At 43.0% G+C, this 143,809-nt stretch overlaps 4 protein-coding genes across 13 annotated transcripts in view; 3 read left to right on the plus strand and 1 right to left on the minus strand.

Annotated features, from left to right (window-relative positions):
- Nucleotides 1-823: 823 nt before the first annotated feature.
- On the plus strand, nucleotides 824-26,422 carry VPS36 (vacuolar protein sorting 36 homolog). 3 transcript variants are annotated; one of them, XM_054015211.1, is made up of 14 exons: nucleotides 824-1,124; nucleotides 2,028-2,096; nucleotides 7,672-7,742; nucleotides 9,524-9,638; nucleotides 10,581-10,670; nucleotides 12,538-12,624; nucleotides 17,042-17,074; nucleotides 17,192-17,269; nucleotides 17,821-17,955; nucleotides 19,043-19,108; nucleotides 19,757-19,821; nucleotides 20,771-20,837; nucleotides 23,826-23,902; nucleotides 23,985-26,422. In XM_054015211.1, exons 1-14 carry the CDS (start codon nucleotides 1,029-1,031, stop codon nucleotides 24,076-24,078), a joined length of 1,143 nt encoding a protein of 380 aa, XP_053871186.1. In that variant the 5' UTR covers nucleotides 824-1,028; the 3' UTR covers nucleotides 24,079-26,422. The 3 variants fall into 3 exon arrangements, with proteins under 3 accessions (XP_053871186.1, XP_053871185.1, XP_053871187.1); XM_054015210.1 differs by having other exon boundaries at nucleotides 825-1,124; nucleotides 20,753-20,837; XM_054015212.1 differs by lacking the exon at nucleotides 824-1,124 and adding an exon at nucleotides 1,319-1,409 and having other exon boundaries at nucleotides 20,753-20,837.
- Nucleotides 26,423-32,427: 6,005 nt separating this feature from the next.
- On the plus strand, nucleotides 32,428-68,870 carry THSD1 (thrombospondin type 1 domain containing 1). Of its 2 annotated transcripts, none has more exons than XM_054015213.1 (6): nucleotides 32,428-32,618; nucleotides 36,608-36,923; nucleotides 41,817-41,955; nucleotides 52,357-53,319; nucleotides 61,294-61,452; nucleotides 65,831-68,870. In XM_054015213.1, the coding sequence occupies exons 3-6, from the start codon at nucleotides 41,898-41,900 to the stop codon at nucleotides 67,225-67,227; spliced, it is 2,577 nt and encodes an 858-aa protein (XP_053871188.1). In that variant the 5' UTR covers nucleotides 32,428-32,618; nucleotides 36,608-36,923; nucleotides 41,817-41,897; the 3' UTR covers nucleotides 67,228-68,870. The 2 variants fall into 2 exon arrangements, with proteins under 2 accessions (XP_053871188.1, XP_053871189.1); XM_054015214.1 differs by having other exon boundaries at nucleotides 52,440-53,319.
- A 17,696-nt stretch (nucleotides 68,871-86,566) lies between these two features.
- LOC128827126 (fibrinogen-like protein 1) lies at nucleotides 86,567-110,172 on the minus strand. 2 transcript variants are annotated; one of them, XM_054010994.1, is made up of 9 exons: nucleotides 110,076-110,116; nucleotides 103,403-103,446; nucleotides 101,119-101,203; nucleotides 97,566-97,776; nucleotides 96,211-96,370; nucleotides 92,952-93,049; nucleotides 92,779-92,867; nucleotides 88,623-88,813; nucleotides 86,567-88,005 (listed from the first exon to the last, which is right to left on the minus strand). In XM_054010994.1, the coding sequence occupies exons 3-9, from the start codon at nucleotides 101,191-101,193 to the stop codon at nucleotides 87,825-87,827; spliced, it is 1,005 nt and encodes a 334-aa protein (XP_053866969.1). In that variant the 5' UTR covers nucleotides 101,194-101,203; nucleotides 103,403-103,446; nucleotides 110,076-110,116; the 3' UTR covers nucleotides 86,567-87,824. The 2 variants fall into 2 exon arrangements, with proteins under 2 accessions (XP_053866969.1, XP_053866885.1); XM_054010910.1 differs by lacking the exon at nucleotides 103,403-103,446 and having other exon boundaries at nucleotides 110,076-110,172.
- Nucleotides 110,173-112,743: 2,571 nt separating this feature from the next.
- Nucleotides 112,744-143,809, plus strand: part of LOC128829835 (phosphatidylinositol 3,4,5-trisphosphate 3-phosphatase TPTE2-like) — a 42,654-nt gene continuing 11,588 nt past the window's right edge. The window contains exons 1-9 of one of the 6 annotated variants that reach the window (XM_054015217.1): nucleotides 112,744-112,819; nucleotides 116,796-116,888; nucleotides 131,023-131,100; nucleotides 132,568-132,615; nucleotides 134,378-134,539; nucleotides 135,494-135,613; nucleotides 140,301-140,400; nucleotides 142,600-142,663; nucleotides 143,643-143,707. In XM_054015217.1, coding sequence (XP_053871192.1) covers nucleotides 116,836-116,888; nucleotides 131,023-131,100; nucleotides 132,568-132,615; nucleotides 134,378-134,539; nucleotides 135,494-135,613; nucleotides 140,301-140,400; nucleotides 142,600-142,663; nucleotides 143,643-143,707 — 690 coding nt within the window. In that variant the 5' untranslated portion in view covers nucleotides 112,744-112,819; nucleotides 116,796-116,835. Of the gene's footprint in view, nucleotides 112,820-112,901; nucleotides 113,097-116,795; nucleotides 116,889-126,157; nucleotides 126,415-131,022; nucleotides 131,101-132,567; nucleotides 132,616-134,377; nucleotides 134,540-135,493; nucleotides 135,614-137,463; nucleotides 137,859-140,300; nucleotides 140,401-142,599; nucleotides 142,664-143,642; nucleotides 143,708-143,809 lie in introns of those variants that run through there. The other 5 variants (XM_054015219.1, XM_054015216.1, XM_054015218.1 and 2 more) reach the window with 5 other exon arrangements.

Genomic DNA, 143,809 nt, shown 5'->3' on the forward strand with positions numbered 1-143,809 from the left:
TGTGTGTGGCTCTGTCTCTGTCTGCCCTGCTGTCTCCCCTCCCTCCATTCGTGCTGCCTTGTAGAGTGTGAGGCTACATTAACAACGTGTTAACCCTGGAGGGCTCAGCTGAGTGCTAATTCATCATTTAGCAGTGAGGCATTCCCTGGGAAATCTTCCACCCTCTGACTCCACCACCTCAACTAAGCTACACAATCATCATTGCTGTGTACAGTATTAAATTGTTTAAAACGTATATGTGTTTAAAACATATATGTTTAAAACTGTGTGTGTGTATATATATGTATAGAGTCTTTTGTCTGGTGAAAAAAATGTCCCTGGAACCTAACCCTCGCTATTTACATTAACTCTTATGGGGCAATTGGATTTGCTTAACATCGTTTTGCTTAAAGTAGCATTTTTCAGGAACATAACTACAACGTTAAGCAAGGAGTTACTGTATGTTGATTTCTACACAGTTGAGGGAGTGTGATGGAGAATATGCCCCCAGCTGAATAATTTGGATCTGGGTCTGAACTTCTTTAGGGTATCAGATTCTGACTCCAAGTGGCTGGTTTGGCCCAATCTCCAATTAATATCTACAGCTCTTGGACTAGAAATTGAGCCAGGACCCTGGAGCCCAAGTGCCTGAATTTTGGGCACATTCAGACCCAGAGAGGCACTGTGGCATCCAGCCTCTCTCCAGAGTGTGTGTGGGGATGACCCCCCCCCCCCCCCCCCGCATTAGGGAAGTGCCTATCCAGCTGCGGGGCCCGGCTTGGCTCCCGGGCCCATCTCTCCCGCGGTCGCCTCGCTGCCCGGCGCTCTCGGGGGCGGCTCTGACAGTCACACCCGCACTGGGCCGCGGGGGCGACAGGGTGGTTTGGGGCCCCACACGCCGAGGCCTGGCGGGGCAGAGGGCGGCCAGCAGAGGGCGCAGCGCGCTGGGTTAGGACTCCGGAGGAAGCTGCAGCCGGACTAGAGGGCGGGGAGGCGGCGGCTGTGGCCTGGTGGTGGCGGGGGGTCCCCGGCCGCTGTGAGGCGCCGCCATGGACCGGTTCGCGTGGGCCAGCGGCCTGCTGGAGATGAACGAGACCCTGGTGATCCAGCAGCGCGGGGTGCGGCTCTACGACGGGGAGGAGAAGGTAAAGGGAGCGCCCGGCTCGGGCCTAACGGCGGCGGCAGGATCCTGACCTCCTCCCCCCGGCCCAGCGATCACCACCGGTACCCCGGGGAGGGGCAGCCGGGGCACCCCGCCCAGGAGCCCCCGCCGCTCAGCTGGGCGCCGCTCTGGCGCTGGCTGCGCAGGGCCTCTGGGATGGGCCGAGTCCCCCAGCTGTGTGCCCCGGAGCCAGTGCGTCTCTCTGCCGGTCGGGCTGTCAGCGCCTGCCCCCCTTCCAGCCCCAGCGGCTCAGTGGATGGAGCTGGCGGTACCTGCCCCGCTTTTACGGGCAGGAAGCTAGGTCCTGCCGGGTGTTTTTGATGCGAGGGTTGCTTTGTGGTAGACCAGGAACAAACCCCCTCTTCCTTTAGCCTGTAAAGTGCCTAGACGAAATGGAACCACCTGGTGGGTCAGGGAGGGGTTCGGACTGGACACCCAACGTGCTACTTCAGTTTTTAACTCCTTTCCCTAATCACAGAAATGTAGGGCAGGAAGGGACCCCACGTTAGTCCTCTGTCGCATGCTGCATGTCTGCACTCCCAGCGGGGCAAAAAACCCTGAAACTCCAATAACCTTGTTAGAAACGTAATGATATTCTAGGGCGTTGGTACCATAGGGAAGGGAGGATCCTGCCGGGTTTCCTGGGGGAGAGTTTATACAGCTGAAAAGGAAGTTTGTCCATATCTGTGTTAACCTTTTGTAATAATTCTTTTTGTTGCTTCATCAACTTGGCTCGCTGTGCTACCAGCAAAAACAGGGTGTTCTCAAAATATTTGATTAATCAGGGTGATATATTATGACAATGTGTAATGCTTCAAACATCAATGTTTACCCAGCTTGTTTGTTAAATTTGTTGTTAATTTAGTATCTGTTTTTTCTGGTCTAGGTAAAGTTTGATACTGGGGTATTGCTACTTAGCACACACCGACTGATCTGGAGAGATCTGAAAAATCATGTAAGTACCCAATCTGTTCTTGTACATGGGTTGGCTATAAATTCCATAATAAACCATAGGTAACTTTTAGTGATGCGACTGTGCAAGAAAGAACTAATTTTTCCGAGACTAAACTTTTTTCCTCCCTGTGTAAGCGCCTTATGCTCCCAACATGGAGAGGCAATATAATACAGGGGAGTCGCATCTTACGCGGGGGTTAGGTTCTAAAGTCAGCGCGTAAGCCGAAAATCATGTATAGTCAAAATTACCCTTGAAAATCCCTTAAATTGCCCATAAAGTACAGTATACTGTACATGGTTTTGTGTATACAACCCTGTACAGTAATATGTATAAATGTATACAGTAATGTACAGCATATAATAAAGAGTACATATGCAAAATATAATTTTACAGTATTTTTAATTACATAAAAGAGAGAGAAACGGAAAAAATGAAAGAATAAAAAAGAAAAACAGTAAACCTAACCATTCACCATTCATCCTGGATATTCTTGCTAGTCTACGACGACAATGATCATGGTGATATGACGACTATGACAATGGTGATGCGATGACGATGAATGATAACGATGATGATTAGTACAGCGCCTGTATAATGAACGATGAGACGATGAAGATGGGCACTGTACACACTCCAATGACTAGTCTTCCTTTTCCCCTGACAACACTATGGGGGGGGGTCATCAGGGCTTGATGTTGATCCAGGAGATGGAGGTGATGGAGAGCTTGGATGATGGAGAGTGAGTCGTAGACGAAGTGGTTGGCTCTGGTTCAGCTCGAGAAGTTGATTGTGTAGGCTCATCTGCTGTTGGTTGTTTTTTCTTGAAAAACATAGTGATCGGCAACTGTCGCTGTTGTCTCTTGACCTGCTCAAACATTTCTTGTTATGGTCTCAAATTGTTCATAATACTGTGTGTAATTTTGAGGCTTCGTTCCATAGAGGAATCGTATTCAGAAATTAAATCATTCAAGAGTTTCGCTGCTTGGAACACTTCAGCAAATTTATGAAGCTTCCAACTTGCTGGCTCTTCCTGTTCGTCGTCATCATCTTTGTCTTCTGTAGACAATTTTATCAGTTCCTCTAACTCTTCGTTAGTCAATGTTTCTCTATGGCCCTCAATTAATTCTTCAATTTCTTCCTCAAGGATGTCGACGAAGCCATCACCGCCCACTTGCCTAGCCACCAGAACAACGCGTGTCACTTCTTTGTCAATGGTCAGGAAACCCTTAAAATCATTCACACATTCTTTCCATAGGTTTTGCCAACATGCATTGTCTGTTTCAGGCTTGATTGCATCCATTGCCTGTTTAATATAAGTGATGCAATCGGCAATGTTAAAGGACTTCCAACACTCCATCACATTAAGATTGGGATCAGCATCCATAGTGCTACGTATCCATGAGAATGTAAGCCTCGTGTATGTGGCCTTGAAACAGCGAATCACGACTTGGTTGAGAGGTTGGAGGATGGAGGTAGTATTGCGAGGAAGAAAGACGACTTCAACATTGTTATGCACAAACCAGAGTGCCTCAGGGTGGCAAGGAGCATTGTTTACGATCAGCAACGCTTTAAAGTCAATTCCTTTCTCTTCTAGGTACCGCTTGACCTTCGGAATGAAACACTTGTGGAACCAATCCAGAAATAAGGCTGTCGTCACCCAAGCCTTTTTATTTGATTGGTGGAACACAGGCAGGAGATTTTTGTTCTTGCCTTTTAGGGCACGGGGATTTGCAGCCCTGTAGAGCAAGCCTGGCTTTATAAATGCCCAGCAGCGTTGCCACAAAACAACACAATCACATGGTCTTTAGCTGCTTTGAAGCCAGGGGCTTGTCTTTCTGGTTTCGAAGTGTAACTGCGGTTGGGCATTTTTTTCCAGAAGAGCCCAGTCTCGTCAGCATTAAAAACTTGTTCCGGAAGATAGCCCTTTTCTTCTGTGATTTTCTTTAATTGTTCGGGGTAGGCTTTTGCTGCCTCTTCATTGGCAGATGCAGCTTCACCAGTAGTCTGCATGTTTTTGAGGTTGAAGCGGTTCCTAAAACCGTTAAGCCAACCTTGGCTGGCTTTGAATTCCTTCTCATCATCAGGCTGTCCCTCTTCAACAGGAGGTTTGAACAGCGCGTAGGCTAAGAGCCTTTTCTCGCAACGTGTTGCCATTGTCTTCTAGCCATAAGTTTAATGCCTTTTCAGTCTTCACTAAAGTCTTATCACGCACCTGGCTCGTCACCTTAGCAGTTATTGGAGCAATTGATGCCATGGCTTGACGAATTTCTCTCTCTCGAATCTTGATGGCATGGATGCTAGATTCATTGCGGCCATATTTACGCGCCACGTTGGAGACCGATATACCATCTCTCAATAAATCCAACATAGCCAGTTTTTTCTCCAGCACTGGAACAGATTGCTGTTTCTTCAGTTGAGCACCAGATGAAGTAGTTGGCTTGCGTATAGGGGCCATGTTGTACGAAAAATACGTATCTTTAAACACTAGAATCACACTCAGCGCGGCGAGATGCTCACACTATGAGAGGCATGCAGGAACTGAGAGTGACTGAGGGAACAGCAGATTCACGTCTCCCATCTCATGCTCATTCCGGGGCATAGGCTCATTGAGTGGAATGGTGGGTGGAATCACCTGCACTACTGTATTTAAGTTGTTATTTTTCTTTTCTTTTTTTGCCGAGTGCGTATAGTTGAATTCGTGTAAGATAAATGCACGTATGATGCGACTCCACTGTATGATTAACTGGGGTTGGAAATTTTAAGATAATTTACCAACATGTTCATAGCCCACTTAGTAACTTAGCTATCTGCTCTTCAAATTCTTTCTTGGCCTGTTTTATTATACTTTTATACTTGAGTTGCCATAGTTTATGCTCCTTTCTATTTTCCTCATTAGGATTTGACTTCCAGTTGTTAAAGGACTCCTTTTTGCCTCTAACCACCTTTTTTTACTCTGATGTTTAGCCATGGTGGCATTTTTTGGTCTCTCTATTTTATTGATTTGCTGTGTACATTTAGTTTGAGCCTCTATTATGGTGTTTTTAATAGTCTCCATGCTGGTTGCAGGCATTTCCCTCTTGTGACTGTTCCTTTTCATTTCTGTTTGACTAGCTTCCTCATTTTTGTGTAGTTCCCCTTTTAGAAGTTGGGTTTCTTTGGCATTTTCCCCCCTACAAAAATGTTAAATTCAATTACGTTTTGGTCGCTATTACTGAGCGGTTCAGCTGTCTTCACCTCTTAGACCAAATCCTGCATTCCAACTTAGGACTAAATCAAGAATTTCCTCTTCCCTTGTGGGTTTCAGGACAAGCTACTCCAAGATGCAGTCATTTAATGTTTCTAGCAATTTTATATCTGTATCATTTTCTGAGGTGCCATATACCCACCCAGTCAGTATGGGGATAGTTGAAATCTCTCATTATTATTGTGTTTTCTCCCTGAGCATTTCACAATCACCATCCTGGTCGGTGGTATATACCAACTGCTTTACTCTTATTGTTCAAGCACATTCTGCTTTTCTACTATCAACACTCACGGCTGAAAAGGGCAAGGATGGGTAGTAAGATTTATTCTCTTCCCCAGCATACAAAGCAAGAGAGAATCTGAGGCTGTGTACTAGAAACTGTTATCCTTGAGACTGATCCCCAATTGTTCAAGTTAGTAGAAATCCACAACTCCTGAAGATCAAAATCAAACAGAAACATCATGATGGAAGTCCCTGTCCCAAAAGCCCATTGTCACTGCAAGCATCTTCTTTAACAAAGCCCTAGAAGACAGGATAACAAGAAGTTTTGAGGCCACCAAAAAAAAAATCCTTATTTTGGAGTTGTGACTAGAATTCTGTTGTAAACCATACAAGTTTGCAAGGCTTTGGGTCACAGCCTTGAAATGTCCCTGAGAACAGGGTATTACCAAGGAAGGGGATCTTATGCCATAAATTCCTTTCCCATTTCCTTTTTCTCACCTTAAAAAGCATGAGAACAATGGGGGATGGAGCAACAAAACTCCCTAAAACTAGTCAAAATGCTGACAGAAATGAAAGTTAAACAGAGCTGATGAAGTCCTGAGTTCTGTTCATACCCTATCTCTGTTGTTTCTTTTTCACATGGTATCAAAGTAATGTTACTTGTAAAATTTATACAAGTATTACCCACAAAAATAACTGTCAAAAGAACATTATTAAGGTTACAAAGTCAAGCACTCAGTTAGGAAAGCCAGAATTAAGGTTTTCTGTGCAATCTTAATTTGACCCCCTTGTGGGTATGCATTATGATAGTCTTTAAATACATGATGACATACTATTTTTTCCACAGTCTCTACTAAGCATCTGCAAACTGCGATTCTTCAAAAGCTTGTAACTTAACTAAGTATGGGTGGATTTTCACAAGGATGGCAAACGGCATATCTCTGACCCAAATTTCAAGTCCCTGTTCCAAAAGATAGGGGTCCTAGAGCTGTTTAAAGGAAAGGTTCCAGAATTTTTTAACATGGGCAAAACAATATATTTTTTCCATAACCTTGTTTTAAGAAACAGCTAAACTGTTTTGGCTGAAATTTTCCAAAGTAATTCAACCTGAGTGAGACAGCACAGAACATTTCAGCCCAAATGGTTAAAGTTTGTCAAAGTTATAAGCAGAAAACAGGGTCTCATAATGGGAAATGTCAGGCTACTTTAGTAATATCCCCACTGATCATTATTTTTAGATACTGCATCTTCTGTGAAAACAAAACTGTGACAAACAGCAGCAGCGTTTTATAGCTGCTATATGGTCACGTACCATATGTATTTGGTCAGTACAGGAAAACGCTGTGATTTCCAAAATACTAAATACTGAATTCTTCCTAGTTTGGTGCATAGCTGTGTTGTTCTAAGCTGGTGTTAATGAGAATGTTGGGCATTAGAAAATAAGTACAAATAAATTCTGTGATCTCAGACTCCCACTGCATGCTTAACCCAGCTGTCTGTCTGTATCGCCTCCTTTTGCTTCTTTATCAGAATATCTTATCAGTGGGGTGTAACCTGCAAGGAGACCTTTACACTTCTAGTCAGTTCAACTGTTTTTGGATTTAGGAAGTTAAAAAATGGGTTATCTACAAGAAGCAATTGTTACCTTTTGTCATTGTCTTTGTCTGCATGATGCCAGTGTGTAAGATCTTTGTAGTTGGGTCCTTGACTTACCTGTATGTGAAGCATCTAATTCTTTCTGACCACTCTACAAATAATAATCAATTTGTATACTACCTAAAATGCCTAGAAACCCAGTGGCTAAGATAAGGACATTGTGTCAGTCCTAAGTCCCTTTCTTGTCTGATTATTTAACAATTATAACTTCATGTTCACTTTTTAGTTTTCAGTTTAAATTCCTTTTTAAATAGTAGTGTAAGGATAATTTTCTATTGCAACCAGCATCATCTTCTATATGAAATGGCTTTTGGGAGAACCTCCTACAAAAATTAGCACTGTTGACTTTTGTTATTTATTAAGAGGACAAAAATGTGTTTTTGGTTTGTTTTTTAACAAACCATTCAAGAAAATAGCTTTTAATTTCCAGTTATTTTGTGTTGCTTATTCTAGGAATGCTGCATTGCTATCCCTCTTTCGCAGATTGTCTTCATTGAAGAGCAAGCAGCTGGGATAGGAAAAAGGTAAGGTGTGTGTCTCTATCACTTTGGAAGCTTAGGCACATAGGTTATGTGCCGTTCTCAAGATCACACAAGAAGTCTGTGGTAGAGCCCAGGAATGTAACATAGATGTCCTGATTCACAATCCATGAGACCATTCTTCCTCTCTTACAATAAGATACAAGGATCAAATAGGGCAGTGTTTCCCAAACTTGGGACGCCGCTTGTGTAGGGAAAGCCCCTGGCAGGCCGGGCCGGTTTCTTTACCTGCCGCCTCCGCAGGGCCGGCCGACCGCGGCTCCTACTGGGCGCGGTTCGCTGCTCCAGGCCAATGGGAGCTGCTGGAAGCGGCGTGGGCCGAGGGACATACTGGCTGCCGCTTTCAGCAGCTCCCATTGGCCTGGAGCAGCGAACTGCGGCCAGTGGGAGCCGCGATCGGCTGGACCTGCGGACGCGGCAGGTAAACAAACAGGCCTGGCCTGCCAGGGGCTTTCCCTACACGAACGGCATCCCAAGTTTGGGAAACATTGAAATAGGGGAGAGGGTCATTATGAAATCAGTGATTAAGTTTGTGATTCAGTCTTCTGCTTCGTAGCAATGAATAATTGGTTTTATCTCACTTAATCAGCAGTGCCGTGGTGACAGGCTAATGTTCAAACTTAGGTCTCAGACAGGTCTCGTGCTCTGCAAGGCTGGTTGGGGGTAGGAACCCAGCAGAGGACCATCCTGCTCAGTTCTCAGCAGATGTAACTTACACCACCATCTAATTGATTCTGAAGGAAAGACCAATAACTGGGGCCCTCTCACTTGACAGCTAATTAGAGCTGTATGATACTGATGCAATAAGAGAGAAGTTAACACCGAAGGAAAAATAAAGCTTTTATGAAGAAGTTTGTCTGGTCTACATCTGCTTATGTCTGTGTCCTGGATGTTATAAGCAGATCAAATTGCTGCAGCCTGCGGGGAGACATTATCCCAGTAGAACCATACACTGGGGCTTGCGAGATCTCGTGCTAGAGGATGTGACTAAATAAGAGTATTGACAAAATAGATATATTATTAAAGCTGGACAAGAATAATAGCATTATTGTGATGAAGTGAGATGGGCTATTATATTTGCCGAAACTGTGCTTGTTCATGAGTTGTTTTGCTGTTGGGCTTCATTCTAAACCATGTTGCTTTCATGCATATGTTAGCCTAGTATGTTGGTTTTGGATGAATTCATATGCAAATTCTTCTGCTGACACACATGTTTAGATAGGTTAAACATAATATCGAGACCTTTTTATTTCCATGAGAAAGATAGTGTGTTTGGGCAGCAGCTATGAATCACTGTAAAGCCTTTGGGGGTTATGTTGCAGGTTGGAAGCCTTAATCAAAGGTACCACTTGACAGTTTGTAGTTCAATTTATTTTTCAGAAATCTTTGTTTGAACTGCTAATATTTATGCTAAATCACCTTTCTGAGAGTTGATTGTACCTGTGTTTTATTATTAGTGTGGTTTTACATTTTTTTTTATGGGTTACAGTATTTTTAATATGAAAATTCTAGTATAGAGATAAAATATTCTCTTTTATATTATTCTATTATTAACGTTATTTAACGTACTTGACTTTTATGAAAATCCTGAAGGATTATCTGAGATGTTCTGAATGTAAAATAACCATTAGTTTTCTGGGGGCTTAGGTAATATAGAACTAGGTTAAGCTTTTAAATCTGACTTGCACAATTAAGAAATATTATTTTATAAATAAGGGATATATCTTTTTTTCTCCTCCTTGCTCTCTCCCTACACCTTTCCTTAGTGCCAAAATAGTGGTTCATCTTCATCCAGCTCCTTCAAACAAAGAGCCTGGCCCGTTCCAGAGCAGCAAATATTCCTACATCAAACTTTCTTTCAAAGAACATGGTCAGATTGAGGTATGTGTACATACAGTGCAACCATATAGGTGGGATGTTTTGTCACAAATATTTCTGCTCTCCCTGTATTAGTGATACTATTAAACTTGCAGTATTTGCTGTGGAACTGTGTGTGTAGGAGGCCCTGTTGTCAATTTATAAACCAAGAGTTGGCAACCTTTTAGAAGCAGTGTGCTGAGTCTTCATTTATTCACTCTAATTTAAGGTTTCGCGTGCCAATAATACATTTTAATGTTTTTAGAAGGTCTCTTTCTATAAATCTATAATATATAACTAAACTATTATTGTATGTAAAGTAAATAAGGTTTTTAAAATGTTTAAGAAGCTTCATTTAAAATTAAATTAAAATGCAGAGCCCCCCGGACCGGTGGCCAGGACCCGGGCAGTGTGAGTGCCACTGAAAATCAGCTCGCGTGCCACCTTCGGCACCTGTGCCATAGGTTGCCTACCCCTGTAATAAACCATCACAACCAGCTAGCATTAACCTAAACTAAATGAATGGAATTACTCCATTGCAATTCCATCCACATGGCTGGATTAACAAAATCTTATGATAACAGTAAATAACTGTTATCATGAGATTATCTATAATAACTGGATTGCTCAAATTTATTTTTAAAAAGCACCTTTGGACAGATACTGAGCCTGGAAATTTCAGCCTCATTAAGTGAAAGTTTTGGAACATTCTGAATGTCTGGAAATGTGTTTAGAATGGAAATAAGTAATCATGCACGTTTAACTAACAATTGTTACAGCTATCATTGAAATGTATATGATTGCATGGTTTGTAACATTTTTTATCCTAAAAAATGAAAAGTCCAGCATAAATGTGACGTTACGGCATTTGATATTCAGTGGAATTTGTTTTGTTGATCACTGATGTTAAAAATACTCAAAAATATTCTACAAAACTTAGATTGACTTTTTTTTAAACATATGCAGTTTTATAGACGGTTGTCGGAAGAAATGACACAGAGGAGATGGGAGAACATGCCTGTGTCTCAGACCATTCAAATTAACAGAGGTCCACAGGTACTTATTAAATCCTTGATACTCTCTTCTGTATGTTAGACTTAGGTTCAGATCTCCAGACTATTGTGTCCATTTTGTGCTGTCAACATAGCCATCACCTACATCAGCTCCCCCCCCTCACCTCTGGCATTCTGAGGTCAGAAAGGGGGCATGGCAGAGTGGAACTCCACCATGGCTGCTTTTCCACTGGCATAAACTGGAGCTGTTCTCTTGCAGTTCTCCCTTGTGCTGGGGCTGAGTAGCTGGGTGTCCTCACTGCATCTGAGAAGAGCTCCAACACAATTGGGAACCTGCCCCTTAGATTATGTAGTTAAATGCATTCAAAATAGAGTTAATGGTATTCTTGGAATGGCACAGAAGCGAGGAAATTCTAATTTATGAGTGAGTATGGTGTTTGGTTTGATGTGCCATTTGTAGTCTTTTAATTATGCCTAGGTATTGAAACTCATGATGTAAAATAAGCACATTCTGTGTAGAAACTTCTACAATATGAGACACACAAGGAAGATGAAGGATGGAGTTTCAGCCTTAATTTTACCCTTTCTTGGTTTTGTGGGTTCTAGACTCTTGACATTGCTTTAATATAGTTGTTTGGCGCCTGTGTGCGTCATATGTGTGAGTAGCTATGATTTAAATGGACAGTTTTGATTGTTGGGAATATCTTCAGGATGTGTGCCTATTAGATTGCTTTCCTTCATCTGTTTCTGTATTTTGAAATTATAAACTCTTTGGGAATATCTGTATTTGGAAACTGCTGGTGACATTTTGGGTACAGCCATCATATAAATAAGTTACAGCAGGGAGGATGGTGCTGTTGTCAAAGGTGACAGAGAATAGGAGGGGACGGAGAGAGTTGAATTTGGCAATGTTAAGTTTAAGTTGCCCATGAGACATTTACGAGAAGATGTTGAGACTGGCTGAAATACAGATTGGATGGAAATAGGTCAGGAATGGAAAGGTAGATTTGCACATATCTATTTAAAGGTGGTAGTTGAAGCCACGTGTGCAGCTGAGATTGCCCAAAGAAAAGATGTAGACCAAGAAAAGGAGGGGATCAAGGACTGAGACTTTTGGGACACAGAGAGTTGGAGAATCTAAAAGAATGAGCAGAGAGATGGTGAGAGAACCAGGAGAGGATGGAAACTCAAGGGTTTGCAAGGTTTTAAGGAAAGTACTATTGAGTGTCAAAATCAATGGGGAGGACAAGGAGAATGAGGGTGGAGTTAGAGACCTGGAGGCTAGGCCAGGAAGAGGCTGATAAATTTCATATGACTCTCCAATTTAGTAAAAGGATATCACCCCATATGTTGCATGTATGTGTCACATACTATTTGTATGACGCACTATCAATAAATGCGGTGAATGTCCAACCTCGTACCCTTCTAAATCTCCCCTCAGGGAAACCTATTCAGACTGTGATGGAGCAATGGGGAGAACAACTTCCTAAGTCCAGGATCCTAACTGAAAATGCTCTACCTCTAGGCTTGCTCCAGTTAGACTAGGGAAGCGTCAGTTTGAGCATACCAGCTTATCTCTACTGTCTGTCTATCATACAAGAGATGCTATGTTCTATATCATTATACTAACAGTTTAAATAGCGTGTTTGTCATGTAGTATTCTGTAGCAAATCTATATTCAGTGTATTTTTATTATTTATAAAAAGTTGTTATAGATAAACTATGACCTTGATTTAAGGAATGTTATTCAGGAAATTAGATGTATTGTAGATCATTAACGATCATTACATTTTACTTAGTTCTTTGTGGGACATTTTCCTCTGTTGTAAATATAAACTCTTTCACAGGGAGGTGAGAGAACTCTTAATATTTCCTTCCTTTTCTTTTCTTTAAACTATTTTCTTTTGCAGGCAGGAAGAATAAGGGCTGTAGGAATTGTAGGTATTGAGAGGAAATTAGAAGAGAAGAGAAAAGAGACTGACAAAAACATTTCTGAGGTAAATACTGCTCAAGTTTCAAGGTCAGCCACCTGCATTCTCTCAGATTTTTTCTTCTAGATGCAGCGGGGTACTGTTTCATTGTAGAGAACTTTAAAACTCTGAACCAATTACACGTGTGTAACTTACAGTTATGTCTGTTTAACTGGCTTATCCCAGGTGTTTAAGAATATTTCATTTAAATGCTCCCTTTCAAGGCGGCCATTCATTGGCACCAAATGCTTTCTGGGTTTATGAATTTCAATACAGTTGAAAGGCAAAGTTCAATGGGGGAAGCAGAACAAAGAGCCTTCTACAGAAAGGGACCAGTCCAATAAGACTATTCTCTTAGCAGGTCTAATTATGGATCAGTTGAAGATTAGATATTCATTTACCAGGTGTATTGTTCAAAGGGGTTTTATATATGTAAATAATTATTACACAGTAAATGTATCTAACAGAAATTCATATTTTTAAATTTTAATTTGAGTTTATAATTATGCATGGCAAAGTGTTCAATAATCAGATGTCACAGTAATTTCTGCAAAAATATTGGCCAAAGAGAAAACAACCACTTCTCCCAAAAACAGTTCCATAGTTGAATTTGAGATATTACATGTACTACAGAAGCTTATTCCTCCCCTCCCCACCTCATTCTCTTCCTCTTCTTAAAATCCTTTCAACCAGTGTTTCTCAACCTTTTTGATACAGGGACTGGCTTGCTGCCTTCCTCAACTGTGTCAGGGAGATCTCAGGGACTGGCACTGGTCCACAGACCAGTAGCTGAGAAACACTGCTTTCGACACTATATCTAATGGAGCAATCCCGAGATTGCAAATAAAGAGAAGATTATACTGGTTTTGTCACAGTAATAGAGATGGATTTGAAACATCAAGAAGTCCTCATAAATTAACTATAACAGATTCATTCAGATGGCAACTGTTTGTATCACAACATTGCAAAATAAAAAAAAGACCTCACAGATCCAGTTTACAGGAAATTTGTACCTGCTTTCTGAACACTTTTACTGTGATCTTTCAGTTATTATTAGCATTAAAGGTTTTATTGTTTGCTCTGTTTTTCTGCCTATTTATGAAGCAGGTAATGAATGAAGTTACTTGTGTATATAATTCAAAAGGTATTGTCTGGTTATTTTTTCCTCACTGACTTTGTCAGAGAGTAAAAGAAATCCATTTGTGTGAGTTGTATGAGCAAAGGAAAAACGTGATTTGTGAAATCCTGCCTTCCTCCAGCTTTAAATGTTATAAATGACTTAATTTCAAAAGTGGTGCCCTGGGTTCCACGAAAAGGTTTCCTGCATCTGCTGTTCACTGCTGATAAGAATCCAGTTCTTTAGCCTTTTGTTTATCTGAGGAAGTTCCTGTTAGGTGTGTGCACATTCCCCTTTGTTTCCAGGCCTGCCCTGAGTGAATCGGTCAGAGGAGGAACTATACACAACATGCTGTTTATTTAGCTAAGTCAAGGATTTTTTTTTTAATGGGTGATGTTTTCATGCATGTTGTTGAGATTGGAGTTAAACCAGTAAAAGCCTGGATATAAAAGCTTTTTGTTTGTTGATATTAAAATTCAATATGGTAGAAGCTCCTTAATTCATGCTAGTGCCTGAGAGACACATTACAAATTTACTGAATTTGGCAAATTATCAAGTATGTCAACAAATACTTTTAAAAGAAAAGACAGTGTATCACAAATATCTGTGCTCTGACAATGGTAATTCATTATTCTATGGGAATATATTATAATTGCTTTAACACTCCATATTAAATTTTTGCCAAGATGTATGGGGAGTGATTGTCATTTGACTACAGTAACTCCCCACTTAACGTCCTCTCGCTTAACATTGTTTCGATCTTATGTCCCTGCTCAATTACAGAACATGCTCCATTTAAAGTTGTGCAATGCTTTGCTATAACGTTGTTTGGCTGCCTGCTTTATCCACAGCTGGCAGCCCCCCATCAGCTCCCCTACGCCCCCCGCACAGCGCCTCCCGCCTACCGGCAGACCCCGCAGATCAGCACCTTCCCCCGCCTCCTGCCTGCGGCAATCAGCTGGCTTGCAGCATTCAGGAGGGAGAGGGGAGGAGCGAGGACTCGGCACGCAGGCTCCCCCTCCCTCACCTGCCCCCTGAATGTCACAAGCCAGCTGATTGCCACGGGCAGGAGGGACGGGGGAGGAGCGAGGATGCGGTGCACCTCCCCCCTCCCTCCTCTGCCTCCTGCCTGTGGCAATCAGCTGGCTTGCAGTGTTCAGGAGGTAGGGGAAAGAGGGGGAACCTGCGCGCCATGATTGCCGCGGGCAGGAGGCAGGGGAGGGAGGAGGAGGAGCGAGGACGCGGCATGCGGAGTAAAGGGGGGGAGGGAAAAAGAGGCAGGTTAAGGGTGGGGGCTTGGGGGAAAGGGTGGCATGGGTGGGCCGAGGATTGAGCCCCCCGCCCCTGGTGCTTGCAGAGTAGGGGAAGCTGCCGCTGGTGCTGCGCAACGTGCTTCTCCTAGCCTACAGCACCTTCAGCCTCCTTGCCTTCCTCATTGTCTCCAGTGCCAGTGGGCTGTGCCTGTGTGGGGTAAGGCGGGGGCACCTCCCAACTATAGTACTGTACTGTATGGCAAAAAAAAAATGTCCCTGAAACCTAACCCCCCCATTTACAGTCATTCTGATGGGGAAACTAGTTTGACTTAAAGTCGCATTTTTCAGGAACATAACTACAACGTTAAGTGAGGAATTATTGTATGTGGACTAGGAAGAGACAAGCTGGGTGAGGTAATATCTTTTATTGGACCAACTTCTGTTGGTGAAAAAGACAAGCTTTTGAGTTACACACAGAACTCTTCTTCAGGATTATCAAGAGTCTACTGCGTAGATCTTTAAATTAAATAGAAGCCATGCTTTTGTTACCTTCAGATTAGACTATTAAATCGTTGATAGCTTGGGACCATAGGCTGGCTACGTTTGCGGTCTGTAGAGGTGTTCTAGCTGGGTTGCCCTCTTTATAAAAGGGAGGTGCTGCCCTCACGGATCTAGCTGTGATGGTTCTAGGGTTCTGGGACTCCCCACATGCATTCACACACACACTTGGTCCAAAATAATCTAAATTAGTGACCACCTGGACACATTGCAAAAGCCATTTATTAAAGAGATTTTGAAGGAGGGTTGAAGGTATGTCCCTGAGAGGGTAAAAGTGCCTTTCTGTGGCATTGATATATTGACAGGCTAAATTCACTTTTTCATGTGTATGTTATGCTGCTGGGTGGTCATTGTTATGTAATTGTAAGTCTGCTTACTTGTTAACACACTGAGAGCATTTGTTTGTTTTTTATTGTTGAAATAAAATATGAAAAAAGTGAAAGGCTTATCTGGTGTTATGTGCTCCATATAGCAATTTTTATATTTGAGAACGTCACAGCTTTATTAAAGTAACTTGTATTTTAAAAATCCTGAAATAAATCATTGTCCTGTGATGGAAATCCAAAATTTTACATGGTTTTTGTGGAAAAGTTCCATAAAAGTTCATTGTAGTAAAAATCTGATACTTTATAGAAATATTTTAATTTCTCCTTGCTTTTATCAGATCTAGCAAGTACAGCTTATATCACAGGTACCTTTTATCTAATAATCCATCTCATAAGCCTGATTTCAAACAAGCCTTAATTGGGATCTTGTTTTGTGTCAGCATAATTTAGCTCAGTTAGACATCTATGTACCTAATTGCTTCTGAGAATCAAGTATTTAGATGCATAAATTTTCCCCACAAATAATTTTCAAAGCTTTATGTCTCGTCAATTCAGAGTGGTGAGAAACGAACCTAGCAATCCATCTCCCTTGTTATTTCCAAATAAACTGTGATCTTGCCTGCTATCTTAGCAACGCCTACTGATAAAGGCAGAATTGTGATGTCACTATGAGCATTTCCACAGCTGTACTGTGGGCTCTCCACTGGCCAAAATTAGATTATTGGGGGGTGTGTGTGTGTGTATGTATATAAGTATGAATAAAAAAATACACCTCACGTTTTTAGGAAGAAGGGGCAAACTTGATTAATTTAATTTATTTCAACTCTCAGTACTTTATCTCCCAGCTCTGTTATTTACATTTTGTAAATCAGAATTAAGTAGAAATTAGTATGTGTGTTCCATGCAGGAAACCATAGAATTGTTTTACTTTCCTGTATACTTTCTGTTGTCCTTGTCTTGTCTGATTTTCATTATAAGCTCTCTGGGAAGGAAAAGTGCCTGTTTGTAAATCAGAGCATGAATTTCAAACTCTAAACAGTTTGAAATGAAAACGTGCTGGTCTAAAGCATTAGGTGCCCTAATATTGTTCAGAATTCTTGGAGTTTGGGAAGATCATTGGAAAAATTACTTCTTTAAATCATTTAATTTATTTAGGCAGACTATATTATAATGTCAATTTTTCATTTTAGGCTTTTGAAGATCTCAACAAGTTAATGGAAAAGGTATGGGATGTGACATTTACCAGCACATCTATCTACATTTATACCAGTTATCTAACTTTTAACCAACGTGTCTGAATACACTGCTGAAATCTGACATATTTGTGTGTGTTTTGGTAGGCTAAGGAAATGGTGGAGTTATCCAAATCAATAGCTAACAAAATTAAAGAAAAACAAGGTGACATCACGGAAGATGAGGTAAATATGCTTTCTTTCTAGATTTGACAAAAAGGTATTTTGTGAAATATCACTGTGTAAACTAAACAGCTATTGTGGTGATATTCATAATGTAAGTAAATAATATTTTACTAATGTCCCGTTGTTTCTTAACTTTTATTTAATGAAAAGATTTCTTTATACAATATATCCGAGCAGTGGGGAGAGAAGACAGTCCGTCCGTCTGAGACCTTGTTTCAAAAATAACTAGTATGAAATGATTACAGGATGTGCATGTCTCTTCCCCACTTAGTTTACTTTAAAAGGGGTCAGAAATGCTGGCTCTATTAACTAGAAGACGACAATTTTCTGGTTTTCTTTTGGAGATTTCAGTGTCCCTTATAAATTTCTGAAGACTTGTGTTCAGCTTGCCACCATTTTGATAAATTTATATTCTGCCCAATAGTTGGCATTGTATTTTTTCAAATCTCCCAAAAGGCATTGAAGTCTACTATAAAAATAAAAGTGTAAAAGATTTTTTTAAAAATAGAACTGTGAAATGACTGATGCAACTTACTTTTCTTTTTATGTAGACTATCAGGTTTAAGTCTTATCTGTTGAGTATGGGTATAGCTAACCCAGTTACCAGGGAAACGCATGGATCTGGCACACATTACCATATGCAACTGGCAAAACAACTAGCTGGAATACTACAGGCACCACTAGAGGTAAAGCACCTGAGATGCTCTTTTTGTGCATGTAGATGAGTTTTTAATGCAATGCATTTCAGTATCATGGACCTTGACAATGTCTCTTTTCAAGATCTAAGACTTCAGTAATGCAACCTCCAATTCAGCTTTTAGAGGAGTCATCATTTTGCCTTTTAAGAACATTTATTCTCTTTCTCAGCAGAAATATCTAAAAGGAATTATGGGAATTTATATTTGCAGTAATGATTTCTCATCTTCCACATAACAGAGTTTGTGTGATAGTTCTTCATAGGTCTGAATTAGCAGTCTCTTTTCCTGGCGACTGTGGCTACAGAATTTACCCCTTGCCACAGAATAGTGCTTCTGAATCTAAGCTATTATTTTAAAAAATATGTTTCTGATCTATATGGTTGCAATGCTAACTTTGAATAAATGAATAATCCATAAACCAATAAAAGTTGCCTTCCTTGACTCAAAAGTATGAGCAGCTCCATTAAGCACAATGGATTCCAACTCTGAAACCTACAAATAACAGTTTCAATGTAAACTTCATATATATCACTGCTATAATGCTGGCTACTATACAGATTTTATTATCAATTTTTCTATTTAATTCAATAAAATTTCAGTTTTTAATGTATCTGAAGCTTGCCTCTTTGAAAAAGAATGTGCACATTCAATATGTATGTGAAACTCACATACTATCTCTTTAGATTTTTTTACCTTACATTATGACCCTGTAAGTTCAAAAAACAGAAGCTTGATAAATTGGTTAATAGATTTAATATAATGAAATTCCATGTACTTTTACTCTAACGTGTATTTTAACCTTGAAATAATTCATAATTCTTGAATTTTAGAATTAGTATTCTGCTGTTTGAAATTATTAAAGAAAATTACAGTTTGAACACTGACCTATATTTTAGATAGCATTGGTCTTGTCTGTGTAGGTTTTTAAATCAAGCTCATAGTTTATCTTCTCTGCTTTAATATGTCACGTGTTGCTTAAAACTTTCATCCATCCAAATGTTTTATTATATGCAAAATAGTGTGCTCTGTGTTCTAGGTTAATACTATTTCACTTATTGGCCTCATGTTTCCACAGGAACGAGGGGGAATAATGTCACTTACAGAGGTGTATTGTCTGGTAAACCGGGCTCGGGGATTGGAGGTAAGGGACTGATTCTGTGGTATTCTTTGACAAAATCTGCTTGAGAAGGTACTTTAAAGAAAGAAGTGTCAAACAAATCTTTAACTGTCCACCACATGCAGTCCAACTCCTTAAAATGATGGATGAATTGCTGTTCTTGTAATGGAAAATGGAGCTTTGGGGGGGGGGGGCAGGGGAGGTTCTCCCTTCCCTTCTCCCTCCCCCCGCTAATATTTAATCTTTGGCCATCTTCCATAGTATGTCATTCTGATGTGCCACTCCTGTAGTACCAATAAAGGAGGATGAGAGCTAGCATAAGAAAATGAAACATACAAAAACAGGCAAAATAACAGGAGGGACAGACACAGAAATAATAAAAGGGGGTGGGAGGACCAGTAATCAAATAAATTACCTGAAGAGAGAAGTCATGAACAGAGTAATGTAGAGAAGAATAAGAAGAGAACAGAAAATGGAGTGTAAGGGTGAGAGAAGGCTGTAGGACGTGGGGTGGGGGGGGAGGGAAAGATGAAAGGCGAAAATGCAGTCATGCACTACATCGTTGCTTGTTCTGTTATTTTTTTCATCTGTAGTTGTCTGTTTTGCTTCTGTGTATGATACTGTGTATTTAACATGTAAAATGTGAGTAAATATGTTCTTGTTTTTAAATAGTTGCTCTCTCCAGAAGATTTAGTAAATGCTTGTAAGATGCTAGTGGCACTGAAATTACCCCTAAGGTAAGAGTCCTTCATGTGCATTTCTAAATAAATTGTCAACTGTGGACCCTTGAGTCCCTTGCACAGACCAGTCTTGTGAAATGCCTTACCTTCCAAAATCCATTTTAGTGTAAAATGTGAACCTATTTCTGTGTGTTACTTAATCTTCTAAGAGGTCAGTCAGTATTCATTCAATTTCCTATGTAATTTCCTTTAAGTTCATAAATATCACTTGTCTGTTGATCCAACTTACAAGGACCCTTTTGCTGTACTTTGTGAGCACCTTGTACTCTTTAATATATGTTTATCCTCATAACACCCCTGTGAGATAGGTAAGGATTGCCTCCATTTTAGGAATGAGGAACTGAGGCACTGAGAAACTAAGTTATTTGCCCAAGGTCACACAGATAATGAGGAGGGAATTGAACCCAGATTTCTAATGTCCCAGGGTTGCACCCTACCTATTGGACCATCCTTCCTTTCCAGAGATGTGACCTTCAGAAATAGTTTCACAGGGTCTTTCTTCAGGTGCAGTTAATAACACTAACACATACATATGTCCACCATTGTTTTACAGCATGAACAAAACTTACGTTTCATGCAAAACTAAATTATGTGATCCCTAAAAAATACAATTTAAGTTCCTGGGGTTTTATCTGCCAAACGTATATTTTCAGGATGTGAAAATAAAACCACTCTGGTGCATCGCTAATATCTTTGTTCACTTTGTTCAGTTAATTATTCTTCTGTTTTCATTTGTGAAGATTCAGCAGTTGATTTTTATGTTGTTCAGTTTCGTTTTTTCAATTTTTTTCTTTTAGTTATTACAATAGATTGGTTGACATGTTATCACGTTAGATGTATGAAACTAAGAGACTGCTAAAATACACACGTTTTTCCGTTGTTGATTTGCAGATTTGGGTTTTTTTGGTCTTTTCCCTTTGATTTTTAGGCTTCGTCTATTTGACAGCGGTGTAATGGTGATTGAGCTCCAGTCCCACAATGAAGAGGAAATGGTGGCTTCTGCTTTAGAGACAGTATGTGAACTTCATTTCCTCCAGTAATCTGTCTGTAGGGAAACTTAGACACATTAGGTATAAAACTTGAGGTACAGGATTTCCTTTTGAGCTTTTGAAACACAAAATTTTCCACTTCCAAAATCCTAAAACAATATTTTGTACTTAGCATTTTTCATCTTCAGAGAGCTGTACACACATTCATCTTAGGGCAGGTCTACACTACCACTTAAGTCACTCTAACTTACATCGCTTAGGGATGTGAAAAACCCTGCATGTCCATCCCGTCCTGTCCTCTTTCACACCCCCCGCCAACACACACACACACACACACACACTCTCTCTCTCTCTCTCTCTCTCTCTCTCTCCGCCACCCACCCCCGGCCAGGCAGAGAAGTCTTGTGCTGTCCACACCAGCGCTAGCAGGAGATGCTCTACCACTAATATAGCTTCCGCTTCTCGCCAAGGTGGAGTAATTATGTCGACAGAAGAGTGCTCTCCTGTTGGCAGAGCATGTCTACACCAGACATGCTGCGCTGATGTAGTGCTGTAGTATAGACCTGCTCTAGATAACTGTTCACTCCTCAAGGAATAAATCTCTCTTAGAGCTCTTGTCAGACTTCATTACCTTAAAGTCCTTCCCCAATTCTTTTGCATAGTAGGAAGAGTTTATTTGATGGCATGGTATTTGGCCCATACATTAACTAACTAAATTGGGCTTCTGACTGTGTTTAGTTTGATTGAAAGCAGATATTAAATGTAGGTATGGAATGTGTGCTTATTTTTGCTTTTATACGGTAACAGAACATAGTATGTGCAATATATATTTTACATTGAGTTTGTTACTTTGAGGAGACTGCCTGTGTTAGAGGGTACTGCATAGAGGTAGCTTTGATTCATTAAAAAGGAGTAGTAGAGCACAATATAGTTAGCCGATACTGGTTCTGATCCATTTTGATACCTGAAATGCTGTTACTGCCACATCATCTGCTGTGTTTCCCTTGCATGTTATAGAACACTCTTAATTTTCACAAGCTCAGAAGGCTACATGTCGGTGTTTCCAAAAGAAAATAGTCCTGTCAAATTAGAAAATTTAGTACTACCAGATGCACCTTTGCTCTTGAGACTTGACATGGACTCCTCAGAAAATGTATATAAAACCAAATGTGCAGAACTATGTTCCTTCATTAAAAGGGACACTTTTAAACATCAAATACTTTCTCAAAACAAATGCCATAGCTGTAATGCAAATAACACCTTTGATTATCAAGACTGAAATATTTAAATTCTGATTTCTTTTAGGACATTTAATGCATTTTTGTTAATTTTCTGCATTTCTTTCAAGAAAATAGACTCATTGGTTCTCCTTTTGTTTTTAGTCAATTTTATGGTGATGATGTATTAATTTGTTGTCTTCAGCAAGTGTGCTCAGCATTGTAAAAAAAACACAGTCCCTTCTTCAGGCAGCTTTAAGCAGACACATGGACATTATAAATAAGGTCAGACACACAGTGGAGAAAATGGATTTATCACAAAGTGGTGTCGTTTTTTGACATAACACTAGGCTTCATAGACAAATGTGCTGTGAGGAACGGACTTGAATTAAGAAAGATGGATGTCTTCCAAGAAAAGGAATCCTCAGGGATATAGGCGTTGAAGAAGAGACAAGTGGGATAAGGTTGCAAAAGGAACAAGAGTGAGGTGTGAGTGGGGCGGGGGAAGGTGATAAGGGGGAAAGGAGGTAGAAACGATATTGGAAATTAGTTAGGAGCACACTTGTGTATAGCTTTCCAAGTGCAGTAAGATACAGTAAGATTGGTTTTTGAGGGAAGATGAGAGGAAGCCAGTGTGGGGTTTGAAATGGGCATGGAATGGTTTGAGTGTCAGGTGAGGTAGGAGAATCAAAGGGATCAACAACATAGAAGCTGAAGTCATTTGGGATAGGTGGTTGGGAAGGAAAATTATAATGACCCAGGGGTCATAGTAAGTTGTGCAATCTACTCAGTATGCTCTGTGTTTCACCCCTAAGTTTCAATGGTTTAGCTTTACCACATCTAAATATAGGGCCTACTTTGATATGAGAGTCTGTAAAGGATAACCAACATAATTAGAAATTGCAATGGATAATGCAGAATAAATCCCTCAAATGATGAGGGTCGCAGGAGGAAGGCATGGATGTGTGGGTGTGGAAGGCTGCTTGAACCTACAATAATGGAGAAATATAAGGACAATTCATTCGCATGAAAACCTGGCTTCTCTTGGGCCTGCCAAAGTCCTGGGACCTAATGGAATGCTGGTTTTCACAAGTTAGTACCAGCAGTGGGCTTTTTGAATTAATTAATCCCAATTCCCCACCTCCTTCTGGGTGACTTCAGCTTCTAAACTGAAGACCCTCCAACTTTGATGCCTTTCATTTCCTTTTCCAAACTTCATTGTTTACAAAATCACTTAGGGAAGACTTAGTGTGACTGTGCTTTATAACTATTGATTGCACAAGTATATTGCTATTTATGGGCTATTTTTTCCCTACCCACTTCTCCCATGTTATCTTTACACGTACATGTGTACACACACACACACACACGGTTTCATTTTTCAGAGTAGCAGCCGAGTTAGTCTGTATCTGCAAAAAGAACAGGAGTACTTGTAGCACCTTAGAGACTAACAAATTTATTAGAGCATAAGCTTTCGTGGACTACAGCCCACTTCTTCGGATGCATATAGGTTTCATTTGTTTGACTAGTTCCTATCCTTTTCTGCGTTCTTCTTTTTTCATACTTAGCACACTTCCGGAACGCTAGATAGTGTATTGGACGAAAATTGCTTATTTTTTGTCTTTAAACAAAAATGCAGATAAAGCAGTAGTCTTCACTAGGTATTTGTTACCAATTTGTAACAGTTAACCCTCTGAACAGAGACTGAACTAAAATAATGGAGAAAATTCTTTCATTCTGTAGTAGAAAGGAAAAGATCAACACTATTTTAATGCCATGTTTTTCTCTCTGATAGGTATCTGAAAAGGGTTCTCTTACAGCCGAAGAGTTTGCCAAGCTTGTGGGGATGTCTGTTCTTTTAGCCAAAGAGAGGTAACTATGATAATTTTTAATAACTCCTTGATTATCATTTTGCCCTTACCAAATATTACAAATGTTCTTTCTCTTTCTTCAGGCTGCTTCTAGCTGAAAAGATGGGCCATCTTTGCAGAGATGATTCAGTGGAAGGCTTGAGATTCTATCCAAACTTATTTATGACACAAAGTTAACGATATTGTATTTCATGCATGTTTATCATGTAATGGTTGAACACAAGAGAGCAGAAGGGGAAGCCCTTCAAATGACAGATTTTAAGATTTTGCTTTGTTAATCAAGACAGTGGTGAATATTGTGATGAAAAAGCTTTTTCAGCTATTTCAAATGCTGAGTGGTCCTATTTGGAATGGAGAGGAATGTTACAGAAAGTAACAGGAATCATGGAGTCAAAATCATCTGATCTCAAATTGGCAAGCTAACATACACGTACTCAGCGTAAGTTTTACGCTATAGTCCATTTATCTTTTTACTTCAGGAGAAGTGAGATGATTTCACAAGAGTTAAAGTGGAGGAAATATCCTTTTGTGGTCTGTTTGCAAAGGCAGACAGAACATAGAACACTGTCATTTACTGCATACAGATGATAGCAAGGAAATAGAAGTGTGTACATGCCAAAGCAAGCTTCCTCTCCGTACTCTCCAACTTCAGTATATTTTGTGTGTCTGTGAGTTCAGATCAGAGACATATATCCATAGGGATGAGAAATGTGACATGGTTTATGAATGTTGAGGTCTGAGGAACAAATCAATATTGAATGCTCCCTTTTCCCAGGAACTATAAAAAATTTTCCTAGCAAGGATCCCAAATTTTGAGAGTCGAAGCCCAGGGAATTCTTTATAGATATAAATGACCTGCCTTAATAGAGACTAACCTATGTTATGAAAATCTGGAAAACATAGTGTTTAATGTGTCATGTCTAATGCTAAATAGACAAGAAGTATTGTGAGTGCAGAGTTCCTCCTTTCTTTGCTCTCCCTCCCCAAAAAAGCTTCATTATGTTGCTGTTTGTGTGTGCTTTTGCCAGCTCCTTTAGATAGTGTTGAGGGAAATCAATTATTCTGTCACTGCATCCTGTCCAGCAGCATAATGACCTGTTTTTCCTTTTGCACTTCTAAAGAAAAGTCATTGATCAAAGCTGCCTACCGTGTGTCTGTCTTGGAGAGACTGTTTGTTAACTTGCATATCCTTAGTCTGCAGAAACCAGTGTTTTAATATTAAAAGGAGGAACAGAAAACCCTCATGTTTAACAGTCAAGAGGTATAAATCCTTTGGTTTTACCTATGCTGTGGATTTACAGAATTCAGTTACACAGCCCTAACTTTCTGTAACCCCTGTGGATTTGTATATTAGTTATATGTTTTAGAAGAGCTAAAGTTACATAGACGATGGTAAGTGGTGTCAGAGGCCCACATGACTTAAGCTTCCCACATAACGAGTTATGATATATTATTGCAGAATTCAGTTCAGAGTTTGGATGAACACCACATTGATGTAGCTTTGAATTAAAGATATGGCAGTAATAATCAGATGGAAGTTAAAAGAAAGGACAGAGAGAGGTTCTTTTAATTGTCTGAAAATATTTCTAGAAATCTTACAATATCACCACAGCTTGGTCAAGGTTGAAGGGCTGCTCAGGCTCATGTTTTTGATAGAGGTATGAAAAGTTACTGTTTACCTGTTTGTTTTCCCATGTACCTCTGCTGTAAATTTGCCTTGGTTCCTCTCCCACACCTTCATTGCAGGCTCTTGTAGGATGCTCGTTTGGAGCGAAGACATGCTGTCCCCTAGTACATTTCCCTAGTTAGCTGTCATGCCGTGCTCTCTTAGGGCACTGTTCTCCTTGCATTTCCTCAAGTGGAGGGGAGCCAAAACTCATTGATCAGGCAGGGAAAGGAATTACACGGGGAAGAACTGGTATCAGGGCATTCTCAATGCTCTGTACTCTCTCTGCAGCAGCTTTGTAGGGATCCAGATTTATGGGTGGGGAAGAAGGGACCAGTTGAACTCCACGACATTCTCTTTTATCACCTCCCCCCAGTAAACAGGACAGATCAGTACAAGTTACTCCGGACAATGTACTCTCAAAGAGTTGAAGAACTGAGAGGCAGAGAAGACACCTGAAGTGGATGTTCTTGCTGTCAGTGTTTCGCTGGAGAGCCACGAATGTTAGGAAAAGATCCACTGGTTTAGGTGGCTGAAACCTTCTTCATAAGGGGGCAGCTTTTCCTCTCCACAGCCATGATGAAAGTACCAAATTTACACTCCTAGCATCCATTCCCCTACTCAGGAATAACCCATATAGAGCCCTTAGTTTGTCTCAGTTGAGCAATAATGGTACAACATACATCTTAGCTTTAGCCTTATGGTACTTCCTTGGCCTTTTTTCAAGATAGGTCCTTTTTCTTTGTATAGGGAGAGAAAACTCCATGGGTTAAATTATGTTGCTTATTTAGAATTTAATTGTATATATTAGAAAATTGTTGCCACAAAGTAATAAAAATAAAATGATTTTCTTAATTTGTCTATTTCTGTTTTCTAAATGCTTTGGGGGAACTTTGAAGCCACAAGTCAGAGGCCTGGCAGTTTGGTAGGATACGTTTTTAAATGTTCACTGTCTCAGATTGTATCCTTAAGGATAAGATACTATGTATCTTTTGCTGGAATGTAGTGGTTAGACACATCTCAGCAGAAGTGCCTTATCACACTTCCATCAGGAAGTGTATACTTCCGCAGAGCTCTAAACATTTATTGTTTAGTCCCTGAGTAGCCACTCTTCCCACTAGTACATAGTTTAGGGTTCAGAACATGGAACCTCGGGTCTGATTTTGGCCATAATTGTTATTACAAATAAAGGATTCTTTCTAAAAAAAAAAGGGGGGGGGGGTTGGAAATATCTCTTGAGTGACAACAGCAGGATACAAATGATCATCTGCAAATTCCCCAACAGTTAGCTCTTCTAATAGTTAAAGGAACTCTGTCCAATAGCCTGAGTCTGCACAGGGTCTGCTGCTTTTGATTGCCTGGGTAGACTTACACCCCAATAATATAAAAGAGCACACATACTCAAAAACATATTCTAGAGTTGTGGGTACCAGCATTTTCAGAGCCTAGGGCCAAGACTTCCTAGGTCTTTGATTTATAAATCCAGATACCCACAGGAAAAGGGACTGATTCCAAGATAGGACTTAAAATTTTCTTTTAAAAGATTGCAGGAGGAAACTGTTTCAAGCTGACATTTTTGGTTCTCTTATTTCCATGAGAACTCTTAAAGTAAACAGGGACTATTTGCAATGAAAAATCAGGGCATAACTAATTGTTACATATATAAGAATATATTCAGTTTGGTTTTATATTGTAGGTGTTTAGTGATTATCTTTATGTAGGTAGAGTTCTTTTCAGATGCTTGTTTAAATATGACAACTTTAGATTTTTTTTCCCGCCTTCATGATAAATGTTTTTTATTAGACCAATTAAGACAATGTCAGTTCTGCCAAGTGAGGACTGCAGAATTAGAAATTAGAATCCTGCAAGCCTAAAACAGGCTTGATCCACCACTTGTTGAAGCTTCTGGCAAAACTCCCATTCACCCCAGTGGTGCTGGATTAGTCCTATTGTCTAGTATAATAGGCCCCAGTGAGTTAATCACTTAAAAAAGAGGAATATATTGAGTAGTTGTGATACCATAGAAATAAAGGATTGTTTAAAGGACGTGGTGAAATAACAACACAAAATGTTTTGGCCTGTGCAATATAGACAAAGGGTTACTTGAGAGTTAGGGGAAACTGGAGCCAATATGAATAAAAGATGAAGTGGTGGGAAGGGATATATAATTATGGTTCTGTAATATTTCCACTTTCCTTTTCACTTTAGCTAGCCTCCCTTCACCTATTATTACCAACCCTGTGCTTTTGTATTTTGAGAGCTTCTTACTATTTGCTAGACCAGGGGTAGGCAACCTATGGCACGCGAGCTGATTTTCAGTAGCACTCACACTGCCTGGATCCTGGCCACCGGTCCGGGGGGCTCTGCATTTTAATTTAATTTTAAATGAAGCTTCTTAAACATTTTGAAACCTTATTTACTTTACATACAGCAATAGTTTAGTTATATATTATAGACTTATAGAAAGAGACCTTCTAAAAGGTTAAAATGTATTACTGGCACGCGAAACCTTAAATTAGAGTGAATAAATGAAGACTTGGCACACCACTTCTGAAAGGTTGCCGTCCCCTGTGCTAGACCATTCCTTATTCTTTCATAAATGTAGGCTTGGATATGCTAGAAATTTCATCAACTTGAATCTTGCCATATGTCACCAGAAGTAATGCTTGAACAATTACTATACTTTCTACAGTCCTGTTTTTTGTTTTGTTTTTCAGGAATATTTTGGGAAAGCGATTATCTTTCTCTTGGGCTAACTTCCAGCAGGGACCATAAACTATTTAAGGGCAACCAGCTTTAATGATAATGAACTAGACATTTTGTCTGCTGCTAGCCAGCTGCCTCAAAAATCAGTGCTGGTCAAATAAGTTCTCTGAAAAAATTGTTCCTGCTGAAATTTAGTGCTTTAACAAAATTAGACATCAATTCATAGCATGACAATATGTTTGTTATGTGCAGACCTAAGCAAGGTGCTATGAACGGAATAATAATCTTATCTAGGTTTTCATACTGTGCTCATCACTCTATTATCTGAGTACCTTACAATTTCAACCAAATGATCACAAAGGGAGAATTTTGTTTCCTTATTGCAGACTTTTGGATTATATTGCTTTTGGCAGAGGAGATGATAAGCAGAGAGATTGGTATGAAGGAAGCATGAGCAGGGACTTGGGGGGGGGGGGATAGAAGAGTTGGTTTCTATTCTTGTTTCTGTCTGTAACTTCAGCTAAATCTCTCAGTGAATCAGTTTACCCAGCCATAAAATGAGTATAAAACCTCTGTCATGGGGTGCCTTGAAGATTACTTACTGTTTTTAAAGCATTTTTATATCACTGGATGAATGGCACTATAGAAGTACGCAGTATTATGAGTAAAGTATATTGCCAGATCTTCCAGACCCTTTGAATAACTATGAAAGAACTAGATTATGTTTTCTTAGGTACTTGTGACTAAATTAGAAAAAAAGTCTTATTCATAGAGGAAAAACTTGGTGAAACATTCACTAATATAAGGTTTTTCAGATGTTAAACATAGGCAGCATGAGTGAGGCGTTGATTTGAATGCTGGGAATTCAACAGAGCCTCCAGTGGAGAAAGACTTTTTACAACATAATTCCTCTAGTCTCAACTGCTCAGTCATTATTAAAATTATTTTACAACTTCTTTACTGAAAGGGAAAAGGGGTAACTGAGTGTGGCTTATCACCCATTTCACACAAAGTGCTCTGATATTACGTTACATCTGTTCTCGGCTGCAGAGTAGTCGGCATCTTAAGAGACCTATGTGGAATGAGCTGGTGGCCTTAGTCCTTTTCCTAGTGCACATGACCACATCAGCCACCCCTTGCTGGCATGAACTGGGATTGTTGTTACCAGAGTGATCAGACAGGCCAAGGGCTGAGTTGGCAAGAAAGACTGAGTTATTTTCTAACCCCTCTAGATTAGGGTTGAGGCATCTCACCCGAGTCTTGTCCCTGGAGAAGTGTGAGACCGCTTGAATGGCTGCTGCTTGTGCTTTGCCATTTAGTGTTGTTAGAACTCCATAACGTCAAGTGAGATTTGAGAACTAGACCCCAAAACAAACAAACAAACAAAAAAACTTTTACAAGTACTAAAACGTGGGTGGTCATCATGGCTGCATAAAGAAACCACATGTCCATCAGTTTCCAGGGGGAAAGAAATGACCAATGTTAGTAGCATATATCTATGCTTGGGTTGTCTAAGTCAGGATGATGAACATGGGTTTGAAAGGTCTTGCTTTATTACTGTAACACTTCACTCTATGCTTTCCAGAAAATTGTCCAAATTACTAGGCAAGTGTTTATCTAGCTTTCTGAATGTTTCTGACAGCACTCCAGATGGCAGTCTGCCTTTGAAGCTTAAAACACCCTGGACCAAGACTAGCATGTGGAAAAGATTTTAACTTATGTTGATCAAAATAGAGAGGCTTTCACAATGAGTGAACCTGGGAAAGGGGGGAACTCAGAGGAATTGCTGGATAGTTAGATGAAAGTTACCAATTGCATGATTTCAGTATTTGGGTGAGGCAAGAAATACTCAATGTTTTTGGATGCTTTATCTTCCTAATCATTTGAATAATATAACTGTTAAAGCCCAAAACTTTTTTTTTGCATATTTTCAGACAAAAATACAAAATAATGTTCATGTTCTTATAACATGCCCATCACCATAGTATCTGAGTGCCTGAAAGCAGAAATATTCTTTACATATAACAAATATTGATAGATTTAAGCAGATTGAGAGAGAGATGTAACCCAGGCAATAAGGACACTAGTTTTAGCAGTGACCTTAGGTACATGGGGTCAGTTCATTGCATAAAACAGAAGGAAGAATTTGTTTTACTCTGCAATGTCTTTCTGCAAGAAGGTAATTTTATTAAGTATCCATTTCTTAAGTGCCCTTCATAATAGTATCTAAGTGCTCTCTGTAAATCTTGAGTATGAGGAATATTCATAAATGCAGTAGCTTCAGCTTCATATCTACACTGCAAATGTTAGAGGCTGCTGCTCTGGCTTAATTGAAGCATTTTATTGCTATGTCTTCAATTTTACACCTCCGCTCTAAGACGGTTTTCGAAGATTCTTCCCCTGCTACCTTCCCACTCTTAAACAACAATAAAAACAACATCTGCATTAGTCAAGCATGGGGCTTACACTTAAGTAAATAAATCAATGTTTATAAGCACCTAATAGAAGTGGCCTGATTTTTCAGAGGTGCTGAAACTCATGGATCTCAGTGCTTTTAATGGGAGCTGTGGTATGGTGCCTCTGAAAATCAGGCCACTGATGTAGGCACCAAAATGTGGTTTTCGGTGCTTAACTTTTGGCAAGCGGGTTTGAAAATTTTGGCCATCATGCTTTGAAGAGTCAGTTTAAATGGTCATTGTGTTCTGGTTCTAACGTGTATCCCATCTGACTTATTCTCCACACCCACACACCCAGCATAAGGCACAAAACCAGAGGAGTTCAGGAGAAGACAGGGCCAGGCCATTTGGCTGAGGACTGGTGGAGTTTGCATGGTATTGGCACTTGGCATTGAGATCCCAGACCCCCTGCCAGCTGTCCTTTTCTGTGTGTTTGTTTTTCCCCTAGGAGAGGAGCGTTTAACTGTAGCATTTACTTTGAAGTAGATGCTGGAGACACACATTTAGTCCTTGGACCACCTGGATCATGTGGACTAAAAATAATTCTCAAACAGTTTATCCAGGCTGACTTCATTTGGAGTAGGGGTTGCTCTCAAGGTGGGAGGCTCGGACTGAGGAAGACTCAATACTGAGTTTGTACTGAGAAGGTTGGTTGCAAATGTAAATGTCTGAAACACAGGGATAAAGCCTCCATAAGAACGGCCCCACTAGGACAGACCAAAGGTCCATCTAACCCAGTATCCTGTCCACCGACAGTGGCCAATGCCAGGTGCCCCAGAGGGAGTGGACCTAACAGGCAATGATCAAGTGATCTTTCTCCTGCCATCCATCTCCATCCTCTGGCAAACAGAGGCTAGGTACACCATTCCTTACCCATCCTGGCTAATAGCCATTAATGGACTTAACCACCATGAATTTATCCAGTTCTCTTTTAAACACTGTTATAGTCCTAGCCTTCACAACCTCCTCAGGCAAGGAGTTCCACAGGTTGACTGTGCGCTGCGTGAAGAAGAACTTCCTTGTATTTGTTTTAAACCTGCTGCCTATTAATTTCATTTGGTGACCCCTAGTTCTTGTATTATGGGAATAAGTAAATAACTTTTCCTTATTCACTTTCTCCACATCACTCATGATTTTATTTACCTCTATCATAGCCCCCCTTAGTCTCCTCTTTTCCAAGCTGAAGAGTCCTACCCTCTTTAATCTCTCCTCATTTGCCGGCCACTGCCAGCTTCTGGCAGGCAAAGGCTGAGGACACCATCCTGGCTAATAGCCATTGCTGGACCTATCCTCCAAGAATGTATCTAGTTCCTTTTTGAACCCTGTTATAGTCAATAAGGAGTGAGAAAGTTAAACTACTTTGTCTCTGCTTGAATCCAGCTTCTGCCCCTGAGGTTCTGAGCCCCGCCTGGCCCAGTTGTGCTGAAATAGGCAGCGTCGGGCTAATAAGCTGCCCGGCCGCTTAGGGGCTGGGTGTGGGATCCAGCTTGTCCTAAGGGGGTCGGTGCACGGGCCAGCAAACTCTTCGGGGCTCGCTCTGTTCGCCGAGCTCGCGCTTCCTGCCCGCTGTCCCGCTGCAGAGGCGTGAACCTCCCTTCCCCGCCCCGGCAGATCCCGGGCAGGGCGCCCCCGCTTGGGCTTCCCGTCTCCGTCCCGCGCCCCACGGCGTTTCCCGCTGCTTCGCCCGGCCAGGGGAGCGCCGCGTAGCGCCGCGCTGCGGGGGCGTTGACAGGGCGATGCCAGTCAGCCACGGGGAGGCGCGCCCTGAGCCCGGGCGCGGGACTAGCTCCCCTCGGCCTGGGCGCGTCCCACAGGGCGGCTGCTGCTGAGCCAGGCTCCGCGGGAGAGACGCGCAGATGTCTGGCCACGAGAGGTGTCCTTCCCTTCAGGTAAGGGCTTCCCCAGGGGCCAGGCCCACAGCCCGGCCCCCTCCTCGCCCCTGGACTTGGGCTCCTGGCGGGCGCCTGGCGGGGTTTGCAGACCATTGCTCTTGACAGGGCAGTGGGTGGCGGGGATGCGTCTGCTCCCCTTCGCTTGGACCCTGCGCTGAGCGCTGGAAACGGGCGTCTGCTCCTGCCCTTCGGCTGTGGTGTGGATGGCAGCAGCTCCGGCAGGATCTGTGTCCTGCCGGTCAGCAGCCCCCGGTCTTGCGACAGTGTTGTGGGCTGGCTGGCTCGGTGCATGCTCCTAACAGGGACGTGCCATTCCTGCAGCAGTTTCCCCAGGCAGAAGGGACCCGGTTCCTGCACACAACTACCTAAACGCTGGTTGTTTCTTCTCGGTTCTCTTCCCTGGGGCTCCAGGCTGCCTTTTTCAGCCAATGGGACAGATCCTGCCTTCAGCGGCACCGGTGCAACCTCATTCATTTCTGTGGGATTGTAGCAGTGTCACTGTCAAGAGAATTGTCAATAATGCACACTTCTACAGACCTTTACTTCTTCATAGTAATGAATTTTAATTAAACCAATACTTTTAGTCATCTTTTAAAAATTTCACATGAAAATATTTCCAATATCTTGATGCAAACAATCATATTGACTTTTTTTTTTTGTATTCCCTTGGCTAATGTTTGTGCTAGTTAAAAATATAACACACTGCATTTCTCTAACACCTTTTTTCCCAACCTCAGTTAGCCTTTCCACCACTCCCTACCTTAAAAAAAAAAAAAAAAACCCAAAAACAAAACACTTCTTTTTCACACATATACAGCTGTGCTCTCAAGTACAAAAGTTCCTTACAGCAATGGGACCTGCAGAAAAATGTGAGAATGCAGCTATTTGTGGTTAAAATATTTTAATGTTACAGCATAGAAAAGATAATCAGGAAATTTAGTGTTAGCCCAGCTAGTCCTAACTTCTGCTGACCAACAAATCTCAATGCACACAATATTTGTACCACTCTTTATCCTTCATCCTTTAGCCATTGGATCTTCTTTGAAAATGTGTTATGAGAAGTGCTCTGATATGTACCTGTTTAGTCACTGAGAAGCTTCGATAACCCTGCTAGTTGAAAATTTATTACCAGCCTACATGGAAATGCACCAAAGGCAAAACAAGATTTCCTCTACAGTTGGACTCTTGTTTTTACTGAGCATCGCCTCTCATTTAAACCTCTCATTTAAACCTCCCGAGACTCAGGAGATTTGTGTTCAAGTTCTGTCAGAGGCTTCTTATGAAACCTTGGGCAACTCACTTAGGTCTAGATCCTCAAAAATACTTAGGCTCCTAACTTCCATTGGAATTAATAGAAATTAGGAGCCTAAACACCTTTGAGGATTTGATCTGAATCTCTGTACTTTAAATCTCCATCTGTGAAACTGACATACTTCCCAAAGTGTTGTGAAGATCTTCATTAATGTCTGTGAGATGACCAGATACTTCCATGAAGGGAATCATAGAAGTACCTAGATTGATAAATATGTACATTTTAACACACAGCACTAGTTAACCTGTCCTCACATGACATTATAGACATATTGCCTGTCTACATTTACTGGCAATTCTGGGTCTCTGTTTTCCTCCATCTCCAGAGTCTCAGACTGCCTGCTTACAGGGTCACTCTGAAGGTCAGTAAGCCCCAAATTTGATCTGATTGTTTTTTCTTATCCATTTGCAAAGTCCACATATTAGGGTGACCAGATGTCCTGATTTTATAGGGACAGTCCTGATATTTGGGGCTTTGTCTTATATAGGCACCTATTACCCCCCACCCCGTCCCGATTTGTCACATTTGCTGTCTGGTCACCCTACCACATAGTGTTATGTTTACAGAATACATGATGGTGTATAGTAGCACAAAGGCTCTATTGGCATGGATTTGGGCTAAGTTATGGGGGTTGTCCAGAAACAGAACTCATCAGAACTCTATACCCCCACATGTGTTGTTTGTTTTTAAAAATGTCCTTTTTAGTTCAACATTAATTTTATTGGTACTACTTTTTTCTTATTCTTTTGCCTAAAATTTGTCAATGTTTCCTTATGCTCCCCCATGGCCAGCTCCAGGCACCAGCTAAGGAAGCAGGTGCTTGGGGCGGCCAATACAAAGGGGCGGCACCTCCTGGTCTTCGGCGAGAATTCGGCAGCGGGTCCCTCAGTCCCTCTCTTCTTCTTTGAGCTGCTGCTGAAGTGCTGCCGAAGAGGAAGAGAGGGAGCGAAGAACCTGCCACCAAATTGCTGCTGAAGAATCAAGTGGTGCGATTATCAAGTGGCGCGATAGAGCTCCGCCGATCAGTTTTGTTTTTTTTTTTTGGCTGCTTGGAGCGGCAGAAAAGCTGGAGCTGGCCCTGTGTTAGTGTTATATTCCAAGCTGTTTAGATACCATCTTTTTTGTTACATGGCCAGAACAGTGGGGCCCCAATCCATGACTGGAATCCTTAGGCGCTACTGTAATACAAGTAATAAAAATAATTCATATAAATTCCAATATCCTTAGTTACAATGTACCAGCCTTGGAATAAAAAAGGGGGAAAAAGAATAATACATTTTAGAAACCTCAAAAACTATTGAAAATACTGTCCTGTACAGTTCAATATAACTAAAAATTCACATAAAAAATAAAATCACTAGAAAGCCTAGAAATCATGGATCCATAGATTCTAAGTGATCACTGTGATCATCTAGTCTGACCTTCTGTGTAATACAAGCCATAGAACTTCCCCACGATAATTCCTACAGCATATCTTGTAGAAAAACATCTTATCTTGATTGAAATCATTTTTCCATTTTCCTCTACGTGTTTCTAATGTTTGTGGTTTGTGATTGTTCAGACTCTGGACCAGATTCTCAGTTGGTATAAATCAGTGTAGCTCAACTGATTTCAGAAAAGCATCACTAATGAGTGGAGTCCAGGAAGAATTAAATAGCACAGAAAAGATTTTAAAAGGGAAAGAAAAGAAATCCATAAGGGTAAACGCTTGGATGCTTGAATTCCAACTTTGATGCCACCAAAGGCAATACAGTATATTTAATTTTTGACATTCATTATTTATTCTTGCTTGGAAGTTCTTCCAAATCCCTTGATAATTCATTCCTCACAGCAGTCCTTCAAAGGAAATCTCATCCATCCATGTGATCTCTAAACTAGTTAGAGACGTCCTGAGGCTGAAGGTTGCTGGCTACTTGCTATACGGTGCTGAGCACCCTAGCCATACTGATGTCAATAAGAGCTCAGCACTTAGTGAGATTAGGCCCCAAATGGTGGAAGCAGATTTTACCATCTTTGTAGTAATATCTTTCTTACACATGGCATTTCTAGTGTCATCAATGTCTTTCAACTGAAGATAAGACTTCTAATTTGAATAAAACCACATACAATAACAGTGCAAAATTGTCTTGCTCATACGTCCAACACTGATCAGCTTTTGATAAAATATGATGCCACCTAGACTACTCTGTTTATAATAATGAGTTGGGGGATTATATTAGAAGATCTGAAATTCACAGCAGGTGTTAACCCTTAGGAAATCAGCTAATCCTAAAGGCAGTTAAAGAAATAGTGGTTAAAAATGATTAATCACCTTTCCTGAAGTACAGATAATACAGATAAGTAGAACTAAGAGACTTTAAAAACTATTATTTTATTTTCACTATTTATACTGTTTGCATTCTTTTCATGTTGGGCAATATAAAGGAACTTGCCAGCCAGTTTCATACTTGTGCTGATATAGAGTTTCTGGCTGATTTCACTCACAAGTTCTCAAGCACTAGTAAGATGCTTCAATGTTTAGGTTGCAAAGACGGCTGAAGAAAGTTTATTAACGAACAAACATTAAGGACACTGTTTTTCACCGGATTTAAAAAAAATCCTGGCAACATTTCTGTGGGTTTTAGATTTTGTAAAACTTTATTTTCCCTGACCATTTTTATTTTTTTCCTGACAGTGTCCCTGTAAAAACTGGCCAGTTTCCTGATGAGTTGCTAGGGGGCACTATTGTGTGGATGAAAGAGCTGCTGCGGAGGAGAGGCCTAATCATGAGTCTTGAGAGGAGCCAGTCCAGACTTGACTCTATTCACTTGCCTGTCTCCGGAACCCCTCACATCCTCCAAGCCTGTCTGCCCAACGTGCCACTCCTCTGCCCGCTTCTTGGTCCCACCCTACTCCTGAGGCCAAGAAGTTGCTGAGGACAGGGAGGCACTGGCATAGTGTCAGCATCACATCTGAGCAGAGAAGCAGGAGGGAAGTGGCTGATAGCTCAGGTGAGATGAATGGATCTCTTTGTCTATTGCAGAGGAGGGGTGGGGTTTCAAAGCTTCTCAGGGTGAGTAGAGGGGAGCAAGAGAAGATTGGGGATCTGAGAGGGAGGAGGAGGGTGAGCACTTGCTGTTGGGAGAAGTGTGGGAGCCACCAATACTGCTGCTCCCCCCCTTACCACTGTAGTGGGTCAGAATTGTGAGAGTGGAAAGCTGTTGCTTTAAGTCAAGTTCATTTTATAACCTTATTGAACTAAATCGTCAAGTAGTGTTCATTAAGTATCTGGTTAATTATTAAAGGCCCTTTATTAAGGGAAGTGTAGTATATAATCTGCTTTATGTGAAGCCTTATGTTCCTTTACAAAGAGGGAATATTTGCTGCATAATATAATGATTCACCTACAGAAGCTTGTAATGAACAGGTATTTGTGCCATCACACTGGCTCTTGGATCTTTGGCAGTTGCTGTAAAAACAGATCTGGAAATTAAAGGAATCCACTGGGTGGTACAGAGTTTTCTATCTGTTTTGTATAAAATCAGTAGAGTCAGCAGCATTACTGTGAAACAAGAGTCCTGTAATTTTAAGTGTGTGGGAAAACTCATTTGAATAGGTGCAAACAGTCTATGTACATTTAGCAGGCTGTGTCCCATAAGTCCACTTGACTTAAATATACTAGTCTGTCAATATTTGCACCAGGCTGAGAGGGGAGAAAAAGATGCAGTGAGCAATAAGGGGAGAGGATTGAGGAATGCGTATGGAGCCAGAGAGGGAACAGGAAGAAATGAGAGCAGAGATGTAAATAGGTGTAGGATTGAAACTGAAACTCAGAACTTGAAATGTGAGACTGCAAGCTCTTCACTACATTGAGTTTTTAGCAGTTTTCTCAGTTGGTCACCAACTACTGATGCTCCAGCAGTGTTAGCAAAGGTGAGAACGCTAGTATAGACCGCATGCAAACATTTAAATCACTATATTGAAGCCTTCTCTGAGCAGATCTGGACAAATCAGTGTAAGCACGCTGGCACTTGATCTACACTAGTGCTTCCACCAGTTGAGCAGCATTGGTACTAGGCCAATGGTGGGAGAATTTCTAAAATTCTCCATGTAGGTACAGCTTAAAACAGTAGCTCTGAACCTTTCCAGACTACTGTACCCCTTTCAGGAGTCTGATTTGTCTTCCATACCCCCAAGTTTCACCTAACTGAAAAACTACTTGCTTACAAAAGTTAGACATAAAAATACAAGTGTAAGAGCACACTATTACTGAAAAATTGCTTACTTTCTCATTTTTACCATATAATTATAAAATAAATCCACTGGAATATAAATGTTGTACTTACATTTCAGTGTATAGTATGTAGAGAAATATAAACAAGTCATTGTCTGTATGAAATTTTAGTTTGTACTGACTTCGCTGGTGCTTTTTATGTAGCCTGTGTAAAGCTAGGGAAATATGTAGATGAGTTGCCATATCCCCTGGAAAACTTCTGCGTACCCCCAGGGGTACACGTACTCCTATTGAGAATCACTGTCCTAAAAGACTGGAAAGGATTTAAGGAGATGATTTTATCGGGGAATGTTGAATAGATGAAAAGGGGAAAGGCTTGCAGCGGGAAGGCCAGAGAAGAGAAGGTTGCAATTATTATTTATTATTTGCATTACAGTAGCACCTAAAGTCCCCAACTAACTTTGGGACACTCATTGTGCTAGGTGCTGTGCATATGCTTAGTAAGACAGAATCTTTGCCCTGATAGGTTTATAAGCTAAATAGACAAGACAGCCAAAGGGTGGGACAGGAAACAGAGGCATAGAAAGATGATGATAATAATAATACCTACCTCTTATCTAATGATTTTCATCATTAGATCTCAAAGCGCTTTGCACAAGAGGTCAGTATCCACATTTTACAGATGGGGAAACTAAGGCACTCATCACCACCACCCCTATCCCCAAGACAGACACACACACACACTGGAGTCACTCACAGCCACTCCTCACCTCCGATGCACATCTTCCCCCCCCCAATACACTGGAGTCACTCACAGCCACTTGTCCTGTTCTGTTCATTCCCTCTGAAGTATATGGCATTGGCCATTGTCAGAAGACAAGATACTGGGCTAGACGGACCTTTGGTCTAACCCAGTATGGCCATCCTTATGTTCTTATGATAGGAAAGGAGGAATTGCCATACAGGACCTATAGTCCACCTCATCTGGTATCTTGTCCCTGATGATGGCCAGTACCACATGTTGCAAAGGGAAGTGCAAGAATACCCATAATAGGCAGTTATGGAATAATCTGCCCATAGGAGAAGTTGTTTCCTAACCTCTGTCAGTTAGCAGTGGATTTATGCCTTGAGGCATAAGGCTTAATTATCACTGTATAATCTGCCTGCTCTCTAATATAACTGTGGATGTTCTCACTACCTATATCAATGTCTAATCCTTTTTAGAATCTTAAGGCCTTGACTCGGTGATGATTACATTCTTCAGACATGTGTGGCTTTATTATCATATTACCTTTTACTTATTGCTTTGCCAAGCTGTGCATGCTACTATTAATCAGTCTCTCTGCTGGGTAAGAGAATGTGGAGGAATGATGGACATGGGCAGGGCCGGCTCCAGCATTTCTGCCGCCCCAAGCAAAAAAAAAAAGCCGCGATTGGCGGCGGCAGTTCAGCGGCAGGTCCTTTGCTCCTAGAAGGAGTGAGGGACCTGCTGTCCCCAAATTGCCGCAGGTGCTGCCCCTCTCCCTTGGCCGCCCCAAGCACCTGCTTGTTAAGCTGGTGCCTGGAGCCGGCCCTGGACATGGGGAACACAAGAGACAAAACTCCTCTTTGTTAAAGTCATTGATCTAGAACATATCTTGTCGATGTTAAATGAACTCACCGTTTTTATGATTACTGACAAATTGAATGGTCTGCATTGTGACAGAGAGACTTAAAACTGTCATCTTTGTGCTCTTCCCCCATCTATTGGTTGTATCTACCTGTTTTCATAGAATCACAGAATTATATTATAAACTCTATTGAGCCAGAAATCATTCTTCATTGTGTTTGTACAGTATCTAGCATAGTGGGGAAGACACCATTATAATGCAAATAATAATAATTGCCTTGCTTTGATAATAGTGCCTTTTGGGAAGGTCTTATCTTTTGGATTGATTGTAACATCCTTTTCAAACAAATTGTTGCTGCTGCTATCATAGTCCTCCTCTACTTATTTTTACTATAAGCTTCATGGAGATTTACTTGATGCACTTTAAAACAAAATTGTGATTACTCTGATCTATATAAGTGGAACGAAAATAAAAAATATGCATTGTAGGATGAATTTTCAAAAATGGCATCTATAATTGTGGCAAAATCAACTGCAGGTGAAACTGACAAAATTTAGACTTAAAATATCTGATATCACCAATAAAATAGATGGGGAAAATGCCAAACCTTAGCACCTTCCCCCTGTGATCAATATCAAAGATCTGCAAACAAATTGTAGATCTAACAGTGATTATTAAATATATTGATAAACCTGAACCAAAAGGGCAGTTTGAGAATCAATGACAGATTTGTATTGATTCATTTTTGTGCTAATGAGGATTCTCTTAAACACAAACAAAACAGTTAACAGAAAGTGAAGTTACTGATGGTTTTATATATGCAAGCACTGGAATAAATTGCCTAGGGAGGTTGTGGAATCTCCATTATTGGAGATTTTTAAGAGCAGGTTAGACAAACACCTGTCAGGGATGGTCTAGATCGGGGATCGGCAACCTTTGGCATGCAGCCCGTCAGGAAAATCCGCTGGCGGGCCGGGACATTTTGTTTACCTGCAGCGTCTGCAGGTTCGGCCGATTGCAGCTCCCACTGGCCGTGGGGGCTGCGGGAAGTGGCGTGGGCCGAGGGATGTGCTGGCTGCCGCTTCCCGCAGCCCCTATTGGCCTGGAACGGCGAACCGCGGCCAGTGGGAGCTGCAATCGGCCGAACCTGCAGATGCTGCTGGTAAACAAACCGTCCCGGCCCTCTAGTGGATTTCCCTGACCGGCCGCATGCCAAAGGTTGCCAATTCCTGGTCTAGATAATACTTACTCCTGCCATGACTGCAGGGAACTGGAGTAGATGACCTCTCGAGGTCCCTTCCAGTCCTATGATCCAATGAACACTAGCAATAATCCCTCAATACCTATGTGTGCAGAGGTCAGAATCCATGTTGTATTCTCAATTTTAACCAATTTGTATTTTATGTTAATTATGTTGCTTTAGCACAGCGGTTCTCAAACTGTGGGTTGGGACCCCAAAGTGGGTCGGGACCCTATTTTAATGGGGTTGTCAGGGCTGATGTTAGACTTGCTGAGCCCCAATGCCCAGGGCCTAAGAGCAAGGGCTTCGGCCCAGGGAGGCGGGACTTGGGAATTTGGCCCCCACCCTCACCCGAGGCAGCAGGGCTCGGGCAGGCTCAGGCTTTGGTTTCCCCTCTTGGGGTCATGCAGTAATTTTTTTTGTCAGAAGGAGGGTCACGGTGCAATGAAGTTTGAGAACCCCTGCTTTAGTGCATCCAGATCCTTATGTAAAAGCTGACTACAGCAGTCATTGCAATGGGATTGCTATCCAGGCCTTAACAGGTTGGTTGAAAGGGTAAAGCGAAAAGAGAATCTCATTGTTCTGATACAGGAACTGACATTTGGGAGGTGAACTTTGTTATATTCTGAATTGTAGCCATGCATGTCTAGGTGCACTGGAGAGATGTAGCTGATTGTAAGGTGGATAGAAGAGGAAATGGAGATATTGTTAAATAATAATGCATTAATTATTTGTCAAAAGTTTTTCAACTAATGCTCAGGTTTTTCTTTTGTGAAGCAAATTCAACAGGGTTCTAATTTTTTTAAGTTTTAATTTTCAGGTGTTCTTGAAAAAAGTGCGTGTGCTTTGGGGGTGGAAAAGGACATGAGGAATAAAAGGACCTGGGAGCCCACTGATCAGAATGAAACAGATGTTGAAAGATTTTTCAAATCTATTGTTAGTTGTGCTCTGTGATTATGGTGAGTATTGTAACTCTAAAAGGAGTATTGTAGATATTTAACTAAAGTCATTTAAAAACGTTAATGTGTAGTGGTGTTAACAGATGATCTGGTGCATTGGGAACATACATAGAATCCATCTCAGGAGTGCCGAGAAATATAGTCTTGGACTTGTGAAAAATTTAAATGACTTAAATAAAGGTTGTATTTGTATCAGAACAGAAAGAGGACCTTTTCCAGCTGTGGATTTGTTCAGAATAAGAAACAGAATATACTGATCATATTTCCGTGGGTATCAGCAAGCAATCCTGGCTGCCATCAGTAACTAACTGAGCAATGTTATATGGCAAACCTTCTAGATCACTGTATTTCATATAATTCAAAGGAAGTGGGGGAATGTAGAGCAATGAAATTTTTTTCCAATGCACCTAAGTGATGTAGGAGCCTAAATGCCAGTTTTCAAAAGTAACAGGCACCTAGGTGCTTAAAAAACATTGACTTTTCAGAGAGACATGACTTACTAAGTGTCTAACTCACTTTGAAAATGGGGTTTAAGCTCCTAAATCACTTAGATGTTTTGAAAATGTTATCCCTAACATTTAAATTAAGTGAAGTTGGTATTTTGACTCAGTAAGTTTTCAAGCTCAAGCAAGAAAATTAAGCCATGCATTGCCCAACCTTCATGTACAGCCTTGAAAAGTTTGGAGTCTTGATTTAGTTTGCTTCTATGTATGTGGTGTGGTAACAAGCTTCACACTGGCCAAAAAGATAAAGACCAGGTATAAATGGTGCAACATTCACAGCTATTTGTTCTCAAAATATGTGCGAAAAAAACTGAATTACAAACAGTTATTAAATACTGCACCTGCCCCGTTACAGAAACCCACATCTTTGCTCCCAGCACTATGACAAAAGATCAGTTCTACATTTAACAGGCCTTTCAATTGTAATAGTTTGGGATGTAATCTAGCTCACAGTAGAAATGGGGATGTTTGTTTTTTGTGATGGCATGTAGCTGTCAACTCCCTGTCATTTTAATCAGACAAGTTTAACTCGAAATACAAACTTAACAATACAGTATTGAATGAGAGACACAGTGAAGGTAAATGATTAATCCACATATGTCTGGGTGAAATGAAATATTACAATGTCTACAACTTTTGAGGGGACAACCATGCATACAAACATTACCTAGTTAACCCACAAACGTAAAAGCCATGATTCCCACACTAAATGGAATTTTGTTCAATCAGTCTAATTACAAGGGGAGGCTAGGGATGCTAAATCCTCATGATAACATTTTTATCATTTTAGCTCTTGTAGTGACAATATTTCTAATATAAAGAGTACTCCATGGTCCAGAAAATAACTGCCAAACAATTTTGTATATACACTCATTTGATTTATGGTCACACACATCTGCTTTTACCCATCTTTTCACCCATCTGTTTCCTTCCCATCTCTGTACGTCAGAAGTACATACTAAAAATACCTGTATAATCTGGAAAATTACCTTGCAGTAAAATAAAATATTCTTCTTAAACCTTATCATCATTACTAAGATATACACTTTTTAAAAATCTGACTGCCAGTAAAATACTGATAGCTGAGAAGCCTAGTTGGATTTAACCATAATTAAAAAAAAAATAGAATAATGCCCAGAAATACAAAATTATTTTCACTTTTAGGAGAAAAAGCTCTGATTGCAATAGCAGCCAATTCTTGCAGTAACCACACTGGCAGGTCACTGGCATCACAACCAGGACCCACAAAAGGCTGAAAACAACCCAAGGCAGGCTATCCATACTCTTGGGACCAATTTCTGGCTAGTGATGCACCCACATTCATACCAGAAAGCAGCAGCAGTATGCAATGGAAGTTGGCCGCCCATATTCTGACCCTTCCGAAAGTCATAAGAACGTAGGAACGGCCGTACCGGGTCAGAACAAAGGTCCATCTAGCCCAGTATCCTGTCTACCGACAGTGGCCAATGCCAGGTGCTCCAGAGGGAGTGGACCAACAGGCAATGATCAAGTGATCTCTCTCCTGCCATCCATCTCCATCCTCTGACAAACAGAGGCTAGGGACACCATTCCTTACCCATCCTGGCTAATATCCATTAATGGACTTAACCACCATGAATTTATCCAATTCTCTTTTAAATACTGTTATGGTCCTAGCCTTCACAACCTCCTCAGGTAAGGAGTTCCACAAGTTGACTGTGCGCTGCGTGAAGAAGAACTTCCTTGTATTTGTTTTAAACCTGCTGCCTATTAATTTCATTTGGTGACCCCTAGTTCTTGTATTATGGGAATAAGTAAATAACTTTTCCTTATCCACTTTCTCCACATCACTCATGATTTTATATACCTCTATCATATCCCCCCTTAGTCTCCTAGCTGAAGAGTCCTAGCCTCTTTAATCTCTCCTCATATGGGACCCGTTCCAAACCCCTAATCATTTTAGTTGCCCTTTTCTGAACCTTTTCTAGTGCCAGTATATCTTTTTTGAGATGAGGAGACCACATCTGTACGCAGTATTCGAGATGTGGGCGTACCATCAATTTATATAAGGACAATAATATATTCTCAGTCTTATTCTCTATCCCCTTTTTAATGATCCCTAACATCCTGTTTGCTTTTTTGACCGCCTCTGCACACTGCACAGACATCTTCAAAGAACTATCCACGATGACTCCAAGATCTTTTTCCTGACTTGTTGTAGCTAAATTAGCCCCCATCATATTGTATGTATAGTTGGGGTTATTTTTTCCAATGTGCATTATTTTACATTTATCCACATTAAATTTCATTTGCCATTTTGTTGCCCAATCACTTAGCTTTGTGAGATCTTGTTGAAATTCATCACAGTCTGCTTTGGTCTTAACTATCTTGAGCAGTTTAGTATCATCTGCGAACTTTGCCACCTCACTGTTTACCCCTTTCTACAGATCATTTATAAATAAATTGAATAGGATTGGTCCGAGGACTGACCCTTGGGGAACACCACTAGTTACCCCTCTCCATTCTGAGAATTTACCATTAATTCCTACCCTTTGTTCCCAGTCTTTTAACCAGTTCTCAATCCATGAAAGGACCTTCCCTTTTATCCCATGACAACTTACTTTACTTAAGAGCCTTTGGTGAGCAACCTTGTCAAAGACTTTCTGGAAATCTAAGTACTCTATGTCCACTGGATCCCCCTTGTCCACATGTTTGTTGACCCCTTCAAAGAACTCTAATAGATTAGTAAGACACGATTTCCCTTTACAGAAACCATGTTGACTATTGCTCAACAGTTTATGTTTTTCTATGTGTCTGACAATTTTATTCTTAACTATTGTTTCGACTAATTTGCCCGGTACCGACGTTAGACTTACCGGTCTGTAATTGCCGGGATCACCTCTAGAGCCCTTTTTAAATATTGGCGTTACATTAGGTAACTTCCAGTCATTGGGTACAGAAGCCGATTTAAAGGACAGGTTACAAACCTTAGTTAATAGTTCCACAACTTCACATTTGAGTTCTTTCAGAACTCTTGGGTGAATGCCATCTGGTCCCGGTGACTTGTTACTGTTAAGTTTATCAATTAATTCCAAAACCTCCTCTAGTGACACCTCAATCTGTGACAGTTCCTCAGATTTGTCACCTACAAAAGTCGACTCAGGTTTGGGAATCTCTCTAACATCCTCAGCCATGAAGACGGAAGCAAAGAATCCATTTAGTTTCTCCGCAATGACTTTATCGTCTTTAAGCGCTCCTTTTGTATCTCGATCATCAAGGGTCCCACTGGTTGTTTAGCAGGCTTCCTGCTTCTGATATACTTAAAAAAAATTTGTTATTACCTTTGGAGTTTTTGGCTAGCCGTTCTTCAAACTCCTCTTTGGCTTTTCTTATTACATTTTTGCACTTAATTTGGCAGTGTTTATGCTCCTTTCTATTTGCCTCATTAGGATTTGACTTCCACTTTTTAAAGGAAGTCTTTTTATCTCTCATTGCTTCTTTTACATGGTTGTTAAGCCACAGTGGCTCTTTTTTAGTTCTTCTACTGTGTTTCTTAATTTGGGGTATACATTGAAGTTGGGCCTCTATTATGGTGTCTTTAAAAAGCACCCATGCAGCTTGCAGGGATTTCACTTTAGTCACTGTACTTTTTAACTTCTGTTTAACTAACCCCCTCATTTTTGCATAGTTCCCCCTTTTAAAATTAAATACCACAGTGTTGGGCTGTTGAGATGTTCTTCCCACCACAGGGATGTTGAAAGCTATTGTATTATGGTCACTATTTCCAAGCGGTCCTGTTATAGTTACCTCTTGGACCAGCTCCTGCGCTCCACTCAGGACTAAATCTAGAGTTGCCTCTCCCCTTGTGGGTTCCCGTACCAGCTGCTCCATGAAGCAGTCATTTAAAGTATTGAGAAATTTTATCTCTGCATTTCGTCCTGAACTGAAATGTTCCCAGTCAATATGGGGATAATTGAAATTATTATTGGGTTAGTGAGGGCTCTGTCAGTGTATGACCAGAATATTCCTATTCTTATACAAAGATAGGGAAAGGACACTGTGGGCTAGTCTCGGTCAAAGTGACCAACCCAATGACAGCTGCCCCCAGTAAAAGCAGAGTGGGTGCCAAGCTCTGAAGGCAGCAGCATCGCCAGCAGCAGCATAGAAGTGTGGGTGGCATGGTATGCCACTCTTACTTCTCTGCTGCTGCTGGCGGCGGCACTGCCTTCAAAGCTGGGTGCTCAGGCAGCAGCCACTGCTCTCCTGCCATCCAGCTTCAGGCAGTGCCGCCACCAGCAGCAGCGGAGAAGTAAGGATGGCAATACCATGGCAATACCCCCTAATATGCTTGTGATCCCCTTTTGGGCTGGGGCCCCAAATTTGAGAAATGCTGTGGAGAAATCACACACTTTTTGTGGGTTGGTCATGGCATGAATAACAAATTTCACGGATGTGTAACACATTCACAAAATTTGCTATTTATGCTGTGATCAACTCACAAAAAATGTGTCATTTCTCCACAATTTAAGTAGCCCCCTAATTATGATACAGTCTTTAATTATATGATCACATACCTTTTTTTCCACCGGACCCCTGACTTATTCAGTGCACAAGTTGGACCTACGCTGGGAATGAATCAGGGTTGTGTAGTGAATGAGGCTATTTTCTGTAGGACCCCTTCCTCATTGTTTCAGAAGTTTCCAGGTGTGTAGTGAATGAGGCAGGGAATTCCAGGAAGAGAAAGGGTAGAGAGTTTCATGGATAAGGCAGTTGAATGTTGCCCTGGAGAAGTGGAGTCTATCCCTGTTTCTTCCACAGAGTTTCTTTGTGATGCTGGGCAAGTCATGTAAGCAAAAATTCTCACAGGTGGCCAGTGTCTGTTCCTCACTTTCGGAGTGCCTGATTTGCCAAAGTGCTGAGTGCTCACAACTGCAACTGAGTCAATGGGAGCTCTGCTCTGGACATATAAAGGGCTATCAAATGCTAATTATTCTGAAACATCAGACAGTAACCTTCTGAAATTGGACATCAACATTTAGCTGACACCTTTGACAATATTTGCCTTTAAATCTGTGCCTTGGTTCCTTCTGTGTAAAATGGAGATAATACCACCTCACTTCACTAGAGTATTGTGAAGATAAATTCATTCATGTTTGTAAAGCACTAAGATACTATGATGAGAGCACCATAGAAAAGCCCATGAGGAAATGAATAATTCTGTATGATCAGTGTAGGGTTTGGATGCTATGCAGTAAATAAGGCCTGGGACTACACATTGAATGATGGGGATAAAAGGAAATATTCAATAATTACCCATTCAGTGAGCACCATCCATCCAGGGCACAGAGTGAAACACGGTCATGTGGAGAAAATAGTATATAATCATATAATTCAAGACTGTATCAAAATGCATATGCTCAATGGAGCTGAAGGGAGGTTGCACAGGCAATCTTATTTCAGACATATCCTAACTTTTGAATGCTTAACTTTGCAACCTTAGTGTTCTTCCAACATTGTTTTTTAATGTAATTATAAATAAGGCTAAGATTTTGTCACGGATATTTTTAGTAAAAGTCAGACTGGTCACGAGCAAAACAGAAGCCATGACCTGTCCCTAACTTTTACTAAAAATATCCCTGACAAAATGGGGATCTGCAGATCATAAGAACAGTCATACTGGGTCAGACCAAAGGTCCATCTAGCCAGAGGTGAAAGTAAGCCCGTCTGGTCCGGCATGGCGTACCGGCAAGAGCCAGTACACCGTGTTGGACCGCACCGGCTTCCGCGGCCGGGATTAAAAGGGGTCTGGGCTCCCCGCAGCGGCGGGGAGCTCTGAGCCCTTTAAATCCCGCCTGCAGCTCCGGTGGCAGGGCTGGGTCTGGGATTTAAAGGGCTCAGGGCTCCCCGCAGCCGCTGGAGCCCCGAGCCCTTTAAATCCCAGCTGGAGCTGCGGTGGGGATTTTAAGGCGCCCGGAGCTCTGCGGCATCCAGAGCCCCAGGCCCTTTAATTTGCCCATGAGCCCCAGGGGCTCCCCCCAGCCACCTCTGCAGCTGGGAGCCCCGGGTTGATTTAAAGGCCCTGGGGCTCCCAGCCACAGTCAGTGCCACAGGGCCTTTAAATCTTGAGAGCCCCGGCCTCTTCCGGTTGAGGCCACACCTCTTCCGGTTGAGGCCACGCCCCCTCAGGACTCTGGCAGTACCGGGAAGTCCTGTAAGTTACTTTCACCCCTGCATCTAGCCCAGTATCCTGTCTTCTGACAGTGGCCAGTGCCAGGTGCCCCAGAGGGAATGAACAGAACAGGTAATCATCAAGTGATCCATCCATTGTCGCTCATTCCCAGCTTCTGGCAAACAGGAGCTGGGGGGGTCCCTCGCTGTCCCAGGCAGCAGAGAGCTCAGGGGGTTCCCCTGTGCTGCCCAGCAGAGGAGCCCTGAGCTCCCAGTGGCAGGGAGCGGCAGGGTGCCCCTGCGGCAGCTGGAAGCTGCAGGGGCTGCCAGAGATGGCAGAGGTACCCCACAGCTTCCTACCCCAGTGGGCGGCAGGGGACCCTGCAGCTCCCAACCACTGCAGGCTGAAGTCACAGAGCCCACTGGAAGTCACAGATTTTGTGACTTCCACAACCTCCAGGACTAAATTACAGCCTTAATTACAAACACATACTGCAGATTTTAAAAGTGTGAAGTATTATTCATTTATAATTAATACTTTGCACTTCTATAGCACCCTCCATCCAAAGATCTCAAAGCATTTTACAGATATTAGCGAAATAAGTCTCACAGCACAGCACCCCTGGGAGGCAGATAAGTATCATTCTCATTTTTCAGATAACTTCTCTGTGCCTCAGATTCCTCAGTGAATTGCCTGCGGTCTCACAGGAGAATTATAACAGAACTGGGATTAGAACTGTGATCTCTCTAGGTCCTGTGCGTTAGATACTGTCTTTCCCTGCTAGTCAAAGCATGTTTCAGAATAATTTGGGAACTTGCACAAGCATGGTCATGCCACAATTAGATGTAAAGTAAAACCACTCAGTTTATAATGAAATGACGTCATTTCGACATGCTGCACCGCATCTTAGACAGGAAAAAATGCTGCAGTTACCATTGCTATTATTTTCAGCTCTTTCACTCCTCAAGCACCTCTGTGATGCAAATGAGTAAAATAAAATGAATTTTTCAAAGAGACCTTATTAAGGGAACAAGAGCAAACCACTGCATAGGAAAGATGGGAAGTACGGCAAGAGACCACTCCGGCTTAATCAGGAGATCTTCAATGATTTGAAACTGAAAAGAGAGTCCTACGGAAAGTGGAAACTAGGTCAAATAACAAAGGCTGAATGTAAACAAATAACACAAGTATGTAGGGACAGAATTAGAAAGACCAAGGCACAAAATGAGATTAAACTAGTTATAGACATAAAGGGTAACAAGAAAACGTTCTACAAATACATTAGAAGCAAGAGGGAGACCAAGGACAGGGTAGGCCTGTTACTCAACGAGGGGGGTGTGGGGTGGGGAAATAATAACAGAAAATGTGGAAATGGCAGAAGTGCTAACAGACTTTTTTGTTTCAGTTTTCATCAAAAAGGTTGGTGGTGATTGGACGTCTAACATACTGAATGCCAATGAAAATGAGTTAGGATCTGAGGCTAAAATAGAGAAAGAACAAGTTAAAAATTACATAGACAAGTTAGATGTCTTAATGTCACCAGGGCCTGATGAAATACATCCTAGAATACTCAAGGAGCTGATTGAGGAAATATCTGAGCCATTAGCAATTATCTTTGAAAACTCAGGGAAGACAGGAGAGATTCCAGAGGATGGGGAAAGGGCAAATATAGTGCCAGTCTATAAAAAGGGAAATAAGGAGAACCCGGGGAATTATAGACCAGTCGGTTTAACTTCAGTAACTAGAAAGATAATGGAGCAAATAATCAAGCAATCAATTTTCAAACACCTAGAAGATAATAAGGTGATAAGTAACAGCATGGATTTGTCAAGAACAAATAACGTCAAACCAACCTAATAGCTTTCTTTGACAGAGTAACAAGCCTTGTGGATGCGGGGGGGAAAAGCGGTAGATGTGATATATCTTGAGTTTAGTAAGGCTTTTGATACTGTCTCACATTGACTTTCTCATAAACAAACTAGGGAAATACAACCTAGATGGGGCTACTATAAGGTGGGTGCATAACTGGTTGGAAAACCATAGTTATCAGTGGTTCACAGTCAAGCTGGAAGGGTATATTGAATGGGATCCTGCAGGAATCAGTCCTGGGTCTGATTCTGCTCAATATTTTCATCGATATAGATAATGGCATAGAGCATATACTTATAAAGTTTGCTGACAATACCAAGCTGGGAGGGGTTGCAGGAGCTTTGGTGGATAGGAATAAAATTCAAAATGATCTGGACAAACTGGAGAAATGGTCTGAAGTAAATAGGATGAAATTCAATAAGGACAAATGCAAAGTACTCCACTTAGGAAGGAACAATCAATTGCACACATACAAAATGACAGCCTAGGAAGGAGTACTACGGAAAGGGATCTGGGGGTTATAGTGGATCACAAGCTAAATATGAGTTAAGACTGTAACGCTGTTGAAAAAAAAGCAAACATTATTCTGGGATGCAGTAGCAGGAGTGTTGAAAGCAAGACACAAGAAGTAATTCGTCCACTCTTCTCTCCACTGATAAGGACTCAACTGGAGTATTGTGTCCATTTCTGGGTGCCACATTTCAGGGAAGATGTGGACAAATTAGAGAAAATCCAGAGGAGAGAAACACAAATGATTAAAGGTCTAGAAAACATGACCTATGAGGGAGGATTGAAAAAACTGGGTTTGTTTAGTCTGGAGAAGATTGAGGGGGGCCATGATAACAGTTTTCAAATACATGAAAGGTTTTTCACAAGGAGCAGGGAGAAAAATTATTCTTCTTAACCTCTGAGGATAGGACAAGAAGTGAGAGGCTTAAAATGCAAAAAGGGAGGTTTAGGCTGGAATAAATTTCCTAAAACTAAAAACTTCCTAAATGTCAGGGTAGTTAAGCACTGGAATAAATTGCCTACGGCAGTTGTGAAATCTCCGTCATTGGAGGTTTTTAAGAGCAGGTTAGATGAACACCTGTCAGGGATGGTCTAGATAATTCTTAGTCCTGCCTTGAGTGGAGGGGACTGGACTAGAAGACCTCTTGAGGTCCCTTCCAATGCTACACTTCTATGATTCTATGAAAGATTTGTAAACTAGCAGTATGAAAGGTGGCTTCAAAAAGCATCATATAGTATTGTTAATTTGTATAACCTGAGTGGTATTTTCTACACTTCTGCTTTAAGAAATTCCAATTCTATTGTTTTCATTATAGTAAAAGTAAGTGGAACAGCAGCAGGACATTGTGAAGCTGGGGGAGATTTTGATTTTGAGTAAAAGATAAAGAAGGATAATTCAGAATCAGGACCTCAAATTACTTTTGCTTGATAGATTTTAAAGTTGAGAACTACATAAGTCCTTCATACCTAAGATATGAATTTTTAAGGGATCTTTTCTGTAAGGTTGTCCTGTAAGTAAGCTTTATAAATAAAATGGTTATTAATTATAAAGCAGTGGTTTCCAATTGCTGCTAGATATCACCTGCACTGATACTTCAGGCTTGTGTGACTGATGTTCTCTGCTCTTCCCGTTGTGCACACTGTAATCCGTGATGGAGCTTGACTTGCTCCAAACCCCAGCTCTGCATGAATGAAAAGAGGTAAGCGCCAGTTTGTATAGCCAAGGTCTTACTCAACTAAATTGATTCATTTGCTTTGAAAGGGTTGGACACCACTTCTTAAAGCAGCCGATTGTCCATAATATCCATGAAATGGGTATTATTCACTTTTCTTTTTGCTTATTAACAATTTTGTGAAACTGTTTTCTTTCAGTTCTTGGTGAAGTGGAATATCTCCTCTTGGAGCGACCAGGTCATGTAGCCTTAAGTAACGACACGGTGTCTGTTGATTTTCAGTACTTTGTCAGTGGTAATGTGACAGCAAAGAATGTATCCATCCTACTGCTGGATGCCAGCACCAACCAGACCATTGCAAAAAAACAGCTTCCATCAAGCCAGTCACGGGGGATAGTAGGGTTTGAATGTTTCTCTTTCAAGACTGCTGGAGACTATTGGTTCAGAATGATCTCTGAGATTGATAATGGCACTGAATTTCACTGGAGGGGTGGGAGCACCCTCCTAAGTGTGGAATGGCCTGTATTTCACATTGACTTGAACAGGACCTCTGAGGTGCTCAGGAGTTCCCTTCAGGTTGGACTTTTCACTAATAAACAATTGTGTGCTATGAATGAGACAGTGGTTTCATTGGACGTGATATTCACCAACAGCCTGTATGAACTAGGAAGATTAAGCTCTAATGAGGCATTGGGAATGCGAATGAGCAAAGGAATCTTTCTCTCTAGATCCCAGTGGGTGGAATTTGACTGCCCACCTGTTGACCAAGAAGTGTATGTCACTGTGTTACTGAAATCATTAGAGACCAACTCAGTCATCGCCTCAACAGGGCCCATAGACCTTATCCACAAATTTGGATACAAACTAGTAGTGGCACCAGAAGTGATGTGCAAGTCGTCCATTCTGGTGTTTATTGTCTCCCCTCCATGCATTGCCATCAATGGGAAGGTTGCTGTGTACAAGGAAGCTCTCAAACGTCCTGGTGAAAGAACGACATGGCTAGATGAAAACTTCCTACGCCCAGGGAGCAACAGAACAGAATTTAACTGCACTTTATTTGACGTGGGAAAAAATAAATATTGCTTTGAATTTTTTGACATTTCAAGCCAAAGCCAATCGCCCCCAAGAGTTAAGGAATGTATGGTGATCCGAAGGAATATAGGTTTGTATTGACATTTTCTATCTTTAATTAGAAACTCTGTAGGAAAATGACCATCCTTCTATATTGTCAATAAGGATGATAACTTGGATTGATGAAGTTGTAGTTTTTGAGTCTCATAGCACCAGACAAAATAAGTCATGATTAACTGCCGATGGAATAAAGTTTAGTTTGTGTGTGAACAGATACACCAGGATGGTTGATAAAGGTGGTACTGCAGTGGTTTAATGTCACCACTACATTAGTGGTACTTTAACCACAAGTCCAAACCTGCCATGACTAGTGGATTATCTGGATATCTAGTCCCAATAGGAACTGAAATCTGGTAATCACAAAGAATTACACGAGAAACTGCTATCCCGGCTAGGGGCCAATTTCTCGCCCATTTGAAATTACTGGGAGTTTTGCTTATGTGATCAGGATTTGGCCATAATGGAAGAATTCTCTCCTGTGTGCATAGCTCATATGTTTCTTTGGCAGTCTTTCAGCTGGGAATGGCAGATGGGAATCCCAGGTTTGGTAGTGGTCACAGTAGCGGTCACAGTAGCAGAGATTATCTGCTCTGTCTATCATGGAGGGAGAGAGAGGAGAGATGAGTGTCAAAATCACTACTGATTCATGGAGGGCAGTTGTAACTAGAGACTGGCTAAGGAGCTGGTGTTTAGATGGGGATTGGGTTTTGAGTGGGATTTGTGTTCAAGGATAACCCAGGGATAGACGTCACTCCATTCTCATGAGCTATTCTGCAGTTTCTGATGACCCTAATCCACAATGTGAAAATGAGCTCTTTCTAGTTTTGGACCTAACCTAGAACCAAATTCATAGGTCAGATTCAAATCCAGGGGTATGACACCAACCATCACTCCCCACAAAATTCAAAGTGTTTTGGATTAGAGCTTCCGATTCTGGCCCAACCCTAATTGTAACAGTCTCCTGAAAGAATGTTTCCTCTGTCTTCTCTTGTGCATGGAAGTGACAGAACTGGAATTTTAGAGCTCCTCATAGATTATAAGTCTCTAAAATTAACACAAGCTTTATATTTTCAGTCCTTCGTAAAATGTTTGTCACATAAGGAAATGCTATAATGTGTGTGGCTTAATTATACTTGTGATGCTATGCTGTTTTACTTCATTCTGTTTTGTAGGTTTTAAAACAACTAACTTTTCAGTTACCAATGTATAGCCTGAAAATTACTTCTAGTCTCACTGCATGGCATCTCATCAACTTCACTTTCCCTCACTACTCTCTTCACATTCTTTCTGACACACACACAAAAAAAATTTACAAATTCAGAAATTCATACATTAATCAAGGCAATTCTTCTATAGCTGGAAGAAGGAGAAAGATTATTGATATTTCTTTCCCCTACCTAGGTGCTTGGATGCTACAGTGCTGTGGTCCGTAAAGTATCTAGTCAGACAGATACTTACAATATGACACAGATACATTCCAGTGCCCATGATTTCTGTTTTATTTTGTGGGATTCACTTTAAGTTATGACTCCCTGCAATTTGCTTTGTATCCTTTGCTTTCACTATTTACGAGCTCCAGCAGAAAGAATCAGGCTACAAATGTGAAGAAAGGATTTATGTAAGTGACTGACAAGTTACTTGTACAGAGCAGATGAAAGCAACCCTACACAGTGTAACTGTAAATAAAATGTCAACTTCAAATTAATTAGACTGCAGCACATCTGACTTTGTGGCAGGGTCTGCAGGACTTCAAAGACCCATGGCAGCATTCTAGATGCACAAGGTATTCTGCAAAGGGTGCAGCTGTCTGAAGACAGCACAAAGATGGAAATCTTCGCTGCCTGTGCATGAGCTGGAATGGCATTCCAAGTCAGAACTCTGTCATGAAGCCCCGCTCCTGAATGATCTGGCTGTGCTTCAGCCCGGCTTGGGATTGTGTTGTGTCCAGGGCCGGCTCCAGGGTTTTGGCCGCCCCAAGCAGCCAAAAAAAAACAAACAAAAAAAGCCACGATCGCAATCTCCGGTGGCAATTCGGCGGGAGGTCCTTTGCTCCCAGCGGGAGTAAGGGACCATCCGCCGAATTGCTGCCAAATACCTGGACATGCCACCCCTCTCCAGAGCGGCTGCCCCAAGCACCTGCTTGCCAGGCTGGTGCCTGGAGCCGGCCCTGGTTGTGTCTAAAGACCTAGATTCCATGGCAGACTGCATTTGTGAAATAAAGACAGATGTGTTACTCCATTTCTTCTTCTACATCTTACAAAAGAAAAATATTAACCTATTATCCTTTTGTAATTCTGGCCTAATGGGCAGTTTGAGCTCAGAGTTGGCTTTGAGATCCTGGGCCCCATACCAAGGAGATTAGGTCACCTTGTGCTGCATTGTGGGTGGAAGGGCACAGGATGCATTTCTTATGCTGTGGCACCCAAGAGCATTAGTGATGCCTGTGAAGAGGGAGTGCCTCACACGTCCTCTGAGTAGTAAATACAGGTCTCTAGGTAACCCTGAACACACCAAAATACCATTCCAGTATTCCCATCTCAGGCTTGGCCTACACTAAACCCCCAAATCGAACTAAGGTACGCAACTTCAGCTACGTGAATAACGTAGCTGAAGTTCGAAGTACCTTAGTTCGAACTTACCTCGGTCCACAGGCGGCAGGCAGGCTCCCCTGTCGACTCCGCGGTACTCCTCTCGTCTAGCTGGAGTACCCCTTTCGACGGTGAGCACTTCCTGGTTCGACTTATTGCGTCCAGACAAGACGTAATAAGTCAAACCCAGAACTTCGATTGCCAGCCGCCGAATTAGCGGCTGGGTGTAGACATACCCTCAGACCCATCCATTTTTAAACAATGTCAGCTTTTGTTGTTGTTGTTGTTGTTTTTTAAAGTCTATCCCTTCTAAGGTTGTGAAATAAACCTTTTAAATGTGAACCAATGCTGTGCAGTTTTTCTAAGCCTGCAGATAGAGGGCCAGTGAGACACTAGCTCAGATCGGTGTGGCCACTCTGACCATTCATCTCAATGGGGTGCTAATGCTGAAGCTTAATGATAGCAGCTTTAATGTAAAAGTTAACTGCTTCTCTGCTGATTTTAGTAAAATCATCCAGCTAATATATGTATCTAGTGTGGCTCTATAACATAGAAGTGTGAGATACAAAATTCCTGTTAGGCCATTGTATGCATCACCTGGGTCGCCGCAAGTTTGTTCTCTTCACCATGTTCTCCTGTATTTTGTCCAGTATTCTTTTAAATGTCCCAAGCAACAAGGCTTGCACCAATTTGCTGGAGAAAATATTCCATGTTCTAGTCCTGATCCCATTTAAAGTCTCTTGGCTTTACTCTAATAAAAATAATCAAAAATAGTATCAATAGCACTCATAATTGGGAAGGTTTTCTTGACTTTTCTGGTCTTAATTTCACCCCATTACACTTAGTTATACCTGAGGATGAAATTCAGCCTGCATGCAATTCCCTTTGACCCCAATGAGAGTTGTACTTTCTTACATCAGGGCTGAATTTTGATCCCTAGTGTTCTTAGTGAGCAATAAAAAGGGGTAAGGAGAAGGTGATTAGTAGCACCTTGAGAGTACAGCTGCTACCAAAGAAGGGTGAAAGGGAACAGGGGGAGAGCCACCATAAGAAGGGGCAGTAGTTACCAAGGGAAGGGAGCAGAAGAGCAGTATCTAGGGAAAGGATGAGACAGATAAAGTTCCATCCAAATTTGTTCCACCAGATCACTGTGTAAATAAGGTTATATTACTCAGACCCCCTTATTCTGTGAGCGTTCTAATCCCTAGGAAGATCTGAGAACCAACTAGTTTTATACCTGAATCCATATCTGACACATTTATCGGATGTGGTTTTAATTGGGATAAAAATAGAATTTGCAGATGGATTCAAAGTAACCAGATATGACAGCATTAGAAAAGTGATCATCTTATGTGCAAGACTGCTCCCTTATTACAAAACTATGCCTGCTTTACAAGTCTCTTAGGGCCCAATCCTACTCCCATTTACATCAATAAGAGAAGGAGCAGGTCCTTAATCTCCATATTCCAGTTAAGTTTTTTATACCTCTGATGCGATGTACTAATATGGACAGCCCTTAACTTCTTGCAATAACTTTGCAAGAGCACTGGATGTGGAATTTTTAGAGGGGTCCTTCTGGGGGAAAAAATTAATCTGAGTTGACTGTTTTGTTGGATAACATGCTATATTAAGGTGTCCCATTGCATAGTGAGAATGAAACACACACAATTGGAGAGAGATGCTACACAAATCAACAATTAACACAGTCACTCACTTGTGTTTGTTTTTCATGAGTCCCGAATTGCCAATGTTTCAAATTGTCTAACTCATCAGTTAAATACCTGCATGTTGATAGGCAGGGCCGGCTCCAGGCACCAGCTTACCAAGCAGGTGCTTGGGGCGGCCACTTCGGAGAGGGGCGGCACGTCCAGCTGTTCGGCGGCAATTCGGCGGACGGTCCCTCACTCCTGCTCGGTGCGAAGGCCCTCCCGCTGAATTGCCCCCGCAGATCGCGATCGCGGCTTTTTTTTTGTTTGTTTGGCTGCTTGGGGCGGCCAAAACCCTGGACCGGGCCCTGTTGATAGGCTCCCCAATTTTACATTAAAAATTCACATTTAACAGTTAGTTTACAGTCTGTGCCTTCTACATTGTAGTAAAGATTTTCACCTGGCTCTTTAGATCCATTTGTCTTTAATGATTTTGTGTCCATGGAGAAAAATGAGCTGTACTTTTTTTTTTTTTTTTTTTTTTTTTTTTTTTTAATTCTAGTAGATTGCAGAGAAAGATTCAGAAGCTTAAACTGTTATCTTTCACAGAAGCTGGGTAATTTCCTCCCATGAGAGACTTTTTGATTATTGTGAGCTCCAAACCTGCAAGGTGTTTAGGCCCAGAGCCACAAAGGTACTTAGGAGCCTGAACCCCAGACTTTGGTGCCTAAGCCCTGGTTTTAGGCTTCATTGTGATTCACGAAAATCCCACTAGGCTGCTACCTAACCTGTAGGTGTCTAACTCACTTGATTCCTAAATTTCTGCTGTAAAAGTTCCCTACCACCTAAGTTTCTACCTCTGGTCATGTGTACAGCTGCCCCACTCTAGGTGTGTGTACAGATATCTCATGTCTAAGCCCCAGAGCGATTCATAAATTGGGGGAAAGATAGGTGTTCCTCCAACTCTCTCACTCATAGGGCCCAATCTGGTAGACAGGTCCCATTCAAAATCTGGCTGGAGAAGATGGTGATGCCAGTGCCTCCCCACCTTGTAACTTTTAGCCCACTGGTTAGAGCACTCAGCCTGGCTAGGGGAGATACAATTTCAATTCCTCCCTCTGCCTATGGGGGAGAAATGATTTGCACAGAGGTCTCCCACGAGAGTGCTTTAACCACAGAGCTATGGGACAGTCCTATGGGGGGACTCCCTCAATCTCTCCTGTTGAAGCTGTTCCACTTTGGATAAATGATTTAGTCATTGGGGGAGGGTGGTTGTTGGGGGTTCCCCCCTCCCAGGTGAGTGCCCTATCCACAAGACTCTAGACTCATTCTGTCTCTGGCCCAATGCCTGTTTAAGCATTTACATACAATGGAAGAGCTTCAATAGGAGAGACTGAGGGGACCTGACATCAAAATAACCCCTAGCTCAGTGGTTAGACTAGGTTCCCAAGAGATGGAGGAAGACCTCTGTTCAAAAGTGTTCTCCTCAGACAGAGGGAGAATTGAACCTGCGTCTTCCACATCCCAGGTGAGTGTGCTCACCATGGGGCTAAAGGCAGCAAGGTAGGTAGCACCAGTACCACCACCTCCTCAAGCATCTTGTGTGGCATGAGGCAGGCAGCAAACTCATTCTGGCAAGCAGCAGCTTAGACACCAAACCCACCTGACTCCAGGAGAGGGGTTCCTGGTTGGGAACGCCAGCAGAAATAGGTGCCTGGAATTAGGCATTTAACTCCATGAGAGGGGAGGGGTTTAGGATACCCCCATCTTGTCAGCATTTCCCATTAGCTACCATAGGCAGCTCCTTGCCTCACATGCTGGCTTTTGTGGATTGTATTCCAAGGTGTCTGTCTCTCCCAGTTCATTGTACAGGGAACCTGGGCACCTAACTCAGGTTTTTCAGATTACGTTATGGTTCCTGTGATTTTCTAGGTGCCTAAAAGTAGAGTGTTGTGAAGTGCAGTATTGCAATACCCCAATCCTTTTGTAGATTCATACCCAAGTATCTTCTGTAAGGAGTTGTGCGCTCTCAGCTCCTACTGAAGTCATTGCAGAGATGAGGCGAATTGGTACCTCACAGGACAGGGCCTGAGATTAGAAAATATCTTTGATTTAAATTGTGTGTATTTTATTTAGTCTCTGAGCCTGATCATGTGATCTACCCAGCACCCTCATCTCCTACTAAAGTGAACAACAATTGGGGAGCTCAGCACCTTTCAGTATCTGGTCCTATATCTGAATGAGATTAACAGGGGTAAAACCAAGGTGTATCTAACACACATGCGTGACACACTTGTCACAGAGGCATATAAAAGAGAGTAAACTGATAACCTAAGGCTCCAATCCTGCAATCATTTATGCATGAAAGTAACTTCAAGCATGTAAGTAATCAGATGAGTTCAACAGGACTACTCACCTGTGTAAATTTACTGATGTTGGCATGTTTGCAAGTATTTGCAGGATTGGGGCCCAAAGCAGTTAAAATCCTCATATTTAAACACAGTTTCATTTTTTCCCTTTGGTCCTTTGCAAGTAATAACACAGCATGAACAATACCACACCTAATGTACCATAACCTCCATCTCTGTTATACAACCACATTCTTTAATTCTTTAGATTTGTGTAAATAGTTCATGAGTCAGGGGTTAAAGCAAAAGTCATGGGACACTATGAGGTTAAGAATGATGTAATTAAAAACAGATTTCATGACCTGTATAAGTAATAGCAACACCATAATTATTAAAGAGAGAGAAAAAAAAAAACAATTTACTTTTCCATCATTCATGTGGTTTTACTTTTTGCATTTTACCCCTCCTAGATAATGAAAATAGTCAGTTTAGTGGTTTTGTTTCTGGTCCATTTCAAATCAGTTCCTATAAGCCAACTAATAATATTTAATGGGGACAATCCCAAGATATCTATCACACATTGTTCTGTCTCTCCAAAAAAATCGCACCAGGTCTAATGAATTTTATTGGAGTTTAAGGGTGTGGTTCTATTTTTCTTTCAAAATGTTATTTATAGCATTCAAAAGTTGGCAGGCATGGTCACTTTCAGCTTCTGGATTCTCAGTGCTGTAAAGTTTCAGTTATGAACACAGCAAGAGGCTGTTGAAATTCAACCAAAAACTGCTTTTGTTGCATTTAAAATAACAAAAATGCATTATGCCTTGAACCCTGCCCCGTTAAAAAAAACTTAAATTTTCATCCTAATACTCCTCATTGAGAGCCCCCTCAAACAATAAAAGATTAGGACCTCTAAAACACTGTTAAACTAGTGGTTCAATAACATTATTTGTGTGCTATGAAGATAATAGGAGAGAAACCAACTCTGCTTTTTCAATAGTCCCTTTGGGCCTCAGCCTCCTCTCCCAGCAGTATAAATCGGGGTAACCCCACTGAAATCAATAGTGATGCTAATGTAAAACCAGCGTACACAAGATAGGAATCGGGCCCTATACATGCCTAAACTGATAAGACATTAGAAAGACTTGTGGATTCATTTCTATTTGCTATTGTACAAGGCATATCCTGCTGGCCTTAGTTAACAGACTAGGAGTGCAATCCTGCTGCCATTGGAGGCAATGGAATCATTGCCCCTGACTCCGATGGGAGCAGGCATAGGCCCCAGTAGCTGTTTGCTTTGCAGTGTTACAATTGCAGAGTTGGGATTGATTAGTTTTTATATAAAGGAGGGATAGTTGAAAGCTTTGCTGTAAGATGAAATGAGTCTGGCTGCATTCCTCATTGCTCTGATTTCATGTATCCACAGAAACATGGAGCCTGTGGCAGCCCTGGAGTTCTTGCAGCGTGACCTGTGGGGATGGAGTCCGTGAGCGACACAGAGAATGTCTCACATCGCTGCCAGCAAAACCAGGCTGTGTTGGGACACCGAAAGAGACTTCGCTGTGCTCTCTAGAGGAATGTTCTAGTATGTGGTCCTGCTTTCTTTAAAGCTTTTCTCCTTGACATGTGTCTGCTTTCTCTGGAGAAAACAAAATGCATGTTATTATAATAGGTTTGAGAAACTAAAGCATTTAAACCAGTCTTTGTGACTTCTTATTCACTGCGGATGAGATCCTGGCCACATTCAGGTCAATGGAAAACTCCCACTGACTACATTGTGGCCAGGATCCCTGGAGTAAATTCCACCAACTGGCTGATGGAAACCCATGCAATACTTTCCGTCTGTGTGTTTGCCGGGGATAGAGAGATATAGGCAGCATGGCTGGTCCAGTGACACTCATACCATGGAGGTGGATTCCACGTTGGCATCACATCTGCCAGCAAGGAAGGGAGTACTGGGGATGGGCTAGGGGAGAGGTCACTGGTCACAATAGGGATGAATCTGGGCTGGCTCAGTCTGTCACAGTTGCTCACGCAAAGGAAGTCAGTAAAGAGTCACACAGACAGTCCAGCTTTATCGCTAGCTTCTGAACAGAGGAGAGAGATTTTTAATGTATTTCAAAATATATATGAAAAATAATGCCAATAATGAAAATGTATTTCAAATACGATAAAACCGGAAGTTTGTGTGGAACAGATTGAGAATATATTAACCATATGTATAGCCATATGGAGTCTGGTGCTGTTGGGTGCTGAGTACTTCCTGTCCATCAGCCCTTAGCATTTTTATCTGGGCCTGCAAACCCACATTATTGACTCCCACTCTCCCAAGTGTAACAGTCTTCTGCTACACTTCCTTTAGAACATAATACTGGGTCTGACCAAAGGTCTATCTAGCCCAGTATCCTGTCTTCCAACAGTGGCCAATGCCAGATGCCCCAGAGAGAATGAACAGAACAGATAATCATCAAGTGATCCATCCCCAGTTGCCCATTCCCAGCTTCTGCCAAACAGAGGCTAGGAACACAATCCCTGTCCATCCTGGCTAATAGCCATTGATGGACCTATCCTCCATGAACTTATCTAGTTCTTTTTTGAACCCTGTTATAGTCTTGGCCTTCACAACATCCTCTGGCAAGGAGTTCCACAGGTTGACTATGCGTTGTGTGAAAAAATACGTCCTTTTGTTTGTTTTAAACCTGCTGCCTATTAATTTCATTTGGTGACCCCTCGTTCTTGTGTTATGAGAAGGAGTAAATAACACTTCCTTATTTACTTTCTCCACACCAGTCATGATTTTGAAGACCTCTATCATATCCCCTCCTCAGTCATCTCTTTTCCAAGCTGAAAAGTCCCAGTCGTATTAATCTCTCCTCATGTGGTAGTCGTTTCATACCCCTAATAATTTTTGTTGCCCTTTTTTGAATGTTTTCCAATTCCAATATATCTTTTTTGAGATGGGGTGACCACATCTGCATGCAGTATTCAAGATGTGGGTGTACCATGGATTTATATAGAGGCAATATGATATTTTCTGTCTTATTATCTATCCCTTTCTGAATGATTCCCAACATTCTGTTTGCTTTTTTGACTGCCACTGCACATTGAGTGGATGTTTTCAGAGAACTATCCACAATGACTCCAAGATCTCTTTCTTGAGTGGTAACAGCTAATTTAGACCCCATCATTTTATATGTATAGTTGGGATTATGTTTTCCAATGTGCAGTACTTTGCATTTATCAACACTGAAACATTGTTCCTGCTACACTCTTCCCCTCTGTGCATAAATCAATGTGTACCCATTTTGCATACCCACAGAATGTCTCAGCTGTGCAAGTTACACTGGCTTACTGCCTCCCTGCCAAGTTACCCTTACACCTGTTTTCTGATCTTCCTGCACCAAAGTCAGATTTATGCCACTACAGAATTATGCATGAATTATTTAATCTTGTATAAAATTTAAAAGATGTTTTCACATTGTGCTCCAGCTCTGGGTACTGCTGACCTTGTGCTGTAAATAATAGCATCAGACCATCCTCTGCTGTGTCTCTGGTCCATCTAGGAGAGTCTGTTTCAGCATTATTATATTTGTATTATTTAGTCCAGTAGATGGAGCAAGTGGCCGAGTAACAGAAGCCAGCACAGAGGGTTGGAACCCTGGTGGAAGGGCTGAAGAGGAGAGGTAGAAATAAATAAAAAAGATCAACAAGCAGGAGTGAGAAAAGAAAATAAGGAGAGAAGGAAAAATGAATAACTAAAACATTCCGATCCAGATTCTTTTCTCTTTTCCACTGGTATAAATCAAGAGTAACTCCATGGGTTTCAATCACAGCCACAGCCACACTTTGCCAAATTCTGGTCTTGTTTCTCTTCTGATGGCATCATCTTTCCCCACACCTCCCACTGTGTGACTCTAAGAATTTTGTAGTGCTACTTGGACAGTGAGCCTCTAGTGACCAACTGAGTGCAGCTTTTTTGACATTACTCTGAAAATGAATGTACATGTTATCTATTAAATGAACTGCCAGACTTCCTGAATGAGTGACATGCCACGCTGCAGTTGCATTCCATATGGATCTGTTGAGCCAAAAATATGTACAGGTCTGTCTCATCTTACGCTGGGGTTACGTTCCGCGGTCAACGCGTAAAGTGAAAACCGCGTATAGTCAAAATTACATTGAGTGTAATAGCGGGTGGAATCGCCCGCACTACAGGAACAGTATTTAAATTGTTATTTTTCTCTTTTTTGTTGTTTTTTGTTTTGTTTTTGCCGACCGCGTAAAGCTTAATTCGCACATGTTAAATGCGCGTAAGATGTGACAGACCTGTATAAATAACAAGCTGATTATCAAGGTGGCATTTTACAAAGGGCGTGGGAAGGAAAAAGTCTGTTTCTGAATTCTGGAGTATACATGTGGTTTGGTGACTGCAGCTATGAATTCTACATCTACACTGCAGTTAGTTGAGCAGTCATTGTGGAACACTGAAAAGCATTCTGGGAATGTATATGGTGGACACTCCATAACGTACATGTAAATGTGTAGAGTGGATACTGGATGGCCTGAGGGACTGGTAAAAGGATGCCTTAGCCTTTCACTTTTAGATCACTGATTTCTATCCAGGTCTGGGCAGTAGCAATGGAACATAACTACCATCAGAAAACTGTTTAGTGGCCTATAAGAAATTAGTGTTTGGACACCATGGTAACAGGCACTAAATAAAAAGCTAAGATAGATAGAAATTAGAAAAGGAGTGTTGTCTAATGGCTAGAAAAGTAGATTTGGAGCCAGGATTTCGGGGTTCTATGACTATGATTGATTTGCTGGTGACCTTGGGCAAAATCACTCAATCTCTCTGCGTCTTGGTTTATTCTTTGGTAACATGGGTATAATACTTGTCCTGGTGTGCTGTGAGGCTTAATTAATGTTTGTAAAATGCTTTGAGACCCTCATAACATGCACTATAGTTGTGCAAAGTATTGTTACCAGGATTTCTCTTGAAAGTCCCTCTCCAGTTCATAACAGACAAATATCAATAACAAAAACCCCAAGACTTTTTCTTAGCCCAGAACTGAATGGGCATGGAGAATACTCTGTTGTCTGACTCCCAGAGGTGTAACACTGGGTGAGAGTTGGAGAAACATTCTCAGGGCAACGTGGGGGAATTTGTGCTGCCACTGCTTATGCTGTCCATCTTCTCTCCAGACCTCAGGGCTGTCAAGCCACTTACCTTTCACATCGGGGATCTGCCTGGCACGAGGGGAACAAATACCTTTCACAAACCCTAAAATCAGTTGAAAAATAATTTTAATTGCTGGGTTACCCTAACCACTAGGCTGACCTAATAGATCAATTCCAATAACAAATTGTTAACTCCTGGATAGCACTTTTCATCTGTAGATTTCCAAGTGCTGTTCCAAAAAGAGCAAGTATCTTTATCCCGATTTTACAGATGGGGAAACTGAGGCACTGGTAGTGATGTGGCTTGCCCAAGGTCAGCTAGCAGACCAATGGCAGAGCCTGACACCCCCTCACCTGATCATACTGCCTCTATGTGCTTGCGCCTTTCATAGAAACCCTACCAACTCTTGCAAAAAGCTTCCCACTGGATTTGCGAAACTCAAACCTAAGAAAAGCCATTAGGCTCAGGTGTATAAAATATTCTTCTGGCATCATGAAAAGAGGTGAGACTAGCAGAAGTAGGTAGCAAATGAAGTTTAAAAGGTAGACAGGTCTGCAGGGCCGTCAATATAAAGTAGGTGGATTTGCTGCTGCAAATCAAGGTTTATCCTCTTTTATCTGAAGAAGAGAGATGTGAGCTAAGGACATGCTGGCAAATAGACAATTTAATGTATTTTATTCATTGATTTTCTTTTTTTTAATTGTATAATATCTTACTAAAACTCCAAATGTCCAATGAAAATGCAACTTGGATAACAGAATGTGTTCACTCTTTGTTACAGTTATAAAGCCTACCACCCCTCCTTCTGTACAGCACCAAGAGGACCAGAAAGCTAATAATATAGTCACCATCACTGGCATCTCCTTGTGCTTGTTCATAATCCTAGCCACTGTTCTCATCACCCTGTGGAGGAAGCTCTGCAGAGCTCAGAAGTGCAGCACTTCTGTGCGCTGTAACTCTGTCCATTCGCCCAGCTGCCACAAGAGCTCCGACGAAGAGAACATCTGTCAAGCTGGCACGCAGCGGGAGAGCTTTTCCGCGGGCAGCGAAGCGCCTCGAGTACAAGCCGGAGAGCCTGTTAACATACCTTTGACCTGTAGGAGGAGCCTTCAATTTGCTCAAGAAGAGGACACCTCTGTCAGTGACAATTTTCAGTCAAATGCTCAAAAAATAATCCCTCCAATTTTCAGCTATCGCCTTGCACAGCAGCAGCTGAAAGAGATGAAGAAGAAAGGCCTGACTGAAACCACAAAGGTGTATCACGTATCTCAGACACCTCTGACTGACACCGTTATTGATGCCACGGCTGTGCTTCCCCTGGGCACAGAAAACCAAGAGGAGGCTGCTGCACACAAATTCAGGATCAAATCTCCATTTCTGGATCAGCCAGTCAGTCATCTCAAATTCCCTAGGGAAAAATCTAATTCTAGGGTGGACTCTGTACTGTCACAGGCCAATCCTGTAACAAGCCCTAGTCAGACCCTCATTAGACGAGCTCACCTGAAATACCAAAATAACAAAGGGGAGCCGTTAGAGAAAGGCTGTCACAGAAACCCACAGTTCAGAAGAACAGCCAGTTTCCATGAAACTAAAAAGGTCAGGCCCTATAGGGAACGGAGCATGTCCACTCTTACCTCACGGCAGATTCCTCTTTATAGTGCCAGGACCAGAACGTGGGGTCAGGCACTGGAAGACAAATCCCGGCCAACATGTAAAGATGCTGATCCAAGTTCTGAAAAGTTTGACCAGTCTCATTGCACTCTGTTAGCTGGTGAGCCACTGAGCTATGGCACAAAATACTGCCACAAAGGGGGCCCTCCAGTGGGGAGGCCGGATCTGATCAGTCACCGTCAGCCTGCAGGCCAAGTAGCAGGAGCTGACAAACCAGAGCCAAACAGAAACAGGAGGGGCTCTTCACCAAACCATCGAGGGGCTTTGAGGAAAGAACCCATCTCAACTCTGAAAGATAATTACCAGCGAGGCAGTGCTCTAAGCCCTGTCCAGTACAGAAAGGACAAATGCCAGAGCTTCCCCACAGACCCTGAATTTGCCTTTTATGATAATAATTCTTTTGGCTTAACAGAATCGGAGCAATGGATGATTGACCTGCCTGGATATTTTGGTTCAAATGAAGAAGATGAAACAAGTACTTTAAGTATTGAGAAACTGGTGATCTGAATGACTGATTGCAGTACTGTAGGGCGGGGGTGTGAGAGAAGAGCTGCAAAATCTGTTGGTTTATAATAAAAGCAATAATGGAAACCAGGTTCCAGCTGTTTGGGGCAGGAGGGAAATCCTACGGCCTGATTTGTGAGCATGCATTTCTTTTTAATTAATAGAAAGGGCTTTGATGTCATTGTTTTGTCTAGTACACACACATAACCTGGGAAAGCAAATGGAAATGATAGTGTGACACAGAGAAAATCGAACAGATTTTATTCTATAGAGCACAGAAAAGAGTAGTGCTCAATGAATAATTTATACTGAATCATGAATCCAGTCAATTTAGACTCTTTTTCTGCTTGCGGACCATCCACTAGCAGAGCACGATATCCTGTAACATCTGTTCAACACTATTTAATGAATTGTTTCACAGTTTTTTTTAACCTAGGTTGTGAACAGTTTTCAGCATATCTTTAACATTCACTATTGGTCATGGGGTTCTGCGCATCCGTTGGGTGCCCCCGCTTGTCCAGTGTGGGGCTGATACACTCCGCCACACAGTCATCAGGACTCTCAGCTGGGCCAGACAAACACAATCAGGAACTCTGGCCCACAGTGAGGGGCTGAACAGGCGAACCGTCTATAGCTCCTGAGCCTCCTGGCTGTGGCAAACAATCACAAACAGGCCTTCAGCCCCTTGGGTGGGGCAGAGTAACTAGTCTATAGCTGGGGTCTCTGGCGGTAATAGCCACCTGCCAGTGCCGAGCCCACCCTGCTCCACCAGGTTCCGACCCAGGGCCCTGTGGAGCCTGTAGTCTCCCTCTTCAGGATTCAAGTATCAGCTCCCAATATATTCCCTCGGTCACTTCCTACCTCTAAGTCCACTTTGGGCTTGTCCTCCCGGGCAGAGGCTTGGCATCTCCGTTGGCCTTCATAGATGGGGATCCCTCATCATATAGTCAGGGAGACTCGCTTCTGTAATCTGGAAGGCTGGTGGTACCTCAGCGGGAGCTGGCAACGCATGTCTGTCTTCCTTCTCCGCCAGCCAGGACTGGAGTGAGCTGTTCCCTTTTATCTGCTCCCTCCAACTGGAACATGTGCAGCAGAGGTGAGAGGGCCTGGCCTCTTGGGCCAAAAGTGACTGGTTAACCCCTGCTTGCCCAGTGCAGCATTGACACACCCCATCACATTATTGAACTGTGTTGATTGTTTGTAACTGGTCAGATAATTCATGTGGTGTTTTTCCTGTTCCCTGATTAGATGAGGAGAGCATGAGCAATTCTGGAGTGAATACTTGTTTACAATTTGGTTTTTGTGATTCATCACATACAAGACCTCGCCATTTGTTTTCTGATACTGTTGGTGCCAGGAAAGCTTGAGATTGCACAAACGTGTGGAAAGGAACAGAAAAGCATTGTAGAAAATAAACAGACTAGGTCTGCTAGTGTGGTCAAGGAAAATTCATTAACAAATTTGAGTACTTGCTAAAACTGTTATTGCAGTATTCTTACCCACCTGTAGAAGCCAGTGAAAGACCTCTTACCTTCTCTCCTTCATTGTAATGCTCTTTCCCTGTATTAAATGTTGTATTTTTATTTTTGCTTAAACAAGTTGACAGATACTACAGCAAGATACAAATAAATTATGAACAAAATCAGTGGAACAAAATGCCTATTTAGTTAAGATATGCTTTGCAAACAAAAGGAAATTAACTCATCCATGTCTGTTGATTCCTGGAGAACCTTCTCCATAGGCACGTTTATTTCACCAGAGGATATTTAACAAATGGGATTGGACACTGCTGCACTTGCTCAACGCTTTTAGCAAAGTCACTGCACACAAAGGAGATGCAAAGAGTGGCAGGCAGGGCAGTTTGACTCAGCTCTTTACTCCAGCCATTTATTGGAATAACAGATTCTTCAGAGGTATAGAGAAAACAGGTGGAAGGAATACATTAATGGAGGAAACAAAGAAAATAAAAGAAGCCTCAGATGGAGATTGAAAAGGGAGGGTTTGGGGTAGGGAAGAGACACCTGACAGTTTTAAACTACCCCGTCCTCATAGTGCCAGGCTTCCCTTTCAGCAGCTCATCCCCTGGTAACCTGTAATCCACATTCCAGTGAAAAGCTAAATTTGGAAATGCTCAATATTTCAAATATAGGCTCAGATCCTGCAATGCGCAGGCACATCCCTACATCTTCATAGAGCCCCACTGGTGTTAGTAATAGGAGATTCGATCATTAGAAACATAGGTAGCTGGGTTTGTGATGACTGGGAGAACCATATGGTGACTTGCCTGCCTGGTGCGAAGGTTGTGGATCTCTCGAGGCATCGAGATAGACTTATGTGTAGTGCTGGGGAGGAGCCGGTGGTTGTGGTACATGTAGGTACCAATGACACAGGGAAGGGTAGGAGAGACGTCCTAGAGGCCAAATTTAGGCTGCTAGGGAAGAGGTTGAAATTCAGGACATCTATGGTGGCATTCTCAGAAATGCTTCCAGTTCCACGCGCAGGGCCAGGTAGGCAGGCAGAGCTTCAGAGTCTCAATGCGTGGATGAGACGATGGTGTAGAGAGGAGCAGTTTAGATTTATTAGGAACTGGGGAAACTTTTGGGATAGGGGGAACCTATACAGAGGGATGGGCTCCACCTAAACCAAAGTGGACCCAGACTGCTGGCACTTAACATTAAAAAGGTTGCAGAGCAGTTTTTAAACTAAGAGATGGGGGAAAGCCGACTGCTGCAGGGGAGCACGTGGATCGGACAGAGACTTCTCTAGAGGAGAGTCTATTGATAGGGATTCTCTAGGTTCTAGTCAGGAGGAGAGAATGGAAGAGGATAATGTAGGGGCCAGATCAGACAAGAAACATTCACATAAAAAAGAATCCAACACATCAGAAAAGGGCAGACAAATAAATAGTGACAAGTTTTTAAAGTGCTTGTACACAAATGCTAGAAGTCTAAATAATAAGATGGATGAACTAGAGTGTCTCGTGTTAAAGGAGGAAATTGATATAATAGGTATCTCAGAAACCTGGTGGACTGAGGACAATCAATGGGACACAATCATTCCGGGGTACAAAATCTATCGGAAGGATAGAACAGTTTCGTGTGGGGTGGGGAGTGGCACTATATGTGAAAGGAAATGTAGAATCAAATGAAGTAAAAATCTTACGTGAATCCACACGTTCCATAGAATCTCTAGGGATAGAAATTTCATGCTCTAATAAGAATATAACATTAGGGATCTATTATCGACCACCTGTCCAGGACAGTGATAGTGACGATGAAATGCTAAGAGAGATTAGAGAGGCTATGAAAATAAAGAACTCAATAATAGTGGGGGATTTCAATTGTCCCCATATTGACTGGGAACATGTCACCTCAGGACGAAATGCAGAGACAAAATTTCTCGATACTTTACATGACTGCTTCTTGGAGCAGCTGGTACAGGAACCCACCAGGGGAGAGACAATTCTCGATTTAGTCCTGAGTGGAGCGCAGGATCTGGCTCAAGAGGTAACTATAACAGGACCACTTGGAAATAGTGACCATAATAATAACTTTTAACGTTCCTGTGGTGGGCAGAACACCTCAACAGCCCAACACTGTGACATTTAACTTCAGAAAGGAGAACTATGCAAAAATGAGGTTAGTTAAACAGAAATTAAAAGGTACAGTGACTGGAGTGAAATCCCTGCAAGCTGCATGGACACTTTTCAAAGACACCATAATAGAGGCCCAACTTAAATGTATACCCCAAATTTAAAAAACACAGTAAAGGAACTAAAAAAAGAGCCACCGTGGCTTAACAACCATGTAAAAGAAGCAGTGGAAGATAAAAAGGCATCTTTTAAAAAGTGGAAGTCAAAGCCTAGTGAGGTAAATAGAAAAGAGCATAAACACTGCCAAATTAAGTGTAAAAATGTAATGAGAAAAGCCAAAAAGGAGTTTGAAGAACGGCTAGCCAAAAACTCAAAAGGTAATAAAGTACATCAGAAGCAGGAAGTCTGCTAAACAACCAGTGGGGCCCCTGGACGATCAAGATACAAAAGGAGCACTTAAAGACAATAAAGTCATTGCGGAGAAACTAAGGCCTGGTCTACACTATGGGTATGTCTACACTACGGGATTAATCCGAATTTATATAATTCGGATTTGAAAAACAGGTTGTATAAAGTCGAAATGTATGCGGCCACACTAAGCACATTAATTCGGTGGTGTGCGTCCAAGTACCGGGGCTAGCGTCGATTTCTGCACCGTTGCACTGTGGGTAGCTATCCCATAGCTATCCCATAGTTCCCGCAGTCTCCCGCGCCCATTGGGATTGTGGGTTAAGATCCCAGTGCCTGATGGGACAAAAAACATCGTCGCAGCTGGTTCTGGGTACAGCCTCACCTCCTCCCTCCCTCCTCCCTGCATGAAAGCAACGGACGGCAGACAACCATTTTCGCGCCTTTTTTCCTGGGTGGGTGAACACTGCAGACTCCATACCACGGCAAGCATGGAGCCCGCTGAGCTCAAGACAGCAGTCATGAACATTGTAAACACCTCGCGCGTTCTCGTGGAGTTTATGCTCAGCCAGTACCAGAAAAACGAGGCGAGGAGGCAGCGGCGGCGGCAGCGCAGCGACAAGCATGATGAGGACATTGACATGGACATGGACACGGACACGGATACAGAATTCTGTGAAACCACGGGCCCCGGTGCTTTGGAGATCATGTTGTTAATGGGGCAGATTCTATCCATGGAACGCCGATTCTGGGCAAGGGAAACAAGCACAGACTGGTGGGACCGCATAGTGTTGCAGGTCTGGGACGATTCCCAGTGGCTGCGGAACTTTCGCATGCGTAAGGGCACTTTCATGGAACTTTGTGACTTGCTGTCCCCTGCCCTGAAACGCCAGAATACCAAGATGAGAGCAGCCCTCACAGTTGAGAAGCGAGTGGCAATAGCCCTGTGGAAGCTTGCAATGCCAGACAGCTACTGGTCAGTCGGGAATCAATTTGGAGTGGGCAAATCTACTGTGGGGGCTGCTGTGATGCAAGTAGCCAAAGCAATCACTCAGGTGCTGCTACGAAAGTTAGTGACTCTGGGAAATGTGCAGGCTATAGTGGATGGTTTTGCTGCAATGGGATTCCCTAACTGTGGTGGGGCAATAGACGGAACCCATATCCCTATCTTGGCACCGGAGCACCAAGCCACCGAGTACATAAACCGCAAGGGGTACTTTTCAATGGTGCTGCAAGCACTTGTGGATCACAAGGGACGTTTCACCAACATCAACGCGGGCTGGGCGGGAAGGGTTCATGACGCTCGCGTCTTCAGGAACACTACTCTGTTTAAAGGGCTGCAGAAAGGGACTTACTTTCCGGACCAGAAAATAACCGTTGGGGATGTTGAGATGCCAATAGTTATTCTTGGGGACCCAGCCTACCCCTTAATGCCATGGCTCATGAAGCCGTACACAGGCAGCCTGGACAGGAGTCAGGAGCTGTTTAACTACAGGCTAAGCAAGTGCAGAATGGTGGTAGAATGTGCATTTGGCCGTTTAAAAGGTCGCTGGCGATTATTATTGACTCGCTCTGACCTCAGCCAAAGAAATCTCCCCATTGTTATTTCTGCTTGCTGTGTGCTCCACAATCTCTGTGAAAGTAAGGGGGAGACCTTTATGGCGGGGTGGGAGGCTGAGGCAAATCGCCTGGCTGCTGATTACACGCAGCCAGACACCAGGGCGATTAGAAGAGCACACCAGGAAGCGCTGTGCATCAGAGAAGCTTTAAAAACCAGTTTCATGACTGGCCAGGCTACAGTGTGAAATATCTGTTTGTTTCTCCTTCATGAAAACCCGCCCCCTTTATTGACTGATTTTCTGTAAGGAACCCACCCTCCCCCTTCCCCCATCTTTCTTTCAAACCAAATAAAGTCACTATCATTTAAAAATCATTTATTCTTTATTAATAGATTAGAAAAAGAGGGAGGGAACCCGGGCGGTATTTGGGAGGAGGATTGCTGGGAAGGAAAAAGCCACAAAGAAAAGGTTAAAAAAATGACAGCCTTTTGCTTGGGCTGTCTACTGGGGTGGAATGGGAAGGTGTACGGAGCCTCCCCCCCCGCGTTCTTACACGTCTGGGTGAGGAGGATACGGAACATGGGGAGGGGGGAGGGTGGAACAGGGGCTGAAGCGGCAGTCTGTTTTCCAGCAGCCGTTCCTGAAGCTCCACCAGACGCCGGAGCATGTCTGTTTGCTCACGCAGCAGCCCCAGCGTTGCATCCTGCCTCCTCTGGTCTTCCTGCCGCCACCTCTCATCTCCAGCGTCTCTCCTCTCCTCACGTTGGTCCCTCCTCTCCTCACGTTAGTCCCTCCTGTCCTCACCTTGGTCCCTCATGTCCTCACGTTGGTCCCTCCTGTCCTCACGTTCACTGGCTTCTTTCCTATACTTTGAAACTGTTTCCTTCCACTCATTCAGATGAGCTCTGTCACTGCGGCTGGATTCCATAATTTCAGAAAACATCTCGTCTTGCGTTCTCTTCTTACGACGCCTTATCTGTGATAACCTTCGGGATGGAGGAGGGAGGCTTGAGGAATTTGCAGCTGCTGTAGGGAGGGGAAAAAAGAGAGACTTGTTTAAAAAGCTACATTTTGCAGAACAATGCTTATACTCTTTCACGGTGACCAACACTATTCACATTACATAGCACATGTGATTTCTGTGCAAGGTCGCATTTTGCCTCTTAATGCTGAGTGCCTGTGGCTTTGCTGCTAGAGATCACAGGTCTGGGCAACAGAATTCGGCTTGCATGCGGCCATGGTAAGCCATTGTTTTACAGCTTCTGCGCCCTCCTTTCCCACATACCAAGCATAGCCTGTAGAGTGCTGCGGTTTTTCTGTTAACATTCAGCAGCAGCAGAAAACAAACTAACCACCCCCCCCCCTCTCGCCATGAATTCTCTGGGATGATCGCTGTACCCCTCCCCCCACCGCGTGGCTGGTATCAGGGAAGATCCCTGCAGGCACCAAACTAACCCCCCCCCGCCGCCGCCCCCCTCCCGCCATGAATTCTCTGGGATGATCACGGTACCCCTCCCCCCACCGCGTGGCTGGTAACAGGGAAGATCCCTGCTAGCCAAACGCGAAAAACTCAGGGCCAATTTCCCATCTGCGCTTGGCTAACTGCAGGGAAGGATTTATTTTCCGCCACAGGCAAACAGCCCAGTAGGAACGGCCACCTCTGTCCCCTTAATTAAGTTCCCGTATTTCAACCAGGTTACCAGGAGTGATATCACTCTCCTGAGGATTACACAACAAGATAAAGAACGGATGTTGCTTGAATGCCAGCAAACACCGGGACCATACGCTGCCAGGCTTTGTCAGGCAATGATACCAGATTACTTGCTGCTAGCATGGCGTGGTCAAGTGTCCTACCGTGGAGGAGGGAATAAGGATGCACTGCCCAGAAACCTTGTGGCAAGGCTTTTGGAGTACCTCCAGGAGAGCTTCATGGAGATGTCCCTGGAGGATTTCCGCTCCATCCCCAGACACGTTAACAGACTTTTCCAGTAGCTGAACTGACCGCGAATGCATCCCAAGTCCTCAGGGCAAAGTAATCATTAAAAACCGTTTGCTTTTAAAACAAGTTTTATATTTTAAAAGGTAAACTCACCTGAGGTCCCTTCCATGGGGTCAGAGTCTTGGGTACTGGCTTGGGAGGCTTGGGAGGGTACTTCAGTCAGGGTGAGAAAAAGATCCTGGCTGTTGGGGAGAACGGAGTGCTGTGTGCTCTCTGCAAGCTCATCCTCATCCTCCTCCTCCTCCTCTCCCCCATTGGCAGAATCCTCAGGCGTCGCTGATGAGACTATCCCTGACCCAGAATCCACGATCACAGGTGGGGTAGTGGTGGCAGCCCCCCCTAGAATTGCATGCAGCTCGGCGTAGAAGCGGCATGTTCGCGGCTCTGACCCGGAGCGACCGTTTGCCTCCTTTGTTTTTTGATAGGCTTGTCTGAGCTCCTTGACTTTCACGCGGCACTGCTCAGAGTCCCTATTGTGGCCTCTCTCCATCATGCCCTTGGAAATTTTTTCAAAAGTTTTTGCATTTCGTCTTTTAGAACGAAGTTCTGCAAGCACTGAATCCTCTCCCCATACAGCGATCAGATCCAGTACCTCCCTCACGGTCCATGCTGGTGCTCTTTTTCGATTATCAGCCTGCATGGTTACCTGTGCTGATGAGCTATCTGTGGTTACCTGTGCTCTCCACGCTGGGCAAACAGGAAATGAAATTCAAATGTTCGCGGGGCTTTTCCTGTCTACCTGGCCAGTGCATCCGAGTTTAGATTGCTGTCCAGAGCGGTCACAATGATGCACTGTGGGATAGCTCCCGGAGGCCAATACCATCGAATTGCGGCCACACTATCCCTAATTCGAAATGTTAAAATCGATTTTGGCGCTACTCCGCTCGTTGGGGTGGAGTACAGAAATCGATTTAAAGGGCCCTTTACATCGAAATAAATAGCGTCGTTGTGTGGACGGTTGCAGGGTAAATTCGAATTAAAGCTGATAAATCCGAATTAAAGTCGTAGTGTAGACCAGGCCTATTCGGATTTAGCAGTGTTAAATCGAATTAACCCTGCACCCGTCCACACGACGAAGCCATTTATTTTGAAATAAAGGGCTCTTAAAATCGATTTCTGTACTCCACCCCGACAAGCGGAGTAGCGTCAAAATCGATTTTGTCATTTTGAATTAGGATTAGTGTGGCCGCAATTCGATGGTATTGGCATCCGGGAGCTATCCCACAGTGCACCATTGTGACCGCTCTTGGATGCACTTGCCAGGTAGACAGGAAAAGCCCCGTGAACATTTGAATTTCATTTCCTGTTTGCCCAGCGTGGAGAGCACAGGTGACCACAGATAGCTCATAAGCACAGGTAGCCATGCAGGCCGATAATTGAAAAAGAGCACCAGCATGGATCGTACGGGAGGTACTGGATCTGATCGCTATATGGGGAGAGGATTCAGTGCTAGCAGAACTTCATTCGAAAAGACGAAATGCCAAAACTTTTGAAAAAATCTCCAAGGGCATGATGGAGAGAGGCCACAATAGGGACTCAAATCAGTGCCGCGTGAAAGTCAAGGAGCTCAGACAAGCCTATCAAAAAACAAAGGAGGCAAACGGTCGCTCCGGGTCAGAGCTGCAGACATGCTGCTTCTACGCCGAGCTGCATGCAATTCTAGGGGGGGCCGCCACCACTACCCCACCTGTGATCGTGGATTCCGGGTCGGGGATAGTCTCATCAGCTACACCTGAGGATTCTGCGGACGGGGAAGAGGATGAGGATGAGCTTGCAGAGAGCACACAGCACTCCGTTCTCCCCAACAGCCAGGATCTTTTTCTCAGCCTGACTGAAGTACCCTCCCAACCCAGTATCCAAGACCACAACCCCATGGAAGGGACCTCAGGTGAGTTTACCTTTTAAAATATAAAACTTGTTTTAAAAGCAAGGGTTTTTAATGATTACTTTGCCCTGAGGACTTGGGATGCATTCGCAGCCAGTACTGCTACTGGAAAAGTCTGTTAACGTGTCTGGGGATGGAGCGGAAATCCTCCAGGGACATCTCCATGAAGCTCTCCTGGAGGTACTTCAAAAGCCTTGCCACAAGGTTTCTGGGCAGTGCAGCCTTATTCCGTCCTCCACGGTAGGACACTTGACCGCGCCATGCTTGCAGCAAGTAATCTGGTATCATTGCATGACAAAGCCTGGCAGCGTATGGTCCCGGTGTTTGCTGGCATTCAAGCAACATCTGTTCTTTATCTTGGTGTGTAATCCTCAGGAGAGTGATATCGCTCATGGTAACCTGGTTGAAATACGGGAATTTAATTAAGGGGACAGAGGTGGCCGTTCCTACTGGGCTGTTTGCCTGTGGCGGAAAAGAAATCCTTCCCTGCAGTTAACCAAGCGCAGGGGGCGGGGGAATTGGCCCTGAGCTTTTCGCGTTTGGCTAGCAGGGATCTTCCTTGATACCAGCCACGCAGTGGGGGGAGGGATAAAGCGATCATCCAGAGAATTGGATGGGGGTGGTGGTTAGTTTGTTTTCTGCTGCTGAAGGTTAACAGGAAAACCACAGCATTCAACGGGCTTTGCTTGGTATGTGGAAAAGGAGGGCGCAGAAGCCGAAAGACAATGGCTTACCATGGCCGCATGCAAGCCGAATTCTGTTGCCCGGACCTGTGTCTGTGATCTCTAGCAGCAAAGCCACAGGCACTCAATATTAAGAGGCAAAATGCGACCTTGCCCAGAAATCACATGTGCTATGTAATGTGAATAGTGTTGGTCACCGTGAAAGAGTATAAGCATTGTTCTGCAAAATGTATCTTTTTAAAAAATTCTCTCCTTTTTTCCCTCCCTCCAGCAGCTGCAAATTCTTCAAGCCTCCCTCCTCCATCCCGAAGGCTATCACAGATAAGGCGTCGGAAAAAGAAGACGCGAGACGATATGTTCGCAGAAATCATGGAATCCACCCGCAGTGACAGAGCTCATCTGAATGAGTGGAAGGACACAGTTTCAAAGTATAGGAAAGAAGCCAGTGAACGTGAGGACAGGAGGGACCAATGTGAGGACATGAGGGACCAACGTGAGGAGAGGAGAGACGCTCGAGATGAGAGGTGGCGGCAGGAAGATCAGAGGAGGCAGGATGCAACGCTGGGGCTGCTGCGTGAGCAAACAGACATGCTCCGGCGTCTGGTGGAGTTTCAGGAATGGCAGCAGGATAACAGAGTGCCGCTACAGCCCCTGTATAACCTCCCTCCCCCCTCACCATGTTCCATAGCCTCCTCACCCAGACGTGTAAGAACGCGGGGGAGAGGCTCCGTACACCTTCCCATTCCACCCCAGTGGACAGCCCAAGCAAAAGGCTGTCATTTTTTAAACCTTTTTTTAGTCGCCTTTTACTTCCCACCGATCCTCCTCCCAAACCCCACCCGGGTTCCCTCCCTCTTTTTATAATCTATTAATAAAGAATAAATGATTTTTAAACGATAGTGACTTTATTTGGTTTGAAAGCAAGCTGGAGGAAGGGAGAGGGTGGGTTCCTTACAGAGAATGAGTCAATAAAGGGGGCAGGTTTTCATGAAGGAGAAACAAACAGATATTTCACACTGTAGCCTGGCCAGTCAAGAAACTGGTTTTCAAAGCTTCTATGATGCACAGCGCTTCCTGGTGTGCTCTTCTAATCGCCCTGGTGTCTGGCTGCGCGTAATCAGCAGCCAGGCAATTTGCCTCAGCCTCCCACCCCGCCATAAAGGTCTCCCCCTTACTTTCACAGAGATTGTGGAGCACACAGTAAGCAGAAATAATAATGGGGAGATTGGTTTGGCTGAGGTCTGAGCGAGTCAGTAACGATCGCCAGCGACCTTTTAAATGGCCAAATGCACATTCTACCACCATTCTGCACTTGCTCAGCCTGTAGTTGAACAGCTCCTGACTCCTGTCCAGGCTGCCTGTGTATGGCTTCATGAGCCATGGCATTAAGGGGTAGGCTGGGTCCCCAAGAATAACTATTGGCATTTCAACATTCCCAACGGTTATTTTCTGGTCCGGAAAGTAAGTCCCTTGCTGCAGCCCTTTAAACAGAGTAGTGTTCCTGAAGACGGGAGCGTCATGAACCCTTCCCGGCCAGCCCACGTTGATGTTGGTGAAATGTCCCTTGTGATCCACAAGTGCTTGCCGCACCATTGAAAAGTACCCCTTGCGGTTTATGTACTGGGTACCCTGGTGCTCCGGTGCCAAGATAGGGATATGGTTTCCATCTATCGCCCCACCACAGTTAGGGAATCCCATTGCAGCAAAGCCATCCACTATGACCTGCACATTTCCCAGAGTCACTAACTTTCGTAGCAGCACCTGAGTGATTGCTTTGGCTACTTGCATCACAGCAGCTCCCACAGTAGATTTGCCCACTCCAAATTGATTCCCAACTGACCGGTAGCTGTCTGGCGTTGCAAGCTTCCACAGGGCTATCGCCACTCGCTTCTCAACTGTGAGGGCTGCTCTCATCTTGGTATTCTGGTGTTTCAGGGCAGGGGACAGCAAGTCACAAAGTTCCATGAAAGTGCCCTTACGCATGCGAAAGTTCCGCAGCCACTGGGAATCATCACACACCTGCAACACTATGCGGTCCCACCAGTCTGTGCTTGTTTCCCTTGCCCAGAATTGGCATTCCATGGATAGAACCTGCCCCATTAACAACATGATCTCCAAAGCACCGGTGCCGTCGCAACCACCACCTTGCCTCGTTTTTCTGGTCCTGGCTCAGCATAAACTGCACGAGAATGCGCAAGGTGTTTACAATGTTCATGGCTGCTGTCTTGAGCTGAGCGGGCTCCATGCTTGCCGTGGTATGGAGTCTGCAGTGTTCACCCAGGAAAAAAGGCACGAAATGGTTGTCTGCCGTCCGTTGCTTTCATGCAGGGAGGGAGGGAGGGGTGAGGCTGTACCCAGAACCACCTGCGACAATGTTTTTTGTCCCATCAGGCACTGGGATCTCAACCCAGAATTCCAAGGGGCGGGGGAGACTGCGGGAACTATGGGATAGCTATGGGATAGCTACCCACAGTGCAACGCTCCAGAAATCGATGCTAGCCCTGGTACATGGACGCACACCGCCGAATTAATGTGCTTAGTGTGGCCGCATACATTCGACTTTATACAATTTGTTTCCAAAATTCAAATTATATAAATTCGGATTAATCCCGCAGTGTAGATATACCCTAAATGCTTCAGTCTTCACGGCTGAGGATGTTAGGGAGATTCCCAAACCTGAGCCGGCTTTTGTAGGTGACAAATCTGAGGAATTGTCACAGATTGAGGTGTCACTAGAGGAGGTTTTGGAATTAATTGATAAACTTAACAGTAACAAGTCACCGGGACCAGATGGCATTCACCCAAGAGTTCTGAAAGAACTCAAATGTGAAATTGTGGAACTACTAACTCTGGTTTGTAACCTGTCCTTTAAATCGGCTTCTGTACCCAATGACTGGAAGATAGCTAATTTAACACCAATATTTTAAAACGGTTCTAGAGATGAGCCCGGCAATTACAGACCAGTTAGTCTAACATCAGTACCCGGCAAATTAGTTGAAACAATTGTAAAGAATAAAATTGTCAGCCACATAGAAGAACATAAATTGTTAGGCAAAAGTCAACATGGTTTCTGTAAAGGGAAATCATGTCTTACTAATCTATTAGAGTTCTTTGAAGGGGTCAACAAACATGTGGACAAGTGTACTTAGATTAGGATCCAATGGACATAGTGTACTTAGATTTCCAGAAAGCCTTTGACAAGTTCCCTTACCAAAGGCTCTTACATAAATTAAGTTGTCATGGGATAAGAAGGAAAATCCTTTCATGGATTGAGAACTGATTAAAAGACAGGGAACAAAGGGTAGGAATAAATGGTAAATTTTCAGAATGGAGAGGGGTAACTAGTGGTGTTCCCCTAGGGTCAGTCCTAGGACCAATCCTATTCAACTTATTCATAAATGATCTGGAGAAAGGGGTAAAAAGTGAGGTGGAAAAGTTTGCAGATGATACTAAACTGCTCAAGATAGTTTAGACCAAAGCAGACTGTGACGCACTTCAAAAAGAGCTCACAAAACTAAGTGATTGGGCAACAAAATGGCAAATGAAATTTAATGTGGATAAATGTAAAGTAATGCACATTGGGAAAAATAACCCCAACTATACATACAATATGATGGGGGCTAATTTAGCTACAACTAATCAGGAAAAAGATCTTGGAGTCATCATGGATAGATCTCTGAAGACATCCCCGCAGTGAGCAGCAGCAGTCAAAAAAGCAAACCAGGTGTTAGGAATCATTAAAAAGGGGATAGAGAATAAGATGGAGAATATCTTTTTGCCCTTAGATAAATCCATGGTACACCCACATCTTGAATACTGCGTACAGATGTGGTCTACTCATCTCAAAAAAGATATACTGGCATAGAAAAAGTTCAGAAAAGGGTAACTAAAATGATTAGGGGTTTGGAATGGGTCCCATATGAGGAGAGATTAAAGAGGCTAGGACTTTTCAGCTTGGAAAAGAGGAGACTAAGCGGGGATATGATAGAGGTATATAAAATCATGAGTGATGTGGAGAAAGTGAATAAGGAAAAGTTATTTACTTGTTCCCATAATATAAGAACAAATGAAATTAATGGGCAGCAGATTTAAAACAAATAAAAGGAAGTTCTTCTTCACACAGCGCACAGTCAATTTTTGGAACTCCTTGCCTGAGGACGTTGTGAAGGCTAGGACTATAACAGGGTTTAAAAGAGAACTGGATACATTCATGGAGGTTAAGTCCATTAATGTCTATTAGCCAGGATGGGTAAGGAATGGTGTCCCTAGCCTCTGTTTGTCAGAGGGTGGTGATGGATGGCAGGAGAGGGATCACTTGATCATTACCTCTTAGGTTCACTCCCTCTGGGGCACCTGGCATTGGCCACTGTCGGAAGACAGGATACTGGGCTGGATAGACCTTTGGTCTGACCCAGAACGGCCATTCTTATGTTCTTATGTGCATTGCAGAATCAGGACCATCATTTGTACACTAAAATATGAGTTATGGCAACATGGCATGGCATGGCATGGCAACAAATTGCTGAGGAAGTGTCAGCCAGGATCTGGGGATGGGGGGCAGGAGGAGGGACAAAGGTCCAAAGAGTTCAGAGAGTCTTCTTGAAAAAGGGCTAGGGAGAGAGAGAAAGAGAGAGCGAGAGAAAATGAACTCACAATTAGTATGTTCCGATCAGGAGGGGTAAATTATATTTATATCCTTCTCCAGCCTAGTTTAGCTGAGCCTTTTACTCGGAGCTATTTTTCAGCATGCAAGGAGACATAATGTTTTAAGGCACTGGTATTTTTTTTTAAAGAAAACAATGTAAAAGGATAGCACAATAAGGCACATCAGGTGTGCATTAGTAGGGCAGTGGGTTGTTGAAGGCATGAGGCAGACACACCCATGGCATGCACAGATAGCCTGCTACCACACAGCCTGGTGTGGCTCATTGCTTAAGGATAGTGAGTTGTTCAGGATTTAGTTGTAGGTGATTAAACTTTCCCTGCGTACTCAAATAGCCCAGCTGCGGTGAGGGCAGGTCTGACTTATGGGAGGTGAGTCACCGGTTGCTCTGGGCCTGCTCCAGCACGCTGTGCTGTGAATGTGCCGCCGTTTCAGGAGTGGGCTTTGGTGAGTTAATCTGTGTAACATAGTGTTAGGACCAGTTTTTATATTAACTCGCCACTATAAATGGCCAGCCTAGATTGATTACAGTGTGTAAAGTGTTTTAAAACACACCCAATTTTCAGGCCCAATCCAAAGCTCATTAACATTAATAATGAAAGACTTTCCACTGACTTCACTGGGCTCGAGATCAGGCTTTTAACTTGTTTACTGCTTCAGCTATTTACCCGTTGTGTGTCAATGTAAATCATTGTCCCTTGATACCAGTCAGCCCTGTGTTCTTGGGGAACCAGGTGCAGTATCCAGCCTGTCTGACTCATGAAGGACACCCCCCCACAGCCTCTGCTTGAACCAAAACTGATCAGAGAAAAGACTTGCAGAGAGCAGTGAAGGGTGGTGGGAGACACACCTAGACCCCTCCTGACAAGAGTGACAAGATTAAGGCAACTCCCCTAGCCTAATCTGCATCAAAGATGGGACAGGGAGGCATCTCTATTAGCATCAGAATGGAGAACAGAGATTCCAAGGCAAGAACCGCACTGAACTCTGGGACCAGAAAAGCAGGGAAGCACTGCATCATGGGGGATCTCTGCTCCAGATGTTAATGAATGTACGCCTGCACACACCCAGCTCAGCAATTATCAGACCAATTCTAGTAATGAATCCTTGATTGATATCCAAAATACTGAAGCTGCCTAATTGCATTGTGAGCTCCTTGGAAGGAACACCACCCATAGCCAAGAGTGACCAGCTCCTATTGTCCAGCCTAAAGAAAACCCTTGAGTCATCAGTTTACCCATAAACAAATCTAGTGTTCTACCTTGAACCATTGTTGTTTCCCTACAAAAAAAACCTACCCACACTCCAGTAAGTGGTCTGATGCATGGATCCAACTCTGCACCAGTTCTACTGGGATTTCATCTTCTCCTGACTGATTGTGCTGGTGGCTCTGCCTGTCTCCAGCACTCAGGACCCTGAGGTACCACCATCACCTGGGAACCCTGACCAGTTCAAGCTTCATGGATTGTGAGATCCCAGCTCTCTCTCTCTCTGTTTTCTTTTCTACCTCAGGCAGGTATAGTTTTCTATATATGATTTTTGTAACCTCTAATAATGTAACTGTTATGTTTATTTAGGCTTTCCTTGTGTGGTTATCACTATTATTCAATAAATAACTTTAATGGGTAAGATGGTCGCTTCCCTCTCTCTCTCTCTCTCTCTCTCTCTCTCTCTGAACTTTACTCGTTTATGTTTTTAGCTTCCCCATTTACTCTGCAGCAACGCTTCTCTTACCTAAGCTAAAGATCCCTGTAGCGCCCAAAAATACTGTCGGATTTGCTTATCAAGTGGGTTACTACCAATGCAATTGTGACGTGAAAATGGGGATAGGGACATGCTGAACCTGTGACATACGAGGGTGGCAGCTTGGAAGTGCTGCTTGACCCAGCCCACTGAGTCCAGGGACATATAAGGGGTCAGCTTGGAGTGCTGATTGACTCGGTCCACTCAGGTAAGGGGGGAGAGAGAAAGAGAGAGAGAGAGAGAGTGTGTGTGTGTGTGTGTGCGCGCACATGCGTATCTGGTTCTGGGGCTGGAGGAACCTAGCCCTGGGGAACCTAGGTCCTGCAGGATACCTCTATTGGGAGGGGACTTGCAGAAAGGAGAAGTAGAGCTCCATAGGAAAGCAAAAGTGACACAAGGAGTACATTGATAGAATTACAGACTCCTCCCCTCCCTCCCCCCCGAAGAGTAACCCTAATAAATGACCATACCCCAAAGTAACGGGCAAATCTGGAAACACCCTGCAGTGGCGCGATCTGTGAATTTTAGATCTTGCAGTGCTGCAAGAGCTATTTGAAGGCCTGCAACTGGCTCATTGAGCCTCCCAACGCAGGTGCTCCTGTGGCACCAGAGAAAATGCTGCAGGCGATACGACAGAGCACCACTGTGAACAGCAGTCCGACACCCTGCAGCCACAATCTGCATAACTTACCTTGGGAAGGTTTCAGAGTAGCAGCCGTGTTAGTCTGTATCCGCAAAAAGAACAGGAGTACTTGTGGCACCTTAGAGACTAACAAATTTATTAGAGCATAAGCTTTCGTGGTGCATCCGAAGAAGTGGGCTGTAGTTCACGAAAGCTTATGCTCTAATAAATTTGTTAGTCTCTAAGGTGCCACAAGTACTCCTGTTCTTTTTACCTTGGGAAGTGTCTGAGCCTAGCTGTCTAGCTCAGAGCAAATAGGTACCTGGGTAGTGGGACTTTTCAACATGTATTAAGCAAAAAGTGCCTGCGGGTATGGCAACACTGCAAAAAAAGACCCACTGCAGCGTGTTGCAGAGGCTAGGTCAACTGACTCAGACTCACCCTGCAGGGCTAAAAACTAGCAGTGTAGCTGTTCAGGGTGGGTTGGGCTGGAGTCTGGGATCTGAAACCCAGTGAGGGCGGGAGGGTCTCAGAGCTTGGACTGAAGCCTGAGCGGGAAAGTCTACATTGTGATTTTTAGCCCTGCCCAATTCAGTTGACCTGGGCTCTGAAACATGTTGCCTGGGTTTGGTATTTTTTATTGCTGTGTAGACATATTCTGAAACACATTCTGGGACTTGTAAAAGAGTTTTCAGGGCCCTCCACAAAGTACTGCAGGGTTCCATCTAGCGCCCTCTCTCTCTGTGATCAGGTACATCTTCCCCTGTCCCCTCCTATGCAAGGTCTTCTTCTAAAGCAAATGTCTGCTTTATACTATTTGATTAAATTGTTTTAAACCCTTATTTAAATGTTTTAGTGTCAGAGAGTGGCTGTTGGATGTTCTCTGACTTTCTGGGCCAGGATAGCGCTGGCTTTTTGGCACTGAAATTGATTTTCAGCTTCTTGGTGTGTGCAAGCACCTGCCGGTAGCTTTGTCCTGGAGTATGTCCCCAGCAGGATGTTGCCAAAGCCAGGGCTGGCTTTAGGCCAATTCAACCAATTCCCCTGAATCGGGCCCCGCCCCTAAGAGGGCCCCGCGCCCAAGAGCCAGTGCGCCGTACCAGGGTGGCCCGTTTTCCCCAGGGGGCAATTTAAAAATTCCTCCCGGAAAAATACAAACGTATGGTAACCCTATTGGTACAAAAAAATACATACTGTGGCACATCCCTTAAATCAGAACTTTTTATAGGGAACTGGTTGCTAAGAAATGAAAGGCTTTTTTTTACATGTTTTTTTTTTTTAAGTCATCCCTGCTGGGGCCCTGCCAAAAATGTTCGAATTGGGCCCCACACTTCCTAAAGCCGGCCCTGGCCAAAGCAATAGTGTTTATAAGAAGTGCCAGTATCAGCCTGAGTAGATTGGAAGCAATTGTTCCATCTTAACTAGCCTCCATGCCTATATGTTGACAGAAGTTTCCTTATTGCTACTGGATTTTGTGTCAAGGGCTGCACTGTTATAGGGTTGTACCATATGGTAAATCAGGGTTGGTAGGAGCCACCAGGTTAGCATGATTTCTTCTGGTAACTTTTCATTTAACAAAATGCTCTAGATAGATAATTATGGCCTTGTGGTAAGGCTTACTGGTGTGAAGTACAGATAAAGTGAGTAGGATGAGAGGAAGTTCTGGTGTTGGACTCAACTCCACTCCCTTTGGTGACAAGCAAGACTATTAGTCCAAAGACATAGGTGTGGTTCTCATTTCTCATGGATATGTGCTACCACTTGGACTGAGGGCATTCATGCATTCTTCCTAGGCTGCAGACACTGAGACTGTCTCTCACTGGTGCACTGGCACAGTGGGAACAAAAGTGGACATCAGTCAGCATTTTAACCGATGTGTTGTCTACACTCAAAAGAGGTGTAATGAGAGCAAGATTTGATTCTTGTTTCTCTGGGCAGATGAGCCATCAGGAAGCAGAGCATGTAAAATTTCACACTGAACATCCAGCTTTCCCAATGTTGCTTGATTCAAGAAAATTAAGCTTGCCTTACAGGCCCTGAAAATGTTACTAGAACCAGTGATAAAAGTGTGAGCGAAATGTCTTGGAGCATCATCTCTCACAACCATTTCTGACTTTCCATTCAAATCTTTGTCCATCTCCCAGTATTGTTTAAGAACAGAAACAATGTAAATTTCCATGATTTTTAATTCACACGTGTATGAATATATAATACAAATTACAATGTGTATTTATCTAAAGGAAAAGGAAAATAAATTGAAAAGAACAACTAATTTAAAAGAGCATATTTATAATACACAAAGTGTAGGCTCATTTTACAGCATGGATGTTAAAGGATCTATGTCAAGCCCAAATCTTTTGTTACTAACAACAAATTATCGGAAGAGAATTAATTGTTGGCATTACATTCCTTGTTGTTATTCTATTCTCATTCATTTGTGCTGTACACTTTTCTCATTTCACTTGGCTAATATAATGAAGTGGAAGTGAACAGTGAACTAGAAGAGAACTTTCTAGTTCTCATTCACTAGCACAAAGTCGTCTGGTACAGAACAACGATAAGAACATATAAATAAACAAATTGTAACTGAAATAAAAAATTCCCCAGAATATTTGCATTCATATTAGGCTTTGCAAAGTTAGGTGACCAGATGTCCTGATTTTATAGGGACAGTCCCGATTTTTGGGTCTTTTTCTTGTATAGGCTCCTATTAACCCCCACCTCCTGTCCCAATTTTTCACACTTGCTGTCTGGTCACCCTATGCAAAGTCCACTTCAAAATAAAATCTAAATCTGGGGCCTAGATCTAGCTGACAGCTTTAAGGGCCAAATCCTTATCCCTCTGTTTGTTCTATTTCTGTGTTCTTATATTGCTTACCACATTCACTGACCATTGAAATCAGGGTGAGAAGAATTTGGCCATTATAAGATACAAATGGCTAAGAGGAGTAAGGGCCTGATTCTGCAAGGTGCAGAGAGTTTCCTGCAGGGCCACCCAGAGGATTCAGGGGGCCCCGGGCAAAGCAATTTCAGGGGCCCCTTCCATAAAAAAATGTTGCAATACTATAGAATACTATATTCTCATGGGGGCCCCTGCGGGTCCCAGGGCGGGGCAAATTGCCCCACTTGCCACCCCCAGGCAGCCCTGGTTTCCTGTGAACTACTGAATACTCTCATCTCCACTAAAGATCATTGGAAAACAAACTTTTGTGGTGTTTCCAATGGTTTTAACAAGAATGAGAGACCCTTACATCCTCCATTAGACCATATGATAGGCATATTCTACTACCCTGGGGGTGGATCCTCAACTAATATAAACTGATCAAATGCCAATTACTACAGTGCAGCTGTGCTGATTTACACCAGCTGAGGATTTGGCCCTTGATTTCTAAAATCCTTTCTATCCTATACTCTCTCTGTCTCCAATGATGCGGATTCTAGCTGTCCTAGCTGCTTTCACCATTTCCACTCCCTACGTCGACAAAAGATGGAAGCCTGATTTTCATGGCTGTGTATTTCAGGGAGTACCAGAACCCATGCCAGGTTGACCAAACCACTCCATTGTCATGGCGTCCGGTGTAGTTTCCTGTTTTATAGTATTGTCCATTGAGATTTGCTGCGTGGCATCTTGAGGGATGAAAGGGGGAGGGAGGAAAAGGAGACTCCGTTTAAAGTGAGAAGGCATTGCATCATTACAGCAAAATACAATGTATTTTTATCGATATACATTTGAATTCAATGGGTCTATGCCAGTTTACAGCTGATGAGGGCCTGGCTTATAAGGGCTTAATATGAAACAAAAGGCTTAGTCTTGCACACTGTCCACATGCAGAACTATTGACTTCAGTGTGCATTCCCTGCACAGAGGGCCTCTGAGACCAGACTCAGTAACTGCTAACATACCAGTAATACCCACCAATGAACTATAACATAAAAGAAATATAATTATGGCCAACTGTGATAGAAAGCTCAAAAATTAATCACCCCAAACTAGAGAAATGCCCTTAACATACACTCTAACGGCCAGTTGAGCCTGTTTGTGGCTAGGAATTGTTTCCTTCAGGCCCTTGGTGCACAGGGCATTTCTCTTATGCTTTTATTATGGAAGTCATCGTGAAAGCTATTTAAACTTCTCTGCCTTGAACAGTAATGAAAAAACAGACTGTTGCTGCACACCCACCCACAGCCTTAGTCCCATATGCATCACTCTTTGAGTATTGGATACAGTCAACTTCTTCCCATACCTGTTAAACCACCAGCCACACTGGTTCTCTTGTGCACAGTTGCCTGCTAGGAATCTGTCATGATCCTTGTCTGATGTGGAGAACGGCATCCCACTGTGTGATGCTGACCACTGGTCTTCAAAGTTACTCCCGCCAAACAGAGCATCACCAGCGTTACCAGAATAGGTGCCAACCCATAACCTGTAATTGTCCTGCAAGAGTTAAATGTAAACATTTCTCTGTTATCAGCAGCCTTTTATTTCTTTTTTAAAGCTCATAATTGTTTTCTGCAATATGCTGTGGGCCAAATTAATCCCTGGTATAACTCCACTGAAGTCAGAAATGATTTTGGCCTTATGCTTTTTGATATTAGCCTTGGGCCAAAACCCCATCTAATCTACCAAATATACTGCCAAGTTGCTCTCCTGCTACTAAAGGCTACAAGTATTATTCTCTTTCAACACCTACATGATACAAATTGGCTGATCCTGGCAGCAACACCTAGAAATTAGAAGAGTGGCTCGAGGGGCAATGGTGGTGAAGTACCCCAGACTTGTCATCTTGGAAGATTTCAACATACACATTGACAAAGGTTGCAGATGCAAAAGTCCAAAAATTCATCTCCTCTCTTGCCTCCCTAGGACTTTCACAGATCATCTCTAGTCCAGCCTCACAGCTGGTCACGCTCTGGACCTAATTTGCAGCCTAGATGTCAAGACAGAGGACATCACAACCCAGCCACTCTTTTGGATGACCTATCACCTCATTAGGGCAGTGGCCAGAGAACCTTCCAGCATCTAGCCAACAAGAAAGATCAGTGAGTGTGATTTGACCATAAAAACTCATGGACTCCAACAAATTGCAAAGCTTGCTGAAGGACAACAGCACCCCACCCACAGCACCCCACCCACAGCATGAGGTGTCAAGGACCTGGTGAATCATTACCATTCTACACTGGCCTTGGCCACTGTTACGCTGGCTCCTATGCAGCCCCTTCCTCCCCATTGCCCACATAGATCTCCTTGGTTTTCTGATACCTTGCAGTGGTTGAAGAGGGGCAGAAACTCGAGTGCCGGTGATGGAAAACAAAGGCTGATTCAGACAGGAGGAAACAACAAATTCCTCAAAGCCTAAGACATGTTGCGTTCCCCATCAGTACCCAGTCCAGGGAACCTAATGATCCAACCAGCGGACCAAATTCGGTAATGAATCCTGATCACGTGCCACCCGAGGCATGTTACACATATGCTAAGAAGATCAGGCCAAGAGAATCTTCCTATCAGTCTCCATTGAGTCTGCCAAATCCTGCCCCATGGAGTCATCCAGGGTGATAAACCCCTTAGTCAGTCAGTCCTGAGTGCCTATAACCTGCATCAAAACAGAGCACCAAGTATAGCAAAAATCTATCATCCTACTTCTCTGAAAAGATCATGCACATTCAGGAAGGCGTCTTAAACAGTATGGATCTGCTCTGCCTATACCCACCAACCAAGAGCCCTTCTGCATTCCCAGAGTTCAGTACATTCTCTCCTGAAGAAGTTATGGACAGCCTAATGTAGTCTTGACCCAAGACTTGTGGATCTGACCCAGGCCCCTTCTGGCTTGTGAGAGAAAATCATGAACAATTGGTGCCACTTCTGAATGAAATAGTCAGTGTCTCATTTAGAGAAAGAATCTTCTCTTCCTCCTTCAAACACAAGATAGTCTAACCAACGTTGAAGAAACTCACCCCAAATACTTCAATCCAAGCCAATATCCGGTATCAAAGCTCCCATTCCTGAACAAGCTCACAGAGAAGGGTTCAAAAAAGAATAAGGTAATTTCATGGAGGATAGGTCCATCAATGACTATTAGCCAAGATGGTCAGAGGTGCTCCGAGCGTTCCTAAACTAACGATTGACAGAAATTGGGACTGGAAGACAAGGGATTAATGCACTCAATAATTGCCATGTTCTGATCATTCCCTCTGTCACTGGCCACTGTCAGAAGATAGGATAGATGGACCACTGGTCTGATCCAGTATGGCCATTCTTATTCTCTTAAGCTAGCAAAAGGCCAACTACAAGCTCATCTAATGGAAGCTAACATTCTAGATCCAGCACGGTTTCAGGCCAGGACCTGGAATCAAAACCACCTTAGTGGAACAGATGGATAATCTCCTGCTGTCGATGGATAGAACACATATCTATTCCCATCCTTCTGGACCTCTGCGCAGCATTCAACACATGAGATTCTGCTGACTTGCCTGCGAGAGGTGGCTGGGGTCCAGGGTAATGTGCTAAAATGGTTTGAGTCTTTCCTGAGAGGACACACCAAAGAGTAGTGATGGGAAACTGCACTCATTGATTTGTGTTATGCTGATAGTATGCTCAACATTTTACTGCACCTCCATCACTAGACCACTCACTTGTACAATCCCACAAGGATCAGTTCTCTCTCCAGTCCTATTCAACATCTACATGGACTCAAGTGCCAGCAATATGCATATGACTCACAGCTCTATCTATCCTTCACCACATACGACCACATCATCAAGATGCTCCAGTGCTTGGATGAGATCAGCTCTTGGATGAAAAACAGTTGGCTGAAGCTGAACCCATGCAAGACAGGTGATGCTGGTGGGCAGAATTAAGCATTCTGAAGAGTTTTGAGCCATGTTGTAATCTCCATTGGTTGAAGATACACACCCACAACTAGTCAATTCATTCTATAGGAGTCTAGCAAAATCCATTAATAATGCTTTCTACCATCTCCACTTGGGTAGAAACTCCATCCCGTCCTCGCAGATAAAGACCTGGCCTCAGTTGTTCAGACCTTCACCACCTCTTGGCTGAATTACAGCAATGCAATATACCTGTTCATGAAGCCTTCAGCACTTGGAAACTTAAATTAATTCAGAACACTGCAGTGCATTTCCTCGGCACACCGACTATCAAGATCATAGCAGACCTGTCCTCCATTCTCTACCCTGGCTTCTAACAGGAGTTCAAATTAAGTTCAGGGTCTTGATCCTTATGTTCAAAGTGCTCCAAGGTGTGGGCCCAGTATACTTAAAAGATCATATAATGTTCCAGGACAAAAACTGTGGTCTGCAACTATGCTCCTTTGGCACAACAGAACTCTCAATAATAAGAGTAAAGCTTGTCTGTGTGGGAGACACAGCCTTCTCCATGGGCCAGTCCAAGACTGTGGAATGAACTCATCCAGGAACTATGGAGCATCACAAACCTCACCACCTTTCACTCCAACTGCCAGGCACATCTCTTTGATCTTGCCCTCTCTAACATAAACGCACAAAATCAGGTATATTTATATAAAAAAATAAACAGAACTCAAAAATACCCAACAACCACATCCTACCAAACCAAATCACTCCACTGAACATGCTTCTCCCTCTGGGGGGAGGATGGGAGGACAAACAACCCATGATATATGTGTGGCCATGTTGCATACTGCACCACTGGAAAGTGCTCAGATACTACAGTGATGAACACAGTAGTCCCGGAATGAGACTGATAATAGATGTGTAATAACTGTAGGTTTTTTCTTTCATAACATTTGCTTTTACCACTGATTGAAATGGAGTTGTCCAAAACTTCCATAACAAAACTTGAAATATCAAACGCCAACAAAATTTAGAGTGAACTTTGGCCTATTTCAGGTTTTCAGGTGTGAACCATGTAAAATGTTATGTTTTCATATTCTGACCCCAAACCAGACAAAACTTGGCAGTTTTGGTTGAATTTTGCTTTGCGTTTCTGAAATCATTCAAATCTGAAGCCCAAACAAAACTCACAGGGTACAAACCTATATGAAATTAACCTTAAAGAAAGATGCACAATTGAGATGAATCAATGCCCCACATCTGAATACCTCCAAGCTCTGGAAAATTTCATCTTCTGATCTGCTATCAAGCTTCTCTGCTGTCCCTTCTCTCTGTAATGGGCCAAACCAAAATACTGAATCTAACTGCAGCTGAACTTTTCAAAAGTTCACATTTAGGCTCTTTGTGGCTTGGTCCTGTCTCTAGTTGATATGGACCCCTGTGAACAAAATGGATGAGTTTTGCAGAACTTTATTATTAAGATCTCAGCAGGACTCAAGCAGAAGTACTAAAAGTCAAATAGAACCCTCTCCCTGCAATAACAAACAAATCACTGTTGTCTCCATTTCTTACCTGCTCATTCTTGATCTGAAAGTTTTCATAGATTGCATATCGTCTTTCTCCATGCCAGTCCATCAGGTCAATTTTTAGTGAGTTTTCCTCTGGATTATAATGCAGTATCTTGTTAGATTAGTACTTCACAATGCAACTAGTAAGAAGTTGTGCAGATAGAATAATACCCTTACCTCTAGCCAGCAGATCATAAATGTGCTCATTGCCCAGCCAGTATTCGTCATTCTTGCCCTGGAACTGTCCAAATCCTTGTTTGTAATCAGCCCATTTCCTGAAGTGAGATACAACTATCAATTTCATCCCTCTATGTAGAATGCTGAAATTAGGGAGTTTGTATCTGACAATCTCAGTCACCCTATTATTGTGAAATCTCCTGACAAGTGAATCTTTGGCTTTATCTATAGAAACATTTTTCTTACGTATCCTATTCAAAGCATAAGAGACAAGACAGATTTATAGCAGCTCATTACAAATAAATACTAAACAATGTTGACTGCTTTACATATTACGCTCTCTCACTCGCTTGCAGTGGGTTCAATCCTGCTAACACTGCCAGGTGCAGTGCTTGCAGAAGCAGGTCAAAAGTTACTGGACAAATGGAATGCAGGAGATGTCCTAGATTTGTCTTTTAGTAAAGCAGCTGACACTGAACCTCGCAAAATCTTAATTAAGTAATTAATTCAAATTGTCTCCTTACAAGTTACAAGAATTCTGCCTTGCACTCTTAAGCACCCTGCAAACTCAGGACTACTATGCAATATAATAATGAACTGAAAACTGGCTAAAAAGCTGCAAACAAAAGGTAATGATAATGTCTCAAGTTATTATTATTAATCACATTTATTATGGCAGTGCCTCAGGGCCAATCAAAATTGGGTCCCCATTGTGCTAGGCACCATACAAAAAGAAAGTAGTAGACAGGCCCTGCCCTGGAGAGTTTATAATCTAAATAGACAAGACAGTCAGACACAGGGTAGTGGAAGAGGTAGAACACACAAATGGGGTGATCAGTGTGATGGTGGCAAATGGCATGTTAATCTCACTTTTTTGGGGGTGGTGGTAAATGGGCTGAGTTAGGAGTGGATCAGCTAAGTGGAAAGAAAAGGGATGGGGGAGTCAAGGGGACAGGGCAGGGGACAAGAGGGTAAGAGAGGCAGGTGAGGAGACCAGAGGGGAAAGGGGGAATGTTGGATCCAACAACCAATCAGCACAGGGCAGAGAAAGTTGGAGTACATTCCACAGTATTAGTCCCAGCTTTGGCTACTTCTGGTCCCACCAGTGGGAGTCTCTGGCCACTTGACAAGGAGGAGGGGAAGCACTGCCTGGATCCTAGTACCCCAAGCGTGTGTATATGTGGAGTGTCTCCCTGCACAGTTCTTGGTCTGGAGGGGGAACTGGCTGGGGGAGAGGTGGCCCTGTCTGGGCCTCATTTTACCCCCGTTCCCCAAAGTACAAAAGTCTCTGCTTTGGTGGAGATATGGGTGGAATACATTGGCCTGTATTGTATCCATATCCCATTTTAAACCCATGTGTAATTTTCTGTCCACTGTCACCCCTATTTGTCTTGAAGCATCACTGCTTGCCTGTCCTGTCCCTCCCTTCAAATATATGTGTTTTGAATTATTTTTCATCAGATTACGTAGGCTGTATTTTTCCAAGATGAATCTTCTTCTGTTACGTTCTGCCCCTGGTTTTTTTCTCTCTAGATTCCTCTGTGTTATTTCTATATCCCCATTAGTATTCAAAGATCCTTCCAATTTAGTATGCTTTTCAGATTTCATTAACATACTGTTTAGTAGAGCTGGACAATTTTTTTTCAGCCAATAATTTATTCTCTGAAAAATGCAGTTTTGGGTTGAATTTGGCGAATAGTTTCGGCAAAAATAAAAATGGAGGGGAAAAATTCTGAAAAAGTCAAAATGTTTCATTTCTGCATTATCAATATGAAACATTCTGACTTTTCATTTTGAAATGACATTTAATTTGAAATGTAACTAGATTTATCTTAAAAAAGAGGATGGGTTAAAAAAACCCAAAACCTAAACAAAATATTTTGTTTTAGGACAAAATAATCATTCATTCATACTCTCTTCTCCCCCTCACCCCCCTCCAAAAAAAATTAGTTTTTCATTTTGTTTTTCATTTCATTTTGTCAAGAAAAAAAATTGTAATTTGGGTCAACTCGGAATGAAAATGTTTTCAGATATTTTGGTTCAGGCACTGAACCAAAAACTCAGTTATCCCTAGCTCTACTGTTTATTTCCTCTTCCACATCATGAATGAGGATGTTAAATAAGACTGATTAAAACATCAGTCAATGGACCAGATTGTCAGGTTGAAAGTGGCAGGAGGAGGCTTTTTGTGTAGAAATCTCCATGTAAAAGCCATCTTCCCGTCGCTTTCAGCCAAGACAATCTGGACCAGTCTTATTTAGCATCTTCATTAACATTCTGGAAGAGGGAGTAAATAGTACACTGAGCCTTAATAGTTTTCATGATATGAGAGAGAATATATCATTTAATCGGTTCATAGCAGATGGTGGCAGAATCAAAATCATTACCAGATAATGAAATGTCTCCTATCATAATAACCAAAAAGACTTAAACAGACAAAGACCAACCAATGAAAAAGTGTCAGAAGTTCACTCTAACTTGTGATTGAAAGAAATCATTAAAAAGGGCCCGATCCTGCCAGCCCTTACTCTCATACATTGTCCTTATTTGTGCAAATAGTTCTAATCAATAAGGACTAGAACTGAGTGAATTTTTTTCAACAAATTGTTTTCCATTGAAAAGTGCAATTTTTGGTCCCTGAAACTATTAATTGAATTTGGATTGAATTTGACAAACAGATTTGGTTGAAAACACTTTTTTTTAATGAATTGAAATGTTCTGTTTCAACTTTTAGAGTCCAAACAGCATTTTGATTTCAAATTTGGCCAATTTCAAAAACAAATATCACACAATAAAAAGGGTGAAGTGCACCTGAAACAGCTGAATCAAAACAAAAACTAGGGAAAAAATTAATGTGGAGACACCCCCAATGTTTCGATCGACTCAAAACAAATTGAAAAATTGGAAAACAATAATTCTGAGTTGAGTTGAAATGTTTGTCAATTCGAAATCATATTTTTTGTGTTCTTCAATTGGATGAAAAATTATGAAATTTTATTTTTATTTATTTTTATTTTTGTTCGAATCGAACCAGATTTTTTTTTCCGATTTTTTGGTTCAGTCCCTGAACAAAAAACCTCATTGTTCCCTCATATCTACTAATGACTAAACACGTGAGTGCACATTTGTAAGATTGGAGCCTAAAAATAGCAGCCTTTGATAGTAAGGTGCCATCAGAGATTGGACGGAATTTAAAAATCACAGCAATCCTTAAAGGAATAATTTAAATCCCCACTGAAATATTAACCACAGCACATACCTGTTGAAATTCTCTTTGCCATTACTGCGTCGCTGTATTACAGTCCATCCCCCTCCATCAGACATGTCACAGTACACCAGAAAAGGTTCTCGGTCTGCTCTGGGCCTGATCCGGTAGTATCCATTTTCGATTTTTCTGCTGTTAAACACTGCAGAGCAATCTGAGCAAAATAGTATTGCTTCATAAAACAGTGGAAGAGCAAATAGCTGACTGTTGTCAAGAGAAATCATCCATAGAAGTTTGTCTTAGGACAATGATTTCTGGCTCTTCTGTATGGTCCCACCCTGGCTGGGCTGGGGGTTGAATTTGTAAAACAATGTTTAAAGATGGTTCTAGCAAAAATTGTAACACCAGCCAGGATGCATCTAGATTAGCAAATTCGGGACCCATCTTTTGCAGCCCCACCAATGGTAATAGCAGTAGAAGCTGTAGTGCAGAAAGGACTCAGAAGAGTTTATCACCGTCATCTCAACCTAAAAAGCAACAGAGGGTCCTGTGGCACCTTTGAGACTAACAGAAGTATTGGGAGCATAAGCTTTCGTGGGTAAGAACCTCACTTCTTCAGATGCAAGACCTTCTGTTGCTTTTTACAGATTCAGACTAACACGGCTACCCCTCTGATATCTCAACCTAAGACAGCATTAACTTAGATTCTTCCCCTATTCTCTGCTGTGAAATCCTCAGCTCCCATTGAAGTCCCTGAAATCAGGCCACTGATTTAAGAGTTGAAATCAGGATTTCAGACTCTAATTTAGGTCCCCTAGTTTTGAAAATCTTAGCCTAGGGCAAAAAGGTTTGATGTTGTGACAATTGCAAAGCAATATCATTCTGTCATTGCGTGCTTCTGCGGTATTGATTTGTTGCACAACAGAAACCGTGTCCGTGGACCATTGTGCCAGGTGCTGTACAAAAACATAGTGAAATACAGTCCTTGCCCCAAAGAGTGGATGAGACAGGCAGAATGTAGGTGAGGAAGAGAAGTGCAGGGAAATAAAGTGATGTGCCCGAGATGATACACCAGGTCAGCGGCCTTGCCCCAAAGAGTGGATGAGACAGGCAGAGTGTAGGTGAGGAAGAGAAGTGCAGGGAAATAAAGTGATGTGCCCGAGATGACGCACCAGGTCAGTGGCCTTGGGCCATGGATCTACCCTTAGCCCTCCTATGAATATAATAGATAGTACATATTTTAGATTAAGCATTTTTAAAGTTATAAACTTCCTGCACTGATTTTGTTAAGGGAAGTGGATAAGATATAAATATGCCTATCTGTTTATAAATGGAACGTTGCAGCAAGAAATAAATATTTCGATATGCTGAAGTGACAGTGTCTATTAAATTCTTCTGCAACATCCTACCTTGATCGTAGACTATCAAGTTTCCACTAGTTGTGGGTAAAAGGATTTCAGGCTGTATGCTCCTCCTGGCTGAGAACATCTTGCTCTTTGTTCCATGATAGTTGTTCCCCAAGATGTCCTTCAGCTGTAATTCACACAACTGAAGCAAGTCTTGGAGCAGTTTTAGCCTCTGTTGTAATTTAGTGTTGTCTATCAGACAGATGTCCTTATCCTAAGGGGGGAAAAAGAGGCATGATGTAATTAAAGTGGTAACAACAGAGAGAAAGTCTGTAGCTCTTAATGATCCAAACACATACATCTATCTTGAGGAGGCAAAGGGGATTCAAATTTAAAACATCTAACTGGGTAAAGAGGCCTATTATTTTTTGTCTCTAAATCATTACAGCACAGCCTACATGGCAGATGAATTGAGCCCAATGGGGAAGAGTTTTTTGTGCTGATTTTGACTAAGAGATTCCAGCAGTGCAGCATTAACTAACTGGGCCATCAGAAAGTGACTTTGGACAACTGGTGCTCAACTCTGCTATCTTTTAATGAAATCAGTGGACTTATTTGCAGAGTGGCAAATCTGGATCTTACATTGCAGCCCCATTGGTCCTGTAAGGATGCAGAATTCTCAGACCTCTTATTGTAAAAGTGAAAGATAAAGGGACAGAATCCACTCACAGTTACTCTGGTATAAATCTGCAGTAACTCCATTGAAATCAGTAGTTCCACAGAAATCAGTGGAGTTACTAAAGATTTACACTGGCATCACCGAAAGCAGAACTCACTAGGAAAAACATTTTAGGTGAGAATCAAACCAGAAGCTTGTATTGCTATATTCCTTAAGAAAAAGTCTTAGCAAACTAAGCAACAGAGTCTTATTGCGTGGATTTGCATAGCCTGAAGTTTGCATGTGAAGCTGAGTCTAGTTTTGTTTCAAAGCTATGCCAAGCCTTAGATTTCATCTGAAACCATACATTGATTTAGGTGGGCTAACAACTTGACTCAGATTCACGTCACAGAAACCACCACAGAAACCTATTGATGTTGTTGATGACAGAACTACCTTCCTACCACTACCAAAAATGGTTGCTCCAAGTCAGGGCTGATATTAAACCTCACGCTTCAGGGCGTAAGCCAATCTCTAACTATTTGAGATCAGGATGAGACCTAATGTGTGTGTGTGGGCGGGCAGATCACCCCACATCTGCCTGCTGCAGGGTTCTTACACTTTCCTCTGAAGCATCTGCCACTGGTCACGATCTGAGACAGGGACCTGTTGGACCTTGGGTCTGATCCAGTCTGGCAATTCCTGTTTCCTATGTAAATTCTCACTCCTGCCACTGGAGAAGCCAGTGGCCGGTCAGTGTTGGGAAGAACCGACAGTTGCTGGCCAACTGTCCTTTCAGAGAATTCCAGGCATGTGAATATGGACTATGGGCTGGACGACAGAGTAATATGCTCCCCCTGTTGACATTGCCTTGAGTAAGAGACAGCAAGTTGTTCCAGGACCGTCTGTGAGGTGACATTTACTATTTTGTAAGGAAAATTTACTATACACAAAGGTCAAATGTAGAGGCCGGCTATGCTCAGGTGCTTTCTTGTTTTCCTTATTATTCACATTGCAGTTACACCCACCAGGGGTCAGGTGCCATCCAAAAACAGAAGCAGGCAAAGGGCCTGGCCCAAACAGTGAACAGTCTAGGAAGACAAAGGACATGAGCAGTTTTTAATTTGCCAGCTAACAGTTTGTTTGTGCCAGTCTTAAGTCTGTAATGCAGTTGGGGTCATGAATTTAGTGCTAGTCTAGGACAGCCTTTCTGTGGTTTATTGAAAGCAGGTTGTGAGTACTTACGGCCCCTATACCACATTTGGAAAGAAAGCCATTGGGTTAATAAGTCACTCCTTATTGTGGTCTGTAGGAACGTAACTTGTCCCTTACACTTACCCAGAGACTGCCTGGGCTACCTGTAGCTGTGCTCTCCCCCGCCTGCCTTTTTACCCCCAGTGGGGGAACAAAAGAAGTAGTCAGTTTGCTCCAGTTGGTTTTCTCTGTTTCTTCCCTGACCACAGAGCTGTTGTTTATTCTTCATAAGGCTATTTTCACACTATCCTCAGTAATATCAAGTCAACTTAGCTTATGAAAACAAGCTGTGGTTACTTGTGCCTATTCCAACAGGCTTCAGTTCCAAAATGGGGATTTAAGGATGAGTTAGAGCCAATAGTGTATGCGTGGAAAGGCAGCATGACAGAGACACAATGTGTTACTCATTTAGATTTTTCTCTCATATTATCATAAAAATGGAAATTTTGACAGTTATTATTTTAAATGCATTTGTTTTCCCTGTGTGTGTAAAGACTACTCAAGCGAGTAAAGGCATGCAGGACTAGGCCTGACGTTTTTCTGGAGCACCTTCATAGCACCTTGCAGGATCAGTTCTGATAGCTTTAGTCAGGTTGAATAGTACTTTTCTCCAGACGCAGGGCCATTGAGGCTGCCCATGTAATGAAATACCATTCTGCCTGAGTAAGGGATTCTGAATCTGACCCTAAATGTTATAGAAAGTTAGCTCAAGAAGGGCTCCTCTAAGAAAACACATTTAAAATATTAATGGCCAAACATTTGTATCATAACAAACTAGGTGAGAAAGTACATTCCATATAAATAACATGCATTTGTCTGTATTGTGGAAAAATCAAAGTCAATGGGAGTTGTGGCAACTCATAGGACTGAGCACTTTGTTAGCGGAAATGCTCTGGTATCAGATAGTGCTTCCCATTCAAAGCACCTTCCATCTCAAAGCAGTTTCCAAAGAGTTAGCTTCACTAGCCCCCTGTCTCGGAGGTAGGGGGTATTGTTATCCCAATTTTGCGCTCAGTTAAATTGAGCCACAAAGAAGTGAAGTGATTTGCCTGAGGTCATATGGAGAGTACAGGCACGGCAGAGGCACGAAGAGAATGCAGATCTGACAATGCTATTCTGTAACCTTATGGCCATCCTTCCTCTCCAGCTACCTTTATGGAATTTGATTGCTTGGCACACTGAGAAAAACACTACAAATAAATCACGAAATGGGAGTTGCAGGTGCTTCGCACCTCTCATGCCTGGGCCTCAAAAGAGCTATTTGCAGATCTCATCCACAAAACTATTCCTCCCTCTGCTTTCAAATACATCCTGAAGACCACCTTCCACTAGTGATGCCTACAAGAAACTAACTGACTGATTTGTGGCACGGTTGTGGGCATAGTCTATAAATCTTACAATACAATGTCCCCATACGCACCAACCAACCACAATGAAACCCAACCCCCCTATATTATGTAAACACTCTTATTATCTGGATGCAGCCAATTCTCACCTGACTGTTTTACCTGCATGCTGTAATACCTTCTCCTCCCCTCCTACATCCTTCTGTCTGATTTATCTTTGTAGGAAGTGAATTATTTGGGGGGGGCCATGTCTTTTTTTGTGTTTTTGCCGTACCGAGCACACTGTGAATGCTCCTGGAAACAATAAATAGTAATCAGCTAACAGGGATGATACAAACTATAGTCAAGTGATACCTACCGAAAGTCTAGGTGCAGGTGAACACAAGCTCACAAGCAGAAGTAGCAACAGCAACCAGGATCTCATTGTAATCATTTCATGTAGCCTGAGGAGAATAATGAATTTACTGTACTACGTGCTTATTTAACTCCACCAAAAACACAACCACAATGAAGTCCTCTATAAGTGCGACAGGACTTATTAAAGAAGGTACATGAAATGACATGGAGTACAAAATGAAAAGAAGATGCATCTTAGAAAGGGCTGGGACTCTCTGGTCCAGACACAGTGCCATGGGGAGACTTAAGTTTGGGTTCCTAGCTCCGTGCCTCCCTGACGGGATGAATGACACTCTAGCAAGCCCCTCTGGCTCTCACGGACAGGCACATGCACCATTTACAGTGCATGTTATTTTACTGGTAATAGCTCTTTATAGAGTGCCTTACAAACTAGTTGGCTGAAATCTTGTAGTCAGGCAAAACTTTCATTAACTTCACTGGTTTTTGCTGGAGTAAAGACTGCAAGATTTGGCCTTATATTCCGTATACACTTCACCCACCACTGAAATGAAGTTCAGCTCTGAGGTGGGAGCAGCAGTCAGGCAAGCAACTGGTGCACCTTCCTGCCGAAGGGTGCGGGGAGGGATACATTTGGGCAGGGCCCCAGGGTGAAGCTTCAGCTCTGACAAAATGTGCCAAGGCTGTTCAGTTACCACACTGAGCAGACAAGACAGTGTGGTAACTAAAGTCTCATCTGAAATAAATATAAACAGATTAAAGTCAAGCACACTGAGTTGAACATGAGTCAAATGGCAAAACTGTCCACAATGTTTTGCATAACAATATTTTGTATAAATAAAAAAGTAAATGTGCAAAAACAACAAAAAACCCAACCCCTCCTCCAACATCTTAAACCCCATAGTTTCTCACAACTGTGGAAATTTAAATTGACAAAAATTGGGGGAAAAAGGCTTAACACCCATAATTTTGCACAATTGTGAAAATTTAAATAAATGCTTAAAAATAAACATTACTATTATTCATCGAAATTATAAAAACATACAAATAAAATTCTGCCAAGCCTAAAAATATATTTGGAATCTCTTGCATTAAACAGTTGCTCAAAACCTAATAATTTTGCTTGATTGTTACCTAATGCTAATCCTACTTGTTCTGAGTATGAGGAGACTAAAATCATGTTTATATCAATGATGTTCCTTAAAAGGGAAAGGTTCCATTGCCATGCCTTATTATTCACATTATTTAACTGTAAAATGCAATAAAGAATTATTTATTTAAGCATTTAAATGAATCACTGAAGCTAACTTTCCCCATGGGTGTTCCCCTACAAATTTAATACAACCATGCTAATTACAATAAATTCCATAAGATAGTATGAATGCAGACTTTTGGACTCAGTGTTTATTTGCATTGTTGTTTAATCTGGTTTATGTCTAAAAATATAGAAAACAGAAATTTGAATGCCAAAGGACAGGAAATCTGAACTGGAGAGTAGAAAACAAGGATATTAAGCAAGACTGTAGTATACTGAAGCCTCAGAAGGGTTGTGGTTGTGTAACTAACCTCAAAATGGGAAGATCGGGTTTTCTAGTTAACAAAAACAAGAAGGTTTGTGATGAATGGAGCAAAAAATAATAGAGACTGGCCACTCCCGCTGCATTATGGCCAAATAATTAATATTTATTTTCAGGAGAATAGGAGGAATTCTCCATTTTACAGGGCAATTGTTTGGTCACTCAAGAGGATAGCTAATGAGGCCAAATGACATGTCATTCAGTCTCTGCATAGCCCCCATATTATTACAGAAAACAATTCTATTACAAAAGTGCAATAATACCATTTTATTAATAAAAATAGCATTCCCCTTTCTCCTCTAACAGATCAGCACTCTTCACCCATTTCTCGGCCACAAATATTATTTATTATCAAATTAATGCTTTTCCTTCAACTTTGGAGGTATCCCTGTTTTAATAGCCAGTTTTTTAAACTATGAAATTAAATGAACAAAACTTCTCCTCCTCCCTTTTTTCTTTCTGGGTTCTACCCTGCAGAGTGCTTCACTTCCTTCCCCAGCCTTCACTGACTTTGAAAAGCCCAGATCCTCAAAGGTATTTAGACTCCTAACTTCCATTGAAATCAGTGGGAGTTAAGTGCCTAAATACCTTTGTGAATCTGGGCCAAAGAGGCTAAGCTAATAGTTCCCAGATGTTGAATTATTAGCATTTCTGATTTTTCATCTGTTAACAATCTCTCTTTTTAGTTAGAGCTAATCGGCCAATACTTACAATTGCTGTTCTCGCTTATCTCTTGTTGATGTCAATGGGGCTGCCTGGGTGTAACCGAGAGCACAATCTTAAGAGTTACACATGACCCAACTCCTTTTAAAAACATACACACAAATAAAGGCCACCATCTTGCAAGTACGTAAGCAAATGCTTAACTCTACATATGTGAGTAGGCCCTTTGGAGCCAATTAAACTATTCCTGTGTATAAAATTCAGTATGTGCATAAGTGCTTGCAGGATCAGGGTTTAATATCCCACCCCTTCCTGAAGGACTCTCCAAACCCTTCACAGAACCCAAAAGTCTCTGATCTTTGTACTTTCTCCCCTGTCTGCACACAGCTCCCACCTCTGCTAGCCTGACAATTGGCTTGGGACCCACAATCAGATGCCCCCACAGAGGATCTTATTGTGCTTCCACCAGACTCTTGGTTTGGTCTCTATATTAGGTTTTTAAAAGCTGCCATTTATTAGCCCTGGGACAAATCGTGACCTCCTTGTTGACTTTTAACCCCCTCCTTACTGAGGCAGAACTCATGCAGAAGCATGAGACTAGCCTAGACTGGGTAGATAAGTCCTGTTTGAAAACATATTAACTCTTCCCTATGCAGGAGTCTATGGTTGATCACGATCAGCTAATAGGCTTTTAAACATGACCTGCCCTGCCTACACTAGGTGCCAAGGCTCAGACTCTCAAAGGGGTGAGAGTTGAAATCAATGGGAGTTAAGCACCTAAATACCATTGAGGATCTGGGACCAAGTCATGTTTATAATCATATTAGTTAAAACATATTTGTTTAGACATTTTCAGACATGACTCATTTTCCCAGTTGAGACCAAACCTTAGGGATAGCAGAGATGTTAGGCAAGGACCTGGTGTGGTGTGGAGATCATGTGAGGCAGATGTAGCAGAAGAGTGTGTCTGTGTACAGCTCCATTTGGCTTCTACTTAAAAATAATTGAGTCATCCTAAGTAAATATGAACATTGCGTGTTCTCTAATGATATCTCTTCACAGATGTTGAAATCCCTTGACAGCACATTAGCAAAAGCATTTTCTTTTCCAGGAATATGCATGGCGGATACGTGAACTGCAATATTAATTCCCATTCAGCTTTTTAGAACTAGGTCAGATTCACTCTTTGTAAAATGTTGGGCACTACAGTCATATTGTCTGCAAATATTAACTGTTTTACACATTGCCCCCATTTTTACACCACTTCCAGGGGGACCCAGAAGAACCGGGTGTTCCTAGCTCTGCCACTGACCTCCTGGGTGATCATGGATAAGTCACTTTACCTCTCTGGGCCTCAGTTTTCCCCTCTGTAAAATGGGGATAATGATACCGTCCTCTTTAGTAAAGTGCTTTGAGATCTATGGGTAAAAAGTGCTACGTAAAGCACTGCACAGTTTTTTGGAGGTATGTATTATTATTGGTACTTGTAAATATATCCACTGTATCTTGCATGCTTGATTTGTTGCTAGTAAACTGGATTTTCATGAACTTCATGTGACAGGTTCCCCCCCTGGGGTGCCACCTGGAACTGAGGTACAGCTGAGCCCTCTGTCTCACTCTGGTTCCCTCTTGCACTGTGACGTTGTGACAAGATGCAAAGCCCTCCAAGCTTACACTCACATCAACATCCACAGGCAGGGACCACACCCAGCTGTGTTCATGAATGGTCTGGCCAGCCACTCATGAACCCATAATAGAGAAGCTACAGCCAAAATACTCCCAGCTCCCCAGCCTAAGACCCCAGAGCTGTACCACCCTGCCCTGGTCAACACCCGGCTAGTATGAATTTATTACCCAGTCCGCCACTTCTACAAAGGACAGTGAACATGCACCAACTCTTGCTCATGAGCTGAGATTTATCCCCTTTGCACTTCATACAACACACAGTGTTTTAGATAAAATATTAAATAGATTTATTAACTACTGAAGGATAGCTTTTAAGCAATTATAAGGGATAGCAAACAGATCAAAGTAGATTACCATAAGAAATAAAACAAACGCAAACTAAGCCTACAATATTAGATAGGATTAATCAGTTTCTCACCCTGACTGATCATACAAACAGTCTACCAAGTTTCCATACACAGGCTAGAAATCCCTTTAGCCTGGGACCAGCACTTCATCCCCACACCCAGTTCAATCCTTTCCCTCTGATACTTTCAGGTATGTTGTTGTAGGGAGAGTGAGGTCCCCTCACGATGTCATTTCTCCCTTTTATATCTTCTTCCAACTTGCTGGAAAGTTCTTTTGCTGTGACCTGGGTCAAACAGTTCCCATTGTGTAGTGCTATCTCTGAGAGGTTTCTATTGTACACAGTTCCTGGGGTAATCCTTGTGCTTGTGTGTATTTCCTCAATAAGCCATAAACATTGTTTGGCCTTTCTATTGTACCTGAAAGGCAGCTTGTGGGTGTTCTCAACAGGGCTGCCCAGAGGATTCAGGGGGCCTGGGGCAGAGCAATTTCGGGGGCCCCTTCCATAAAAAAAAGTTGCAATATTATAGAATACTATATTCTCGTGGGGGCCCCTGCGGGGCCCAGGGCCTGCGGCAAATTGCCCCACTTGCCCCCCCCTCTGGGCGGCCCTAGTTCTCAACCTCACAACATGTTTAAGTAGCACATACATAGCCAAACCATACAATCGAACGAGATACTAATGTCTAGCAGATAAAGATTTTTACAATGATACCTCACAAGGCACACTTTGTACAAAACATATCCTAATTACATGACAGTGGTGAATAATGGGGTGCCAGGGTGTCACACTGCAATTAGGACCGATTCACTTAAAGTGGTCCCTGAATATGCAGAGGAGTATATAGCCAAGGCATCACAAAGCTCTTTGAGGCATATATTGGAGAACCCCATTTGAGGCTTCAGAGAAATTAGCTCCAGCAGCAAGTCCTGGTGAACCCATTTTTAATTCTGCCCTTGATTCCAATGATCAAGGATTTTTTTAAAAAGATAAAATCAATAAAAATCAGTAAAAATTGGAAGCTGTGATTTTAAGCTATTAAAAACCAAAATGTATACATTAAAGGCCCACGGCTTGCTAAAAAGGAATAGCCAGAATAATTTAAGCACAAAGGAAAAGTAGTGGTAGGAGAAAGGTGCTATGTCCATATTTCAGTAATGTTCAAAAGGGTAAACACAGATCACTCTGACAGTTTAGCTACTGTGTATGTAGCATATGTGACTCTAATGGGTTGTTGTCACAAATTTAACTAGAGTGTAAGTACCTCAGGGCAAGGATCGTGGACCTGGTTCTGATCTCACTTACATCAGGGAAAATCAGGAGTAGCTGCATTGAAATAATAGATTCATAGATTATAAGGGGCCATTGTGCTCATATAGTCTAACCTCCAGACCATAGGCCTTGGAACTAGAGCATATATTTTAGAAAAACATCCAATCTTGATTTAAAAATTCACAGTGATGTAGAATCCACCACAACCGTTGGTAAGTTGTTCCATTGGTTAACTACCTTCACTGTTAAAAGTGTACACCTTATGTAGAGTCTGAATTTACCTACCTTCAACTTCTAGCCATTGGACTGTGTTATACCTTTGTGTCTACGTTGAAGAATTCTCAATTATCAAATTTCTGCTCCCTATTTACCACTCCCCCAAACTTTGTATCATCTGCAAACTTTATCAGTGATGATTTTATGTTTTACTCCAGGCCACTGATAAAAATGTTAAACAGTGTAGGGCTAAGAACTGATCCCTGTGGGACCCCACTGGAAACACAACCGCTTGATGATGATTTGCCACTTACAGTTTCATTTTGAGACCTATCCAGTGATGTAACAAGGCCCCAGAGGGCCCTGGTGCAAGAATAGGTTAAGGGCCCCCTTTCTGATTCCAGAATCTAAAATTTTGCTTATGTTCAACATCCCAGCTCCAACCTCCCCCCCACCAATATTCCCCATTCCCTCATAAACCCCACAACTCACCCCACCAGCCTCAACATCCCCCACTCACCCCAACCGCTTACCCCACAGTCCCCCAACACTCCCTACTCACCCCATAGCCTACCAACAACTTGCTCTCAGCCCCTCACCCAGTGTCTTCTGGACCTTCCTGGCCACTCACTGGCACCCCCCAGCTAACTGCTCCACTCCCATCCCGGCTAGGATGGCTCTGCCTGATCCTCACTGCCCAGAGGCGCCACTCACTCCCATTGCCCATCCTGTGTGCACAAGGAGTGGGCCAAATTCAAGTGGAGAATGGTATTACAACCCAGCACATGGGTTGCAGCACTGCTCAGGTTTGGCTCAGCCCCCCTCCATCTGGCAGAGAGCTGGCAGGGCCAAATATGATTGAGTGGCATTGAATGAGTGGCATCACAGCAGGTAAAGCATACCCCCACAATCTTGTGGGCCATGGCACAACTGCGCCACTTGCACCATTGGAGCTACACACTGCACTTATCAGCCAGCTTCTAATCCATTTAATGCATGCCAGGCTGATTTTGTATCTTGGTAGTTTCTTAATCAAAATGTTGTGTGGTACCAAGACAAATGCCTTACAGATGTCTAAATATATTACATCAACATATTGCCTTTATCAACCAAACTTGTAATCTCATGAAAAAAAGATACTAAATTAGTTTGACAAAATCTATTTTCCATAAGCCCATGTTGATTGACATTAATTATATTAATTTAATTAAGTACTTGTATCAACTGTTCCACCATTTTGCTTGAGGTCAACCTCAGATCATCTCATTTACCCTTTTTATATACTGGCACAACATTAGCTTTCTTCCAGTCCTGTGGAACTTCCCCACTGTTTCAAAACATTGAAAATTAACAATATGATACAGTAAGGTCCTTGGCCAGGTCATTTAAAACTCTCAGATACAAATTATCCTGACCTGCTGATTTTAAAATGTAGAACATTAGTAGCTGTTTTTTAACATTCTCCTGAGTTACTGTTGGAATCACGAGTGTAAATCTGGGGAACAGGGAGCACTGTCTCCCCAAACTGCAAGCCTCAGGCAGGCGCAGAATTTGCCCCTACCCCTTCTCCCCCCATGGTTCTGTTGGGCTGATTGGAACTGCCTTCCCAAATATAGAAGTGAAACTACGCTTATGGAAAGTGTTTTATCATCATCATGTAATATGAAAACATCATCCCACTTTTTCCCAAGTACAGAACAGAAATATTTCTTGAACACTTCTGCCTTTTCTGCATTATCATTTCTGTCTAGTAATGGACCACTGTCAATTCACACTGCTGAAAACGGCTTTGAGATCAGAACTAGACTCATGTCTTTTTAAATGGCTGTAAAGCAGTACTGCCAACCCCAGGAGGAATTGGACCTCCAAAAATAATAAGATCAGCATAAAAATCTCATTTAGAACCCTCAGAACTGAACATTTGTGGTTCTATTTATTTGCCTTCAACTTTCTGACCCTTTAGGATACACTTGGGTCATGGTTTTAAGCCTTCCTCCACAAACGTGAAGGTTAGATACGTACTTTTATTAAAAAAATGAAAGCTAAGATTCTAATATAATCACTTGCCTTCAGGAGCTGGGGGTTTAAGAAAATACACCAAGGCTCTTGAGTCTCATGATGAACCATGAGAGCTGGCAACACTGGTAAAGCACAGACAGTGCTGTACAATTAGTAATAATAAAAGTACTAATAATTAGAATTAGGCCGAAGCCACAAAAGTCAGTTCTGGATACAATGAAAAGTCAGAGATGTTCTGATCTCAGATTTTGGTTCAAGTCCACTTCTATTATGTAGGAAGCATATCTGGCTCCTTTATGCCCGCAGAACTGGTGTAAAGGGCAACAGAGAATCAGACCCAAAGGCCTTTCAAGTTGTCCCCTTGCTCTTGCTACTTGTATATTCTGAGCACAATGATTCTTGGGAAAAGTCAGCATCTCAATTGAGCCATGCATCGCAAAACATCAAATTCCTATTTTGTTACACAAGGAATCCAGAACAGGGGAAATCAAACTACTGAATTCAATCACTCCTCTAAATAGTTTCCTTCTGATCCCAAATACATTCCACACACATAATCCTCAGCTGAAATGAATCCATATTGTGTGTCCACGAGAACTGTAGGATCAATCCCTTAGAAAAAAAATAAAAAACTACCACATTTAAAAATGTTCATCACCAAAAGGGTAAATGTAAAAGCTCCTCCTCATCTTCTCATCATCATCTTGCTAGTTTCCAGAAATGTCCAGCTGTTTCTTCAACACATTTATTTATTTATTTATTTAATTCATTTGTTTTATTGACCTTAAACATAAGTTACAATTTACTACTTATTGATCTTAATAGTGGCGTATTCCATATGTTCATTACACTTAGCCTGGACTTGGTCTGTTTCCCTCCCCTCTTCAGTCTCATACGTACCTCTCCGCTTTAACTCATGGCTGCAACAATCCTAATCCAATGTATCAAACCAAATGAAACCCAACAGAATCAAGGTTTTGTTGTTTGTTTAGTACTGGAATTTGTGAAAAGTTTAAGGAATTTATATTATCAGGTATAAATATAGTAACTATAATGCAGAAAGCCAGTTTTCATATGAAGATCATTTACTAGGACTAAGCAAAAGGAAAACTGTCTGAGAAAGGGGGAAAAACACATTTTAAAAGATATAATTACGGGTTACAGGTGTAAAATATACCTTACCTTCCATTTATTTCAGTTCCATGCATAAAAGTGCTCCAAATTCTAAGTATTCATCAAAGGGGTTTTGTTTCGTTTTTAGAAAACAATGATTCCTGCAATTTCATCACTGAGAAATTTGCAACTAAACAAACAAACTCAAACACTGTGACCACCTCTTGGACAAGACTTACTAAAGCACACTGTGAGCTCCCTCTGCTGGGCCATGCAGCTGCCGTGAACACTGCTTTGGGAGTTGTGCTGAAATCATGAGTGAGGTTGAGACACAAAAGGAAGGCTATTTTTTAATGACAAATCATTGCAAAAGTTACAGTTGTGGAAAAAACCCACACAGTGTTGCTAATTTCAGCTCTCTTTGTAATAAAGACATTTTCAAATGACAATGACAAACTCCCTCTTTTAAAATCTCCCTCTTAAAACTAGGCAGAAGTTGCCCAGTGGAAAAGTTGCCCAGTAGAGAAAACGTTTCAAGTGTCAGAGGCCCAGATCCCTAAATACCTTTGGGGATCTGAGGCAGACACCCTTGCAGTCTGTGGAAAACAAGAAAAAAATCTACAAAAATATAATCAAAGGTGTTCTTTTAGTGAAAGGTACAAACTAAAATAAGCAGTGACAAATTAACAAAGCTAATCACCGAAGCCCATCTGATTAAAAATGCTAAGGCTTTGTCTACACAAGTATGTTTTCCAATATAATCTGATGTGAATTTAAACCAATATAGTTATATCTGTATAAGACCCATGTGAATACTCCTATTCCAGTATAAGATTGCCCTTTTTGGGGATTTATTTTATGTCACTTAGGAAGGGATTTAAGATAAACTGAAAAAAGGCAATCCTATACTGGGGCAAGAGTGTCCACACGGGAGTTTTTACCAATATAACTGGTAAAGCTTTCCCATGTAGATAAGGCCTTATGATCATCAAAAGAGTAGTTGTTTTTCTTGACTAGGAGATAAATATTGAACTACTCAAATTAGAATATTGTTAATTAATCTTAATCTTAAATGGTGACATTGTGCTTGGTACTGTTGAAGGAACAAAATAACCCAAAACACATTGCCTCTCAGAGTTTACAATCAAAGACCCAACGCCTGCAAAGATGTATGTGTGTGCTTAACTTTACACACTCTGTGTTATATATTGTGAGCAGTCAGTCCCATGTACACACTACGAGTCATCCCATTGGCTTCAAAGGGATGACTCACACTCACAGTACAGAAAGTTAAGGGGATGACTACACTTAAGACATTATAGCGACACACTGTAGCACTTCAGTGTAGACACTCGCTACAGCAACAGGTGGGGTTCCTCCATCACTGTAGTTAATCCTCCTCACCGAGAGGCGGTAAGGTAACCTAGCACTATCTACACCAGGGGATAGGTTGGCATAGCTACATCTCTCAGGGTGTAGATTTTTCACACCCCTCATATAGCTGTGTCAATGTAAGTTTTCAGTGTAGCCCACCCCTAAGTAGCTACATAAGGCTTTGCAGAATCGATGCCTATCTAGACAAACACCACAAACTGGACAGAAAGTGCACTGGGATGGCCAAAGAGCAGATTTATACAGTGCATAGATTTACAGAAACAAATTAGAGAGAGGATGACAGCATTTTTACTGATGTGTATTAGCAGCGAAGGGCTTACATAATGATAACTTGTAATAATGCATCCAAAGTGATCCAAAATCATCTTAGATGGCAAGGTGACAGGAACCATAAAAGAAGATAGATCCTATGTTCACTCTCATTAAAGTTAGCAGGAGCTGGAACAGGTCCTTAAGCAATAGTGATTTCCAGGCTAGGGTGACCAGATGTCCTGATTTTATAGGGACAGTCCCGATTTTGGGTCTTTTTCTTATATAGGCTCCTATTACTCCCCACCCCCTGTTCTGATTTTTCCCATTTGCTGTCTGGTGACCATATTCCAGGCTCGGCATTTCCCGGCCCTTACCATCCAACTGGAGTAGATGAGGGGTCAAAGCAAAACTGCTAGCCCTTAACCTAGGCCCTCATCCTGCAAACGTTTATGCATATACTGTACACAGTTTTATCCAGGTGATTATAATCCTTCAAAAGGAGCCTTTACATTGAAAAGACTTCAGAGGGCTAGCTGTGTAAATAAGGTTTCATGAATGTTTGAAGGAGCAGGGTCCTGCCAGAGCCTGGAACTGTTGTTATAAATAAACGGTGACACCATTAAGATGGGAAGCGACACTCAGCACGCATTGTGGCACCTTAGAGACTAACAAATTTATTAGAGCATAAGCTTTCGTGGACTACAGCCCAAGAAGTGGGCTGTAGTCCACGAAAGCTTATGCTCTAATAAATTTGTTAGTCTCTAAGGTGCCACAAGTACTCCTGTTCTTCTTTTTGCGGATACAGACTAACACGGCTGTTACTCTGAAACTTGTCAGCACGCATTGGCATTGTATTAAGCACTCTGAGATCCAGGCATGACAAATACGATGCACGAACTACTCATTATTCTGCTATTAGTGGTGCGGGACCTGCCTGTTGCCACGCGGCCATGGTGTGCCCTTCGCAGGAGACTTCTGTACTGCCCGAGTGGCCGCTCAGCACTGCTCACCTCCTGCCTGGGCTTGAAACCGGCCAGCAGTTTGCGGACGTCCCCTGAGCCACAGGCAGGGCGTGAGCAGCACTGATGGGAATCAGGTGCGGCGCTGGAGCTGGTGGCTTCCCCCCCAGCAGCACAAGGATCAATCAGCGCCGCCTGCTCCCCGCGGTAATGCAATAAAGCCGGGAGGGGGAAGCAGCTGTTGAACGGCACTGAAGGGAACTAGAACGACTGTAGAGAGGGATTTTTTTATTATTATAATAAAGCGTAGGCCGTTTAAAAACAAACCCTCCCTGCTGAGTCTGCAGAGCGCGGAGAGGACCAGGGAGAGGAGCTTGTGCCTGAACTAAACTTTGAGCCGGTCACAAGACTTCCCAGCTCTCAGGGAAGGGGGGTCGGGTTCCTCGCCTGAGTCACCGGCACAGAGCCCCGCCTGAGAGGATAGGTAAGGGGGAGATGTGCGGGAGAGGGGCTTCGAGTCCCCTACACCTGGCACCCGGCAGGTTTGGGGGGGAGGTGAGACGCCGCCTGATGGAGAAAACCAAAGCGATTTCCTCTTGGGTTCCTGACTCCGTCTGCTGCTGCGGGAATTAATGATCTGTAGCTGTGCCTGCCGCGGGATCTGTGTGTGTGTGTGTGTGTGTGGCGAAACACGCATTCCTCCCCTTGCTATGTGCATCACTTCCTCCATTCTCTGCTCTCTTGGCTTGTCTGGTGTCCCGTGTCCCAGGCAAACAGCTGTGGCGTTACAAACACAAACCGCTGCTCTGGGGCTGTAGGATGTCCGTGAGCTGTGCAGGACAGCCCTGGGGCTCCTTTCATTTCCGCTGGGAGTGGAGTAGGCCCCGGTATAGTGAGAATCTGGGGAATAGGCTGATCATTTAAAATCTCCGTTGACCTCTCCCTCCTGTGGGAGGGAAAACTAACCCAGGATGGGCGGGGGGCAATTGGGGCAATTTGCCCTGGGCCCTGCAGGGGTCCCCACAAGAATATAGTATTGCAACCTTTTTTTTTATGGAAGGGGCCCCTGAAATTGCTTTGTCCTAGGCCTCCTGAATCCTCTGGGTGGCCCTGAACTAACCCCTAAACCTCTTCCAGAGTGCTTGTCTTCCCTGTGCTTCTGCTGATGCATCACCCAAGCATTGCGCTGCTCGTTAGGCCAGTTCTGTGAAGTAACACAAAGCTCACTTCAATAAATTGCTATTGTGCCAGACTCACTGGCTGACAACCAAATCAGAATGCTATTTGCATGAGGGAAGGGACAGCTAGGCTCTACCACATTGACAGTGCATTTCCCTTGCTAATGTCCTGTACCAGGCACAGCATTGTTAGCCTACACAAATGTCATTATTGCCCATTACAGTCTAGGAAAGAGATTACATTGCATTGCAGTCAGTGGAAGGGAGGGTTGAGAGGACACACACACTTGCTTAAGAAGCTAAACAGAGCTGTAGTTCAAGCAGACTAAACCCATCCTAGCAACGTTGCCTGGTGCCGCTTAAATTTCCTAAAACGGACTCTCCTTTCTATACAGAAATCTCACCAACCTTGATTTATTCTGCACCCCTTTTGCATTGGGCTTCTCTGTCTGCCCAATAGTTTGCCCAATGAAGGGGGGGGAGGGGAAGTGCCCCAGTTGTGTTGAAGTAGTTACTAATCTTCCTATGCCCTCATTAACTCCTGGATCTCGCTCCTTTCTCTTCCAAGGCTAGCTTGCCTGTCCCCATCTATTCTCATTTGCCAAAGTTGTGCTGCATGGTCTGAAGTCAGTGACAAAGGGTGTGATCCAGGAAGGTGCGTAGGAGCTTGTCCCATTTTTAGGCCCCATTGTGATCCACAAAACTCCTGCTCGGCTGCTTGTGTAGGTGCCTATATTTTTACCTCTGGATGGGTGTACTGCAGTCTCGCTTTAGGCACCTGTCTCCTGCCTGAGCATACCTGCTACTGCCTAACAATAGGCATTTGGATGTCCAGCCCGAATCCCTGAGCGATTCACAAACTGGGGAAGGTAGGTGTACAGCCACCTAAGTCGTGTATAGGGCCTGATCTAGTAGGTGTGCTCAGAGGCCACTTACCAGCTCAGCCCCCTCAGGGAAGTTCAGACAAAACAACTGGTGGTGGGAGGAAAGAGGAGGAGAAGGACCTTCCTTTTAAACTTTTGGCCTAGTGCAAAGGGTACTCACCCAGGCTATGGGAGATTCTGATGAGGGGCTCTCGCTATCTCACTTACTGAATTTAAATAATTGAAAAATGAAATATTAATTAGGCCAGTGAAAGTGAGTGACTGTGTCCCAGAGGTTGGGGCAGTTACCTGAGAGGTGACAGGTGCCTGGTCTAATCCCTTCCCCCTCAGGAGGAGAGGTGACTTAACTAGGGGGGGTCTCCCATATGGTGGGTGAGTCCCCCTATGCACTAGGCTCAAGGTTATAAGGGAGGCGTCATCCTGCTATTATTGTTTCAGGCTCCACATGTGTATCTTCCCCTGGTGCCTGTCTCTGAGAGGGGGTGTGGCTTAACACATGCCCCTCTCATTGGTGTCTTGCATTGGCTAGCTTAGGTGGCTCCCCACCTAGCTTTGTGGATCAGTCTCTGCCACCTATCTCTCCCCATTTGTTGTATAGGAAACTAAGTGCTTAACTCAGGTTTTGTGGATCAGTGTTGTTCCTGTGATTGGTGGTGGGTCTCTTTTTCCTCCCCTCCCCCTAGGCACCTAAAAGCAAGGGGCCATGATGCTCAGCATCAGAATGGCTAAGTCCCTTTGTAGATCTGGGTTGAAGTCCTCTCAGTAGTCCAGTTTGAAACTACCCCTCCATTCTCTTGAAATACAAATGCTCAATTTAATATTGCTTTAAACATCTCTGAAGTAGCGCCACACTTCATGGATATTAACATCATTAATGGAAAACATGGTCTCTAGTTTTTCTTAAATTGTACTTGGGAAATCCATGATGGATTTAAGGAGTAAACCAGAAATTTTAATATAAATTGGGTGCTTTTGGAATGTATTTGAACTTATTTTTAGGATTTCTGGGTCACTTTTAGATGAGAGAAACTTAAGTCTGTACTGGCTTTTTCCATGCACTATATGGCTTAAAGGAGAAGATGGATAAAACATCTGCCATTTGGGATAGATACAAGCCTGATGGAATGCTTTAAAAATTACTTAACTTTGGTATACAGCAGAACCTCAGTTACAAACACCAGAGTTATGAACTGGCTGGTCAATCACATCTCCTTTGGAACCTGAAGTACAGTACACATGCAACCAAAAAAGCATATAGTACAGTACTGTGTTAAATGTAAACTATTAAACTTTTTAAGTGACAAGGCAAGGAAACTGTCTGTGCTTGTTTCATTTAATTTAAAGCAGCATTTTTCTTCTGCATAGTAAAGTTTCAAAGTCAATGTTCACTTTTGAACTATTCAGAGAACAACCATAATGTTTTGTTCAGTTACGAGCATTTCAGAGTTGCGAACAACTTCCATTCCTGAGGTGTTTGTAACTCTGAGGTTCTACTGCAGGGGTCGGCAACCTCGGACATGCGGCTTGCTGGGGTAAGCACCCTAGCGGGCCGGGGCAGTTTGTCTACCTGCTGTGTCCGCAGGTTCGGCTGATCGTGGCTCCACTGGCCGTGGTTCGCTGCTCCAGGCCGATGGGGGTGGCGGGAAGCTGCGGCCAGCACATCCCTTGGCCCGTGCCACTTCCTGCCGCCCCCATTGGCCTGAAGTGGTGAACCACGGCCAGTGGGAGCCATGATCGGCCGAACCTGCAGATGCAGCAGGTAAACAAACTGGCCCGGCCTGCCAGGGTGCTTACCCTGGTGAGCCATGTGCCAGAGGTTGCCGACCCCTGTTCTACTGTATTAGACCCCAGTTCAGCAAGGTACTTGTGCATGTGGTTAACTCTCTAAGCACATCAGTAGAAGTACTCATGCTTAAAGTTAGGCAGGTGCTTAGTACTTTCTGAATTAGGGATATAAATCTATATACATTCAGGAATGAAGTAGAAGCTTTTTCTGAATGTTTAGATTAATTAAACTTGTATGTGAAACTCCTATAATGGATGCTAGTGCATATCTACTGTGTTACTTCAAATGTCTTAATCTAAAATGTTTTGAAGAAATAGCCTGTTTCCTTTATCTAGATGCATTCTCTTTAAGAGCAACAGAACTGGAAAGAGCAAAATGACGACAACTGTGAGATATGAACAAGGGTCAGAGCTGCCAGAAGTTGATGGGTGAGTAGTCCACCAGAAACTTAACCAGTAGAAATTACAAAACTTAAGTACAGTATATAACCTCTTGTCTGACCATTTTAGGGTTTCCCTAATGCTCATCAATATAGTATATAAGCATCTCCAGGTGGAAATGAGTTTGTATTTGAAATCTCTGAACTTAAAGGGAGGCTGCTGCCGTTATATATACAGTATATAATTTTACTATACAAAGTGTGTTTCATGAGGAGTAGAGTGGCAAGTTTAGGGAAAACATACTTAAAATTGCCAATTTATAACACATATAGAATCCTAGAACTTGAAGGGACCTCAAGAGGTCATCTAGTCCAGTCCCCTGCATTTGTGGCGGGACTAAGTATTATCAGTGGTATATAAGTACATGAAAAAACATTTAAGAATCAGAATGGAAGGGTATTCATATAGGTGTACTAAGAGATTCTGTTGGGAAGGATATAGTATATCTAGTCTGTGGCAAGCATGGTGATCTTATTCCATCTTAGGTGGCTTTCTTGCATTTGTCAGACTACTGAACTAAAAAACTACAGAGAAATTAAATCTTCCTTCAAGGGGAATTAAGTCTATTGTACATGAAAAGACTACACTCTCATCCAGTAACTGATGCCATTTACTAAAGCTACGATAGCAGTTGATCAGGAAATTAGAAATTCCAGCCTAGTAAATTAGGATGGGCAGCAAGCTTAACTCTGAATTTCCATGCTTCAGTACTTTGAAGATGGTCTTGCTCCTTACCCTTCCATTCACAAAGATGTTCCCAGCCCTGATGGAGTTTAAACAAAACTGTAAAGGCAGACTTTCAGAAGCAGCCAGTTCTACTTGCACTTTTAAGAATTGCTCTATGCTAGAACAAGGCCCATTGGTTCCGCAATGAAAAGGTTGCTTCTTCACACTTGTAAAGACATGGCAAGATTATATGCTCTTATGCGTATCTGTGGCATTATAGCCCTGACTTTAGCAAAGCATTAAACCTTGGATGAGATCCACAAAGAGACTTGGGTGTTGCAACTTTTAGGTGCCTAGAAAAGCACAAGAACAGCACTGCAATCCACAAAGCTGAATTAGGCACCTAGGCTCCCTATACCAGGGTAGGCAAACTTTTTGGGCTGAGGGCCACATCTGGGAGGGGAAATTGTAGGTGGGGGGGTTGGGGTACAGAAAGGGGTGCGGGAGGGGGTGCAGTGTGCAGGAAGGGACTTAGGGCAAGGGATTGGAGCAGAGGAGGGGTGCAGACTGCAATAGGGGGCTCAGGGCAGGGGGCTGGGTGCAGGAGGGGTACAACAGGGGGCTTAAGGCAGGGAGTTGGGGGGCAGGAGAGGTTTGAGCTCCAGCACTGCATACCTAAAGCGGCTCCGGGATGGCAGCAGCGTGCACCTGGGCCAGGGCAGGCTCCCTGCATGCCTGCCCTGGCCCTGCGCTGCTCCAGGAAGTGCTGCAGCCCCAGGGGAGGGCTCTGCGTGTGCTGCCCTTGCTGAGCCTCCAGGTACCTCCCCTGAAGCTCTCATTGGCCAGGGTTCCCCAGTCCCAGCCAATGGGAGCTGTGGGGGCAGTGCCTGGAGGCAAGGGCAATGCACATGGCGCCCTCTGCCCCTCCCTGCCTGAGGGCTGCTTCTGAGAGTGGCGCAGGGCCTGTGGCGCCACGGGGGGGGGCAATCCCGCAGGCCAGATCCAAAGCCCTGAGGGGCTGGATCCGGCCCGTGGCCCGTAGTTTGCCCACCCTTGCCCTATCCAATGTGGTAGAGATAAGTTTTGGAACATGATCCACAACAGCTAGCATGCTAGGCAGGGAGCTGCCTAAGCTAGCCAATGGGGAAATGTGGCGGAGGGGTGTGTTAGGCATCTATCTCAAGAGAGGCAGGGCTTATCTCGGCCTAGTGATCCATGAACAGGAACCAGCCACCTGAAGGGCATTTCTTGTGGGAATGAGTTAGGTGCTTGCCTGGCTGCGCACAGAACAGTGGATTTGGCGCAGGTGGTGCAGCTGCCACTGTCCATATTATAACGTTTAGCCTAGTGGTTAGGGCACACATCTGGGATGTGGGAGACCCAGGTTCAGTCCAACCTCTCTGCCAGAGAGGGGGAAGAGGACTTGAACAGGGGTCTCCCACCTCTCAGGACTGTGCTCTAACCACTAATCTGTGGGATATTCTGCTGTGAGGATACCTCAGTCTCTCTCCTGTTGAAGGGATTCCAGTATGTAGAAATAGTGCTGGGCAAGAGGGTGTGGCAATGACTCTGCAATCCAGTGGTTGGGGCAGCTGCCTGGGATGTGGGAGACCCTGGGTCCAGGCCCCCTACTCAGTCACTTTCATTATTTATCAATTATTGAAGAGCTTCAACGGGAGAGATGTGGGAGCCCCACATCAGAATATCCCATAGCTCAGTGGTTAGAGCACTTTACCTTTTTGGGGTTACCCAAGGGGTTCAGGATGAAGTGCTACCTCCTGCTTACTGCAGAGGAGCCTTGTCTGTGCCCTCAGGGGCGGGAACTTGCTCAACACTACCAGCTGCTGGCAACATCAGTGCCCCACTCTGGGCTCTGCAGGGCCTGCTCTTTCCCTCTGCAAGCTAGCAACTTGCATGCCCAGCACTTAGCTCCCTCAGTGAGCCCTTTGGGGCTAGCCGAGAGACCCTATGGCTAAATCTGCCTCACTCCATATCCCCATCTGCCCCACATACCCCCAGGGCCAGCTCTAGGCACCAGCAAAACAAGCTGGTGCTTGGGGTGGCACATTTTCATAGATTCATAGATTCTAGGACTGGAAGGGACCTCGAGAGGTCATCGAGTCCAGTCCCCTGCCCGCATGGCAGGACCAAATACTGCCTAGACCATCCCTAATAGACATTTATCTAACCTACTCTTAAATATCTCCAGAGACGGAGATTCCACAACCTCCCTAGGCAATTTGTTCCAGTGTTTAACCACCCTGACAGTTAGGAACTTTTTCCTAATGTCCAATCTAGACCTCCCTTGCTGCAGTTTAAACCCATTGTTTCTGGTTCTATCCTTAGAGGCTAAGGTGAACAAGTTCTCTCCCTCCTCCTTATGACACCCTTTTATATACCTGAAAACTGCTATCATGTCCCCTCTCAGTCTTCTCTTTTCCAAACTAAACAAACCCAATTCTTTCAGCCTTCCTTCATAGGTCATGTTCTCAAGACCTTTAATCATTCTTGTTGCTCTTCTTTGGACCCTTTCCAGTTTCTCCACATCTTTTTTAAAATGCGGCGCCCAGAACTGGACACAATACTCCAGCTGAGGCCTAACCAGAGCAGAGTAGAGCGGAAGAATGACTTCTCGTGTCTTGCTCACAACACACCTGTTAATGCATCCCAGAATCATGTTTGCTTTTTTTGCAACAGCATCACACTGTTGACTCATATTTAGCTTGTGGTCCACTATAACCCCTAGATCCCTTTCTGCCGTACTCCTTCCTAGACAGTCTTTTCCCATTCTGTATGTGTGAAATTGATTTTTCCTTCCTAAGTGGAGCACTTTGCATTTGTCTTTGTTAAACTTCATCCTGTTTAACTCAGACCATTTCTCCAATTTGTCCAGATCATTTTGAATTATGACCTTGTCCTCCAAAGTAGTTGCAATCCCTCCCAGTTTGGTATCATCCGCAAACTTAATAAGCGTACTTTCTATGCCAATATCTAAGTCGTTGATGAAGATATTGAACAGAGCCGGTCCCAAAACAGACCCCTGCGGTACCCCACTCGTTACGCCTTTCCAGCAGGATTGGGAACCATTAATAACAACTCTCTGAGTACGATTATCCAGCCAGTTATGCACCCACCTTACAGTAGCCCCATCTAATTTGTATTTGCCTAGTTTATCGATAAGAATATCATGCGAGACCATATCAAATGCCTTACTAAAGTCTAGGTATACCACATCCACCGCTTCACCCTTATCCACAAGGCTCGTTATCCTATCAAAGAAAGCTATCAGATTGGTTTGACATGATTTGTTCTTCACAAATCCATGCTGGCTATTCCCTATCACCTTACCACCTTCCAAGTGTTGGCAGACGATTTCCTTAATTACTTGCTCCATTATCTTCCCTGGCACAGAAGTTAAACTAACTGGTCTGTAGTTACCTGGGTTGTTTTTATTTCCCTTTTTATAGATGGGCACTATATTTGCCCTTTTCCAGTCTTCTGGAATCTCTCCCGTCTCCCATGACTTTCCAAAGATAATAGCTAGAGGCTCAGATACCTCCTCTATTAGCTCCTTGAGTATTCTAGGATGCATTTCATCAGGCCCGGGTGACTTGCAGGCATCTAACTTTTCTAAGTGATGTTTAACTTGTTCTTTTTTTATTTTATCCGCTAAACCTACCCCCTTCCCATTAGCATTCACTATGTTAGGCATTCCTTCAGACTTCTCGGTGAAGACCGAAACAAAGAAGTCATTAAGCATCTCTGCCATTTCCAAGTTTCCTGTTACTGTTTCTCCCTCTTCACTAAGCAGTGGGCCTACCCTGTCTTTGGTCTTCCTCTTGCTTCTAATGTATTGATAAAAAGTCTTCTTGTTTCCTTTTATTCCCGTAGCTAGTTTGAGCTCATTTTGTGCCTTTGCCTTTCTAATCTTGCCCCTGCATTCCTGTGTTGTTTGCCTATATTCATCCTTTGTAATCTGTCCTAGTTTCCATTTTTTATATGACTCCTTTTTATTTTTTAGATCGTGCAAGATCTCGTGGTTAAGCCAAGGTGGTCTTTTGCCACATTTTCTATCTTTCCTAACCAGCGGAATAGCTTGCTTTTGGGCCCTTAATAGTGTCCCTTTGAAAAACTGCCAACTCTCCTCAGTTGTTTTTCCCCTCAGTCTTGATTCCCATGGGACCTTACCTATCAGCTCTCTGAGCTTCCCAAAATCTGCCTTCCTGAAATCCATTGTCTCTATTTTGCTGTTCTCCCTTCTACCCTTCCTTAGAATTGCAAAGTCTATGATGAGGCAGGTGCTCTTTTTAAATCAGGGGGTAGAGGGTGTAAAGGCCCCTCTCTCAGCTTTCTGCTGGGGAGGGAGAAAAGGCGACAGACCCTTGGGCTATGTGGATGTGCTTGCAGGCCCGCAGGCCCGCGGAAAGCGAGGTGCCAGGGTCACCCGGTCACAATCCGAGCTAGAAGCGGGAGCGGTTTCCACGCTGTTCCGGTGGGTGCCAGGAACCACACAACCCCCAGGGTCACCCTCACGGCCACTGAGAGGGGACATACGCCTTCAAGTGCTGCGCTGTCACTCCCCGAAGGGCGCCCGGGGCCTAGCCCAACGAGGGCACATAAGGGGGCCCCGGCTCACCCCCACGGGGCCCCCACCCCCTGAATGGCAGACAGGAGCCCCCATGAGAACAGGGCCCGCCCCATGACCACGCTCCCCCCGAGGGGGAGAGACACCCCCCCCGACACAGGGGGCGGGGCTGCCCCCAACGCTCCCCCCGAGGGGAGAGAAACACCCCCCCCGACACAGGGGGCGGGGCTGCCCCCAACGCTCCCCCCGAGGGGGAGAGGCACCCCCCCCGACACAGGGGGCGGGGCGCCCCCAACGCTCCCCCCGAGGGGAGAGGCACCCCCCCCCGACACAGGGGGCGGGGCTGCCCCCAACGCTCCCCCCCGAGGGGAGAGAAACACCCCCCCCGACACAGGGGGGCGGGGCTTCCCCCAACGCTCCCCCCCGAGGGGGAGAGGCACCCCCCCCCGACACAGGGGGCGGGGCTGCCCCCAACGCTCCCCCCGAGGGGGGAGAGACACCCCCCCCGACACAGGGGGCGGGGCTGCCCCCAACGCTCCCCCCGAGGGGGAGAGGCACCCCCCCGACACAGGGGGCGGGGCTGCCCCCAACGCTCCCCCCGAGGGGAGATGGGGGGGGGGGGGATAAACAGTGAGTCCAACATGGCGGCGGCCAGGCCCGTTTCCACCTGCGCCACACGCCGCCCCCCGCGGAGCGAGGCACATCAGTGCCCCACTCTGGGCTCTGCAGGGCCTGCTCTTTCCCTCTGCAAGCTAGCAACTTGCATGCCCAGCACTTAGCTCCCTCAGTGAGCCCTTTGGGGCTAGCCGAGAGACCCTATGGCTAAATCTGCCTCACTCCATATCCCCATCTGCCCCACATACCCCCAGGGCCAGCTCTAGGCACCAGCAAAACAAGCTGGTGCTTGGGGTGGCACATTTTTAGGGGCGGCATGGCCGGCACCAGAATACCGCCCCTAAAAATGTGCCCCGGCCGCCCTAGCTCACCTCCGCTGCTGCTGCCATGGCGCGCGAAACAGCTGATTCGTGTGCCGCTACTCGCCCTCCGTCCCAGGCTCTCAAGCCTGGGAGGGAGGGGGAGAAGCGGCACCCGCGCCACGGCCACTCGGAGTCTCCCCCTCCCTCCCAGGCTCTCAAACCTGGGAGGGAGGGGGAGACTCTGAGTGGCCACAGCGTGGCGCCTCTTCGCCCCCTCCCTCCCTCCTAGGCTTGAGCCTGGGGGGAGGAGGCAGGGCTGGGGATTTGGGGAAGGGGTGGAGTTGAGGCAGGGCTGGGGGTGGGGTAATTAAGTAAGGGGGGGGGGGGGGCGGCCAAAATTGTTTTTGCTTTGGGTGGCAAAAATCCTAGAGCCAGTCCTGCATACCCCACCCTGCTCTTGTCCTTGGCCTCTTTCCCTTCCCATCTTTTCCCCTCCAGTCCACCCTCATCCAGCCAGGAAGGGAGGCTTTAGGCAGCCCCTGGAAAGTGTATGAAAAGTGTCTGTGTTGGCAAGTGTGTGCACGCACGCATTGTATGCGTGTAAGAGACTGTGTGCCTTTGTATAGGGAGGTGTGTATTGCTGCATGTGTGTATACCTGTGAATAAAATTTGTAGCCTAACTCTTTGACTTTTATTCCTTTTGCTGGCTTGCACACAAAAATTGATTACATGAAATGTGTGTATTCATTTCATAACAAGTTTTTAAAAGAAGGGAACTGAGAGCTGTAGGGGGCCATGCCTGCGGATGGTCAACATAAACAATGTCTTGTGGCCCACCAGCAGATTACCCTGATGGACCATGTGCCAAAAGTTGCTGACCCCTGTTCTACAGATTTATTTTTATAGGTATCTGGACAGGTATGCATTTCTGCAGTTGTGCTGTATGGATTTGTATTTGGGCTGTGGGAGTGGGCCTTTAATGGACCCATTGCAGCTGTGATAATGTGTGGTTCTAATTCCACACGCAAAAATACAATAACTTTAGTGAACAAAAAACATGGAGCTGGTTAAGAAATATGTGAAGAGGGGAGGAAAAGAATGGAAAAACTTTGTGAAATTTCATTTTTTTTTTAAATTACCCTTTTTGACTATTTTGTTGCTAGCTCTAGCATCCTGTAACAAATAAAACCTGAACTTAGCAAAATACATCTGTCAAAGCAATAAACATGCCTGTTTGGACCTTGCAGTGAAAATGAGCATGTTGGGGGGGGGGGGGGGGAGAGGAGAAGAGCAGGGGATGGAGTGAGTGGGGGGGCAGGGCATTGGGGAAAGGGCCAGGCAGTGGGCAGGGCAAGGGTGTTCGGTTTTCTGGAATTAGAAAGTTGGCAACCCTATGCTTAAGTGACTTGATTTGGGACCCTACATAAATAGGGCATGTAGCAAGATTAATGGCCTACCTCGGCTATCTTGTCACAGTATTAGACAATACTTTTTAAAATTTTGTCCATCTTTGCTGTGGTATTTAAGCATATGGCATACATGTAAATGTATAGGCACAAGACAGGCATCAAACTTTCCACAAGAGTACAAACAGTCCCTATACCAACTTTAAATTAACAGCACAAATGCACATAAATGGAAAACTCTAAACAATTTTAAACCCCCACAAATAAGACTAAATTACCTATTCCTGACTGGATACTAAATTGTATGATAGCCAAAGACATTTTTGACTGTAATTGAATGTCTTCGGATTGTCAGCTCTTTCATGGATATTTTACCGCCATTTTATTAATGGGAAAATGGCAATAACTTTAACAGTATTGCTAACCCCATAGCTCTTAGTCCATCCTGTGCTTCGCTGCACATTGGGCTACCCACATTTGCCATCCTTGCTGATCAACTGCCCTTCTCTACAAATCTTCCCATTTCATGTTGAGGTACTAGAAGTCCAAAAATCATGACCTGAAGAAAAGCTCTGTGTAAACTCAAAAGCTCTCACCAACAGAAGTTGGTGAGAAAATATCTTCTGTTGGAACCACCTTGTCTCTCAAAAAAATCATGAATCAGGCTTAAAAATCATAACTTTTAGATAAATTGGGGTCTTTTTTGCCTTTGCCTTTTGATCATTGAGGTTCACGTCTTCAGTCTACATAACCGTGAGGGCTACAAACTTCTTAAAATGAATGCTGAGACTGTTGCTTAATGACATGATGCAGGAGCTGGGGCTTTGAGAACAGGGCCAGCTCCAAGCGGGGGCGGGGAGGCCACGATTGGCTGCACTTCGGCAACAGCCCCACTGTGCTGCTTTCTACTTCGGCAGATCCTTCCCTCAGAGAGGGACCGAGGGGGACACCCCTGAATTGCTGCTGAAGAGCCAGACGTGCCACCCCTTCCCCTTGGCCGCCCCAAGCACCTGTTTGCTGCACTGGTGCCTGGAGCTGGTCCTGAGTGCCAGAAGCTGCTAGACTTGTAATAAAATCATGGGCATTGGAAAAACTACTTAAACAAAACAGTTACTTGGATCTGGGCCTAGCCAGAAAGGGTTAAGTCAGTTTAAGGTAGTGCACTAATGCCAATGAATTAATAGCAAACACTTTATATATTAAAAAAAGCCAATCCTGTTTATATTTTGTAGTGTATAAACACACAATGTGTTGAGGCAAATATATTCCAGGCAATGTGCTGCAAAGCACCCTGATATGCTAGCTAACTATACAGACATGTACAGTTAAGCAGAGATTAAAAATTGCATGACTACTTTACAATGGCAGAACTGGGTTCTGCATAAAGTTATACATTTCTTAACCTTTGAATTTCCTGACTTGGGCATTAAATGTTAAGGCTATTCTGTCTCTGTGTCTGTCTTATTAAAGTTTCTGTTCAGAAGAAAGTAATAAAATGAACCATTCAGAAGAGATCTTTAGGGAGGTTAAAAAGTGCTACTCTAGCACTAGTTTGATTAGTGCTGTTCCTGTCTTTTCCTTTCCTGTTTGGTATCCTGTTCTGCACAGAAATGTTTCTGTGCTACAATTTTTCTGATGCAATTGCTCATGAATCTCCACAGTTCCTTCCTGTAATAAGAACTAGGCATTTTGACTAGCTGGAATAGTTTTGTATCCAGGCAGTGCCAGCGCTTTCTGAGCATGTACTCTGTACTAAAACTGTTCTAAACTGGTTCCTGGATTACTGGAGAATATGCATTTGCAAGCAAGCAAAATATATTTATTTGAATTCACTTTTTGGAGTGTTTGTAATGCTACTTCTGAAGATTAATGGTGGCTTCCCTTTTTTGTGAGGCATTAATAATCAAGTGTTTAACGTGAGCTGCTGCAACAATGTATAGGTAAGTTATCACTTAATTTCTCCATAACACTAATTTCTATGTAAAGTGTTATAATAGTGATACATTAGAAAACATCTTGGATGTTGTAGTCACCTTTCTGGAACTGGCTGAAAATGTTTATGAAATTTCAACAAAAAAATGGATAACCTTTATTTTCTTACCAGGTCTGGCCATCACTTTAATATGCTTTAGTTCCAAAATTACTTGTAGACACTTACTATTGTCTAAACACAAAATATCTGGCTGAAATTTTAGCACATTTCTTCTAAACACGCAATTCTAAGCTTTTCAGAGCAGCTTGTTCCTTAGGCATTGGGACAGCAATTAAATAAAAGGGTAGATATGTCGTCTTTGCAGCAAATTACTGCACCAACTCTAGTCCTAGTAGCTGCCCCTCTTGTGGGGCCTGGGAGGGCACTCTAGTGTGAATCCTTTTAAAAAGAAATAAAATTGTACCAAATAGTGTCTCTTACCTGCATTTCAGGTAAGAAATTGCAGAGACATAGTATAAATAAACATAAAACAGATCTATTCATGTAGCAAGTCTCCTTCCCCCTCCACTTGTGGGGACCAGTGAAACTGGGCGGGACAGTGTTGGTTAAGATTCAGACTCATTTATAAGAATGAGCCCTCTGCTTTCCACTCTACCTAACTCCTGTTTGGGGCCTTTTGGAACAACTCTGGGATTAGCAGGGGAGTAGACCAAAGTGTGGGCTGGCATTACAGGGCAGCATATCCTTTTCTTAGGGGAGGGCTGTGAAGGAAACATACCAGGACAAAATAAGTTGAATTTACCAAAAACTAACTCCCCAAATTCTTTTGTAGTCAATGGAGTTATGATTTACAAGGCTTAGTCCCTGACATGTACTGATATACAAGAACTTATTCTGCCAACTTTAAATGGTTTCATGGCTGATGGACGTTTGGAAACTTTACTACAATGTATCCATTACCATTGTACTGGGTCAGCATTATTTGTATCTTGTATACGCAGGTGGTTCCTTCAGTATTGCAGATGCTTTTTTCTTTGCCAGTGGAAATATCTTTCTTCACTGTTCTCCCCACAGTGATTCTCTTGGGGTGGGATCCCCAAAGGGACTTAAGTGTCATGACACTCAGTATTGCAATACCTAAGTTTTAGGCACCTAGAAAATCACAGGAACAACATTGGGATCCACAAAGCTTGAGTTAGCCACCTAAGCCCTTGTACACAGCACTGCAGAGGGAGAGGCACCTGAGAATGCAATCCACAAAGCCAGCATGCTGGATGGGGAGCCACGTAAGCTATCCAGTAGGAGATGAGGCAGGTCAACTCCTTCAAATTTATCAGGAGAGACACAGTTACTAAGTAAAACTAAGCCTCACTGTCAGAATTCTCTTTTTCTCCCCCCCCCCCTCCCCCAATGGCGTTTGAGAGCTCTATCCCAAGATCATGAGTGAGGCTTAATTTGACTTAGTAATTGCTGTTCGCCCAGGTGGCAGGCTGACAGCTAGAGCCCTAAGAGCAGCAGAGGTGAGGCTGGGAGGGCTATACTCTGGCCTGGAGGCTATTGGGGGAGGAGGGGGGGTGATGGGGTGGAGGGGCTGTACTGATGGTGGATTCTGAGCAGATGGGGTGAGTGCTGGGAGGGTGCATTGAGTGCAGTGGGGGGAAAATGGGGCTGGGGGACTGCACTGGCAGGGGCTGAATTGGGGGGGGGAGGGTTGGGTGAGGACAGAACTGATGGACTGGGAGACAAGATTAACTGGTGGGCAGGGGAGGGGCATATGTGGGGGTGAGAGTTCCTGCAGTAGGGGCCAAAATCACCTTATCCAGTACATGTTGGAGAGTGGGTACCACTAATTGTCACATGCGCACACCCTGGGGATGGGCTGAGGGAGTTAAAAAATCAAGAGACTGACCTAAAAAACACCATCTAATCTTTTTTAAAATCTCATGATTTTGGGAGGGTCTGACTCATGACTTTTGATCTCTTGTTGGCAATATTGTGACCGGTTGTGTCCTAAGTCCTGCCCCTCTCAGAGATAGGGGCCTCCCTGCAACTCAGATTTACCCTGGGTTTGTGAATCACAAGCAGAGATGTAGGTGTTCAGATGCCTAAGTTGTGTGCAGGCAGGTGTGTTCAGAGACCATGTAGTGGATCAAGCACCTTGGGTAAATTCATGTAAAACAGCTGGGCTGGGACAGGGCAGGAAGGGAAGGAGGAATCAGCCCTCCCTTTTAACCTGTAGTCGAGGGGTTAGGGTACTCACCAGGATCTAGAAGACCATAGTTCAAGTCCCAGCCCCTTAAGGGGAGAAGTGATTGGAACAGGGATCGGCCACCTCTCAGGTGAGTGCCCTACTCAGTAAGCTATAAACTATTCTGTTGTGGGTCTCAATCTCTCCTGTTCAAGTTGTTCTACTTTAAATATTAATTGGGCCACAAGCTAGAATTACTGACCTAGTGGTTAGGGCACTCACCTGTGAGGTGGCAGATCCTGTTCCAATCCCTTTCCCCTTCAGGTGTGTGTGTGGGGGGAGAGGGCTTGAACTGAGGGACTCCCACCTCCCACATGAGTACCTTATCTCCTAGGCTTCTCTCTTTTCTCATCCCCAGCTGTTTTGTGTGAACTTTCCTGAGGGGACTGATCCAGCAGGCAGCCTCTGAGCACAACTACTGAATTGGGCCCTGCATGCAAACAGTCAAACACCTATTTTCCCTAGTTCATTATTTGCCCTTGGGCTTATGTAGGAGAGAGGCATCCAGGTGCCTAGCAGTAGGCAGCAGAGCAGCCACCAGGCAGCAGGAACCTAGATGCCCAGTGAACGTCTACTGTAAAAAAAAAATTTAGGCACTAATTGAATTTAGGTGCCTGGGGATTGCGGTGGCACCTGACAACTGGACTTAAGTACCTAATTATGTTCATGGATTGTACCCTAGAATTCTGTCATCCTTGAGTAACTCCATACGCTCTTGAGACATACCATCATGGTCACCATTTTCTGCTGACCTAGGGAAAACTTCTTAGCACTGCTCCTCTGAGGGTACTTTCCAATGAACATATTAACATGTACCTCTGCAGGTTGAGTAGATTGCTTCTGTAATACTTCTGGGCTGAGGATCTAACCTATCTCATGCACTTAAAATAAAAAGCAACATAAATGGTACATAAGGGCCAGCCTTAAACTGACAAACTTGGAAATTCAGGGTTAAGGCTTTGCCTACCTGAGAGAGTCAAACTGGTTTAACATCAGTTCTTAAATTGGTTTTGTTATGTTAAACCAGTAAGTTTCTCCTGCAGACAAGCCCGGAGTCTGCTATGCTGTTGAGTCATTACATGAGACTTGTAGAGGTATGTAGGCTTGTCCTATTAATATGTAGGCACAGCTGAATGAGTTTGGATGGAGTAGTTTCCAGCACTCTTTAGTTGAAGCTGCTTTTACAGTAGTTGACCTAATATTAGAGAGATGTGGGGTCAAATTACACAATAGTAACAGTGCAAGATTCCTCAGAGATCAAAACAGAGGCAGTAGACCTCACTTCTAGGGTTCAGAAGTTAGCTTGGTCTGCACAGCCCTTCAGTACTTGTTCCCTATGATACTTCTATGCTAGGGAATAGATTTAAAGCAGCTCACTTGAAATACTGGTAAGTGATAGTGCTGCTAGATGGCTATCTCAGTCTCTAGTGACCTTCCCTGAAACTCTGTATCATCAAACTTCTAGATTAAAATAAAATTGAAGTATTCAGTGGGGAGGAGGGAGAATATTTTAGTCTCTTAATGCATGTTTTATAGGGTCCTTCACTATTTTTCTACTCTGAAAGTCTTTCAGATGGAAGAACTCTCCCTCTGTCTTAGCCACACGTGCTAAACTGTTACTTTAGACTAGCAAAGTGCCTTTGCTAGAAGTGATACTCAGTAAAGAGGAAAGACCTCACCAAATGCTGATGCCAGCCCCTCTCATTTTGTCTGTATTGCTGTGAGCAGCACTCAAGCAGGTGTAGTGCTAATATCCTTGTTTTGGGGGGGGGAAGTGTCTGTAAGGTGCTGGCTTGTTCCAGCATACAAGACCAACTGCCACACTTAGTCTCCCTTTTTAAATCCTCAGCCCTCCCTGGCCTACAGATCCCAGGGAATTTTCCCTTTACCTTTCTCAGTTGTTCCTGCTTCAGGACTTATGGCAGGGTTCTTTTGTGCTCCGAGCACTACTTTTCAGGGCTGCCTCTCCCAGGAAATTTCCTGCTTCTGGAGCATTGCCCCTTCCTTGCTGAGTCTTGCATACACTCTAACCCAGTGGTTCTCAAACTTTTGTATTGGTGAACCCTTTCACACAGCAAGCCTGAGTGTGACCCCCTCCTAAATAACACTTTTATAAATGCTAGAGGCAAAGCAGGGCTTTGGGGTGGAGGCTGACAGCTCATGACACCCCCCCAATGTAATAACCTCACAACCCCCTGAGGGGTCATGACCCCCAGTTTGAGAACCCCTGCTCTGGCCCCTAGTGGTGTCCTAGCTTCTTACTCGACCTGAGAGGGAGCACCCCTTCTAGCACACGGGAGTTGAACATGCTTTATTTCAAGGGGGCAGCCATCCTAAGACCTAGTCTGATTTGTTATTTTTTGGCAGCTTTCAAAAGACGGGGGAGGGCAGCATAAAGATTGATGATGGCTGCGTTGAGGATAATGAACCAGACACTTGCTCCCGGTAAGTTTAGTTGTTCTAATCTTTGCTGTGCAAAATAAACTATCTAGTGCAGTTTCCCAAGCCAAAATTGAGAAGGAAGCATGGCTTGCTGAAATGTTGAAAAGGAGCTCAGTAGGTCGTTGCTTAGTAAGAAAACCTAATGTCATAGATTCAGAAGCCTTTGCTATGTATTTGCTGTCAATCTTATTAGTTTTTATAAAGCATGTAACTTGTTTGGCTCAGAGTCCACCTTATAGAGAAATATCATGAGTATTCCTTCGGGCAAACTAATTGGTGTGAAATACATAAAGTACAAATACCTACTGACAAACCATGTCTGAGACTTACAAAATTATCAATGACTCTCAAGTTTCAGAAGTGTGCATTGCAAACATAAAATACTCTGATCTTGACAGATCCTGCATTCAGTCTTGGAGAATATACAGTGGAAAGAACAAAGCAAAGGTTATTCAGCTAGTAATTTTGTCCAATGTGGAAATTCAGAAAAGTGAAAAGTCTATTTTAATTATGACATAAATGGATCCCAAATTAATTTAAACTCCTTGATCTCTTTAGTGGCTTTTTGTAGCAGAAGTGTGCATTGAAAGTCTGATGCTTCCTTTGTAACTCAGTTCATAAAACCAGAGTAATGCAATGGAGAATCAGGACCTTACAGGTTTAATGAGTTATGGGGGCAGGAATACTAAAATTTGCTTACTAATTTTTCCACTCTTTAGTCAAAGATTAAAAGTTACTTGTTCATATATTCAAATGATACATTTGTTTGGAGATGAACAAGTTGAGCTGAATGCCATGTTATCTTCATACAGTGGCACTAAAGGTAGAAGACCCTTCTTTTAAGCTGAGGTTTGGCTAGATTCAAATATCAGTTGCTGTCACTTCATCTCAACATGTACATGGGATGGCCTTAGTAGCATCTTCAGCTCAATTTACCATCTGTAATAACTTTACAATCTGCAATTAAAGGCTCCTCTCAAGTTCTGTAGAAACTCTGAATCTCAATCACGAACGTGTATATACATCTTTCAAAACCTAGCTTGAAAGGAAAGCATATAGAACGTTAAAGAAAAATAGAAGGGGGTAACATTGTTCACACACTCAGAAATGCACACTTAGGTTTTATGGTCCAAGAGGTGTCCTCCTTTAACATCTTTACTTGTCACCAGTTGACAGAAAGATATTACATAAAAACGAGGAGTCAAGTGGCACCTTAAAGACAGATTTATTTGAGCATAAGCTTTCGTGGGTAAAAAACCCACTTTTTCAGATGCAAAGATTACATGTTTGTCTAGGAGTCTATGCTATCATATATTTACAGATATTCATACCCATTCTTCAAGTAGCTCTTAAAATTCAGCAAAGGTGCAGGCAAGTTTGCAATAACAAATCTTAATGTGACTCTTAATACTGAAATCTACCACTGCATCTGATAGTCATTGACTTTTGACTCTGTTCCTCTTTTAACAGTACTCTTAAAAAAAAGATTTCTCCATTTGTGATGTCATTTGGATTCAGGTATGTGTGGATGAATACATAACCTGTATGCAGTCATGGGTATTGAAAGGCAATATAAATAAAATAGAACATATTTAACTAAACTTTCTAGTCAGTTTGCTACAGAATAGTAACTTCCAAACTATCTTTTTTATTTATTATTTATTCCTCTGAAAAGTATTTCCTCAATGCATTCTGTAGTCAGCTTTTATAAAGCAAACTCCCTTTGCATTGTGAGGGAAAATCTAATGCACAGCAGCAACTTCTTCAGATTTCTTTGGGATCTGTAGAGACAATTCTAGGTATCCTTGTAGATGACTGAACTGTAAGCAAAATATAACATTCTATTGTTTTGTGTTTTTTTGATATGGTGTAGAGCAGAGGTGGGCAAACTACAGCCTGCAGGCCACATCCGGCCCATAGAACCGTCCTGCCAGGCCCTTGATCTCCCGACTGGGGAGACTAGCCCCTGGCCCCTCCCCCGCTGTCCCCTCTCCCATAGCCATGCCACTGCATGGGCAGCGCTCGGGCAGCAGGGCTGCGCGCTCCTGCAGGGCAGCGCGTCTGGCTCCGGCTGAGCAGCACGGCTGCCAGACATGCTGTTCTGAGTGGCATGGTAGGAGGGCCAGGTGGTTGGATAAGGGATGGGGGAATCCGGGGGGGGGGCAGTCAGGGGACAGGGAGTGGGGGGGGTGGATGGGGCAGAGGTTTAGGGGGGGTTGGATAAGCATGGGCTTCCCAGGGGGGCCTGTCAGGGGGTGGGGGTGTGAATAGGGGTTGGGGCAGTCAGGGGACAGGAAGTGGGGGGAGGGGGGGTTGGATGGGGGTAGGGCCCCATGGGGGCAGTTAGGGGCAGGGGATCCTGGGAGGGAACAGTCAGGGGACAAGGAGCAGGGGGGTTGGATGGGTTGGGAGTTCTGAGGGGGGCAGTCAGAGGATGGGAAGTGGGAGGGGGCAGATAAGGGGCAGGGGCCAGGCTGTTTGGGGAAGCACAGCCTTCCTACCGGGCCCTCCATACAGTTTTGCAACCCCAATATGGCCCTTGGGCCAAAAAGTTTGCCCACCCCTGGTGTAAAGGCTCCCAATTAATCACCTGGTCTAGAGATGGTCCTTGGAGAGCTAGCTGGTCACATGGTAGTGGCTCTGCTTGTTTCTAGCAGCTAAACTGTATTGATATAACAAAAATATACTATGTTACAGCAACTGCTGTAGTTACTACAAGGACATTATTCAGCCTGATTGGGAGAGAAGGTGGTGCGTGCTGTGACAGTTTGAGCAGTCTTTATAGAATACATGTTTAAAGCTGGCATGTTGACATGAATATGAAGCAGCTTTGAGATTGTTGGACACAAAACTTGTGGTTCTCTTGGCTCTTAGCCTAACACCACTGGCTAGAGTTGTCCCACAGGTTATCCTTGCATCCTGGCATGGGTTAAATTGCCACAGAATGGCTGGCCATGTTCTCTTGGCAGCCATAGTGTGAATGAAGGCTTGTGCAGCTTTCAACGGGTGCTGCATTCTCAACAGGCATAGTGAATATGTATCCCTGTTTACTTTAAGAGGGAAAAGTCGTTATTAAAACAAATCTGGGAAACATGAAGAGTTCAGAACAGGCATAAAATAAGGGAATACTAGACTTGTTTACAAAAGTGGCTTTCATTTTTAAAATTGTGAGCAACTGTGTGACTTTGTGCACATCAAGCAATGAGGAGTATAATACTTTTGTACTTTTCCCTCTTTCTTGAGAGCTGACTTTTTTTTTTCCCCTTTTTTGGTGTTGTAGAATATTTGGTGTTATACTCATCTTTGTGGACATTACTCTTGTGATTGTGGACCTAGCTATTCGTGACAAGGAAAAGAGCATAAGAGAGACCCTGGAAGGAGTTTCCTTGGCAATAGCACTCTTCTTTCTCGTGGATGTTCTCCTGCGAGTGTTTGTTGAGGGGTAAGATTAATGCCCCTGGGCCTGAAAGTTCAGCAAGACATCTCTGTATAGGGATACTTTAAAAATGTGCACTGACTTCTAAAGAATCTGCACAGTGGATATGTGAGGTCTGACTCTGAATTCACTTACACAGGAGTAACTGTACTGATTGTTACTCCAGACTCACCGGTGTGAGACCAGAATCAGTCCTGTGAGGTTCCCAGTGCTGGTCCCTAACACTGGCAATTCATTCATTATGTGCAATGACTAGCACTCTTAATTGGTTTGTACAGGTAACTGGGAAGCACTGTTCATGAATACTCTTAGCATGACTTTAAGCTCTCTAGGGCTGGGACTGGGACTGTCTTTGTTCTGTTTGAACAGTTAGTAGAACAATGGAGCATAACCCAATGACTAGGGCTTCTAGGTGCTACTGCAGTAAAATAATAAATTCAGTCTCTGTAGAGAGCAAAATGCTGTAGTACCAGAGTTCTTAAATAGGCCCATTAATTCTAAAGGCATTACTCTGGTGCTACTCTGCATGAGGATAACAGAAGATAGTCCTAAATGGACAGAAATAATACAAATACAAACTGCCCTGGCTGTCCAGAAGAGATTTAAAGCATTGCAATTGTACCACTGGGTATACTGCTGCAGCATGGTATGTGGCTAGTTTTGGTAGGCTTCATAGGAAGAGTGTTCAAGTTGGGATTTGAACAAAGAGGGGAGGAGGGAATTCTTTTCAATCTTCCTTTTTAAACTGGTCTGTGACTTGGTGTTAAGTGGAGTCAGGTTTGTAAAGGATTGATAAAAATCTGTTTTACTCCTAATAGAGTAACAAACAGGCTATTGAGGACCAATTCATCCATGAGCAATGCTTTGTAGCAATATGGAATATACACTCCTCATAGTACTTTTAGATATCTTCCCCCCCCCCCCCAATTTTGTCTCTGCTTCCCTTCTTTTGTATTTCAGCTTCAGCAATTATTTCAAGTCCAAACTGAACATTTTAGATGCGGTGATTGTCGTGGGCACCCTGTTAATTAATATGGTGTATTCTTTCTCTGACTTCAGTGGTGCAGACAAGATCCCAAGGTAAGAAGTGTGTGATTTAATGGCTTAGAAACAAAATATTTACACTTCTCTCTAAATCCTTCTAAAACTTGCTAGTGTCTAGCGCTTCTGCTTTTTGAAGGGAGTTTAGGGGAAGAACCCTGAACACCTGAATGTTTTTGTTTATAAAATGTTATACCCAAATTATCTGATTTCTTCCCTGGCTTTTTTGCAGTGTTGAAAAATTTGCTGTGGACCCTGTAAAGCTTTCTTTGCTGGGAGTCAGAGTGCTTTGGAGATCACAGGTGTTGCATAATGCCAGAGAGAAATCCTTTTTTACACTACACTTACAGTGGCATGTGAAGTACATACACTGCATGCCCAGCTAGCGTGTGTGTGTGTGTGTTTCAGAGTAACAGCCGTGTTAGTCTGTATCCGCAAAAAGAAGAACAGGAGTACTTGTGGCACCTTAGAGACTAACAAATTTATTAGAGCATAAGCTTTCGTGGACTACAGCCCACTTCTTCGGATGCATCCGAAGAAGTGGGCTGTAGTCCACGAAAGCTTATGCTCTAATAAATTTGTTAGTCTCTAAGGTGCCACAAGTACTCCTGTTCTTCTTTTTGTGTGTGTGTGTGTATAGCAGTGTAGACTGAGGCACAGCTTAGGTGAGTAGAGTGCCCTAAATACCTGGACCCTCAGGATATATACTCTACATAACCAAGCAGTATCTTCCAGGTCTACACTGCAATTTTTTTTTTAAAGGCTCTGGTGGTGATGAGGCAGTGGAGCCTTTCACTGATGCTGGAGCCTTTCACCATGGCATGTGGCTACACATACAGCAGTGTGTCAAGTACAGGCACTAGAAGTGTAGACATAGCCTTACTCAGCAAAATTTGTCTTAAAAGTAAACTGCAGAAATCAGAACTAGTGGTGTTAAACTGGAAACCTTTCTTACAATAACAACTGATTGGAGGAAGGATTAACTCTTGCTGCTTTTGACTTTAGTTTTTAAAGTGTCATTAGAATAATGTGTGTGGTGTGATATACTTGGCAGATTTGAAAACTTCAGCATCAAAAAACAGAGCACTTCCAGCTATAGCTGGCAGGGGATTTTTGTTGAAAAGTTGTCAAACTAACAATCTGTGGAAATCAGATTTGTGGGAAAGGGTCATTTCAATGAACCGTTTGTTGGGAAGGTTTCTTGGGTTCAGTGGGAAAGGGGAAGAAAATGATTCTCCCTCTCCTGCTAGAGCTGTTCTACTTTGTATACAGTAAATACTCATTTGGGCCAGAGAAATTGACTTGGTAGTTAGGGGATTTGCCTCTGATGTGGGAAATGCAGATTCAAGTCTTGTTCACCTCAGGCAGCGCAGGGACTTGAACATGGGTCCCATGTGTCTCAGATGAGTGCCCTAACCATTGGGCGACTATAATGGCTATAAAGGGGTCTCTCTGCAAAAATTTCAAAAGCACTCAGTTGTGTCCCAATGTGGTTGAACAAGAAAAATTCTGAAACTTCAAAAACTTTCACAGGATATGTAAACTGTTTACCTTCTAACTCCATCTTAAAGGAAATTTAAGGAAATTGAATGCCTACTTCCTGTTAATGTTTTAGAAATGGTGTCCAAATCCCTTGGATGGCTATGAAAATCTCAACCTATGGTCTCCAAACAAGTCCTCATGGTTACAGATCTAGCTGCAGTGTTTCCCCTCTATATGGGGGTGTCTCTGAGAGCAACCTCACAAGTGACAAGCTTGGGCCTTCACCTCTCAAGGTGAATCCTGCAGTTCTCCCACTCGTGGGCTTGCTCTAGACTTAAAACATATACAAGCATAGCTACATTAGTCAGGGGAAAAAAACAACCTCACCAATGTAGCTATTCCAGTGAAAAAAACCAGTGTAGATGCAGCTCTACTTACCAAATACTTCTGTTGGCATAGCTAATGTCATTGTTTGGGGAGATGTTCCTGCAGTGGCAGAAAAACCATTGGTGTATGCTTCATCTACACTAGTGGGCTATGCTGGCATAGCCCTTGTTGACACACTACAGAGCCTATGTAAAGTTCTTTCCCTTTCCACTGGGGGCTATACTAGTATAGCTGCACCAACATGGGCTCTGTGCTATAGACAACCTAAGACCAGGACCTTGGGTTATAGACCCCTATGTACTAACAGTGATTACTTCAGCAGGCCCAACATAGGTTCATTATCTGCAGTTCTGACCTTCGGGAGCTGTGACCAGTGGTATATACAGAGTGACCATGCAGCCTTTTCTAAAACAAGGTATTGTTTTTAACAGTAGGAACACCGCATAGTGTAAGAATAAGGATTTTAAAACAATAAAACCATCTATAGCTGTCTCCCTAGAGCTTCCTATTTCTCTTCTCTCTCTCTTCCCCCCCCCCCCCCCCCCAAAATCCCCCATGTTAGCCAGGTAGGCCTATCTTGAGGGGAGGAGGGATAGCTCAGTGGTTTGAGCATTGGCCTGCTAAACCCAGGATTGTGAGTTCCCATTTAGGGATATGGGGCAAAAAATCTGTTGGATGATTTAATTGGGGATTGGTCCTGCTTTGAACAGGAAGTTGGACTAGATCTCCTGAGGTCCCTTCCAACCCTGATACTCTATGATCTTCAGGCTCTTTGCAGAACCTTTCTGTCAACCTGTTTCTCCCAGCAGCCCTTAACTGACCCTCCCACTTCCAGAAAGACTCTTTATCTGTTTAGTGCTGGTCTATACTTAACTATATGTAGTGTAAGTTTTATGTCAGTTAGCTATAGCTGTATTGGTCCCAGGATCTGAGCAAGACAAAGTGGGTGAGGTAATATCTTTTATTTGACCACCTTCTAGTGGTGAGAGAAGCTTTTGAGCCACAGAGCTTGCAAACAGAAGATGGTCCAATAAAAGATATTACCTCACCTACTTTGTCTCTCTGACATAGCTGTCAGTTGAGTATGGGTTTTTTAAATGGACATAACTATGCCACTATAAGCCCTAGTGTAGATGTAGCTTATGTTGGTGTAGAAGACCTCTTGCTGGCATAGAAGACCTTAAGCTATTCCAGCAAAAGCCGTTCTATGCTGATATCAACTACCTCTACACTAGAGGGTTTGCTGACATAACTATCCCAGCAAAACTTTTTTCCTATAGACAAGGTCTTGTGCTGTCCTGATTTTTAGGCTCCCAACACCTTTTGATGCTACTCCATATAGTCAAATAGCGCACATCCCTTACTGTAATTGGACAATCATAAATTAATTGGCCTCTCAGAGTTGGTAAGACAACTCCCACCTGTTTATGCTCTCTGTATGTGTGTGTATATATATCTCCTCAATATATGTTCCATTCTATATGCATCCGAAGAAGTGGGCTGTAGTCCACGAAAGCTTATGCTCTAATAAATTTGTTAGTATCTAAGGTGCCACAAGTACTCCTGTTCTTCTTTTTATAAATTAATAGAGCAGTCTCATGTCCTTCACACAACTGTGTACTTTGATTGTACTCTAGGTAATCTCATCACATGTAGGACAGGGCATTTCCTGGGATGCATTTAGGGTGTGTCTACACAGCAATTGGGAAGTGTGATTGCAGTGTGTCAGCACACCTGAGTTAGCCTTGACTGAACTCACTAAAAATGGCAGTGTAGTACAGGCAGTGGCCTGGGCTAAGGGCCTGACTACAATCCTGCCTGGGACCCCAGGTACCTAACTGGGCAGCTAGCCTATTTACTGTGGCTAAGTTGCTGTTTTTAGCAAGCTAGCTCAATGAAGGCTAGCTTTGGGTATAGCTACATGGGCTGTCATGATTGCAGAGTAGGCATACCTTAAGGGAAGCCTTCTAAACAGTAACATGCTTTCCTAAAACCACTTGCATCAGGAGAAAATTGTCTTACGACTTCAAAACTTCCTTCTGAGAATATCCATTATCCTCTTTCCCTCAAATGGATGAGTGATTACATTTGGGATTCTAGAACTGCTCCATTTTCCTGAACTTCTTGCATAAAACGCTACATATCCATGGAGTAAGGAGCCAAAGGTGCACACTTGATCTTGATGTCTTCTCATTACCAAGAGCCATTAACATACCCAAATGAGTACAGTGACCTTGTATACCATGGATATAAACTGGGAAACAGGAAGATCTGGAGTGTTATGGCTTGCCTAATATTGTGGCAATCTTACTATTGCTACAGGGATAGGTAGGGTGAGACTATACTTGCTGGCATCATCTCTATGCACAGCAGTGAAACAATGAAAACTATCTCCGTAGGTGAATTCCTGGCTGGCTTCATTGTGAGGCCAGTCAGAAAACTTGTATTTAAATAGTTTGCCATCAGAAAAATGCAGTTTTGTTATAACAACATGATTTTGCAACGTTTTGTAGTTTGACACAATTTCACTGGATGGGGGCACAGAAAAGCATTTTGACTATTTAAATATCCTGTTTTGACACTTTCTGGAATAGAAAATTCCAACTTTTTTTGTTAGAATTTTAAAAAAACTAAATGGAAGGTTGAAATACAAATAAAACCTTGAAGTTATCAAATCAAAATGTGTTGACCCAAAACAATTTTTAAATTTTTTTTTTTTTTTTTCAAAAAAAAGTAGTGTTGGCTTTTATCCTCATTTGGAACAAAACAAAATTTCAGTCTTTCTGGCAAAACATAATTTACATCTTCTGTCCAGCTCTATTCAATTGAAAAGCTAACATCTTCCTCTCTTTGCTAGAATGGTTATCGTCCTTCGAGCTTTGAGAATTATCATTCTGATAAGAATATTTCGCCTGGCCTCGCAAAAGAAACAACTAGAAAAGGTGACCAGGAGGATGGTAAGTTAGCTTCATAGCAGTTTGTCTGAATGTGCTATTATAGTTTTCAAACTCTCCTTATATTCTTAAAGCAGTAACTGACTTCAGGGGTGAAAGGTAGTAATAAGAATTTTCACTTTGTTTCCCATCTCCTTCTGCTTCCTTCCCTTCCATTTGTTTTTGTCTTAGTTTATTCTGCACTCTGGTTTCCCTCACCTCATGCCTAACACTGCACAGTTCTCATTCGAAAACAGTCAGAACTGCAGGCCAGTAGACTAGTAACAGGATTCTGCCTCTTCCACTAAGGCAATCTGTTCTAGTGATTGATAGGAACAGGTATTGAGTTAGGGCATTGGGTAGTTGAGAACCATTTCTGCACTCTGCAGTGTTTCCACTCTCAATATAGTGTCACGTCTTCTAAAATGCCATTGTTCCACTACAGCAGTGTGATGGCATTGCTGTGATGCCATGACTACCTGATGCAAGTAGCCAATTCTGTCCTTCCATTTTCTGGCTCGACTTTATTTTATATTGAGCAAACTTGCAGGGCAGGGCAGAGAAAAGAAAATCTGCTGTATCCCGTGAATCTAGAAATGAATGGCTACAATTAAAATCAGAGGCAAAAGCTTTTATTGTAATGCATCTTCTGCAGGTATAAACAGAATAGAAATTGCCTTCAAGTTTTAGCTTCCTGGTAGCATCTGATATTAAAACTCCATTTCATCATGTTTAGACATACTTTTTATTCAAAGCTATTTGGTAAACTATTCCTTCTCTTCTCCCCTCCCCCAGACTTGTAATGTAGGGTCAATTTGAAATGCACACAGAAGTTGGGGCTTTAGGGGACAAAATCAATACTCCATTGGCATCCTGCCTGTCAAATGTAGACTAATTGAGAAATTTCCAAGATATTTATATGGCTAGAGTTTACCCGAGGCATCAAAACTTGTTAATAGAAAAAAAATCTGCAAGACCTTATAAGGTGTGTGTGTGGGGGGGGAAGTGTGTGTGTATGTATGATCTGTCCCTTACTTCACTTAAAATGTTAAAGTGCGGTTGAGCTGTATTGCATCCCACTAAGAGTTCAAAGGATTCCCTGGCATCGTTTCATAAGATAAGAGTAACCTTTGTGATCTGACTAGTGTTTCTCCCTCTAAGGTCTCACTTGCACGTGGGAGTAGCCGTGATTTAGCAATTGATGAAGATGCAACAAAGTTGATCTTCTCCCCCACTGCTCCCACCCACCTCCTCCTAGTGGAGAATTGTATCATGGGTTAAATGCTACTCTTTAACAATTCAGCAATATGATGCGGCATACAACTGTGATCCATGTAGACAAGTCTCATTGTGCATTGTCCGCTAACTAGAATAAGGCCTTGATAAGGTCAGCTCCAGTACAGCTATTGCTGGCTACTGATTACTGTATTGAAATAATTCCTGAGCACAAAGCCTGACTAAAATGCAGTTTCATTTCTAAATTTGTAAGACTGCTGCTGAGTTACCTAGTGTGAGCCACTTGCTAGTCTTAAGCTTGATCTACACTTGTACTAGTGTAGTTATGCTGGTCAGGGGGCTGGGGCTGGGGACACACCCTAGTGACATAGATATGCTGACAAAACCCCCAATGTAGATGCAACTATGCCAACAGAAGTGTCTTTGGTGGCATAGCTAATGGCCTTTGGGGAGGTGGTGTTCCTACACCAGCAGAAAAACTCCTTCTGTTGATGTATGCTGCTGCTACACTAGGGAGTTAGGCTGGCTATGTTGACATAAGCTCTACAGCAGTGTTCACCAAACTATTGTACTGGTGACCCCTTTCACATAGCAAGCTTCTGAATACGACACGACCCCCCTCCCCCCCGCCCAAATATATATAAAGTGTTATAAATGAACACCATTATAAATGCTGGAGGCAAAGTGGAGTTTGGGGTGGAGGCTGACAGCTCATGACCCCCCCATGTAATAACCTCATGACCCCCTGAGTGGTCCCAACCCCCAGTTTGAGAACCCCTGCTCTATAGTGTGTGTATAGCCTAACTATGTACACTTCCACCTGGAGTGGATAGGGGAAGATTGAGGCTCTGCCACTCACGCTTCGTTACAAGGAGAAACAGTAACCATCTGGACTACTTCAGTACTCCCCCTTCTAGACACTCACTAATCTTTATGGTTCCCTTGAGTCTCCTTTCTAACTCATTCATTCATCTTTTTGACTGACAGGTCTCAGAAAACAAAAGGCGCTATACAAAAGATGGCTTTGACCTGGACCTTACTTATGTTACTGGTTTGTACAATTTTCGAGAACTGTTGGTTACTCCAAAGTTAGAGCTGGCTGAAATTTTTCAGCTGAGGCTTTTCACCAAAAATGCATATTCGGGCCGACAGAGTTCATAAGTTTGGCAAATTGTTTCGGTTGAAGGGAAGAAAATTAAAATTTCAGTTCTTAGATGCACAAGGGGTTTGGGTGCTCTTTTTACAAAAAGACTGAAGAGGTTGTTGTGGTGCCCCTCTTACACCTCTTATATAACTAGGCTGCTCTCCTGGGATGTGGGAGACCTGCTGTGGAGCAAGAACTTGAACCTGGGTCACCCACATCCCAGGAGAGTGCCCTGACCACAAGCCATAGTCACCACCCTGCCCCCACTACCACAGTTCCTGTGAATCTATCCCCCAATTTGTTACTTCTGTTTTTAAAATGCCCAAACTGACCATTTTGTTTCAGCTCAATTTTTTCCAATTTCTTTGATTTTGCTGAAATGTTCTTACTTGGTTGACTTGAACCAAAATTAAAAAAAACTTTTTTTTTTTTTTTTTTGAATGGACAGAAAACAAAATTAAATAACTTATTTGCAGACCTATAAGTGCCAGCTTTCAGGGTGGGATAGGTACAAAACTAATCTATTGTCTAAGCAGGTCTTGCTGTGTAGAGAATGCTGATTGAGAGCTAGGATATTCCTCTAGGTGGAATATCCATTATTGCAGGGCTGTTAATTTGATAAATATCATATAAAGTACAGACAGTACATGGGCAGAAAATGTACTTCTTTGTCATTAAAAATTCAAATTTAAAATCTGAGCTACTGCTGGTGATACCCCACAAACAAATAGTCATACTGTGACCTGTAACGAATTGTTCATAACACTAATGGTGTTTCCACTCTCAAAGCTACACTTTTGATAGTGCATAGTAGTTCTTTCAGATTCATCCACTGCTGCCAATTTCCAATTCTTGTGGACTTAACCTATAAATGTTTCCTCCATAGATCGTATTATTGCAATGTCATTTCCATCATCCGGGAAGCAATCTTTCTATAGGAATCCTATAAAGGTAAAATCTCCTAAAATCCCTAATGCATGTGACTTCAAAACTTAACAGCACTGAATTTCTGTTCCACTTCCAGTCCTTTTTTGCTAGGTTGAATATGGATCA

This window comes from Malaclemys terrapin, chromosome 1 (assembly GCF_027887155.1).
Source record: "Malaclemys terrapin pileata isolate rMalTer1 chromosome 1, rMalTer1.hap1, whole genome shotgun sequence".
Taxonomy (NCBI): Eukaryota; Metazoa; Chordata; order Testudines; family Emydidae; genus Malaclemys; species Malaclemys terrapin.

What these genes read in the sequence shown, in the direction of transcription:
- VPS36 (XM_054015210.1), top strand. Translation starts at nt 1,029, where the DNA reads ATGGACCGGTTCGCGTGGGCCAGCGGCCTGCTGGAGATGAACGAGACC. An exon ending in TCTACGACGGGGAGGAGAAG is followed by an intron (nt 1,125 to 2,027) that starts GTAAAGGGAGCG and finishes TTTCTGGTCTAG; the next exon opens with GTAAAGTTTGATACTGGGGT. An exon ending in TCAACAAGTTAATGGAAAAG is followed by an intron (nt 17,075 to 17,191) that starts GTATGGGATGTG and finishes GTGTTTTGGTAG; the next exon opens with GCTAAGGAAATGGTGGAGTT.
- THSD1 (XM_054015213.1), top strand. Translation starts at nt 41,898, where the DNA reads ATGAAACAGATGTTGAAAGATTTTTCAAATCTATTGTTAGTTGTGCTC. An exon ending in AGTTGTGCTCTGTGATTATG is followed by an intron (nt 41,956 to 52,356) that starts GTGAGTATTGTA and finishes GTTTTCTTTCAG; the next exon opens with TTCTTGGTGAAGTGGAATAT. An exon ending in GGTGATCCGAAGGAATATAG is followed by an intron (nt 53,320 to 61,293) that starts GTTTGTATTGAC and finishes ATGTATCCACAG; the next exon opens with AAACATGGAGCCTGTGGCAG.
- LOC128827126 (XM_054010910.1), bottom strand. Translation starts at nt 110,101, where the DNA reads ATGCATGGAACTGAAATAAATGGAAG. An exon ending in GGAACTGAAATAAATGGAAG is followed by an intron (nt 101,204 to 110,075) that starts GTAAGGTATATT and finishes TATTCTCCTCAG; the next exon opens with GCTACATGAAATGATTACAA. An exon ending in CTTGATAGTCTACGATCAAG is followed by an intron (nt 96,371 to 97,565) that starts GTAGGATGTTGC and finishes TATTTTGCTCAG; the next exon opens with ATTGCTCTGCAGTGTTTAAC.